Here is a 144,179-nt window from a genome sequence, read left to right as displayed (position 1 = left end):
TGTCGATGACGTTCTGAAGATCCAAGCTGAAGCTAAGGCTGCAGGTGAAGACCAAGCTGACTTGTTGACTGATGTTAATGTACGACAAGTAGTTGCAGATATATTTGGAGGTAATTTTCTTTTACCATTAATACTGGGGAAACAAAAGGTTTTTTATCTTCCGATTTTCGGAAAATAAAAAAAACGCATTCACTGTTTCTCCTCGAAACGTGTGTATAAGCAAGTACATTTTCTTCCGGTCAAAGATTTATCAAGGAAACTATTGTAAGATGAAGCCACATGCAGATATATTTTAATGCATTTTTCACTTGATGACATGACAGCCCTGGAACACTGTCTTGCAAAGGGGGAATAAGATCAATGGACAGCCCACTGGATACAATTACCTACCTACCTACCTACCTACCTACCTACCTACCTACCTACCTGTCTACCTGCCTACTTACCTACCTACCTCATTACCTACCTACCTACCTACCTACCTACCTGCATGCATGCATACATACATACATACATACATACATACATACATACATACATACATACATACATACATACATACATTTGTCCGTCAACACCAAAACTCGCAAACCATTGCACTTTTTAGCTCGGTATTGTGTGTGGATACATCCTGGGCTATAGATGGGATTTAGTTAAAATGAAGTTTGACAAGAGATTCTCACCAATTGCGAGAAAGCGTCGCTTTCTTGCTCCAGTCTCGCATTTTTTTTTCCTTTAGTGCGATTGGTCACATTTTACAGACGCAAGCTATATCCTCAAAGTCAACAAAAAAGACGACCAACTATGCAACCTTTAAAAAACATATTCCAAAATCGAGGTCACCGATGAACTCGGCGTTTAACACAACTCCTTAAAATAGCTATTGCAGAATCTACTGAGCTTGAAGTACGGTGGTGTAAGTACGTACTATAAATTAAAAAGGAAAAACACTGAATGTTCCACCATCACATTTTGTCAAGAGCATTGTCATATACATTTAAGCTATTGGTATCACTGGCCCAAATGACCATGGTGCGGGATAGCTTTGGGTTTCTATGACCGATGAAGCATATAATTATTGTATCCATGTTCCTTCTGTCTTCACAAAGCCGGGATTGACACTACCGTTAATACCATGAATTGGTGCATAGCCTATATGGTAAACTACCCGGATGTGCAGACAAAGGTACAAAAGGAAATAGATGACGTCATCGGACAAAGACTATTAACCGACAAGAATAAATTACCGTACTGTGAAGCAGTTATTCACGAAGTCATGAGAATAAGAACAGTTTTACCTCTCAACGTCCCCCACTTAACTCTCGAGGATACTTCTGTTGGTAGGTAATTCTTATCAAGGCTCTTCGAGCAGGATAAATGCGTTTAAGTGCCCCAACTTAGCTTTGTGTAGATTCCTTGTGTAAGTGAAATTTTTAACATTTTAGCGGAAAAGGGGATTTGGAATTTCCATAATACAATTCCATGTTCTTGTTACTATTGCTTTGAATGGTAGACTGAACGTTTAAATCGTGTGTAGGTCTCCCCCAACTCCATCCCTAACAACAACTGAAGGCACAGTGTAAAATTCATGTACGTCGGTGAACTAAACAGAAATGGAATGTAACCGAGAATATACGATTTTGTTTGAGAAAGGGTATTGAACACTGCGCCTACAGTCGCAGTAAGTGTTGGAGTTTATAGCAGAGACCATTGCACGACCAATTTTTTCAGTCTGATTACAGAGTCTCCGACATTAATTGCAATAAGCATCTTCTATTTGTAGGGGGAAGTTATATGAAAATCAGTGCACAACAAAACATATTGTCTGCCGATGTACATTCAATATCAGCAAAGATCGGGTCACTGAGCAGGCAATATATATTCAAACTTAAAATTGACACTTTAAAAATCCCTATCTTACAACTGACATGTCAACAATTTCATTAAAATACAGAACGAGTTTAATATATTATATATATATATATATTATATATAGATATATATATAGATATATATATATACGAAGTATGTGGTTCGACTTGTCCGATACAAAGTGCTCAATACAAAAGTAGAGCGAGAAATATAAGGGATGTTGGAGAATTGATTTTACAATTTCATCTCTACAACGTTGTTTCGCGACTCATGAAACAACGTTGTAGAGATGAAATTGTAAAATCAATTCTCCAGCATCCCTTATATATATATATATATATAACTCGTGCTGTATTTTAATAATTTCAATGAAATTGTTGACATGTCAGTTGTACGATGGGAATTTTTTTCAATTGTCAATTTTTAAGTTTTAATACAGTGTGAACTGTGACTGTATTTTACACTTTCTAAGCTTTGCCAGATGTCCTGAACTGTTGTACAGAAGTGGATGTCAATCATTATTATCAAAGAGGAAAAAGCAGTAAATCAAAAACTTTGATGGGTGTTAAGACTTGCCAGCCATCCAATTACATCTCCTCAGAAGCCATAGAGCCACAGAGAGCTATTTTAGCAAAAATGTGTTCAGTGTCTGAGAGGATCTTTTCTCTTAACGTTTAAACCATAAAAGCACAGCTAATAATGACGAAAACTGCATTTTGTTAACTGTTATTTTAGTTATAAAAAAGCGTATTTTTACAGAAAACCTGTGACACAAAGGACAATAGTTGCATCAATGAGAACGAAAAATAACTTGTCATTTCTCTATTTCTAAAATATTAAACTGTATCAAATATATATTGTGAAATATTTGTGCATGTTGCTTTCTCTTATTACATTCTCATTGAGAAAACAGAAAAGTATCAGGAATTTGTCTTGCCTTTCATATGAATTGATGATTTCACAATGGTACACTTTCAATCAGCAAGCATCAAGATATCTCTGACATATATCTATAATTTATTAAAGTACGGCGCCCGAAGAGCGCGCCGATAAATACGAAATATCCTGTTTTCTCTCTCAGATACATACGTCTGATATATTAAAAGTCATGAGTCGGAAGGGCGTACTGAAAAATGTCTGATATATTAAAGTAATGAGCTCCAAGAGCGTGCTGAAAAATATTAAACATATAGGTATCTCTGACATATGTATGTCTGATATATTAGAGTCGGGCGTGCTGAAAAATATGTCTGATTATTAAGGTACGTGCCCGAAGGGCGCGCCGAAAAATGCAACTGAATGATGAAATTTGTGGCTGGTACGATGCATTTGAGCCCGTGTCAAAATTCAAAAACACATTGACCCCCGCCCCACCCTTAGGGTATTTCAAAAACGTTGTGATCCCCCATCGCGAAAGTCAAAAACATGGTGACCCCCTATGAATACACCGCCTTCCCTAAGGCAAAAGAAACTGACCAGTCCCTAAACCATGTTTTGTCACTTTTTGTTATTTACCACGTGACTAAGCCTGAGCCAATCCCGATAATCAAATAATACGATGGTACGTGAAGAGGAATAACCATGGACAATATTTACATTTGAGCGATGTGTTCTGTGTAATGAAAAATAGTCTTTCCATCAGAGATTTTGCAAAATATTCTATCAATAGAAGAACACATCTTATTACTAAAGTAGTCATTACCTGTCAACTATAAATAACGGTTTGCGATGAAACACTTTTTTCAAATGCGTTTGCTTGATTATCCGAACTGCTACAATACTTGTAAAAACATCGATTCTTACGTAAATAACGATTGTTGGTGGAAATGATATGGCACGAGAGTGATTTACAGTTGCAGTCATGATGGTATATCTCGACAATTTTACATTTGTTAATATTCAATATTCCTTCTTACTGAGGTGGCTATAACATTCCCAAAGGAACCCAAATATGGACGAACCTCTGGAAGCTGCACATGGATGAGAAATACTGGATGGAGCCTGAGCAATTCCGTCCGGGTAGGTTGAGTTCAAAATAACACAATTCCTGAAACTTGGTTACTGTGTAGCTAAAAGGGAGAGTGATATAATAGCTCCTTTAATCCTAGCACACGCCTTTTCATTTTAAAAAGAATTTTCTTCTTGTTCATAGAGTGCCCAATAAACCTCAATGAAAAAGTATGTTGTTAGTGCACCCTGGTTGTGCTGAAATGACCTAAATAATTGTACTTACTAACCTGCTGGAAAGGTTCACGGTAAACTGTCACAAGTATACACAAATTGACTGGTCATGAAGGTCACAGCATACGTATGTACCCCGAGGGACTATGAGTCACCCCCAAAAAAACAGAAAGTTCGCCGAGGCCGAAGGCAGAGAGAAACTGTCTGTTTTAGGGATGATTTACAGGCCCGAGGGGTTACAAACATGCTGTTACCCTCATGGCCAGTCAATGTGTGTTTATAATACATCTAATTCACAGTTATGCATTTAAGAACGTAGAATACACACAAATTGAGTTGGAGTGGTTCGGTAAGGACGAAGTTTTTCCAACTGCGTCGCGATACTTCTGAAAAACGTTCAATGTACCTTTGATTATCGTACAGATGTTGATCTCATAGTGTTGTAATACTGTGTGAAGACATTAAGAAGTATCATAACAATTCATTCCTAATTTGCATATTTGATGAACTTTTGTACTCAGTGTGTGATGTCTAAAAACGCTAAAGCAGTTTAGATGAAATGTGGTACCGATCTTGATATCACAGTATTTTAAAAGCATTCAGAGGCATTAGGCAGTTTCATGTAAATTAACTGCAGATTCGCATATTTAATGAATTTTTGTAATTAGTCTGATATGTCAAGAAATTGTTCATTAAAATCTTCTTCTCTAAAATCGCTTGTGGTAAAATGTGCATATTTGTATTCAGGGGCATTTTTTCTTTTTGCCATCAAAAGCAATCTTTTGCTCTCAAACTGCTTGTCCGTCAACTTTAATATTTGGTATACAGATCCCTAGGGATGGCCTAACTTAGTTGTGTTAAAATTGTGATGAAATATGTAAATTTGTATTTTAAGGCAGTTTTTCTCATTTTTGGTCAAAATACAGATTCATAGGGATGATCAAATGTTATATATTCAAATAATGACTAAATCTACAATTTTAGCTCACATTTGGTATCCCACTGTGAGGTTATCGCATAAGCTGATATCGGTGGCGTCGGTATGTATGTATGTATGTATGTATGTATCTATGTATCTATTTATCTATGTATGTATCTATATATGTATGTATGTATGTATGTATGTATGTATGTATGTATGTATGTATGTATGTATGTATGTATGTATGTATGTATGTATGTATGTATGTATGTATGTATGTATGTATGTATGTATGTATGTATGTATGTATGTATGTATGTATGTATGTATGTATGTATGTATGTATGTATGTATGTATGTATGTATGTATGTATGTATGTATGTATGTATGTATGTATGTCCGATTGCTTTGAAATTAGCAATTACATACGAAATTAGCAATTACGAACGTACGTACGTACATGCGTATGTATGTATGTATGTATGTACGTACGTACGTATGCATGTATGTAGTACTTAAGTACGTACATACTTATATACATACGTATGTCGTCAACATCAAAAACTCGCAAACCACTGCGACTTTTTAGCTCGGTATTTTGTGTGGATGCATCCTGGGCTATAGATGGGATTGAGTTCAAATGAAGTTTGCATTGCCCAATTTATGTAAATTAGCTAAAAATATGTGTTTAAGTACCTGAGTTGGAGCCTATACAGCGTTATGTAAATTGTGAACATATATTGAATTTTGTATTTTTGCTGTTATTTTTGGTAATTTTTTTCATTTTCAGTGAAATTTCTTCTTTTTCGAAACCGCCTGCCCAATTGCTCTAAAATTTGGGTTTGATATTTGCAAGGGTTTTACCCTTCTAATTTGTTGAAATTACAACAAAATTGGCAAAATTACAGTTTTGTAATTTTTGTCATTTTTGGTCAAAATCTGTTTTTGTTGAAACTGCCGGACAGACAGCTTTTATATTTGGTGTACAGATGCCCACGGATGACAATAGTAGGATATGTGGACATTGTCTTGAAATATGCAGATTTGTATTTTAAAGACAATTTTGTCGTTTTTGATCAAGAAAATTTGTTCTCAAAAACCACTTCCCTGGTTGGGATTATAACACATCCACTAATACTCCTGTTCTCGATGTTTATCTACAAATGTGTTACATCAGTCCAATTTTGACACCTTTCATAAAGTGCGTACGTGAGTGGATAAAATGGCTGTTCTGGACATTTGTAATTGCCCCTAGGCTGGTCGGGTGTGAACGACAGACATCCTGTTATCCATAGTAGTTGTGAACTTCAAAAAGCTGTTACACTACTATAAAATTTCGTTGGAGACGCCATGGCAAGTACTTTCTCAGCGGGTTCTAACCTAGGGGTTGATTTAGATCAGATGCTACAACACAGCGAACATACAGAAATTGTGTGACATAGAGTAGCATTGAACATTTTTGGCACGACATCACGTTGAAAACATACGGGGGAAGTTCTGATTTTTTCGACTGCTATACTGTAATATGTTTCTTTCAATGTAGATGAATGTTATATGCTCAGTCGCGACGCAAAAACCCAGATGTCCCGCGGCGAGAATAGAGGGAAGTCATGGGGGAGTGGGGGAGGGAGCTGCTAGAATTGCAACAAATCGACATCAAACTGCTCAAGTTGGTGATGGTCGTATCAGTTCAATTCACTACATATTTCGTGAACTCTTCAAAATCTTGAGATTTACCTTCACTTGTGATGGTTGGTTGGTTGGTTAAATAGCCTCAAAATGCTGCACTATGTTGGAAACGACTAACTGATACAAAAAGTATGGTAGTTGAAGAAGAACGGTATTTTGGTATGATGCTACTGTGGCTGTATTTTTACTGTTGTCGCAAGTATTGTCCTCAGATTTTGAACTATAAGCACACTAGAAACCCCGTTTAACCTTTGGAAAAACTCAGTCTTGTTTTACTATTGACTTATACTAGTGACCCTGCTGAAAGTAGAGAAAACATTACGAACCGAATACACTATTGCATATAACTTCGTATTAAAACTTTAGTGTTACATATAAAAATGGCTGACATCGAAAACAGCTTCCATTTAATTAATTTTCTTTTCTGCTTATAGAACGATTCTTAGACGAGGATGGCCAAGCTTTGCCAAAACAAGACAGTTTCCTTCCATTCTCTGTCGGACGTCGTGCATGCGTCGCAGAAGTGTTGGCAAAGAATGAAATACTACTGATATTCACCTGCTTATTTCAGCAGTTTACTTTCTTACCGGCACCAGGAAAGGAGAAACCAAGCTTGGAACCAAATTTTCAAGCCCTTGTCACTAGATGTATTCCATACGAAGTAGTTGCTAGGGAACGCATTTCTGGAGATTCTGGCACTTAACTAGCCTGGTTTCATCATGCTCGAGAATTCGTTTTGATGTACTGGTGAAAGTCGATAAAATATGCTACCCAAATAGGGCTGATCACAATGACGTCATTTTTCTTGTTAATATGCAATAGTAAATGTACGCATTTCCCGCCAGAATATGAATTTATGGCTCAGACTACAAGCTGCAATAAAAAAGACGCGCTTTAAGTAGTATACATACACAGTCTGGCCATGAGGGAAACAGCATATGTCGTTCCCAGAGGGACTGAGTCACCCACAAAAATATACTGTTTCTCGAGGCCAAAGGCAGAGGGAAAGTTTTTGGGGTGACTCACAGGCGCGAGGGGTTACAGAAATGATGTTTCGCTCCTTTCCAGTAAATCTGTGTTTTGTAACACACCTCATTAGAAACCATGCATAAGATCGTACCATAGACGAAACTGTGGTTGGAGTGGGTCGGCAAGATTGAAGTGTTTCCTGACTGTACGTGTGTTGTAATACTTCTGCAAAATGTTCAATGCTCCTTTGATTATCGTTGTCGCCCTTTCGAGCCCTTGTTGGAAACCAGTACTCAGGTCTTCTTCAGTAAAGTAGGATGGACAGAGAAATTTCTCGACTATCGTTTTGCTTGGCCAGAGAAGACATCTTTGTTTACATTTCCTTTTGTGCGTGCGCTAATGTCGTTTTTTGGAATTGCCAGCCAGGCATCAGTTCCAACAACTGATGCCTGATAACATCGTTTACGTGCATCAGCACAAAAAACGCATCCCACGTGTCTATCATTTGAGAAATCGGGACACAGACTGCGGATGAGGTGTGTTATAACAAATTTGTTCGAATTTCAGGCAGTGTTCGATGTCGCGCGCGTGCAGCTATATTTAGTAACAAACCTTCGATCACGATCACTGTTATTTGGGTGGTAAAGTTTGAATACTATGTTTATAAATCAGATATCAGACATAAAACTTGTCCATATTATCCAAAAACGAAACAAGTATCTTTCAGGGATTGATACATACCTATACACTACTTTTACTCATTTATGATAAGCAAAAAGGTCAAATTCGTTAGCCTATTATATTTGATACCTTCGAGTTCCGTATCTGAACCCATCGCTGGTGCCAATCTTCATGATTTTGCTAGAAAACGTGTTTGAAAGTATAAAATGCAAATTTGGAAATAGCATTGCAGATATTTTAAGGGAATAACTCAAACTGTATCTTCAGATGAAAAATACATTTAGACATTTCCTAAAATTTGTAAATCTCATGTATGCAAAGGTACAAGTAATGACAGCTATTTTCAGCTTTACAAACAAAATATATGTAGTGTTAAATATTGTTGAAGCAGGATAGAAAACGAAATTAAATCGACGGGACAAAATCACAGAGACGCCTTTCTAATATCTTTGTAGAGTTTGAGTAATAAAACGTACCACAGACATTTTGAAGTTTTATTGTCTTAAATATACAGAAACCTCTGAAGTCCTTTTGTGGATACTGAAGCGGCATTGGCGGTTTCTCTTGAAGAGGTGAACTGTTAGAATACTTGAATTAGGAACGATGACTCAAAGTCTAGCACATCATATAGGAGTAGTATGCAGAGTACCGGTTCTGGATCACCACACCGGGTTTGGACTTGTAAATCGACAAATAGAGGCTCCCACACCCTTAAACGCCTAAAAGCCAGGGTCACTTGAGAAGGGTCTATGGGCCTTCATTTACCAATTTTTAAAACAATTGGCTAATTTTTTAAAACAGGATCCTCAAATTGATAAATGGAAACTCCAAACCCCCTAAAACCAACCCCCAGTTCCGTACAATGTTAGATTATGAGTGCGTTGTTTCCATGGTGTGAAGGCCCCAGCCCAGGGAAATCATCCCCATACACAAAAGGAGTGCCCCAGGGAAGGCCCATGCGCAACTGTACATTGGCGATTGAGTTTTCTTTTAAATTAACCATTTACGAAATTCACCTTTGTCATTTCGCTCGTTGTAACGTCATGCCTCAAATGACGTCAAAGAAATAACGGAACACAAGTTATTTATAACAACAACTTGTCCGTGAGGACGTGGATTTATTCCAGGCTCAAAAAACATGTGCCTCAACAACAACAAAATTGCATGCGCAAGCTGATACTATTTATCTGCAGGGGTGAACAGGTCTATCTGATGAAGTTCAGTTTTTGTCCATAACGTTACACCTTTCCTTCTTTGCAAAGCATGTGCGCATCTCAGAACACAATGAATACAGAATAATGAAACCATGGAATTTCTCAAATCAAAAATTGTTCCAAATGATTATATGCAAATATTCAAAAGATGAGTCAGTTCTTTAAGCAACATAGTCTCTGAGATATGTTGGTGGTGTTGACACATGACCACTGCGTGTTCTAGTCATGCTGCTCTCCACTCTCGGTGGCGACTCTGGTACATCTCTGGATTCACATTTCATCTGGCTTAGAACTGGTTGTTTCCATGGAGATGAAAGAACCTGTAGCTGCTCAGGGGTAGTACTCTCTGAAGTACTTGCTTTCTGTGGTTGTACTCGTGGACGTGGCAGTAATTGAGGAGAGTCTGGTATGAATGACTCAGCGGACTTCCTGAGGAATTTACGATTTCTCCTGAACACTCGTCCGTCTTCGGTTCTCACACTGTATGATCTCACATCAACCTGTCCTAGTACTTGTGCTTTAATCCATTTTCCGGACTTTTCATGGGTAAGTGGCTTGATGCGTACTATGTCACCTTTCATCAAACTTGACATTTCCTTTGCACCCTGACTGTTGTAGTGTTGGGTTTGCACAAGTTTCCTTTTGTACAGTTGGTCTTGTATACCATCCACTACTTTTGGTTTGGGTAACTTCCTGGCCGTAGGTAGTAAGGTCTTGGTGCGTCTACCAAACAATCGTTGTGCTGGAGAGGCTGTGATACCCTCGCTTGGAGTATTTCTCCAGTCAAGCAATGCAAGGTAAAAGTCTGTTCCTCTTTTCTTGATGTTACACAGCACATGGATGATGACGGAGTCTTGTCAGTTTCTGCTCCATCTCGTATTCTCTGATGATGCTCTTACTGTCTGTCTTGCTCTGTGTATAGAAAAACACGAGTATCCCAATGTTCTCTCTAAAGCCCTAGCTGATGCTCGTGTATTGCTGTGTCAGAACAGTTACACTGAGGCTGTCATATCGGGATCTGAACCCAAAGTTGACTAGCTCGTTGCTTTGCTTCTTCATGTCTTTTGACATGGTGCATTCATCTAACAAATAGCATCTAGGTTCCTGTGTATGCTTTATGGGCCATCTTAAGCCACACATTTACGCCTGTGCAAGAGACTTGGAGGATGATCACATCATCGTCTGTGAAAAAACTCTTGTCATAAGCTTTTTGTTCAGGTAAGTGGGACAAAAGAAAACAATGTACTCAAACTTCTGACAAAATGGCCTTGCCCACAGGCTCATCAGGTACTTTGTCTTTCAGCTACAGGTGGGCCCTGTTATAATCATACTTTGGCGAACGATGTTGACATTCTCATTGATGATGGTGTGAGAAGAGGATTGTGCGAAAATGGTGGACATGCTCATACAAGAAGCTCTAACTGCTGTTATTGTAGTCAGATACGTCTCGAGCCAAACCCACGTTTTTGAGCATTTTGTACTCCATCTGGATATTCATCAGTGACTATATCCAATCAGCAGTGTCCTCAGAGACTTTGAGTTGAGCGGCGAGTGCCAGGGTTAGTCCGGCAGCCAAATCCACTTTTTGTACTGAACCTTGTGTTAGGGTCTTAAGTTTTTTTTAAACCGGATTTTGCTAGTCAAGATAACCAAAGTGAAAAAAATAGTTACTGGATGTCTGTCAGTATTGAGCAATTTTAGATAATTAGCATAAACAAAATGGACGCCAAATTATCACAAATTACCATTGGAAGCATTAGAAGTAGGCTTTATTTTGTTAAAGTCTGCTAGTAAAAGCACATTTCTATAGTACTTCGACTAAAAAAAAAGGTTAGTAATCATAGATGAATAAATTTAAATACTAATTTACATAAATTAACACAAAGTTATCACAAATTACCATTGGAAGCAGAAGATGTAGGCTTTATATTGTTAAAGTCTGCTAGTAAAAGCACATTGTGCTGTTTTGTGTGTATGTTTACAACTATTGTCTTACGAATTCTGACCTACTGTCATTGGATTATTGATTGGTATGATTGCGATTATTCTATTAGTACTTCAATTAAAAAAAGGTTAGTAATCATAAATGAATAAATTTAAATACTAATTTGCATAAATTAACACAAAATTATCACAAATTACCATTGGAAGCAGTAGAAGTAGGCTTTATATTGTTAAAATCTGCTAGTAAAAGCACATTTCTATTAGTGCTTCGACTTAAAAAAGGTTAGTAATCATAGATGAATAAATTTAAATTCTCATTTGCATAAATTAACACATAAACCATATTTTATAGGAAAGCTTGAACTGTACCAAAGCAGATTATAAACAATGCTACAGTGAATGCTAAATTAATTGGTGCGGCAAAGGGGAAGGCAGCTCCACACACCATACTATTTTTGCGGATATTCTTTGTTTTCCTATGTAACTCGTAATATGTTTAATATTTTCGTCTTCTATAATTTTGGACACAGTGTTGGGATACTATGGCGAAACAAAAAGTCTACAACGAAGTAAAAGTAGGCTCCGTGTTTCATACAGCTCTCTCAACATTATACACGTGCCCGAACACAAATACAACCGGTCCAATAACTGGCAAACGAAAATACCACAACAGTCTTACAAGGAATACAATCTCTAACAGAAAGAGACCAAATACAACAAGCAAAGAAGCTCCTCGGACGTTTCGAAGAAGAAGTCAAATAACAACTTACATATAAACTCAAAATATAACTTGTTACGTACAAAAAACTACTTCCCCAAACCAAACCAAAGGGCTCTTTTTCAGGGCCACCAAATTTTTTAGCCAAAGAACTACCATTGAAATACGATGGCCAGGCCATCATATTCAAAATACACACAGAGAAAATTTAACAGATTGAGGAAATCTTCTCTGATAATGGAAGCAAAAGAAAAAAATTAATTAAAGAAACAAACAAAAAATAAGACGCAAACAGGCGTACCAAATACAAATCCCTAAGAACTCTAAATGTATTAAAACATCTCTCGGAATATGAACATCACTATTGGAACAAATTTGGGATAATTGGATTTTCATGTTTTGCGAATTTCTGAAAAGTGTTCGGTGCCATATAGCTGAATGTTGCAGTATCGCAAATTTCTCATAAAAACAAGTGTGTAATATAAAAGAAAAGCAGATTAGATTACATTTGAAGATTAAATCGGCATTACGTCACCATCCAATTATCCCAAATTAGTTCCAATTGTGTTAAACTATTAACTCCTGAAATAACATTGTATATAGGCTTAAAATTTATCCCTGGAAAATTCCGAAATTCATTTCAATACAACCAAATCTAACATAACATAGGCAGAAAAAATGCCATTAAAACACTATCAAATTGAACCATAACATTACCATTAAACCATTAGATAAAGACAGGGGAAATGGAATAGCAATATCAAATTAAACAGATTACATTGAAGAAAGTCACAGACTTTTAAGCCAAAAGAGATTACGATACAAAAGTGCATGTAAATGACAGCGACAACACAACCAGAAAACTACACGGATATGTACTAAAATAAACAAATAGACAAATGATACGTTCAAATATCATGATCCCTTGAATACACATAATATGCACACCAACGCAGTATCCAAATTCAAAAAGTCAACAGCATCAGCAAATTCATTTGTCATCACGGTCCAAATTATTTATGGCTGCTCTAGCCCAACACACAAAATATCGGAATACATAATATAGACTATTTCTTAAAACTGATTGTACAAAACCAGCCAATGTACATTAAAGACACAACGGACTTTACCAACAAACTAAGCAAGATAACAATACAACATAATGCATTACTAGTCACTCTGGATGTAATCTCGATGTACACAAATACTCAACAAACTGAAGCAAGCTGTCACAAACGCGCTTGATTCAGTATCAACTATCAATTACAGCTGTAAAATATAAAGAAAAGATCGAAGCGTTCTACTAAAGAATTACCAACAATAATTCTGCAACATAACACGGTTGAATTTAACAGAACGTCTACCAACAGATTTGTGGCTGTAGCCTGGGTTCACCAGTTTCGCCGGAAATCGCTGATGCGACATTCTACGACCTTGAAACTGAGGTCATTAAACTACACAGAAGCAGACTTTCCTTTTGGAAACGATTCAGAGATGATGTTTTCATGATCTATACGGGAACAGAAACTGAGCTGAATGTGAATTTATGGCTAACATCAATAAGTTACACTGAACTTTCAAATTTACAATAGAGTATTCTCCTCAAAGTGTCATTAATGATTTACAAAGTCAATGATACAATAAAGGGAGAATTCTCGACACATAAACTCACACCAAAAAACGGACCATTTCAATATCTAGCCAGAAACTTGTGCGACCCCAAAAAGTATTTTTACTGGTTTAATTAAGGTAAATTGCTGAGATATGCCCGTGTAACAACATATAATAATAACCAAGACTTTGACAAGAAAGTTGAATTTTCAACAAAAAACAAAAACAAAACAAAAACAAGGTTATAAGACCACAGAAATCGCACAATCAGAAAAAGGGAGTTGGACACACAAAGTGCGAATCGTACCTCAAACTAGGGAAAATCAAGACTAACAAAACTAATATACATATGCACCCAAATACAGTCCACAAATTAGAACAAACGATATAAAAGCACTAACAATGAAATGGAAAATATTTGAAAGTGATGAACGTCATCAGTTTTTGTTCCCTGAAAAACCAATAATAGCATACAAGAGAAACAAAACTTAAAAGATCAATTACTTGTAGTAAGAGCCAAAAGCAATGCAAAGGATCAACGAAAAAGAGAAAAAACAAACAAATAAACACATAAGTAAAGAACAAGAGAGATCAACAACGTCCAAAGGAAAACAGGCCATACACAGACAATACAAATATACAATCTCACACTGGGTTGGATTCAGATCCAAATATATCAATAATAGTTTCGTTACTAAATGAACAAATGTAATTCTAGAGGTCATACACGAAGAAAATAAGGATAACAATATTGAAAGACTGAAGAAGAACTCACATTTAAGAATTTCGAAATGCACGTTAAAATGGTTCACAAATGATTTTGACACTACAGACCGAACGACGAATCGTCATACTACATCCAAAAATAAATTAACCCCCACCCCCCCAAAAAATACACATATTAAGAGTAACATACGAAAACACTGAACATCCTCAAAAATAGTATGGTGAGTTGAGCCGCCTTCCCCTTTTTACCTTCAGAGAACCAAAGTAACTTTGGAAATATCTTCTATAAGTCATTGCACTCCAAACTCATACTCTTTTTCTGTTACACAAAGTGTGATGGATTCAAAGTGACGTCAGCAAAATCCATATCAACCTCGAAAGTAGTGTAAATCACAACGTTTTTTTCTTAAATGTACATAAAATTCATTGATAGTCGAGCTAGGAAAAAGTTTCCACCTTACTTAATCATTGTTTCGGTTACAAAATCACAACTCAGGTTGGTTTTAGCCAAGGCATAAAGATCACTAACTTACTTAGAAACATAACAGAGGCTCTTGGCAGAGTGAAACACAATTACGAGAACACTGTCGGCATCAGTTTATATCTTTTTACAAGTAAACAGACAAGTACTCGACAATGGGCGAAGGCTAAACTAGTCGGCTGCTTACATGTCTGATTATCAACATTAAATTTGCAACAGAAAAAGAAGTTTATGTACGTGCAACTATTAAAACAGTGAAGTAAAAGCTACTGTGTTAAAATAACTGCACAAAGTACAGTAAATGATAATAATGTAGAGTTACGCTTAACAAAGAATTGTTTACAGCTAGCTGCCATCTTGAAATTATGCAAATTAGCATGTCATTCAAATAATATATGCCAGCATTTATGTTCCAGTTTGCCGTTAGCAACTGCTTGGTGATTAAACGAGAAAAACAAAGTTACAGTATGTATAACGCCATTTGAGTCTTCTTTCTCAGACAAAGTGCAATAAGCTGGCAGCCATTTTGATTATGTTAATTTTCTCAAATTGCTCAATGCTGACAGAGGGCCAGTAATTATATTTCTTTTTGTGGTGGTCTTGACAAACGAAATCCACCAAGAAAAAAACTTAAGACCACAAAGCAAGGTTTACCCCACTGGCTGCCGGACTAGGTGATTTCCCACCCAATATGGCTGCTGAATGTGCTGCGGTATGCGGCATCATGGCCGCTTGTCAGCAGGTGCCTTAGCTTAATGGCATAATTCTTTCGATGAACACCATACAAGCGGTTGTCATCTTGGGCGTTACCTTTGCCAGCACCACGTCTCAGTTGTCTCAGGTTGTGGGTCGGAATGCCATAAAGGCTCATATTCTTTCTGGCTTTCAAATGTCTGTAAAGATCTCTGTACGTCTCGATCGTGTGGTATTGCGACAAATTGAGCACGATTTCACCTTCGATTTTGGGGCCCAGCCAGCTGACAATGTTTTTGGACACATTCTGCACCACGCAGTCATTTGCATGGCCTGTACCTCGAATAAAACCAGCAGGTTGAAAGAATCTGGCATGGGCATGACACCAGATTCAAATTTTGGGAACTAGATGTAGTGTTTTGCCCGGCCACACTTGACCAGGATTATGGGTGACCACATGAGTCTTCACTGCTTTTGTTCTTTTGGAATCTTGTGGCTACAGCGGGGGTCAGGGCTTTGTTGTACTGCTTTTGTTCTTTTGGAATCTTGTGGCTATAGCGGGGGTCAGGGCTTTGTTGTATGGTATTTTCTCATTAAATATATATGATAAAATGACAAGCGAAAATGCTGAATTATCAGAAATTGCTGCAGCTATCCCAAGATTGGTCAGCACCACTGCCAGTTTCATCCTGAAAACCTCCGACACAGTGATGGGCTTTGTGGGCGAAGAGTCGTGGATTTCCATGTAGGCACTTTTATTTTCTTCATAGTGAATTGGTTGATAGCGTGGGATAGGATGTTAGGCAACAAGAATATCCTAAAGTTTCTGAAGAAAGACAAAGAAGTCTTAGGCTTCTGCATCGATCTAGGATGGTGGGGCCTGTGGGAAGCAAACAGACATGTCCTAAAGGCAAACCCTGGCAAATGGTTAACGGGCTGTATGCTAACCCAAATTTTGTGTTAGAGTGCTAGAAGGCAAACTTTAACAAGATGGTGGACTTCATAATTGTTTTCTAAGACCCAGAAGACTGTGAAGAGAAATGTTATCTGAACGAATATTGGGTACTGAAGCTGATCCATGACACAACGAACAGAAACATATTTCAAGCGCAAGGAGGCTTTCATGTAAAAATATAGAAATATGGTGCACGTCTCAGTCTATACAGACGCCACCAGGCTGCTGTTTATTTTGCAAGAACAGCCACTGCTTATTAGCGCAGTTACAAGTTGTTGGGTCGATTCAATATAAGCCTGGACATCACTAAAAGATGTACTTATCAGCAGCACACTGGCTGCTGTCATTCCCGCCCTACCAGTGGCCGTTGGGTAGTCGCCCTTTCTGGCATTGTCATTGAGGTCATCCCGACGAGCACTGGGGTGGCAAGGAAAAGAGAAAGATAAAAACTGCACTGCATCCTGTACAAGTTGTTGCTCACAGAAATGAGACAGAGAGTGTCGGGCCCACCCAGCTAGTGGCAGGACGACCCAGACTCGCGCCATGTGAAATGTTCCATATAATATACATTAGAATACATGAGGAATCCATCAATAATCCTTTGTGGATTCAGTTCTTTTGATATTGTGCCGGCCATTAATATCTTCTCCAAGGCGCTATAGATTAAGAAGGAAGAGAGCTTCACCCCACCTCTGGAAAGGTATATATGGAAGGAGGGGCTCAACGGCTATACTCAGGAAGAGTAGCTGGTGGAAAATACTTTAAAAGATATATAGGCAGAATGGCCAGCTACCCGGACAATTTCATGCTCAACAATGATCTGCTGCAACCAGTGGTTCCAGAGGTAGATGAGGCATGGGCAGTACCTGTTGGTGATATCAAGGCACTACTGACGGGGCTCAATATCTATATAAGGGACTGGTCAGTTTCTTCTGCCGGGGGGGGGGATTATTTTTTGCCGACGTCAAAAAGTGGCTGACCCCCCCCTATTCCAAATTTTGAAAACAGGGTGACCCCCCCCCATTCCAAATTTTGAAACAGGGTGACCCCCCTATTCCAAATTTCGAAAAAAGGGTGAACCCCCCCCCCCCCCGGGGCGCGACATAGGTAAAACAAAAGGTGGACATAAATTATATATATATATATATATATATATATATATATATATATATATATATATATATATATATATATATGTATTATATATATATATATATATATATATATATATACTAAATAAGGAGACTTCGTTTTGCGTACCAATTTTTCTCCGAATTGAGGCAATGGAGCACCAATCTGATGGCATAGTTATGCTCACCTACCAGCTTTGTCTGACATCTCCCCAAATCATCATCGTTTATTGCGTGGATCGACCGCTACACATAGATAAGTTTTCACATTCGCCGTCGCCGAACACTGCTCGCTTTTGAAAATGGCGGCTGTGAGTGTAAACAATACGCAAACAATACATACAAACGTACACTCACGGCCGAAACAAAGGCGATGATCGGCCATCGTTCGGCCAACATCCGAAAGTTACCGACATAGTACGCATGCGCAGACTGTATTTCTGAACTATAAAGCCTGCCGCACTGCATTTGACCGGACAGTATTTCCAGACTCCTCGGAGGAATATACAACGTGTCAAGATAGTGGTCCCGGTACGGCCGTTCATACAGCGAGCAGTTTTCGCGGAACTCATTGACGGGGAATGGGGGGGATTTGCTACGGCGATAAGTTATGTTTAGTTTAATGGAGAAGATTTCGTTTATTGTGAGCAAAACTATCAGGTAAGCCAACCATTGCAACGTGTAATTTCTGCGTGCACCATGGCATGTGACTTCACTGTGTCTGTGGTTTTATATTTCGTTTTTGACTAAGACTTCACAGTGACTCGGGTGTTGAATTTTGTTTTTGACTAAGTAACGCCTATCCTTATTCTTCTTTTCACAACAACACTCTATGCGGTGACTACAATTTTGAGTTTGTTTGATTTGCCGACTTTTGAAATCATTTTAAAGTTTACTTTTGCAGCCATGCAGCATGACATGAGGTCATTCATTTCAACCGTCAACTTGCACACCTGTACAAAAGCGGCCTTGCCAAATTCCATCGACCGCACCTGCTTTGCATTCTCTATTGAATGACATTTTTGAACGGAGACTCAACTTCAAGAAAAGGAAAGTTTCGTTTTTAAATTTAACAGTTTTTGACGCCTCACACATAATTTTGTAATATTTATCGTGAAATTTATCGACAAATTCCCAGTCATGTAAGTCATGGTATGCGCAGCAGCGACTGCGAGAACTATGAGAGAACGAGTGACAGAGGGGTTTGATATCGTGTCAGTTCTATGGATTAAAAAGCCGACGACATTAAACACTACACAGCGTGGTTCCTCTAAAACCATGAGTACAGTAATGTTTACTTTGACTTGAGGCAGTGTTTTGTGAATGATATTTTTTTTATTACTTTCCATGTATCTATGTCAGCCCTATTAGAAATATTTATGATAGGGGCGTATAGCGAACATGTTATATCCATGATGTACCCATGACTTTAACGTCATTTTTATGTCGCGCTGAAGTGAAACAAACTTTCAACGTACTCGAGCTTGAGATATCAGTGGTAAACTATGTAAGCCGAGTGCATATACATGTACCCTCTCCTGAAGTGCTTAACATATGAATTATCAACTTCTTATCTCTACTTTAATTGCCCAACTTTCCTTATAATAAAGAAAGACAAATGTAACTCAAAACAATAATTGTGTTATTATTATAGTTGACAGAGTACTGAGTTGTCTTTAATGCAAAATACCTATCATCTTTGTTCACATTCTCCTTTCTGTAGACATGCCAAAACGCAAGAATATTACCACAACCATAGCAGAACTTCAGACCTCGCAATCATCATTTGGTAAGTACATGTACATTACCAATGTAACTGCTTAGTATCCACTTTGGCACAGCAAAGTGTACGGACATATAAATGTGGATGATGGTAATTGAAGTATGCTGAAACAGGACTAATGTAGACATTCATAAGGGATCCTTTTGTTTTCCACTGAACATGCAACGTGCTGTCAAAATTTTTCCTCCTTTGTGAGATAAACAGACGCAGCTTTATTTCACACCACTGTATCAATGAAACGAAGGCATGATAACATGATGGGACAGGAAAGGAAAACAGAACAATTAAGTTATAACTCTGTATTAACTGAACAAATCTTTTTGTGTGGCAGTTACAACACAGACACTGGATCAGAAACTGACCAGAAAAGAGTCGCCATTGAAGAGCTTGAAGACTCCAACCGTAACATCAAAAGTCTTTGCAGGTGAGTCTTGCATATCTACAACTTCTACATTTTTGCTTCTGTTTGCCACATGGATATATTGCAGAGGAATCAGTATTGGCAGTATTTATCTGGTGTACATAATCCTTATGTTTCTAAGTCAATCTGTCTATTGCTATAGTAGTCTTGAGGGCAGAACTAATCAGCTGAGGGTCAGGTTTGTGAATGTATGAGGAATGGGTTGATAATTGAATGTCCTCATAGTCACATCACAGTTCCAAAAATAAGTATGCTGTTAGCCTTACAATGTAGAAGCAGTCAAAGATCACTATTTTGAACCTGCACTTAATAAATGTAGGAATGACTGTTGCATTCGGTCGCAAGTAGATGGGTTAAAATTATCATGCATGTAAGTAAATTAAGCAAAAAACATGGTCAAAAAGTTAAGAATCTAAAATTTGAAAACTTCTGGCTCTGGGATTATTACATTATGTAGAAAATTCTATGATCAGATGATAGCACAAGTTTGTAACAAAAAAGTTGACCTATTTGCAAGTATGCATATGAATGAGCAAGGAATTGCAATAACATCAATTTCCCAATTTACTATTTTCTATAGATACGTGCACAACACCAATATCAAGCCAAACATCGATTCCAAAGGAGTCACCATTGAAGTCAATCAGATTGACACCTAAGGCTTTTGCTTCAACAGGTAGTTATGAAAATTTGAATAATGTTTAATGTTTTAAAATTTCTATAGCGCTTTTTCTACAGTAAAATATATTCAAAAGAGCTTTACAAAGCTTGATAAAAATATTCAATACATCACAATACGCAAAATGCAAAAAATAGCTTTTTGTTTGACTAAACAGGTGCTTCAAGTGTTCCCATTTTACTTCAAACTTTTCTGTTTGGCTGATAATGCAATTGTTTGAAAATGATATAAAATTGGTATCTTCTCTCTCAGTAATGCATAATTTTAAAATTAAATTTGAAATGGTTATTGAGAATAAGTCTCCTTCAAAGTAAGTTTTCATAATTTTTATTAGTAGTCTACAATTTTCTCCACACATGCGGGTTACACCTTGCTTGACTGGGTCATCTCTGATGGTACAAATCAGAATGAATCATGGGATATTTGAAGTACTGTGTAATGTTTTCTTTTTTAGCTACAATAATAGTTATGCATATGTATGGTAGCTATTCATATCAGGTTGAAATTTACACTCCACTAAAGCTAATGGATCTCTCAGTGCTGGTTTTAAGAACATCCATAATTATGTAAATACATCTGGCTCAGATGATGTTTAAGTACCTCACCAGTGTGTTGAAAGTAAAAACCTGTCACTTGAATGGTAGTATGTTTCAAAATGTTTGGACCTGTTTTTCTACTGCAATAAAAGTTATCAAACCTACCATAGCAATCATGATTATGTCCATATCAACAAGTCGGCTACAACAATATGGATTGCTACCAACTGTTCATTAAATTTATGTAAGTGATACACTATAGGAAAAACCAAATGACAATTATAGTTTTAGCAATTAACAGATGGATATCTACTTGCACAACTTCACTTGCCGCTGTATTCACTCACTCCGTTGCAGCTTATATCATCATATTTTTGTACATAAATTTTTGAACTTGATGCTTTAAATCTGACTTGCTCTTTTTATTCATCTAAGAACTGATCTCTTTTGCAATTACAGCAGCATCCTCACCAAAGTCACAGCCTTTGTCAGCCAGTGAATTATATGGTAGATCCACGTCAAAGGTGGGAACAAATTTTGCTTTCATCCAATCAAGTTCGTCAGTGAGTATTACTGCGACACCTTCAAGCACTACACAGACTTCAGCTGCAAAGAGTTTGAAGATGTTTATCCATGAAACGGTAACAACAATAGACAAAGATATCAAAGCTGTTGGCTATGACGTGTATCGTGAACAAAAGCAATCAGCCTTAGAGACTTTGGAAAAGTGAGAAGAAAGATTAAAGCACTTGACAAAAATCGGAAGTTCTTCTATCAAAAATAGAAAATGAACTAGGTAATTTAAATGAAACAGTAAAATCGTTAAAAGTCAGAGAACAAAGTATGATGATTGAAAAAGAAAATCTCCTCACTGAAAGGACTCTCTGGCTTCACAGTTAAAAAATGTATTCGATGAAAGTGACTTCCTAGAAGAATTTACGACTGATGTATGTGCTGCACAGATTGTTGATGAACACACAAGTCAACTTTAAATTCAGATATGCCTCCGAAGAAAAAGTCTCGGGAAACCCAACTACGCTACAAGAGAACTTATGCACGTGAAAAAAGAAATAACACTGAAGAAAATTCTGTTTCCACAACTGTAAATAAAATAAAAGAATCAAATTAACTTCTCACAATACAGCTATTCATAGTTTAAGTGATTATGTGGAACACCCATTACCAGACTACACAAGCATTGGTAATATGGTATTTCAAGATAAATCATGTCTATCATATATGTGGAAAGGAGAAACCCACTGTGGTAAACTTGGTGTTAATGCATGTTTTTCAACCTGCTGTATGCAAGGTAGTGTGCAACTCCCACCCATTAGTGATCCACCACCACTCCTACAAAATCTCCTGACAGAAGACAACACCAGGGGGAAACATTTCAGAGAACACATAAGAGCCTACAACTCTAGCCTTGCCTTTGCTTTGTTAGGAGTACATCGTGATGTTTTACCGAGACAGGGACCATATACCTTTCGGATAAGCGGTTCTGTTCATCACCTAATAGGAAACTTATATCCAAATGGAGATGAAACTCCAAAATTTTCTCAAATCTACATTCATGATTCAGCTAATGAGACAGACAATCGACTTCAGTGGAATAGTGACTTGCAGGCTTCAATGTACAAGATCTGCAGACTATGCTTCATCTAAATAATCCCTATGTACAAGTTTACAAGCATGCATCGGAAATCATATCACAGGACCACAATTCTGAATGGAAATTGATCTTACATGCGGACGTTAGGAAAGATCAACGCCGTTACAACTTGCCAACAACAGCTGAGATTTCAGTCATCATACCAGGAACAACAAATGACCAGCCTATGAATAGAGACATTGTGTTATATGCAAGTTCAAATAGCCATCCACAAGGATACAAGGTGATGCATATTAATGAAATGCATCCAAAATATGATCCACTTCATTATGTACTAATTTTACCTTTTGGTGAACATGGCTGGACAATTAACATTAGAAAAGCTGGTAATAAGGTTGGACATGTGTCACCTATGCAATTCTATGCATATCATCTCATGAAAAGAGACAACTTTAATGTTTTGTTGCGATGTGGCCGTCTTTTTCATCAATATGTTGTTGACCAATATGCTAAAATTGAACAAGAACGGTTGAACTACTTCAAGTGTCATCAGACTGAATTGAGGGCAGAACTTTACCAAGGGCTAAGTGACGCAATAGCTGCAGGAGATGTAACAGGATCAACTGTGGGTACTAAAATTATCTTACCTTCCTCTTTTATTGGCGGACCAAGAAACATGCATCAACTTTACCAAGACTCCATGGCTATAGTACGCAGATATGGCAAGCCAGATTTGTTCATAACCTTTACCTGTAATCCAAAATGGCCAGAGATAACAGACAATATTTTACCTGGACAGCAAGCCACTGATCGCCCAGATGTCATAGTGAGAGTGTTCCATCTTAAGTCTAAAAAATTTATAAAGGAAATTATTCATCAGGAAATATTTGGAAAAGTTTTAGCATATGTAGACGTTATTGAGTTCCAAAAGAGAGGTCTACCTCATTTACACATGCTAATAATACTTCATCCATCATCAAAACCAAAATCACCATCAGATTATGATAAGTTTGGGTCAGCTGAAATACCAGATCCTGACTCGCTTCCAGTATTACACCAAGTTGTGACAAGTCATATGATTCATGGACCCTGAGGACAAATAAATAAAAGCAGTCCATGCATGAATAATGGCCAGTGTACCAAGAAATTTCCTAAAGAATTTTCCCAATGTACTGTAGCAAATCCGGATGGATATCCAGTATACAGAAGACGTGATCAAAATATACAGATAGAGAAGCATGGTGCAATATTAGACAACCGTTGGGTAGTTCCGTACAATCCATATCTGAGTGCTAAATACCAAGCCCATATCAATGTTGAAATATGTTCTTCTGTGACTGCAGTGAAGTACCTCTACAAGTACGTGTACAAAGGCCATGACAGAATAATAGCTGGACTTCAACAACAGACACAGCAGAGTATCAATGAAATCCAACGCTTCATTGACGCAAGGTAAGTTTTAAACATGCAGTTGATATATGTTGATATGACGTATGAAGATAAAGGGTAATAGTAGATAGTCAGTCACCTGTCTGTATGTATGCATGTCTGTACGTTTGTCAGTTTCCTCAGAAATGGCAGCATCTGTCAGCTTACTATTTGGTGTGTGTGTGTGTGTGTGTGTGTGTGTGTGTGTGTGTGTTATAGGTGAAGGATTGGATTCTGTCAAAGAAAACGTAATAGTTCTGAAAATATGCAAAGGAGCTGATCATTTTTTGTTGATAAATAGTGTATTTGAAAGATTTTTTTCAATTTCTGATCAAAAAAGCTATTCAAAGGTTCCTAATGTTTACCTGTATTCGACATTGTTCGGTTTGTGTTCATATCTACATATTTTATTTTAAGGAATTTTTTGTCAGTTTAATTTTCATTTCTGCTTGCAGATTGCCTTGATATTGATAATAAATTTCCCTTACGTGAACCTCATTCGGATGTATTCAGTTTGTGTCAATATATGTAGTTTTCTGTCGTTAGTGAATATATTAAGCTTTTTTTGGTTCTATGACCTTAAATATTCTGTACTAACTCAAAATATGCATAACAAGGCATTCTTGAAGACTGAACAGGGCAGTCATATTTAGTGTCAAATTGTAAAATATGCTGCAGATAACAATTTGTGGGGTTATTTTTGATAAATGGCACAAACAATTTCAATTTCAAATGCTTACAGTAATACCTGTCCAATTTCTTAAGGACTTGGGTACCTTTACTGCCAAAACCACTATTGATGTTCCTAAGCAAAATGAATGTGATAACAATACAAAATTCAAACATAAGTACCAAGCCGTAATCTACATCATTGTCAAAATTCGAATTGACAAACTAAAAAAAAAACAGAACAAGATATGAACAGCACAGTAAACAAACAAGTTATACACTAAAAGCACACTACTATTTAATTTTGGCATTTTTTGTAATTTAAGGTTATTCCAAATTTTGTATTTGATCTGAGAGATGCGCACGTCTGATTGTAATAACATGTGTATGCATGATATGAAACAAAAACTTTGAAGTCCATAGCCAACAATTTTCTTAATAGTATAACTTTGCCTTATGTTTGCAAATGAAATATCAAATAATATTTATAACTGTAATCAGAAGCTAATATAGTGTCTCTTTACTACTTTCACTAGGTATGTATCTGCAACAGAAGCATGTTGGCGGATATTTCACTATGATTTACATGACAGATCTCCAGCAATACAAAGACTAGCTGTTCATCTTCCTGGTAAAGAGAAAGTGTTTTATCGTGAAGGCCGTGCTGCAGAAGCTATCCAGCATTCTAAAGTTACAACATTGACAGCTTGGTTCAAAGCCAACAGTGAAATATCCGATGCAAGACTCATTCCTTATCATAATTTCCCAGAGCACTTTACCTGGAATGCAACTACATGTGAGTGGAAACCAAGAAAGAAAGGACTTGCTATTGGGAGACTATATCAAGCTAACCCTGTAGAAGGAGAAAGGTTCTATCTTAGACTTTTACTGCATCATGTACCAGGAAGCATATCATTTGAAGACATTCGAACATTACCAGATGGTACAATTTGTTCAACCTTTAAAGAAGCAGCACTGAAGAGAGGGCTATTACAGGATGATGAAGAATGGATTGAATGCCTCAGAGAAGCTTCTGTTTATGCAAGTCCAAATCAAATTCGTCAGTTATTTGTAACAATTTTACTTTTTTGTGAACCTGCAGAACCTCTTAATATTTGGAATAAATTCACAAGGGAGATGTCTGAGGATATACAGTTCACAATGAGAAATAGTAGGAGTAACTTGACTACAGATGACATCATAAATTGTACACTTCGTCATATTGAAGATTTACTCAACAAGCATGGGAAATCATTGAAAGACTTTCCAGGGATGCCTGAAGCACAACAGCAACTGAAAGCTACTAGCTGTCTTATCGAAGATGAAACTTGCTATTCTGTTGAAGAACAATCATAAAAAGCAGACAAAAATGAAAAGATGCTTAATCAAGATCAACTTAATGTTTACAATGCTGTCTTACAAGCCATCGAATCCCCTGATGCATCATCTCTGTTCTTTCTTGATGGACCTGGTGGAACAGGGAAAACATTTTTGTATAACACTATATTAGCCCGTGTTCGCTCAAAACAGCGCATTGCATTAGCTGTAGCATCATCAGGTATAGCAGCTGAACTGCTTGACGGTGGAAGAACAGCTCACTCTAGATTTAAAATTCCAATACCAATACTTCAAAACACCACATGCAACATTTCAAGACAAAGTACTCTTGCTAAGTTAATTTCTAATACATCTATTGTCATCTGGGATGAAGCACCGATGATCCACAAATATGTGATGGAGTGTGTCCATAAAACATTTTGTGACATCATGCATTCAGATATGCCATTTGGTGGAAAAGTAGTTCTGATGGGGGGGACTTTAGGCAGGTTCTGCCTGTCGTTCGCAATGGATCCCAAGCAGACATTGTTGATAGTTGTATCCAAAAGTCATTTCTGTGGACCCATTTCCGCATCTTTAATTTGCAAATCAATATGCGTATTCGTAGTCAATCACATGATTCTGAACGAGATTTTGAAGAGTTTCTTCTTCGTGTTGGAGATGGTACTGAGACTGAATATCTTCATGATGACAAACCAAAAATTAAGTTACCCAAAAATATTTGCATAGAGAAAAAACAAGATGTAAATGATACTGTTTGCACTTTGATACATAACGTCTTTCCAAACTTGAGAGATTCAACAGATTTGGGTCATAGTGCCATTAACCGAGCTATTTTAGCACCAACTAATGCAACTGTGGACAGTATAAATTCCAAAGTCATGGATATATTTCCTTCAACTATCTATAAAACTTATTATAGTGCAGACTCAGTATCTGATACCAATCATGCCAGACTTTACCCAGTAGAATTTCTTAATTCACTTACACCATCTGGACTCCCCCCTCATAAGTTATGTTTGAAAAAAACTGTCCCATTATGCTTATAAGAAATTTGAGTCCTTCACAAGGCCTTCTAAATGGAACAAGGCTAAAAATTGCTAATCTTGGTAAGCGCATTATTGAAGCCATTATTACCACAGGAAAACATGCAGGACAGTCAGTATTTTTACCTAGAATTACAATTACGCCTTCAGATTCTGGCTTGCCATTTGATTTAAGGAGGCAACAATTTCCGATTCGTCCAGCCTTTGCTATTACAATTAATAAGTCTCGGGGACAAACATTGGACTTTATCACTTTCGAGAGTTTGTCATTTTCTAATATACGAGTCATGTCTGATAGTTTTGAGGGTGAGGATTGCTTTACTGAGAATGTTGTTTATAAGCAAGTATTATTTTCTATCAAATAATGATTAACTGTCCCATTATGCTTATAAGAAATTTTAGTCCTTCACAAGGCCTTCTAAATGGAACAAGGCTAAAAATTGCTAATCTTGGTAAGCGCATTATTGAAGCCATTATTACCACGGGAAAACATGCGGGACAGTCAGTATTTTTACCTGGAATTACAATTACGCCTTCAGATTCTGGCTTGCCATTTGATTTAAGGAGGCAACAATTTCCGATTCGTCCAGCCTTTGCTATTACAATTAATAAGTCTCGGGACAAACATTGGACTTTATCACTTTCGAGAGTTTGTCATTTTCTAATATACGAGTCATGTCTGATAGTTTTGAGGGTGAGGATTGCTTTACTGAGAATGTTGTTTATAAGTAAGTATTGTTTTCTATGAAATAAAGTAATGATTAAAAAAATTACATAGTCATTCCTGCCATATGGCATTGTTTCTATAGATAAGATATCCCCATGTTGTCTAATGATGATTCGATTCAATATTTGACCCGTGCAAAGCACGGGTATCTGTCTAGTATATATATATATATATATATATATATATATATATATATATATATATATATATATATATATATATATATTATATTTTACATTTTACATATATTTATATTTTAAATAGTCATTCTATGTTTTAATGAAATTGTTGACATGTCAGTTGTAAGATAGGAATTTCAAAGTGTCAATCTTAAAGTTTGAATACAGTACATTTTGAATGAGGTGTATTTGAATGAGCTGTGAATGTATTTCACACTTTCTCTGCTCAACCTGAACTGTTGTACAGAAATGGATGTCAATCATTAATATCAAAGAGGAAAAAGCAGTGAATCAAAATCTTTGATGGGTGCTAAGACTTGCCAACCATCCAATTAAATCTCCTGAGGAGCCATAGAGAGCTTTTTTAGCCAAATCTGATGTGTACAGTGTCTGAGAGGACCTTTTCTTGTAACATTGAAACCATAAAAGCACAGCTAATAATGACAAAAACTGCCTTTTTTAACTGTTATTTTGTTCATAAAAAAGCATCTTTCTACAGAAAACCTGTGAAACAAAGGAAGATAATTGCATCAGTGAGAAGGAAAGATATCTTGTCATTTTTCTATCTCTAAAATAAGTCACTGTATCAAATATATATTGTGAAATATTTGAGAGAACAGGAAAGTATCAGGAATTTGTCATCCTTTTCATATGAAATGCAGATTTCATCATGTTACACTTTCACTTAGCAAACATCAAGATATCTCTGATTTATTAAAGTATGGCGCCCGAAGGGCGCGCCGAAAAATATGAAACATCCTGATATCTCTGATATATATGCCTTGTATATTAAAGTCATGCACTTGAAGGGCATGCTGAAAAATGTCAGATATATTAAAGTAATGAGCTTGAAGAGCACGCTGAAAAATATTGAACATACAGATATCTTTGATGTATGTATGCTTGATATGTTAAAGTTGGGCGTGCAGAAAAATAAGACTGATTATTAAAGTTAAGCGCCTGAAGGGCGCGCCGAAAAATACAACTGAATGATGAAATTTGTGGCTGACACTAGCATTTTAGGCAATGATGAGCCTGTGTCAAAATTCAAAAACACACTGACCCCCCCCCCCCTATTGGGCATTTCAAAAACATGGTGACCCCCCTATCACCAAAGTCAAAAACAGGGTGACCCCCCCCCCCATGAATCCACCGCCCCCCCCCAGGCTGAAGAAACTGATCAGTCCCTAACAAAGACAGAAAAGTTCCTTGTCCGCCCCAGATAAGAACAATATCATTGCCCATAGGAGTGCAAAGGAGGCAAAGGCTTTGTTAGCAGGCCCTAAAATCCTAAACTGGCCCCAGTAGTTAAACTTTGCTGTTTGGTGCGCCAGTGCTAGTTGTGGCAAAACTTTTCATCCACCCTACCCCTCATATCAGATCACTTCTCCATTTCCATTTGTATTTCACCACCAGGCGCATTTTCCATGAGATGGGGGTTGCACTGCCTGACGATGGTGCTTTCAAGATATGGAACAACCCCTACGACAAGGTTAGTCCTGTAGCCCTCTGTCTGGAGTTCAGCACTAGTGGCAATGAGGACTTCAGGTACAAGAGGGGGAAAAATGGTCCTTGGCAATGGCTAGACGTATGTCACCCACAGTGGCCCCATGCTGAGCAAAGGCGCAGAGTTCAATGGCCAAGATTTTTTCAACAGTCCCGACAGCAAATATTTCTACATCAATGATTTTTTTCAGCCAGAAACACAAACATACGAGAATGGACAGCAAGAGGGCTCACTACGATTTCTTCAGAAAAGATGGGGCATAAGGAATAGTAAAACTGGTTTGTCCCTGCGGGCGGTGGCGAGGCTGCACTGAGGCAGCAGATTGATGTAGGCAAGCACGGCAAGGCATCGAGGCCCATATTTAGTGCATTCTGGGCGGAGGTACGCCGGTGTCAGGAACGCTATCGTTGGCAGAACGGGAGATACAGAACAGGCACAGGAAGAGCTGGGTGTTCTCCTCGAAGATAAGATGAGATCACCAACCCTGACAAAATCGCCAGCTACAGAAGTTGGGAAGACAAGATTGACACAAGCAAAGTGAAGCTGGATATGGCAGTTTCACTGACTCTGCTGCTTAGGGGAGAACCCTTTGTTTTCTGGGGGGTATGGAGGATTTTGAGAAAAAAAAATTTGTCACCCAGTGAGATAGAAGGAAAAAAATTGATCCTGTCGTGGCCTGATGAAAAATAATGACATAACAGACAGAAGTGAAAAAAAAATTGTCACAATGCACCAGAAATTAGCAAAATTTGGAAACCTTATTCTCATGTATTCTTTGCAAATGTTTTTACCACAAGCAATTCTAATGTTTTTTTCCTAGCACTTATGATATACGCATGCACTACATAGGTCTACTTTACACCTCAGTACACTCAATGTTTTCCTTCCCTTTTCTGACCCAAGAAATCAGATTTCAGGATTTCTGTTGCAATATCTCAATGGCATAGGCACTATCTAAAGGGGACTATTTGACTTCTGTAAATTGTGAAAATTTAAAACACAAGACAGGAGTCAATAAACTAGTGGTAAAACCAATATATTATTTCCTCCATGTAAATATGTTAGAAAGATGTACAAGTTGACAATTAAAAATTGAGGAACAACAAATATAATGAAACACGATGTGTGAGCCTTGTGTCTCTGACCACAAAAGATAACATCTTCCCTGAGAACTTACATCGATGCTTGGTCATGCTAATTGTAATATCACACCACACACGGGATCGCTCACTATAGAGTCTGTAAATAGTGGTGAACTCTCTCAATAACTTGATAAGATGACTTAATAATCACACAACCAAGCGGAGGGGATACAAAACCAGAGAGCGACTGATGAAGGAACCCTATTTTTTGGTTCTTAACCGTTAAGACGAATCACTGAATCAACAAACGAGTTTACCGGGGACTGAGATCACATGTCCAGGGTCAAAGCACTATCGATTCACCGGTGTCTCACCATGTATTGGGAGGAATGTGTGGGGTAAGGGGGTCACTAAAAAAATTGAAAACTTCAAGGGGTTGTTACTCAAAATGTGGAGATGAAGAAGGGGGGCTGGATTACTCTTGATATATAAATATCCGTAGATTTCCATATCCTTGTATAAGGTTATAAAGCTTCAAGAATCTTTGTGGATTCTATTTGTCGATGGATTTAAAAAATATCTGCATTTTACTCCTATGATTAAAAAATGTAAGAGTATCGAAAGTTCTTCTGTCTTTTTGAAGACAATGTAATTTTAGATAGGATTGTAGAGGACTATAGAAAATACAATTATAGCAATGACTGTAAATATATGACACTGCTATTCTTGAAAAACTTATGATATATGTAAAAAGCAATATATATATATATATATATATATATATATATATATATATTGTGGAATCTGTGTTTTATCACAAATGTGTTTTGTAATTACACCTAGCTATCTGCCTTTCTTACATATTCACTGACGTCCCCTTCGCCAATCGGCTCTTCTACCCATGACTGTTATCAATCCTCTTTCCCAGCCAATCAGCCACGTTTGCACACGACACTACAAAATCAAGCCTTTGTCTCATCGCTCCCATTCATTCATTCATTCATTCATTCAGCCGCTGGGTTCATTCCACACCTGCTCAGCCAATCCCACCACCATCCCCTGTCTCCTCCTCTCTTTTTCCCTTTCTCTCAAGTGTCCGGGCTTTGGATTCCATCCTGACCCCCATTTCTCGGGATTTCCACTCCATCCCCACATTGCTGCCTCAGGATGGAATCATCATCAAGGTCATTCAGACCTTGACCCCAAGGTCACCAATGACCGTTGCTCGGTTGCTTGACTGAAGGGGCCCTCTCCCATATATTTTGCTCATATTTTCGTAGGTTAGTTTGCTACTTCTATTTCGACTGTTTTGTATTGTAAGTTTTGATAGTACTTAGTTTGAGATCTGCGAGGGCACTAGTTCTATGCCCTTTACTGCTTTATATTTGCCGTTTCATTTTTGTGCTTTATTCTATACTTTGTTGGCGTTTCCGTTCTCCTTTTTGCAATAAACCTTCCTCTCTTTCCCTCGACTTAGCAGTGGTGTATTCACAAATATATATATATATATATATATATATATATATATATATATATATATATATATATATATATATATGTATGTGTGTGTGTGTGTGTGTGTGTGTGTGTGTGTGTGTATAGTTTCAATAGAACGTTAGCAGTTGATCCCAAGTGAAGAGTGTATATATATATATATATATATATATATATATATATATATATATATATATATATATATATATATATATATATATATATATATATATATAGTTTCAATAGAACGTTAGCAGTTGATCCCAAGTGAAGAGTGCAGTAAGAGTGCAGTGGGGTGATATTAAAAAACGTGATTTGGGCACACTACCACACCCGTGGTCGTTTGGTCTGAACGTATTTCAATGTACTTGTAACACAACATTTCGCTGCAGAGCTATAGCTTCTTCAGGTGTACTGTATAATGGAAAGTACAAAGATTGTACTGATAAATAAATGTTGTGAATGATAAAAAGATCATTACTTTACAGAATTTTAAAATGCGGAATTGTTTAGCAATGTCAATCGACAATGAAGTTATGATCTGTGATTTTGAGATAAATGTACTCACCATGCATACCGATGCATAAGGTTGGAATCTGGCTTGTAGTTGTACAGATCTTGACTATTTAGCCGAAACAATCTCTTCGACGACTTCAAAATTAGTATGCACCTTGAAAATGAAAGACTTAACCTTTTGCTAAATGAAATTTTCAGCCGTTCTTTTACCAAATCAAGAAAAAAATCAAGGGTCGTAGTGCCAAATTTTTTATCAAAGAAACAAATTATCTATTCCGACATTTACATTCAAAATTGCTACCATTCCTGTGTTAACTCTGTGAGGTTAAATACGATTTTCGAAAAACTAGGATCATAGTGAATTTTTTTCTTACTCCAGGGGTTTTAAAATGAGCCCCACAAGCTCTTGATTAGAAAAAAATATAAAATCTGATAGTCCAAATATTAATCCCCAAGATGTATTCTATTCTGAATAATTGCAAACCTTATACATTTTGATGTCAAAGACGCATTTGTCAGTGCACATTGTTTGTAGAATCTGTCCAGGCCGTGAAACGCTGTCGCACTGAAATTGGGTCAACTTGATGTTAGAAATGTCGCCTCATTCTTCATATGCCTCGAGGAAAATGATGATTCCTTATTTCAAGCAGAAGTTTTAGGACGTATCTTCTGTCAACATGTATGGAGAGTTATATGCGATGTTAAGACGGTCTTGCTCTCACTGCGATCGGTCTAATTGGTAGCACGTATGAAGGTTTAATTTGTCACAGCAGGGACTGACCTCCTCATAGTTATAGAATGATTGTGAAATGATGTCAAATTCGTAGACTTTATGCTTAAATATTCTAAGACTATTCTTTTACTATGTGACTTAAATATTTCATTGGCCCGTATTGGTAGCAAATTCATTGGCGATTAAATTATAAAAATTTTATAAAAATTTAGTCTAATATTGAGATATATCATAACCTACTTAGAACAAACAGTGCAAGATAACTCATAACCATTGCCGTAGGGGGCGCACGGCAGGCCATGTTTTCATATTCTAAGCACAAATGAAAGACATGTCCAATTCTCTATCGACGCCAAACGGATATGATGATCGAAAGTAAAGCGCACATTTTGAATTTAGAAATAGCTTTATATAGAATAACTGGAAGCGAAAGTCCCGGCTTCCACTCAGATTATAACATTTATCAGCTATTTTACAAAAAAAATCAAAAGGAGCGTATTAGTAACAAATCTAGGTCAGCGAGATAAGACGATGTAAACTCTACAAACAATTGAGTTGCCTAGTCTAATATTATACTCACAAGTTTAGTTTTCATAGCAGTGATTGATAAGGCAGTAATAAATTGAGTGAATGAGGTACCGCGGTCTGGTTGGAGGGACGATGAAAACACAAACTTTGTTAAGAGCAAATTTTAATGTTTTTATTCTTTGGGTCGGATCTTGGAAACAAATATGCGTTGTCGTGTCGAGGGACAAGCGGGATCGATCTTATTAAACGTTCGCATTTTTGCGTGGTGGGTAAGACCATTTCATTGGACTTTTAGTATAAAATGTACCAGTAAATATATCTACAGGTGGTTGTGTAGCGCCCCCTCTGCCGCGGCGGTGTTCATCACAGCCAGAGCGAATCCTTAAAGTGGACGACGGTGTTTCTCGGGACGACGGTGTTTCTCGTTCGTGGCGGACTTTGAAAGAGACGCTACTTGACGCATACAGACGATTTCCGATACACTTGTATACAATGAGTCTTGGTATACAGTTGTTCCAGGTACGCAAAACGCCTTCGTCGCTGGTTATAATGAGTCTTCTTTTTGCCCAAACCGAGCTGCTTCCAAAACATAGCAGCGCAAACGGAAATCGGCCATGCAGATCGCACTTGTCAAATATATTGATGAAACTGTGCAAGATGATATTATTTCTTTTCATCCACAATGATAACGGGACTACGGAAGTGACCATAAATGTGGGAACTTTTTTTAAGCTAACGAATGTCTAGTGTTCAATAAGTTCAGAACTCCCCTAAAATATATATTTGGAAAGCCTAGCTATAGGAGAACTTTTTTGTTACCATAGTGTCAGCAATAATTACATAACTATTACGTGACATGTAATTTCTTGCCTTGAACGATACGGTGGTGTTGAAATTTGACTCGTAAATAATCTCAGATGTTTGTTTTGGTGGCGGCATTTTGAAATCAACTCAGCGTAGCTTTAACAGTATTGATAATGTGTAGAAAAGCTACAATTTATTATTGTACGTCCCGAACATGTAAATTGGAGTATAGCTAATGATATTCTTAGTTCTGACTGTCTATCTGAAGATTGAAGTATGCGTGAAACAGATATTGAGTAACAGATATTTTTACTTTTTACACAAATTAGTTATACGGTTACGGGATTTTCGTATATCCCTGCTTCTGGGAGTGTGCATGGTCGGCACTTTTTTCTATGGAAGCTGTTTGTTAGCATTCTCGCGCAAATGAAACTTGACTGGGTACTGAGGAATTTACAGAAAATGAGGTAAAGGTAATATATGATGAAAATGTCAAAGATATTGATATTTATGATTGTGTCAGTTTGTCTGTATTTTTAACTGGGAAGAACGAGAGTGATTACTGTCGTCTGTTCCTGGTGTTTGCTACTACCATTGTGCCAGCTCGTCCCGAGCCGTAAACAGCTCAGTTATCTGTCAAAATCTTACCGAACAAGAATGCCGTACATGTTAAGAATATACTGTTTCAACAGTAAATCGACGAATCATACTGCCAGGCGCCTGATTAAATTACTAGCATTGGAATAGTAATGTATTCCTGTTGAACTTCTGCGGTAGGCCGTACTAACGCGAGAATGTTCACTGGCGCTACGTATGTACAGTAACGCAGTTTCCTATAGCTGGTGCCACTTCGTCGACGGCTCGATTGGAGCCGCGGCCACAATGATGTGTTTTCACACACATGTATGACACAAGAAAAAGCCAGATCGAGTGAACGTTAAATGGTAAAATTAATGTTGAAATTTTCTTGTTTCGCTTTGTTTACTGTAATTTTTTATGGTTTTTGTTTCATTCATAATTTTGGCGAAGGATTATACTTTTCCTCTCAATTTCTAAAAATCATTTCAAATCTTGACTTCCGTTACAATATATGGATAAAACCACCACTGAACTGTATCACATCGTTCTTGTTGGTCATTTATGCAACCACACTGCGCCTAGGAAAATCAAATTGCTCGAATTTGGCGAGGACTGGAGGAATACGATACCGTATGAAGATCATGTGTTTGCATATTACATTCTCAGTGCCTGGAACGCTGTTTGAAATTTCAGAATCACTTGCATTCTACACATGTACATTTTGAGTTGACAAGCCTAAGTAACTGTGTACATCAATGTGCTTTCAGAGTTAGACCTTAAACCCCAAATAATGAAATGTCTCGACAAGCGCTACACCTTCTTGTCCCTTAAAGATCGGGAATTTGAGGATTGATAACAGTATGACGCGATATAGCGATATCAATAGCGAATCGTTCAAGTTAGAGCTAGAAATAAATTAAATGACCCAAGAGGGTAAAATTAATGGCGCATGTTACTCTTCGAAGAATGTTACTCTTCAACGTTTCACTGTAACCATAGAACAGGCGAACATCGTGGGTGACATCAGCTACAGCGATCCAGCATCGTCCGATGCTTCCCTGCTTTTCCCGCTGTCCACATTTGAACGGCAAATTGTAATGAGCGATACGTTGCCATATTATATATCTTTGCATACAAATATTTACAATTCAAAGAAGCAGAATGCAAAGCAAGCTATATGTATTTGAAATCCATTTAATCAAATATTTGACATCATTTTTCACATTCGATTGCAGTTACATTATTTGTGTTCTACAAAACAACCAATGACATTTCCTTCTTATTACCTTAGGCATAATTTTTTGTAAACACAACACATATCGTACATTACTCAATATTATTGTTTAAAATATTGTACTTGTCCGGATTAAGAGTCAACTGTCACTAATAACTTCAAACGATTCAAACAAAATGACTGTGTTGAACACTCTGCATGTCTTCATAGTTTTCGAAGTAAAGCAAGAAAAAAGTATACACGTGTTTTGAAAAATGACCCTGAATACTGAAAAGTACATCGAAATTTACAGAAAGTGCAACTTGAATTTTTAATCCGTATGCATGTATCGTCCATACTTTGACTGGCGTGGTCCCCTGCCCCATTGCTACCCTTGGCTGCGCTGCTCATGAAAACAGGGGCCCTATTTTCCTGAGCAACGCAGCCTGCGGTAGAAATGGGGCATCGGACCAGACTATATTGTGACTGCGAATTTGTGAAGTATCATCTCTGGCAGAGGTCAGACATGTAAATTTACATACAATTGATCACCCGTTCTCGGCATACAATCGTAGCCTTTGCTGTGGTGTCTCTTATTTTGAGGGACATGAATCTGTGTGTCGCCTGTGCAATCTTCTTTGCCTGTCAGGCAATCGAAGATACGTCCTTTAATGTATTGTTTATCACATTGCTTTCTGGTGTGCTCCGTTGCAAAATTTTGAAACTGACACGATCAATTGTTGTTGATAAAAATGGAAAATAATCTAACTATCCTTACACATACACACGAACACCAAGTTTTAGTCATCCTAAAATGCTAATTTTTTTCTGGATGATCCGTTTTTATCGATTGAGATCTCTATTTTTGTCTACGGTCACTCGATCACACCATCAAACTATAAAGGTGAATTTTCCTTGCTTTGGAAAATTGTTTAGATTTGGAGTATTGTAAATTTTGAGGTCTTGTGCACATCAGTCTTCGGTTTTTGCCATAGGCGTAAGAGTTACAGATACTGGAAGAACGTCTAATTATCAATTGTATTGAGTTTCAAGAGATTAAAAGATACTTTGTAAATATGCATGTAATCAAATCGATAAAAGTTTTGAAAGCAAACTAAATTTGTTTACTATTAATGGCTTTTGCGAAGTTTGACCTTAGCAATTCAATGAAAGCAGCATGACATTTCTAATGAGATTGATTGACGGACTTATTTTTAGCTGCCATTTTTCACGTGAATATAAGGGGATCACGCGGTGTCCGTCGCGCGCCCATATGTGTGTGTTTGTGAAGGTGTGTTTGTTTTTTTGTTTATGTATGTATGGTACGTCTGTCTGTTTGTCCGTCTGTCCGTCCAACTGTCGTTCTCTGAGGTTACTCAAAAACCACTCAACCTACTTCTTTAGTTTTTTGAATGAAAGTGTATCAGAAGATTAGGGACGGACGTATTTTTATGTTTGTGTAAGTATAAAAAGCAAAGTAGCATAAACAAAAGAAAATGGAAAAATCTTGTTGTCCAAACCTGCTCGACAGATAGTTTGATATTTGGTGTTTAAGACCACGTGCACAGGGATATGTAGTCAGATTTGTTTAAATTTATGGTGATTTGCCTCTATTCCAACTTTGTGGCATCTATTGTCAGTTTTTGTCGATCTTCTCAATTATAACACATCCGATGGGTTCGTACCATTTTTAGATATAAATATTTTCAGAAGCCGCTTGTCTGATATGTTTTCAACTTTTTATATATATTTATTTAAGGATGCCTAAGTTTAAATTGTCAAATTTGTGGTAACATTAGCAAGACTGTATTGTTTAGGCAATATATTTCATTTTTTGCTGCTTGCCTGATAATTTTTCGCTCTTAAAATTCGAATAATATATAGTATGGTTAATTAAGAAATAATAAAATAGTATTTTTGCGGTAACAGATTTAACTATTTTCGCTCGTTTCGAGGCGAATGGATGTGGTGCATTATCTCCTTTGCATTGCTTAAATAATGTACTAGTATAAATTCCTGATTACAGTTCAAAAAGATTAAAGGTGTCAATGCCTGTAACATTTGATTGCTTTCCTGTTTCATGTATGAAACACGGTGGTGCACGGACATCTGGCGAAAAAAGACGCTTTCCTGAGGCCGTGATGTTGAATGTGAAGTTGAAGACTCCTCCGGTGATTTGAGTATTGGATAATAGCCCGGGTAACTGATTTTGAACTTGCTGGCTACACCATTGCAAGGATTGCGAAGTCCTGATCGCCGCGTTGTCGGAGGAGCCGATCTATCACATTTGTCTTTGCCATGGCCGACATGGGTTGTGCTCGGTCACAACACGGTCCCTCTATCACGGACGTGGTCACGGGTTGAATTTGTCATCAACCACACTCAATATTACTCATTTGTCGTTGTTGATCTTCGTAGGCGACTGGTTTGTGGTAACTGGATACCGACTTTTGCTCATACTCTTCGTCGCTTTCCGTACGCTCATGTATTCGAACATCAAAAGTTACTGAAATCTCACATACTTGCTACAAAAGGGACGAAAATAGCCGCTGTTTGACTATTCGTTTTCAACCTGACAACATTTCATCACATTACAATGATGAATGTTACTCGAGTTGCTGTGTAACGGTAGTACATATCTTTACTATTTCCGTTAATGCGTCTTAATCGTTGGCGACGTTACCTGAATCTTGCCATCCATGTCATACATTGAAAATATTTGTATTCAGCGTATCAGTAATGATGAACACCTCGGATTACCTAAATGCAAGAAAGTGTTTTCAAATGATAACACACAAAGATTATGACATGACTTACCAAATTATATCATTGAATTCAGCTGCGTTTCTCTATTAATATTTTGGCCGCAAAACAAAAGGACATTCAACATCAGCACAATGTCTTTGAAAAAGATTGAAAATTCAACCAGTGTCACCTAAACGACAAAAATGCAAATACATATCTCCGATTAAATTTTTTCATTGACTATCAGTTTGATGCAGTATTTATGCAGTTGGAACTAGGTACAGAAGGGGCTGATTTATAAAATGCCAGCATGTATGGCGGTACACCACCTGGAGTCGAACCAATCGGGGATGTCATCCGTTGTTCTGATGGTGTACAATTGGCGGTGCGCAAGAATAGCCATGTGTTGAATTGGTTCAATGCTCCTCTGAGAAGAATGAAAGAAAGTGGCAAATACGCTGAAGTGTGCAGGAAGTCACGTATAGAACACAGTATTTAATATTATGTATTGAACTTCCGACTGTATTTACTCAAGACACTTTTCGGAGAACCAATTTCGCGTGTATGGAGTATATGCATGTGAACAAAGTAATAAGGCTTATTCACCATGATTCCACAAATTTATTTTCATAGTTTTTCACCTGAGGCAACTGTAACAGTTCCTTTGCAACTTGACAGAAATTTAAACTTGCGATAACATACGGTGTCAATGTGCTTATGCCATTCTCTCATGACACTTAAACATGATCTTGCAATAATCAAGCGTGAACAAAAGGTTTATGAAAAACGCTTCACTATGTTTTCAAATATTGTATCGAGTGTTCAACTTCGATAGATCTTGGAGCGTCGTGTCACTTATTTCGTTTTGTATATTTTAACATTTCAGGTGCGAAAGGACATATCGATTGCGTCCTTTGATCAACATCGCATGGATATAAAGAAATACAAGAACCTTAGATGACATTGTGGAGTGCTTTTCCATATAAAGCTTATCGAACATCAAATGTTTCAAAGTTAATTCTGAAATTTCAAATCGAATGTACTTTTATTTTACATCATGTGAAATTCTGAGTTCTTTTGAACGTTAATAAGCCTATGTTAGACTTCAGTTTGATTTTGCATTGAAATGTCGATAATTGAGGTTTCATACTTAAAGTATAAATTGGATAACTTTGCTGAAAATCATTGGTTTAATGCTTTATTTTGGCTGATATGTATGTATGTATGTATGTATGTATGTATGTATGTATGTATGTATGTATGTATGTACATATGTCATGCATGTATGTATGCATGTACGTAATGTACGTATGTATGTATGCGTGTGTCTGTGTGTATCTGTGAGTGTCTGTGTCATGAGCTGGCTCCGGTCAGCTCTACATTTTCATATTTGCGGCGGGATTTGGATGGTGGCCTCAAAACATTTTCTTTCCAATGGGGGCTCTTAATAGTGGTGCGGCATGGCAAATCCATTGTGCATTTTTGATAAAAGCACCAAATTTGGCTCAGATGTGTCTTATTATGTGTTGAACAAATTCAGATACCGAGCCACTGAAAATCTGTTGAAGCGTTGCCATGGCAGCCATTTTTCAAAATGGCCGCCAGACAAGGTATTTCTCACCTAGTAAATGTCAACTGCACAACGCATTGAGTAATTTTGAGTTGAATATTTTCAATAAGAAAATATGGGAAGAGTAATTTACAATTTTTTTTCCATTTTTCTTAATCGTCTAACTTGTTAAACGGGTAAATACAGACAAAAACACAATTCTTATGCATAAAATGCACGGTATTAGATCCTATCAAAGGACGACACTATGTCAGCAGTCAAGAAATATTAGGCCATGGGCTAGAGGGGTACATGCACCTCTAGGATATCAAACGGTATTTATAGAAGCCTTGGAATCTGTAGAATACGAAATAAAATTTTTACAGAAAAAAGGGATGCAATAACTGTTATGGTTGTGTTTTGAAGAGTACCGCTAAATCACTATTTTGCGCAAACCCACGTGCATTTGTCTTGTTGTACTACTACATGTCAGTCATCTGCTAAGCTTTTTTAACATAACCTGACTTTTTGGGTATCATTAGAATGGAAATTTATTCGTCTTTAAAACGACATATGTAATATGCAATATGTTCCATAGATTTCTTTTATGAAATAGAACCAAACTTACCCGATACCCCGAAGTTTGCCATGCAAATTATAGCTAATGTCAAATTATACCAATGTTTTACCTTGGCATAATACAAAAAGGCAATGCTTTGTATGATATCTGTTTTATTTGCTACAGGGACATGTTTATCATGTGAAATAGACTTTTGACAGAAAAAAAGATTGGGATGTTATAGCTCTACCAGTCATATTTTGAAGAGTACCGCAAAATCATAGTATTGCAAACTCTAATGCGTTTTCGTTAAACCTGTCTTCTTGTAGGTCATCTGCTGAGCTCAATATTTAACATAACATGGATTATAGGGTAACATTTGAAAGTAATTGTATTCTTCTTTCAGATGACATATTGTAATTTGCAATATCTTCCACAGTTTTTATAAAATATGCCAAAACTTACCCATACCCAAACTTTACATTGCAAATTACCGGCACTGCTTATCTCAAATTCTACCAATTTGTACCTAGACATATTACAAAGGGCAATGCTTTGCATGAAATATGTTTTATTTGCTACAAGAATACGTCAACATATGAAATAGACTTTTAACAGCAATACTATTGGGATGCAATGGCTGTTACAGTCATGTTTAAGGGTACCTTAAAGTCAAAGTATCGCGAATATTTGTTAAGCGTGTCTCCTTGTAAGTCATCTGCTTAGCTTATATTTTAACATAACATGGTTTATGTGGTAACATTGGAAAGTAATTTATTCTTCGTCAGATGACAAACTGTAATCTGCAATATCTCCCACTGTTTTTATAAAATATGACCAAAACTTAGCCATACTCCAAACTTTATTGAAAATTAATGTCACTGCTTATCTCAAATTATACAACCCTTTTACCTAGACATATAATAATAGGCACTGCCTTGTATGAAATATATTTTATTTACTGCCGGGACATGTCATAAATATGAAATAGACTTTTAAAAATAGACTTTTAACAGAAAACATATTGGAATGCAATAGCTGTTACATTCATGTTTTGAAGGGTATTGTAAAATCATGATTTTGAGACTCTTGTTAAACTGGTCTTCAGCTGAGCCAAATCTCTGAGGTTTATGTTTCAATCTTGACTAGAGTGTCACTATTTGTATAATAAGGAATACATCAAATTTGATCAGATAATTGGCCACCCAACACTACCTTCCTTAGTTCTTGGGTGTACGTGTCAAGTGGATAACCAAAATATGATTGGCAATTGTCTAGGATTGTCGTTTAAACTTGTTGTCTCAGCCTTTGTAAACACCATGGAAAGGAATAAAATATTCGCCGGTTGACTAGCCATGCAAAAGCAAGCACAGGTCCGGGGACTGCCAAGCACGGACATCACTGACAAAAGTGCAGGATTGTGTTTCAGCTTTGCTTTCCCTATCTTTCATGTTTGTTAAAATGAAAGAAAATTGAGTAATGCAATTTAATGACTATGGTACCATGTTTTTGCATTTGAATAAAAAATTGTGAACTATCAAGATTAGGACCAGAATACATGTTCGAAATATGATCATTCCAGCCCCGCGCCCACACAAAAATTGACCAGTTTGGGATTATGGCCCATGGATTAGTTTTATTGTTCCCAATGTTTTTCCTCAAATATTGGGTTAGTCCGATGTACTTGGCACTTTTCGGGAAACTTGTACCCGGTTGGTCTACATGGCTCTTCCAATAATTTTGTATGGCCCTTGTACTTGTGAGGTGTTAAACTTCCTTTTGCCAGTAACAAAGTCTCAGCTACAAACAACATGAAATTCATCAAGAACCTATCATCGCTCAAACTAACAAACATCGAAATAATAGCAGTAGGCAAAGGCCTAAAATTCATTCCGACACCAATAAAACCAAAGATAATAATAATACTTCAGGATTTCAGCAAATATAGTCGTAGAATGAGACTACGCTACATCATGAGACACAAACAATCGCAACAACACCCATTCAAAGAAAAATCAAACTAGACTCCCTGAACAACAGAGAACACAAAACTTGAAGGTTAACTGGAAGCTACTTAACTTGCACTTCTAGAGATATCCTTTCAAACAAGGAAACAAAACATGTCGCGTCGCGATAAACAAGCTTGCAAGCAATAGACACATTACCATAAAACCCAGACAAGGGACGGGGCATCGTCATTGTCGACACAAAAGATTACGTACGCGAATGCGAAAGGCAATTACGCAACACTCAGTTTTATACACAACTATGTAGACAGTGACGACACAGAACAAATAGCAAACTAAGAAAAGAATCTACACTGCGACTGTTGAGAAACCACACGGGTTTCGAAACGCAAGCATCAAAGGGCCACTCAATCAACTTTGAAACACCATAGGTCCGGCTGCGGCTCGCCATAATCTTTCCGTACACAAACAAAACATTACCCTACACACTAATCCAAACTTCCCTACATATATCCGAAGCGAAAGAAGAATTTTATTAACACAAAAAATCGGATAAGAATTTCCCCTAAAATATTACTGCTTTCAGCATTCAAACTTTAAAAATTGTTATACAGTAAATATTATTATGTTTTTTGTATGTAGACCTAGGTTTGAATGTAGATGAACAAGAGTGAAGGATTGGGTTAAATTCCCCGCACAATTTTCCATGTTAGGCCTTTTGGGCAAGAACGCCCTGCAAAACTGGTCAATGGCTAATTATGAAGTTTAGAAACGATAAGGCCAAAGTAATCAAATTCTTTGTTTTGCGTCCACTCTAAATGGGAAAAGGTACGCGTCTAAGCGGCTGAAAAACACACACAAGAAAATTAACACAATGTAATTTGATTGCAGCAAGTAACAAATTGTAACAAAATTTTAGTTCAGAAAAGCTAAGCGGTCATGCCCAAAAATTTCCTATTCAAATACACTGTGTGTGTTTTTCGTGAAAACCTTAAAAACCCTAAGCGGGTGGGGACGCAAAACAAAGAATTTAATTACTTTGGCCTAATTAGAATGTCAAAATATTGCTCATATTCAACGTTTCTACTCAAGAACCCCCATCCATTGGCAGAACATGGGACACGCTGTTCTTACACTCAAACTCTTCATACCTGTGGGCCGATCTAGGCCAATAGTTTGCAAAATCTGGTGAGTGTGCCGTACGTGTGATGCACACATACCAGCTACAACCCTAAAAATGGTTGAAACATGTGCATCAACGATTACAAATAGAAATAAAATAAGAAACTCCAAACTGTACCTTCTGATAGTCTACTTACACAGGACAGCTAACAGCTGTTCATCGTAAAAAACATTAAATTTGGCAATTTTGAATCTTCCACTTTGGCCTTGTGGCAGCCATATTGTCAATAATTTTATTAAGAGAACTCGCTTTTCATAGAAAATGAAATAATCAAACATTAAACAATGCAAATAGTAATATTAAGATGCATTTATTACGACAATACGTCCACTATTCACCACAGAATCATCCGTAGAACAGCACCTATGGATTTTACAGTAATTGAAGATTGCTATGTTTCAAATGGCCGCCACACCAGAACGAGGCTCTATGCTTATAAAAATATGCAAATAGTAATCTTAATGGGCATTTATGATGGAATACATCCACTATTCCCCACAGAATCATCCGTAGAGCAGCAAGTAGGGGATTTTATAGTGACTGATGGTCGCCATATTTAAAAAATGGCCGCCACACCAGAACGAGGCTTAATCTGTGGTGGCTCGGTATCCAAATTGATTTATATTATGATAATCTACATTCATACCAAATTTCATGCTTTTATCATAAAATGCACAATTGTTATGAAAATTTTGCTTATGCCACGCCTCTATAACCCTTTCACCCACAGTTCCCTGTATACAGCTCCAACTTTACCATTGAAAACAATGGATTTGGGACAAACCATGGTGGTGAAAGAGTTAAACTAACATTTGGGAGGCTGCGAAAAATAATTTGCGAACAAATTCTCTTCCACCTTCCATTATTTATGCTCGTTCCGTTGTCATAAGGACAATACACCTGTACGTGTACGTGATATGATTCTAGGGATTCTAGGTGAAAGGGACAAAATCGGCCACTTTTCATGAATTTTGTTTGATGCAAGATACTATTTATATTGTTTGACATGTTGAAAGCTACTGAATGAATGGGTAATGACGCATATATATCCGACCCCGGTTTTAGACAAATGAAACCATCGCGAAAATGAATTAATGGTCGAATATATGCCTGGTCAACCATTCATTCAGTATCTTTAAGCATGTCAAACAATATAAGTAGTACCTCGTATCAAACAAATTCATGAAAAATGGCCGACTTTGTGTAAGTTTCCGATGGATACACTACGGGAAACACTCCTCAGCCCACTTCTTCGACGGCAGGCGACACTTTTGAATTAATCTACCAATTGTTTTGGTTTTCTGTAAAACGATCAAAACATTCAGTTTGAAGTTCCATGACCATGATATGTGTTATCTGTTACTGCAAAACAGTTTTCATAAAGAAATTCGCCAAAATTATTTGGATAAAAATCAGTTCTGATCACATTGTATGCTGTAGTTGTTTTATTTAAGGTAGTTCTACACGATACAATAACGGGTTAAAGAAATCTCTTTTCCAATGAAGGGACGAAACATTATTATTCTCTAGCTTTACTATTCAGCATTCGTCAACGATGGCTTACCCCTTCCTGGTCTACTGCTACGTCACGGCCCTGTCATTTATGGACCGAGCAAGTAATATATGCGGATAAACATGTCGCTGTTTACATTCACCTGACATGTGATCAGCAGTACCAGCATTCTGAACACGACCCTAACAAACGGCCATCGATCTACGTGCCAAAGGTCAGTCTGATCTAGTTTATTTCGACATCGCACAAAGTTGAAATCCCTACAAGGAGAGAAGGCGGCAAGTAGAACGTAAGTATGCATTTTTGACAGTTGGATTGTTCGCTACATCTCGTTAATGTTGTCGTCCGACTAATGTCGGGCATTTCTGTCGTGAAATGTGAAAAAAGCGAGTGTAGTTATTGTGAATATTTCACCTCCTACGTCTACGCTGTGAACAGTCCATCAGCATTTAATATGTAAATAGGATATGCACATTTAACCGAGGTCATTGGCTCTACCACGGTCACTTCACAAGCGGTGCAATACACCCACCACTGTCAAATTAGCTTATACTTAAATCTTTACAGATCATAATCTTACCGATGTTACGCTTCATTGTCTGTCGCGGGAGCCCTTGCGTAGAAGGAAAGTCTTAAAATAGACATGGCAGCGTCACGGTACATTTCTCTTTTCTCACAGCCATGCGTGTCCCTTGCACTACATAAAGTACGGAGGTGACGTCAATGCACAATTGCAGACGGCGGCCTACTTTTTAAACACGTTTTACGTCATTATCTAGGTTATTGTACAAAGTATGCTAACGCTGTGTTCAGCGTGTCCTTCATCAGACGCCAGGCCAGGTGGGTGGGTGTGTTGTACGGCAAACCCGGCAACAATACCCTCACCATCACTTTGATGTTTGTAATACTGTAAATTTTAGCCCTTTCGCTACTACTTCTTTGAATCATGCTACTACCTCCATGTTTTAATAGAGTCACTCCCTGGCACGACACAGGTTCAAGAGGTAGAGAGACAAACCCCTGAACTTTGTCAAAGTTACGGTGCGCATATTGCCTGTACATGAGAATTTATACGGGGCACTGTTTGTTAAAATTGTCTTTTCATCCTCGGCCGCCATGTTTCATACCGCATCGTCACGACGGAGTAATTTCGCTGTCGATAATTCCTATTGAACAGATCTAAAAATGTGTGACTGAGATCAGAAAGTGCCACTTTGTCACTTATGGCGAGACTCCTGTTATTCCCACCGCTACCAGGTGAGAAACACTAGTACTCACCAATAAATGCTGAGAATTGTGTGGCAGCCGGATTCTCACCAATGATAGCTGGAAATCCCATCGTCCACTGGCGAAATTTGTGAATTTCATTACCTCTTACCGAAAGACCTTGTTTACCAGCGAGAACATACAGTTCTCATCATATGTAAGTGAGTACTATTATTTCTCACCTGATAGTCTCTAAAGTTTCAAGGGTCTCTCCACTCCGTGGCGAAACTCTTGAAAATACTACCCAGCTGTCATTCTTATCAGGTACATGTTAGACTAAAAATGCTCATCATGGCGCGGCGAGACTGTATATTCTCAATGTTCATCGATCACACCAAGGATAATTATCACAAAGCAATCAAAATAGCTTTCAAAACTCAATCATGCGACGGTGCGCCATGAGTTTTTGCACAACCTTGTTTTGTTCGTCTTTTTTTCAACTTCGACTCTCGAGTATTTTTATATCAGTTTGTTTTTATTGGATGTTCAGAGATCATTTTTGTGGCTGCATGAAAAACAGCCACTGCACTACTCTGTAGAAAGCTGTTTGGATTCTAATAGAGAATGAGAAAAAACAGGTCTTGAAGGCGAGCATTTTAGGCTAACCGAAGAAGATGTAAATATTGTTAATGTTGTTTTACTCGACTCTGTGTGAGAAGAGCCTCAGGCTCAACAGTTTATCGAGTTTAAATAAAGTCTAATAATAATAATAATAATAAGACGAAGCTGCCCTGCGGGCCAATGAGTAGCGAACTTGAGCCTTTATAGAGTCTAACACGCTGCGCATTTCGTCACTGGCCTTGGGACGTATGGGCACTCGTTATATTTATGAGATAGTGATAACTTTAATGAAAACCAAACAAGTTTTTTGCAATACGTTCACGGTCACACAATGAAGCTTTGCACAGTTTTTAAACATCGGATATTTACTGTCAAGTATCGAAGTTTGACGTCCGGCATATCTCTGCCATGCATATTATAGAGTACAGAAATGGCTTGCCTTCTATCTTAACACGTCCGGTCTGAAAAATCGCCGATATTTACCTGATAAATACCGGCGATTGAGAGACTCTAATATCGATACGAGAAATTTACGACAATTATGTATCTTGTACCTAGGCGTGCCGGGTCTGTGAAATCGCAGAATCTAATCAGACCCTAATATCAGACCCTAATATTGATACTAGACGTTACCACACTTGTCGGAGATTTCACCATCTTACAGATCTGGCTCAGTCCGACATCAATTTCTTATACTTGCTGAAAATTTTCGGATCGGTCCAATCATCCTCAGAATTATCTTCGAAATTGGAGAAAACTTCACGGGATTTGAGCGTGCATATTGATTCGTAGTCCTTGTCTGCCACACGCATGCGCAGAATGCAACACGGCCGTCCCGTCCAAACTGACCAAGGTATTATTCCTTTTTCGGATGCACACAACCCCCTTGATATGAAAAGATGATTGCAGTTGCCAGTCCCTCTTTTCTAATCTAGGGTATATGACTAAATCAACAGAAGTTTTCATCGTGTGCAAATCAACAGTGGTCGAGGGGCTGGAGTAGTAACATAACACTGAATCACCGGCTGTGAAGGCTGATAGTATTAGTTCGTAATTTATACTTATAATATTACTTTGACGTTATACAACAACGACACCAGTCACAATAGATTATAGGTCACATTTATGATAAGTTTTGTCAAACTCTATTTACAGAGATGGATGACAAAATTAGTTATATAACTCTGCTGTCAAAACAACTTGTGTTATAGGAAACAGGGCTAAATTTTGGAATATTGAATTAGAAAGATTGCGGAGACGGATGAGGGAAGAAGTAAAAATGTATCTTAAAACTACAGGGAATAGGTCAAGTAAGAAGCGTCTCAGAACAGATTTTCTTAATGCCAGGCATCTGTTTGACAAAACTCTAAGAACGTCAACTAAGTGTGCACACGAGAAACAGTTGCAAAATCAGTTGGAGGCTAATATTTCGAATGACCAATAGTTTCTGAAGTTAGTTAAATAAATTTGGGCCCCCGTTATCGTAAAGTAATTACCATTGAGATTATTAGCAACAACGGCGATGTTATTTCTGAGGAGATCACGGGGTCTTGAATAGTGGAAAGATGATTTAAGAGACTGTATAGGGCTTTGATGCAGATACGAATGTTCATAATATTTAGTGAGATGGAAGTAATAATCTAAATAATAAAATCACATTAGAGAAGGTTGAAATTGTCAAATCCAGTTTACAAGTTGGCAATTTGAAACCAATCTAAACTGACAGAATTCCATACAATGCTCTTAAGAATCGTGTCAGTTTTATATTTTTTCGTACATCATTTCAGCTCTGTTTTGATAGTGGGTTCATGCCATTTATCAGATGTAAGGCTATTATATTACCTATTCCGTAACAATTTCCTCAACAATCTTAGAGTTTCACTGAATTACTTAGGAAAAAGCTTAGTTTAGACGGTTTACAAGTAATATAGTGGTGTTTTGAACAATAGGGTTATGAAATATTTAGATCATGATAATAAATTGTAACATGATAATAAATTGTAACAAAAGGCTTCCGGAAAAGTAGAAGTTTTCAAGACCATATATTCACATTATTATCTATTCTTCGAAACAGAAAAAAACAAGGTCTTCTGACACGCTATACAAAACATGTCCAATCTTTCCGAAGCAAGGCATACGCCAAGAGCACAGAATTATCAAAGTATGTCTGTCACTTGAAATCTAAGGACAAACCATTTAACATATCATGGTCAATACTATCGAAAGCAAGTAGTTACTCAAATTGTCAAGTGAAAGAAATGCAACATTTGTCTTACAGAGAAGCTATTCATAATCATTGCAGATAAGTCCAACATCTTAAACAAGCAGTCCGAGTTGGTCTCAAAGTGCCGACATGAAAACAGATTTTACTTGCACATTCAAGCTGAGTTATGGGCCCTGAACAGTATTTGAAAGTTCAGCTATATCTGTTCTTGCTCAAGTCAGGTCAGACACTCTCGCGTCGTATTGAAACAGGCCGTTTCCAAGGACTTGACATTGAAGACCGAATTTGTGAATTATGTGATTGGTGTTTACCAGAAACTGAAACCCACTTTATGTTCTCTTGTAGAGCTTATGTTCACCAAAGGAACCTAGGCAATTTGATGGAGCTACCGAGAAATTGGTAGTATTTGGTAGTTTGACAGAATCAGAAAAACTGACATTCTTATTTTAAAACTGCTGCAGACAATTAGCTCGTTTTATTGAAACGGCTAAAGATGTACCGACACCCATTTCTTATCACCAATGTTAATTCATTCTGTGCATTGACTTTTAAAGTGACTTGGTACCACCACTTACTATTAGTCGTTCAGGATGGTTCTTCTTCACTTTATAAATTACAAACGTCCCGTTGACCTGGTAATGTATTACATTGAATGAAAATGATTATTGGACCAGTTTAATGTGAGATTGTAAGCCAAGAGGGCTGGTTGCACGACAGTTCTTTTGGTGTCATGCACAGAAGGTCAATCTTTGCTTTCTATCTCTGTAAGTGCAAATGTTACTATAATGAATGAACCATACCGTACTTCGTACCTAACCGTTTCTCGCTCTTAAGTCAGTCGCCTATGCAACCACTAGTATCAAGTTACGCGCCAACTGAATGATGAAATTCTTGGTTGGTATGATGTATTTTAGGCACGTATTAGCCCGTCTTGTAATTCAAAATCACAAAGCAAGCATATGTACATGCATTTGGAATGGAATGGAATCATTATATACCTACGAGTTTGAAATTTGTGAAATGATGAAATTCGTGGCTGGTATGATGTATTTTAGGCGCGTATGAGCCCATATTGACATTCAAAATTACACTGACACCCCCATTGAGTATTTCAAAAACATACTACCCCCCCCCCCAATCATCAAAGTCAAAAGCAGGGTGGCCCTCGATGAATCCACTAGTCCCCCCGGGCCGTGGGAATTGACCAGTCCCTAATATAGTTTGTTTGATTTTGGAGTAGCATCATAGGCTAGTAGTCCAGCTATGGTGAGTCAATGTGGTTTTAAAGTGTCGGGTTTCTACTATAGTCTGACCATACGGCTGGTAGAATTTCGTTTCTTCTGAGTGGATAATACGAATTTGCAGTCTCAACGAGGACTGATGAGGTTTTAAAGAGTCAAGCCATGGAGTGGTAAGAATCTAAAGTCTCTGGATGAGCGGTGAGAATCACGAAATTCACTGGCGGATCATGATAAATTCCTCTATTATCGGTGAGAATCCGCACTCTTCGCCAACTTTTTTACTGATTAATCAAAATCGATGCATGCTCGGGTCTAACAAAGCGTATGTGAACTGTTTTCATTGGGGGAACAGGGTGATCGAATTTATTGTTTACGCAATGCGTAGGGGTCTCAGTATATAGCCAGTAACAATTAATTTTATTTCATTTCTTGTTTCTTATCATGAGAAAATACCATTCTTGACGATGTAAGCGTCGACTGTGTATCTTCAGACGGAAGTTAATAAAGTTCTTGTCGTAACCTCTGGTGCGACACCAAGGACTGAGCCCTATATGATAACATTATAACTTACGCATCTCTTCACGTTTATAAGCATTTCTGGCAGGAAATTCCTGTATAACCTAAATTTTTACTTTTGCTTCTGTAGTTTTAGATGTTTTACCAATAAAAATCCGTCATACCGGAAACATGGTTGACAGCCTTAAACTTCTATGACTAACCTAGGTGGCAAAATCGTATTTAAAGTGCCGAGAATTTGGAATGTTTTTGTGCCAATCACCATATCCATAGAGCTTATATCACAATCAATGGGAATGTAGGTCGTCGGGTATGAGATAAGGATAAGCATGTTCTCTTCACCAAACAAATTTCAGGTAAAGTGTTAAACACCAAAAACCTCGATGTGGTTCATAATTGCAAAATTATCAACAATAAACATCTCGGTTGCTAAATTATTAATCATTAATTATTTATTAAATTTGTTTTCTCGTAAATGGAAGCATCATCTAAACGTGACTTGCGCTCTGACTTCACCATTGTGTGATGAAAAATAGAATTGACCGCTGAAGTGAAAACCAGCGCAGCTGACCCAGGCAAATAAGCGTTTCAACACAATGCACTCCTATTTTCCCAATCAAATAGACTGAACCACATCTAATGCACATAACCTCATCCCTGTGAATTTCTCTGGCTTGTCCTTTAAATTAATACTTTGTAATACAGCTGTCACATTATTGTTTACAGAGAAGGGGGTCATCTGTTAGAATGGTTTCTTTAACATTTGGAGTGGTTCACAGCTTCCTCAGCAGTCCAACCAATGTGTTGTTGATGCTATTACTGGTGTTAGTTATAGCTGCACTATGGAGCATGCACATACCTGCCGGTTTTCCTCAAGGACCGAGAGGGTTACCGTTCATTGGAAGCTTAGTAGGTGAGTTGGTCGTTAATTCTAAAGCCCGATGTCACCATACCACATTTTATAACTTGTCACATTTTATAACTTGTCACATTTTATAAATTGTCACATTTTATAATTGTCACATTTTATAATTGTCACATTTTATAAATTGTCACATTGACTATGAAGTCGTCTTAATGCCAAAGCAAATTAAAAAGGAGAACGCAATTGATGTCAATGATTTGGTTGTTACACCTAGGAAGGTAAACAAGTCGTTCACTTTTTATGACAAAAAGAAAGACGGTTTTGATGATCATTGTGTGATAAATAGATACTCGTTTCAACAGTACTTTTGTACAAATTTCACCAGTATTGTACCATAAGTGTTCTCATGCGTGCATTCTAAATTTCCTAATTATCTAACTTCCTAAAATTTTCGACTGTATTCTTTTCAACTAATGTTACATGAGGTGATAAAAAAGCCTATTTTGAAATACGTGTAAGTAAAAGATAACACACAAAACTATCGTTCTGTCACCTTTTAATCAGTCTTACCATTAAAAAGGAGCCTGACATTACTCTGTGCCGATAACATCTTTGTGTAAATTCCGTTTATCAAAATGCGTGAAGTATTTCCCATTAATATTAGGTTTGTTTGTGAAATGCATATGTCTTATTCTACTCCGAAATCGTATCAAAATGAATACTTATCAACGCACCAATACAGTATGCATGTGGCTGATGCCAAATCTGATGTCTCAAAAGCGAATGTTAGTCCGGATCGAACTCATATATTAAACAATTAAGTACGCAACGCATGTTGTTTTCAATGCTTCAGTTGGTGTTTCAACATACTTCGGGGAACAAATAAAACATGCACTTCTTTTTGAATAAAAATTTTGAAATCATAATCTAATTTATCGTCTTTGAAGCTTCCAGTGAATACTGAATGGTTCCAATTCACTTATCTCACTTTCAGGATAATGTGGAAATAGCGTGATGCTGGAAGCAGCTTCACTGTAATAGACACATCCGTTACTGGAATTCTCTTGTGTCAGCGAGAATAATTTCGAGTGAAATGCTTAATCATCCATCTCGTTTCAGCTTTCGCTACGGATCCTATGTATACCTTAACAGACCTTGCCAAGAAATATGGCGATATCTTTTCCCTTAAACTCGGAATGCAGAGAATTGTTGTACTCAGCAACATTGAGCTTGTTAGAGAAGCATTGGTAAAGAAACAGAATGCATTTGCCGGAAGACCCATGGTTCATAGCCGTAAGTCAGAAAATAGAAACAGCTGCTCTCAAATACAAGAAAAGTACTTCGTATTATCTCGACAAATATTGCTAAATTAATTTCACGCAACCAATCATACGCTTTGAATTTTCTACGGTACAGATATTGTTCAATACCTTAACTCGATCAATAACATACTTCGTATTATCTTTAAAAAGAGTTTTCAATCAATTTTATACAACCGAAGACAGGCATGTTATTACCTATGGTTATACTAAACAATTTCAATTACAGTGAATTTCAAAATAGCTTGGAATTACAATGTGCTTTTGTGATTAGACAAATGTTCTTGCGATAGAAAATAACGCCAAATGCATCCATTTGAAACGTTCTCCTTCGGTAAACTTTTTAACAATTGAACGCAATACGTCGTCCACTGTTCTCACTTACAGAACACGTTTAGTGTAGGAAATGCCAATCGTTGTACCGACCTGTACAAACTGTGCAGAGAAAAACCCTATCGTGTGCATTTTTTGTGCAGTTTCATAGACGAGAAAAGTAATAAAGGCAACATAAGAATGTTAAATCAGTCAGTGAACGGGTTAGTTTTTCAACGGGAGCGCGACAACACTGACCGTGTTGACTGTGGCACAGTGAACGTCATATTGGGTTAAATTGTTGCAAAATTTAAATCGACGGAAGGAGAACGTTTGCAATTAATGCTGGTGGCGTCATTTTCTAACGCTAGAAACGTTTGTCTTATCACCCACGCACGTTGTAATTCCAAGCTATTTTGAAATTCACTATACCCACCTCGTGCGAAAGTGATAAAACAGTTAGGCTGCATTCACAAACACCTCAGATGGGGGACTCAAAAAAAGTTCTCAGATTTTTCCAAATGTCCCTAACAAACTCACAATTCATCCAAGTCTCCCCCTTATAATCTGGTATGACTTTTGAAGTCCCCCTCAAAGGAAGGCAAACGTGGCTGATTTAGTGCTTCGTCAAAATATATCAAGTAATAATGCGTGGGAGTCTATTGAGCAAGCTTTTAACATTTCCCCATAAAAAGGAGGGGTTTCGGAGAATAAGATCTTCTGACGAAAACTTGGAAAATACAAACATACAAATTTCACCTAAATTTGAGGAAACCTGACTGAAGTCTCCCATTTGCACAGTTATACAAAATTCCAAAGCATCCATGCCAGGAAATCCCAAGAGAGTTTGACCGGTTGACCTCGCTGTTAATTTTATGCAGGAAATTACAATAACAATGCTTGGTCGAATGACGCAGTGCCTTGAGGGTGGGATCGCCAGTCGTATAGGGGGAGGAGTACCTTCCCGATGGTGATAAGTGGTGCAGATTACCGTCGCCTAGGTGACTGGCGTATACGCATGCCAAAAGACACCTATGGTTGATTTCCTGTTGACAAGAAGGATGGCAGAGTTGCAAATACCTGGACTGAACCATTTGGTTTTTTGTGGGTGTCGGTGGTACTTTGACAATAAAAGTAAAGATGCACAGATATTGAGTTTATTGTCTTGTTTATGAGCGGCCAGTATTTCCAACAGCATGAATTACGTGCATTTGCCATAGAAGAAATAAATAATTTCGAATAAAACATCGCGAATGTAACCACATTCCCTAAGTTTGACGTACACTTAAGTGCCCAAAGAACCATGGAATCACCCAACTTTCGATCGAAGAGATGAGTTTTGCCAAACCGCGTATACAGAAAAAGTGGCAGATGACTTTATTTTTAGAATCATAGACAATATAGCGAGATGTAAAAAATGTGAAAGAGGCTCTCCACGTAACTATCCTAAATGTTTTTGTGTCGAGTTTGTGTTTGATTCGTTTCGAAAATGTCTTCCTACATTCTTATCCGATTGTGTGTGTTAATAAAAATGTTTGTTTCGCTTTGGATATTTGTAGAGAAGTTTGGATTAGTGTGTACGGTAATGTTTTGTTTGCGAGGGGAAGGCTTATGGCGAGACGCAGCCGGACCTATGTTGTTACAAAAGTTGATAAAGTCGCCCTTTGACGCTCGCGTTTCGAAACCCGAGTGTGGTTTCTCATCAGTCGCAGTGTTGATTCATTCCTTAGTTTGTGTATGTGAAAATTTATTTTAATGCATTTTAGTGGTCTTGGTTTTCGATAAGCGAGGCAAGTATATTAATTTTTGGTCACGTTGTGAGTCCGTTTGGTGGTTCGGTTTGTTTGTTCTATGTTTCTTTACTTCGGTAAATTTTGTTTTGACTGGTGTGTCTTTTAGATTTTTGCGGAGGTTTGTGAATTTTTAGGCAATAAGTACCACTGCGGGGTACGGATTTTATGTTTATTGGATCAAGATATTTACAAGTATCCTGGTTGATGTGCTTGTTCTCGTACATTTTGATTAATAGTTCGTTTACTTTGTTTACTGTTTGTTCTGGCTTGTTGTGTATAATACTGAGTGTTGCGTAATTGCCTTTCGCATTCGAGTACGTAATCGTTTGTGTTGACAATGACGAAAACCCGACTCTTGTCGAAGGGTTTTTTTCCGAAATTTGTCTATTGTTTGCAAGCTGGTTTATCGCGATTCTTTTAGCGCGCGACATGTTTTGTTTCCTTGTTTGAAAGGGTATCTCTAGAAGTGCGAGTTTAGCAGCTTCAGATAGCTTTCAAGGTTTTGTAATTTGTTGTTCGTGGAGCCCAATTTGACTTTTGGTGTTGTTGCGATTGTTTGTGTCTCACGACGTAGCGTAGTCATATTTTACGACTTTATTTGTTGAAATCCTGAGGTGGTTTTATTCTGTTTGGGTTTGTTGGTGTCCGAATTAATTTTAAGGCTTTTGCCTAGTACTATTTTACGGAGTTTCATAGTTTGAGCGATGATAGGTTGTTGTTGAATTTCATGTTGCTGTCGGCTTTTCTTTGGAAATAGCTGATTTATTTCCACTGCCATTTTTTACTGTTACGTTACGGTGATTGTTTATTTTGTATTTAATGTTGTGTTACAGTTGTTTGTTATGTGTACGATTTTTGTTTGTGTGTTCTATGTAATTTTATGGGTTTTTTTGGTAGTTCTCTTTTTGGAGTATTTGGTGGCCCTGAAAAGGGCCGCTTGGTATGGGTTTTTGTTAGCGCTTGGCGCGTTTGTTTTGGCGATAAGCCTAGCTTTTTTATGCTTCTTTTCGCCTATTCGATGTGCTTGGTGAGTAGGTGTTTGCCGCCTTCTTGTCACTGTGTGTGCGTACATGGACGGTCTGCATAGCCCTTGAATGTGGTCTCGATTTTACAATCAAACTTACAATTTAAGAGTATATTTCAAAACTGATAAATGATTTATGTTTTCACATGGGTTCACAAAATTTTCGGCTCGGACTATGATTTTACAAGTTTCAATAAAAAGTATAAGGCGCGGGGTATTATATATTGACTGATTACTGTAGCTATGATAGGCTACATTCAGGACGGGCAGTAATTAGTAGGCAAAACAGGTGGTTTTCACCGTGGGCAGAACTCGGTGCAATGATACTGAACATTAATAGTAAGCCTTGAAGGTAATACTGTAGGTGAAACAAGGACTTCAAACGCACGATGGTACAAACAACACCACAAGTGAAACGTACACATAGAAATACACGCGTTCCTACGTTGTGCCCACCCGGGGGCCACGCGATTAAAATATCACTGATAATGCTGGATAGTGTTAATTGGGTCGGTAAACAGTCAATTAATAGTTTAATTGACTACCTGGGTGATTGGCAGGTCGTGTCTAACGACGCATATGCAAAGCAGGCCAAAAGACAAAAGCCCCCAAAGATATTGACAGCTGGCCAGGGGTCACCATGAATACGAATGACGCTTCACTACGCAGAAACTGCGTAGTCAAGCCCTTCTTAACCGGTCAAACCCTCTTGGCATTTTCCCTCATGTCCTGGTTATGGTTAAAATTCAAATATATGTCAGGTCTTTTTACTTGATTTGTATATTGTTGATGTTAACATGTTCATTTGAACAAATTCACATTGCCACAGTTGGGCGCACCAGTAAACCGTGCCAAATACTGAGTTTATGCCTAGGGTTGTTTTCAAGAATTTGTTGGCTTTGCTGGAATTTTCATCATGCTTCAGGGAGTAGAACAAGAAACTGCAGTCGATGCACAAAACAAAACCACCTAAAATTAGCCAATTTTGAAACGTTAAAGACTAAATTGGAATCCAAACACATATTTCATATTAATCAGAGAGAGTTTTGTTTCAAGTCCCCCTTTAAGTCCTGAAATCCTTTCAGGTCCCCCAACATGCCCTTGATTTTTTTAAAGTCCCCAGACAATTCTTACCCCCTCCAGAGGTGTTTGTGGGTGCAACCTTACGGTATTTTCTGATCTAATGATACACAATTCCGTAATTGGTCGAGCGCATACATCAAATTCATCGGAGCATTGCATTTGCGAAAGTCATGCTGATGTGTGTCAGCATCGCAATGTGCCTACTTGATGTTTCTGCTTCGCGTAATCGGCCCACATTAGATCGTGGATTGTAAGATGTAAAGGACGTTCAAGTGGACCTGCAGAAACGTAGTAGCCTTCATACTCTAAGCGCATCAACGTTGCGCATATCTGTCTGTCGATGTTGCAACTACAGTCATTGAGCGGGCACAATATATGCAACTATGAAATGTCTCAGATCACCCGATAACATTAATTAGTGATTATCAAATTGTTACGTAATTTTCCCAAGTTTGCATGATTTTACCTTTTTCAGTTGACTTGTTTAGTGAGGGAGGAGAAGATATTGCCGCCGGTAACTTCACTCAGAAATGGAAGACTTTGCGTAAAATTGCTCATCAAGCGATTAGGTAATGGAAAAAGGTATTTCTCTCTCTCTCTCTCTCTCTCTCTCTCTCTCTCTCTCTCTCTCTCTCCTCACACACACACACACAAACACCAAACATACACGCAGATACATATTATATATATATATATATATATATATATATATATATATATATATACATAAAGCTACAGAGATACGGTCTCTACGTAGACCAATGCTTCTGCTACAGTTTGTGTTCTTTGCATTATCCCAGCGTTGTTGGCGATTGACAAAGTCAATGACGGGTATGTTGCGACGACTCGGTGGTATTAAATTTGACATTAACAAAGTGTTTTAATATTGACTTTTTCAAATAGCAGGAGTCTACCTGGTTAACATCAGCTGTAATAGACGCGCAAATTCTCATCTTAGTCTCAACAAGCTGATTGGCAAATAGTATATGATTTAGGAAGGTTTGGTGATTATTGACGAAGTGTGTGTGGGTAGGTGCCATGCATGCGTACAACGAACACACCAAAGTCCAAAAATTGTGGAAATGTCAGCTTTGGTACTTCAATCACATCGTTAAACTGGATAGTAATCCTACAAAACACAATATGGTGGGCTGAGTAATGAAATGAACAAACGTTTGGCGTCATACTTTAATTCATAGTCTAGAGAGCTAACATGCATGACTAAATTGGCAAGAGCAACATTCTCAAGTGTATTAAAATACATTCACTCACTGGTCATCATCCTCCAAAATGAACTTTTACAGAAAGTAATATGCTTAGTTCACATCATTAATAACTTGTACTGTAGATTTCAAAAGGCAGAAACCACTCACCTACAACACACAAGACGGCAGGTTGGGTTAAAGTTCTTAACCATATCATTTGCATATAATCAGATGGCGCCCCTATCATAGATGAGGTTGTACTAAACCTTTATTTACGTGTATCACTTTATAAGGAAGAAGCATAACTACTATCATACTATGACACACAGTTTGATCTTCATAAACTTAAGGTTATTCGTCCATCTTTAGGAGTAAAAAGTTCAAACAATACAGTAGTGTTGAAACGGTGGCAGTTTCAGTTTACAAAAGTTTTTCCTGTCTTGTAGGAATTATGCCAGTGGACACAAATTGGAAAATCTAGTGACGAAAGATGCATTTCCGCGTGTTAAGAAAGTTATCAATGATAAAAATGGAGAGCCTTTTGATCCACAACCCTTACTGATGTTGTTGGTCTGCAATGTGATGGCGACTATGTGTTTCGGTCAAAAGTGAGTACTCTGAATGTTTTTCAATATCTGTTAGGGCTTTATGAAATTTATAAGTTACCAGTAGTTCAAAACGTTATATTGTTGCCTTTTGAAACTTATAATAACCAAATATCAAATGTGTAATTAGCCGAAATAAAAATGCTAAATTTCTTTGACTGCTGTCATTGTATTGCCACTTTTTATGCAAGTGTAATTGCCTTTGGTCAAGTTCCTTAAGCTTTATATGCCAAACTGTGAATGGTCACTAGATATATAAATTATGAATTAAATGACACGAAAATACAAAACATCTTTCACTTATACAACATAATTGTCTCATCAATATACATGGCAAGTTTCATTAACTTTTCAGTCCTTTTAGTCTTATATCTCTAATTGGAAAAGTAAGCTACATATGCAAACTTGCAATTGCAAGTTTTGTCAACTTAGGTTATGTCATTCCAGATTTATCCCTTGTAAGGAAGTTCATAAATAGGCAAATTAGTAACAAGTTAATCTAAACCTGCTAATTTAAAAACAACTTTCATGATCCTTATATCAGTGTATATCAAATATACATTCCTTATAAAAAAGTTCGTTCAATATACAAATTAGTGATCAGTTGGAGGAAAATGCTAAATGACTTTCGATATTGTTTTAAGCTAGTATCATCAATGTACATAGAATGTTTCTCCAATTTTGATCAAGTTAATCCAGGTGTATATCCCTAATAAGAAAAGTTCATTAAAATATGCAAATTTTGAATTGGCTCAAGTACAAATGCTTAATAACTTTCAAGAATGCTGTATCTTAGTAGTCCCCGTGTACATAGCAAGTTTCGTCAACTTTGGTCAAGTCAATCAAGATATATAACCCTAATTAGGAAAGTTCATACAATATGCAAATTTGTGATCAGCTGAAGTAAACTGCTAAATGACCTTCAATATCATTTTAACCTTGTATTTTCAATTAACAAAGCATATTTCTAAAATATGCTTTCTAAAAAAATATATCTAAAATATGTCTAAAATATATCTAAATATGTTCTTGATCAAGTTAATACTGGTATGGATCCCGTGTAAGAAATATTCATTTAATATGGAATTTAGGCATTGGCTGAAGTAAAAATGCTTAATGACGTTCAATAGTGTTGTATGATCAACGTTTAAATTAGCTGTTATCTTTCATCTCACCCCTTAATACCTTTCACGGCTGATATATCGTGGTGTGATCAACATTTGTAGCAAATTTTATCACATTGTGTGCAGTGGTTCTCAATCTATATTCGTTTGTTCTAAAATTATTAATTACGGAAATGAGCAAAAAGTAAGCAAGCCACACCCACCAACAACTATTAAGTTCTTGCCACTTGTAAACTGAATCTATGTAATACATTTGATTCTGATCAGATGAGCCGTTTTTGTGAGATATCGAGCCAACAGACAGGCAGAAAGACAGACACACACACAACACAGACATCGCTGCGACATTAGCCCACTTGTGTGAAAATGTGAGCTAAAAGGCACCTGCGATGCGTTCAGCCAGCTGCGCAGCCTATATTGTACTGCTGGCTATGGCAGAACATTTCGCTCATGAAACTAAAATAATATAGTCTCACCCAAATTAAAAAACGCTGTTTGAGATACTATTGCATTCCACTTCATTTTACGTTCACGGAAATGCCTCTATTGTAATCACATATTAACTGCCACGAGCATTCTTCTCCTTATATAAGTGACAACACATTGTAACTCCAGTGACAGTTGCAAATAGGCCTTCGATTTCTACATAGTGTTTTTCACTTTCCTGCTTAGATTTAGCTAAATGATGAAGTTCAATAGATAACAGTTAAGCAAATATGCGCACCTATGATGCATGAAGTGTGCATGGGGACGAATGAATACTACGTCACAAAGATGACCAAAGTTAGTCGTTCGAAATGGACAACATCACAGAGTAACATTGTAAGATATTGTGAAAGAAATTCTAGCCAAACATCGTAAAAAGAAACAAACTGCTAGTACTTTTTGTCCTCCGTTTTTCTTACCTCTAAAGACCTGTCCTCTTAATATGAAATTATAATCACACTGGCAAATTGGGATATCGTATTACTTTTATTTTAAAGCTATATATCATCCAAATGGTAACAGTATTATGACATCCTCTGACATTGTTATATCATGTCTACAGGGTACTCTAGTGACGTGGCCGCTTCATTTGAGGGAAATACGACCACACTCTTGAAATTCTTGAAATCGTTTGACAGTTTTGAAATAGTTGTACGCCAAGCATCATATCGTCTTCTCGGTAAAATCGTAAGGAAAAACTTGTCTTTCAGCTATGAACTTGATGACACGGAGTTCAAGGATATCTTGAAGTTCATCCAAAATTTCAACGAAAGCTTTGGAAACGGTTTACTGGCTGACGTTGTGCCAATATTCAAGTACATACCAACCAATGGTCTTCGTGCATTCAAGAAAAACTTAAATAAGTGGTTTTCTCTTATCCAGTCCAAAATTGATGGCCATAAGATAAAAACGCAAGAAGGTATGCGGTTATGACTCTCTATAACTGTCTGACGTTTGTAAAATGTATTGTGTTCAAAGTTTTTTCATAAAACGGCAGTTTGATTAACACTTATTCCATCTCTGACATGTATTACAAGAAGGGTAGATCACCGAGATTTTTACACATCATAATCATCATCATTACCATCATCATCATCCAACCAGCACCGTCACCACCACTGAAACCTCCGTAAACGTAATAATATTCATAAATTTAACAACCATGTGTAAGATGCATCCATATAAAAGTAAAATCGTCCATAACCGTAAATTCGATAAAAACACCAAACTTTAATGTAATAACATATCACCCATAAAATAATAACAACCATATGTGTAATAATGAGCAACAATAATTGCAATGAATCTATATCATTAACGCTAATGAAAAATTGGCATTTAAAGTCTATTAAATCTATAATAATGTAAATAGTTTCTGTTTTCGCCAGTTGATTTGTTGTACACAAATTTAACGCTTTGCATTACTTCAACCATACACAGAGGAACCCACTGCCTATACTTCGATAATATAAAGCTTTCCAATTCTTTGAGACCTTGATTGACAAACATATGTCATAGGAGATGTATATTTATCCTCTGCGTCGTTTTCTTTCATTATTTAATAAAAGGGTTTGTTTTAGCCTGTGACAGTTTTGCTAGTTAACACTTGCATAATGTAATGTTAGTTTGAAAAAATCAAAGAGCAAGAGATTTTGTAAAAGATGGGCAATGGCAAACAAAAAACCGAAAATATGAAACACGGCACACAAGACAGATCGAGTGGTTAATGAAAAGTTTACCCTAGGGTCTTGAAAGCACGTAGAAGCGAATCCCCTCAAAATTACAAGTGACTATAGTCATATGCCAAGGAAAATACATAATGTGCGTATCGCTATGTGGCCTGCTATGGGATCCGTTATACCGAAATATGAACAAAATAGACCTATCCGTCAATCTGCCTTCATTTTTTTATAGATACATAATAGGAACAAAACTAATCTTATTTTCCTCATGCTGTTCACTAAAACAGCTTTCAATGGCCAAAACTTTTCTGTATTGAAAAATGGAAGGAAGCTATGCGGGTGAGAAATGTATATCTCTGGTGCAAACGTACGTATTTTGCTAATCGATGTCATAAGGAACTGACAAGCTTTACATTGGTACAGTTATGCATATAATGTTGGTGTAATACTGATCAACTGACAAAAACAGAAACTACCAACACAATTATACTTTTAAATACATTATTGGTGGCAAATCATCAATGGCATATCGTTATACCTATATTGAAATTGTAGTTTATCAGTATAATATTTATTGTTGTTATTCTTTCTTATTACTACATTAATATTTATTATTTTCAACAATTATGGTTGATGTTTTTATATGCAGCATGGTTGATTTCTTCATATTTATGGATGATAGTACTTTTGTGGATGCATTTTAATACAATAATGCGCCTTGTATTACATTTATGGAGATTATTAGATTTTAAAGGTTACGCATGACCATCATTATTCTGTTAGGTCAAGTACCTGGTAAACCTTGTTTATTGCTGCTTTTATCATCAATGTTTGAGGGTCACTTTCAATGTTTTCTTTTCAGGAAATGTCTCTGACCTTGTCGATGACGTTCTGAAGATCCAAGCTGAAGCTAAGGCTGCAGGTGAAGACCAAGCTGACTTGTTGACTGATGTTAATGTGCGACAAGTAGTTGCAGATATATTTGGAGGTAATTTTCTTTTACCATTAATACCGGGCAAACAAAGTTTTTCATCTTCCGATTTTCGGAAAATAAAAACATTCTGCATGCGTTTTTTTCTTCTCGAAACCTCAGTATTAACAATTACATTTTGTACGAAAAGTCTTCGCTTCCAGACTTTAATCTCCATTTTTTCTGCCGGTCAAAGATACCACAAATGACGATTTATTGTCATGTTTCTGGTACTTCTTGATTTATCAAGAAAACAGCTGTAAAGTGCAGCCACATGCAGATATATTTTAATGCATTTTTCGATTGATGACATGACAGTCCTGGAGTTAAATCAATAGGCACTTCACTGGATATAACTTATTTCATACATACATACATACATCCACACACACACACACACATACATACATACTACATACATACATACATACATACATACATACATACATACATACATATATGTGAGCTCTGATGCGCTTTTTACTTCGTCACTAATATTCCTTTTTCAACCGACACTTTGGCAAAAATTTGCGAGACTGGAGCGAGAAAGGCAATTGGTGAGAATCTCTTGTTATTCTCACCTCTCACAGGTGAGAATTAAACAATTTTCAAAAGTGAGCAGTGAGAAATGCACTCCTTGTGAGAAAACAGACTATCACCGGTTAGAATTGAAATTCTCTCCCAGTACAGTGAGAATGGTAGTTTTCACGGTTAGAATGTATCAAACTCATTATACGCTGTTGAGAATCAACCGGACTCACCATTCATTGGTGAGAATCAGTCGGACTTGTTGTTCACTGATGTGAATCAGTCTGGTTAATTCTCATCAAAGAACGAGTTTGGTTGATTATCACCAGTAAATGACGAGTAAAATACATTCTCACCATGAAAATTACCATTCTCACACATCTGTTATCTCACCAAGGAGTGCATTCCCCACTACTCACCAAGTGAGAATTCAAAAATTCTCACTGAAAGCAGTGAGAATGACAAGAGATTCTCGCCAATTGCGAGAAAGCGTCACTTTCTTGTCAGTCTTCAGTCTCGCAATTTCTTCCTTTAGGGCGATAAGGTCACATTTCACAGACGCAAGCTATATCCTCAAAGTCAACAAAGATAACACCACCTTTCCTTGAAAATAGCCATTGCAGAATCTACTGAGCTTGATGTACGGTGGTGTACGTACGTACCATAAATTAAAAAGAAAAACACTGAATGTTCCACCATCATATTTCGTAAACAGTATTGTCATATGGATTTGAGCCCGAATGGCCATGGGTGCGGGATAGCATTGGGTTTCTATGACTCATGAAGCATATATTTATTATATCCATGTCGGTTCTCTTCACACAGCCGGGATTGACACTACCATTAATACCATGAATTGGTGCATAGCCTATATGGTAAACTACCCGGATGTGCAGACAAAGGTACAAGAGGAAATAGATGACGTCATCGGACAAAGACTGCCGTTATTAACCGACAAGACTAAATTACCGTACTGTGAAGCAGTTATTCACGAAGTCATGAGAATAAGAACAGTCGCACCTGTAAGCGTCCCCCATGAAACTACCGAGGATACTTCTGTTGGTAGGTAATTCTTATCAAGGCTCTCCGAACAGGATAAATGCGTTTAAGTGCTCTACTTACGTTTGTGTAGATTCCTTGTGTAAGGGAAATCAATTTTTACCAGAAAAAGGAGGGATTTGGGTTTTCCATAATACAATTCCATAGTTCTTATTACTATTGCTTTAAAGGGTAGATTAAAAGTTTGAGTCGTGTATCGGTCTCCGCCAACTCTATCGCTAACAACGACAGAAGGCGCAGTGTAGAATTCATGTACATCGGTGAACTCAAAAGAAATGAAATGTAACCGAAAACATATGATTTTATTGGAGGAAGGGTAGTGAACAATGCGTCTATAGTCGCCGTAAGTAATGGAGTTAGCAGAGATCACTGCACGACCGAATCTTTCAGTCTGATAATAGTCTGCCACATTAATTGCAATTAACATCTTCTATTTGTGTGAGGGGGGAGTTATATGAAGATCAGTGCACAGCAAAGCATTTTATTCGCCGATATACTTTCCACAGCAGCAAAAATCGGGTCACTGAGCAGGCAAATGTCTCCTAAGGGACTGGTCAGTTTCATCGGCCTGGGGGTAACGGGGGTTGATTGTTTTTTGCCGACGTCAAAAAGTGGCTTACCCCCTATTCTAAATTTTGAAAAAAGGGTGATCCCCACCCCACAAAGCGACAACGGTAAAACAAAGAGTGGAATATAATATCATATCATATAATATAATATATATATATAATAATATATATATATATATATATATATATATATATATATATATATATATATATATATATATATATATATATATATATTCGTTTGTAGGATATTACACACGTACCAATCTTCTGGTTCAAATAGTTTATTATAACAGCACAACGTTTCGTCCTAAAAGTAGGACTTCCTCAGGTGCTACAGATCAAAAAGTTTCAACACGGAGTAAGTCACAGTGATATTTAACGTACAAAAGTTACATGTCGGAGAAAATACTAAGTGACAGTATGGTGAAAATACAGGAGTTGTTTCTTACCTATTTGAATGGCTCAGATGTTGAATGGCAATTGGGAGAATGTTTGAATGTGTATTTATAGTGTGGCTGGGAGGGCGCTAGTGTTGGAATTTGAATAAAGACAATGGGAGTAGCTAGCTGTGAATATTTAGGCCGTCAGATGTTAATGTCTTTAATTTGGAAATCCACAAGGATTCCAGTTTTTTTCGAAGCGGGTCGTCCATTTTATTGATTTTCACAATACCAACTATTGAAACGTCTTGGATTGTGTGTTGATCTGAATTGAAATGGAGCGCTACTGGCATGTTTGAGTTACGACGGATGGTGGACAGATGGTTATTGAATCTTAATCGAAATTCTGTTTTGGTCTCTCCTACGTACTGTTTTTTGCATTTATTACAGGTTATAAGATATATTATGTTTTTAGACTTGCATGTGATGTTTTGTGTAATAGTGTGAACTGTATTATTTGAGTGGCTATGGAAACTGGTGGCATTTGTCGAATGTTTACAGATGTTGCAGCCCCTGGTTGAGCCACATTTGTAGAAACCTGCTGGTGCATCGGACTGTTGTAGTTCACTGTGAACTAATAGATCTCGCAGGTTTCTACTACGGCGGTGTGCTATGATTGGAGTTTCAGCGATGGCAAGTTCTATATGCTGCCAAAAATACACAAACCAGACATCCCATTCAGGCCTATAGTCTCTACGATTAATCATCCCACTCAAAAAATTTCTGAATATGTTGACCATTATCTACAACCATTAGTTTCCACTCTACCCTCATACATTAAAGACACAACCCACTTCCTTCAACGTATTCAAAACCTTGGGCAAGTACCTAAAGGAAGTATTCTCGCCACCTTTGACGTCACTTCGCTCTACACCAACATTCCCATAGATGAGGGTATTGCAGCATGCCAAAAAGTACTGGACAAACGCACAGAACAGGTTCCACCCACAAAAACAATAATCAGGTTCCTCAAACTCATTCTCCACAACAACAATTTCACTTTTAATAACTCACACTTTCTACAGGTGTTCGGCACAGCGATGGGCCAAAAGATGGCCCCTAGCTATGCTAATATTTTCATGGGCGAATTGGAACTTCAGATCTTACAAAAAGCGCCACAAACACCACTTGATTGGGCCAGATTCATAGATGATATCAACTCCATCTGGGCACATGATAAATCCATAGTCAATGCATTCCATCAATTCATCAACACTATACACCCTACCATAAAATTCACCATGACACTCTCACAAACTTCCGTCCCTTTTCTTGATATCTCGCAACACTTGGATAAAGAGGGCAACATCGAAACAGATTTATACAAAAAACCAACAGACACGAATCAACATTTGGCATTTACGTCATCACACCCTAGGCACACAAAACTAGGCATACCTTATGGATTAGCCATCCGCATATGTAGAATATGCTCCAGGCATGACTGGAGGGACACCCGCTTAAAGGAATTGACAACATCATTAATCAAGCGGGGATACCCAGAAAGCTTGGTTATAGACCAAATAAATCGGGCCAAATCAATTCCTAGAAACACCCTCCTACAATACAAAATAAAACCACACCAAACACGTATTCCTTTTGTAGTTACATTTAACCCTCGGCACCCAAACATCAAACAGATCGTTCAAACTCACTTCAATATATTACAAAAATCACCCCGTTGTAAAAGTGCCATCGCTGAAACTCCAATCATAGCACACCGCCGTAGTAGAAACCTGCGAGATCTATTAGTTCACAGTGAACTACAACAGTCCGATGCACCAGCAGGTTTCTACAAATGTGGCTCAACCAGGGGCTGCAACATCTGTAAACATTCGACAAATGCCACCAGTTTCCATAGCCACTCAAATAATACAGTTCACACTATTACACAAAACATCACATGCAAGTCTAAAAACATAATATATCTTATAACCTGTAATAAATGCAAAAAACAGTACGTAGGAGAGACCAAAACAGAATTTCGATTAAGATTCAATAACCATCTGTCCACCATCCGTCGTAACTCAAACATGCCAGTAGCGCTCCATTTCAATTCAGATCAACACACAATCCAAGACGTTTCAATAGTTGGCATTGTGAAAATCAATAAAATGGACGACCCGCTTCGAAAAAACTGGAATCCTTGTGGATTTCCAAATTAAAGACATTAACACCTGACGGCCTAAATATTCACAGCTAGCTACTCCCATTGTCTTTATTCAAATTCCAACACTAGCGCCCTCCCAGCCACACTATAAATACACATTCAAACATTCTCCCAATTGCCATTCAACATCTGAGCCATTCAAATAGGTAAGAAACAACTCCTGTATTTTCACCATACTGTCACTTAGTATTTTCTCCGACATGTAACTTTTGTACGTTAAATATCACTGTGACTTACTCCGTGTTGAAACTTTTTGATCTGTAGCACCTGAGGAAGTCCTACTTTTAGGACGAAACGTTGTGCTGTTATAATAAACTATTTGAACCAGAAGATTGGTACGTGTGTAATATCCTACAAACGAATTTATCATAACCACGCCACCGACAACACTGGGGACAACCTGAAAAACCACAGTCGAACATATATATATATATATTATTTTTTAATTTTTTTATTTTTTCAAACTCATTCTGTATTTTAATGAAATTGTTGACATGTCAGTTGTAGGATAGGAATTTTAAAGTGTCAATTTTATAGTTTGAATACAGTATTTTGAATTAGCTATGAATGTATTTCACATTTCCTGAACTGTTGTACAGAAATGGATGTCAATCATTAATATCAAAGAGGAAAAAGCAGTACATCAAAAAATTTGATGGATATTAAGTATTGCCAACCACCAAATTAAATCGCCTGAGAAGCCATTGGGAGCTATTTTAGCCAAATTTGATGTGTGCAATGTCTGAGATGACCTTAAAAACCATAAACGCACAGCTAATAATCACGAAAACTGTCTTTGTTAACTTTTATTTTAGTCATAACAAGCATCTTTTTACAGAATACCTGTGACAAAGGAAAATAGTTGCCTCAATGAGAACGAAAAATATCTTGTCATTTCTCTATTTCTAAAATATGTCATTGTATCAAATGTATATATTGTAAAATATTTGTGCATGTTGCTTTTTCATACTGAATTCTCCAAGAAAAAAAGAAGAAAAGTATCAGGAATTTGTCATGCTTTTTTATGAATTGCACATTTCATAATGGTACACTTTCACTTAGCAAACATCGATCCCGAAGGGCGCGCCGAAAAATATGAAACATCTTGATATCTGTATGATATATATGTCTGATATATAAAAGTCATGAACCGAAAGGACGTGCTGAAAAATGTCTGATATGTTAAAGTAATGCGCTCGAAGAGCTTGCTGAAAAATATTAAACATACAGATATCTCTGACATATGTGTCTCATATATTACAGTCAGGCGTGCTTAAAATATGTCTGATTATTAAAGTTACGTGCCCGAAGGAAGCGCAACTGAATGATGAAATTTGTGGCTGACACGATGCATTTTAAGCAAGTATGAGCCCGTGTCAAAATTCAAAAAAAAAATAACCCCCCCCCCCCGATTGGTCATTTCAAAAATATGGTGATCATCCCTCACCAAAGTCAAAAACAGGATGAATCCCCCCCATAAATTCACCGCCTTCCCCCAAGCCGAAGAAACTGTCCAGTCCCTCAACCATGTTTTGTCACTTTTTGTTATTAACCACGTGACTAAGCCTAAGCCAATCCCGATAATCAAATGATACGATGGTACGTGAGCAGGAATAACTATTGACAATATTCACATTTGAGCGATGTGTCCTGTGTAATGAAAAATAGTATTTCCATCAGAGTTTTTAAAAAATATTCTATCAATAGAAGAACGCATCTTATTACTATAGTAGTCATTACCTATCAACTATGAATAACGGTTTGCGATGAAACACTTTCTTTCAAATGCGTTTGCTTGATTATCCGAACTGCTACAATACTTGTAAAAACGTCGAGTCTTACATAAATAACGATTGTTTATGGAAATGATATGCCACGAGAGTGATTTACAGTTGAAGTCATGATGGTATATCTCGACAATTTTACATTTGTTAATATTCAATATTCCTTCTTACTTAGGTGGCTATAACATTCCCAAAGGAACCCAAATATGGACGAACCTCTGGAAGCTGCACATGGATGAGAAATACTGGACGGAGCCTGAGCAATTCCGTCCGGGTAGGTTGAGTTCAAAATAACGCAATTTCTGAAATTAAGTTACTGTGTAGCTAAAAGGGAGGTTGAGATGATAGCTCCTTTAATCCCAGCACACGCATTTTCTTCTTGTTCATATAGTTCCCAATAAACCTCAATGAAAAAGTATGTTGTTAGTGCACCCTGGATGTGCTAAACGTATGTAGTTAGTGCATCCTGGATGTGCTTAAAGTATGTTGTTAGTGCACCCTGGATGTGCTGAAATTACCTCAACGATTGGACTTACTAACCTGATAGGAACGTTTCACGGTAAGCTGTCACAAGAATACACATACTGACAGGTCATGAAGGTCACAGTATACGTATGTACTCCGATAGGCTATGAGCCAGCACCAAAAACAGAAAGTTTCCCTCTGCCTTCGGACTCGGGAAACTGTCTGTCTTACGGCTGATTACAAGCCCGAGGGGTTGCAAACGTGCTGTTACCCTCGTGGCCAGTCAATGTGTGTTTTTATAACACGCCACATGCTCATTCCTTGTCGCGATTCGCCAGAATACGTCACGTGACGTGAAAATAGATACGTCTAGTCCCCATCAGACCGACAAAAATGACGTCAGAGGGCATTTTTTGAAAAGCTATTTCCCTAGAGAAATAGTTCTGACCAAATTTGGAAAAGTGCCCGGTCACGTGACCGTAGTGTCATCTGCAGCTTTGTAACAATGGCGGGTGACTAGAACGTGACGTGACCTGACGACCCATTCTCTAAAACAGATTTTCCAACATTTTCCAACATTCCAACAGCGTAGGAACTTGAACAGCTCATCGACGGAAAATATGAAAGTGCAACTAAGGATGTCGCTTGGTATGTTTAGAATATTTTTTTTGAAAGAAAGTAGTACCACGTACAACTGAAACCGCTGTAGAAACATCGCCCAGTGAACTTGTCACAGTGGATTGTTGTGGTGCAAAATATCAAAACACATTAAAAACTATACAACAATACAACATGAGCATGTGGTGTGTTATAAAACACCTATAGCCTGGTCTTTATTCGGGCTATACAACTCATCTGTTACCCCTCGTGGCCGTGTGTTACCAGAAACACATCGCTATACCCCTCGGCCTACGGCCTCGGGGAATAGCGATGTGTTTCTGGTAACACACGGCCTCTCGGGGTAATAGACGGGCGCTATAGCCCTCATGACCAGGCAATAGGTGTTTAATAATACACCTCATTCACATCCATGCATTTAAGAACGTAGAACACACGAAAATGGAGTTGGAGTGGTGCGGTAAGAACGAAGTTTATCCAACAGCGTCGGGATACTTCTGAAAAACGTTCAATGTACCTTTGATTATCGTACAGATGTTGATCTCATAGTGTTGTAATACTGTGTGAAGACATTAAGAAGGATCATAACAATTCATTGCTAATTTGCATATTTGATGAACTTTCGCACTAAGTGCGTGATGTCTGAAAATGCTGCAGCAAATAAGATGAAACATGGTACCAGTCTTGATATCACAGTATTTTTAAAGCATTCAGAGGCATTAAGCGGTATGATGTAAATTAACTGCAGATTCGCATATTTAATGAATTTTTGTAACAAGGCTGATATGTCAAGAAATAGTTCATCAAAATCTTCTTCTCTGAAATCGCTTGTCCGATTGATTTGAAATTAGATATGCAGTTCTCTTGGGGTGACATTAGTTATAAAAATTGTCACAATGGTAAAATTTGCATATTTGTATTTAGGGGCATTTTTTTCTGTTAGCCGTCAAAAACAATCTTTTTCTCTGAAACTGCTGATCCGACAACTTTAGTATTTGGTATACAGATCCCAAGGGATGATCTTACATAGATATGTTAAAATTGTGATGAAATATGTAAATTTGTATTTTAAGGCAGTTTTTCTTATTTTTGGTCAAAAAATATTAAGAAATCTTCGTCTTTAAATCTTGTACTTCAAACTGCAGGTCACACAGCTTTGATATTTTGGATATAGATCCCTGTATTTTAACGCAATTTTTGTCATTTTTGGTCAAAAATTTATTTCAGCAAAACGCTTATAGCTTTGATATTTGGCATACAGGTTCATAGGGATGCCTAAATGTGATATATTTAAATAATGATCACTGCATAAAAACCCTATAATACTTACTGTATTAACATTGATTATTGCCTGTATTTTAGCGGAAGAGTGTATATACAGATGAATAGTCAAGAATCCATTTTTTGTATTAGGCAAGCCTGTATTCATGTGGATTCATGTGAATTCACGTGTATTTTACTATAATACAGGCAACTCATTCATGTGAATTTATCGATGGCGTATGTATGTATGTATGTATGTATGTATGTATGTATGTATGTATGTATGTATGTATGTTGTATGTCTGTCTGTCTGTCTGTCTGTATGTTTGTATCTATAGTATCTATAGTATCTATAGTATCTATGTATGTTTAGTATGTCCGTAAACATGAAAAACTCGCAAACCACTGCACTTTTTAGCTCGGTATTTGGTGTGGATGCATCCTGTGCTATTGGTGGGATTTTGTTCAAATGACGTTAGCATTGCCCAAATTATGCAAATAAGCTAAAATTAGTGTTTAAGTACCTTAGATGGAGCCTATACAGTGTTATGTAAATCGTGAAGATATCTTTAATTTTATATTTTTGCTGAATTGTTTTGGTAATTTTTCTCATTTTAAGTAAAATTTCTTCTTCTGGGAAACTGCCGGCCCAATTGCTCTCAAAGTTGGGTTTGATATTTGCAAGGGTGTTACCCTTCTAATTTATTGAAATTACGACAAAATTGGCAAAATTACAGTTTTCTACATTTTTGTCATTTTGGTCAACATCTGTTTTCTTTAAAACTGCTGGACAGACAGCTTTTATATTTGGTGTACAGATGCCAGGGATGACAATTGTAGGATATGTATACATTATCCTGAAATATGCAGATTTGTATTTGTAAGACAATTTTGTCGTTTTTGGTCAAGAAATTTGTTCTCAAAAACCACTTGTCTGATGGCTTTTTAAATTTGGTATTAAAGTCCCGAAGGATGTCATTAGTTACTAGATAAATATTCTGCTCAAAGCGTTGGGAAACCCCTAAATTCGTATAATATAGGAAATTTTCTCAGTCTGTGACCTTAAATGACCTATACCAGCCCAGGTTATGTTGTGAGACCATTGTTAAGGCTGTGAACATAATTTTGTCATATTTGGTATAAATTTGGAGTAAAATGTGATCCAGAAAACAAAACTGACGTTAATGTTTTCATTGCGGGCCAATTTTTGCAACCTTTCCATGTAAGACACACAAGAACGTACAAGAAATTTGGATCAAGGATAATTCCCGATGTCATAATCCCCCCACCCCTGTGGACGGCTTTCACTATCTGTAACTAACTTAAGATTTGAATGACAGTACTGATAGCATTTAAATATCGCCAAGTTTGTTAATAGCTCCCCTACTTTACATTTCCTGCCATCCGGCCATTGTAGCTCTTTATGCAAACACGGTCAATGCCAAAAGGTGAAAAATATGATATCCAAGGGGGTGGGGGTTAGGGTGTAGAAGATTGATGAGCTAGCATTAATTTTTTTACCTGATCCTTTGCACATTATTTTTCCCCAGTCTCCAACCTTTACTTCTTGTCAAGCCTTCTCTGGCTGATTTTTTATGGACATTTGCTACTGTATGTAGGATCTGCTTGCCCCATTGCTACAGAAGTTGATATGAATATTTCTAAAGTTTGCCTCCGGTACCCAAGTTGCAGACCTTAATTTGATTTTGTCATTCTTGTTTTTTCTGGTTGTACTGTGTAGAAATCATTATCATAACATCAACATAGAATCTTGCTGCACTGAAGAGATAGAAAAAACATTCATCGTTGACCTTTGGTACCAATACTAGTATGTATCAATTCTGATCAAATGTGAGCAACACCGTATCAGTGGCTGTATTTTTTATAGGGGAGGGGCCATTGCAACTTATCCCACACACAGAAACTGGCCTATTTGGGATTATACACATCCACTAATACTCCTGTTCTCGATGTTTATACAAATGTGTTACATCAGCCCAATTTTGACACCTTTCATGAAGTGCGTATGTGATTGAATAAAATGTCTGTTCTGAGCATTTGTAATTGCCCCTAGGCCAGTGTACTGATCTGGTGTGAATGACAGGCATCCTGTTCTCTATAGTAGTTGTGAACTTCAATAAGCTGTTACACTACTATAAAATTTCGTTGGAGACGCCAGGGCAAGTACCTTCTCAGCGGGTTCTCACCTAGGGGTTGATTTAGATCAGATGCTACAAGACAGCGAACATACAGAAATTGTATGACATATAGTAGCAGTGAACATTTTTGAACGACATCACGTTGAAAACATATGAGGGAAGTTCTGATTTTTCGACTGCTATACTGTAATATATTGCGTTTCGATGTAGATGAATGTTTACTCTTCAATCTCGACGCAAAAACCCATATGTTTTTGCGGCGAGAATAGAGGGAAGTCAAGGGGAGTGGGGGAGGGGGGGGGCGCTAGAACTGCAACAAATCGACATCAAACTGCTCAAGTTGGTGATGGTCGGGTCACTTCAATTCACGACATATTTCGTGAACTGTTCGAAATCTTGAGATTTATTTTCACTTGTGATGGCTGGTTGGTGGTTGTTAAGCCTCAAAATGCTGCACTATTTTGGAAACGACTAACTGATACAAAAGTATATGATAGTTGAAGAAGAAAGTATTTTGGTATGCTACGTTTGCTACTGTGGCTGTATTTTTACTGTTGCCGCAAAATGTTTTTCTCAATCAGATTTGAACTATAAACACACTAGAAACCCCGCTTAACCTTTGGAAAAACTCAGTCTGGTTTGACTATTGACTTATACCAGTAATCTGCTGAACGTAGAGAAAACATTCAATAGGAATGCATTACGAATCGAATACACTATTGCATATAACTGCGTGTTAAATGTTTAGTGTTACATGAAAAAATGGCTTACATCGAAAACAGCTTTCATTTCATTAATTTTCTTTTCTGCTTGTAGAACGATTCTTAGACGAGGATGGCCAGGCTTTGCCAAAACAAGACAGTTTCCTTCCATTCTCTGCCGGACGACGTGTATGCGTCGGAGAAGTGTTGGCAAAGAATGAAATGCTACTGATATTCACCTGCTTATTTCAGCAGTTTACTTTCTTACCGGCACCAGGAAAGGAGAAACCAAGCTTGGAACCAACTTTCCAAAGCCTTGTCACCAGATGTATTCCGTACGACGTAGTTGCTAGGGAACGCATTTCTAGAGATTCTTGCACTTAACTAGTATGGTTTCATCATGCTTGAGAATTCGTTTTGATGTACTGGTGAAAGTTGATACAATATGCCACCCAAATAGGGTTGATCGCAATGATGTTATTTTTTTCTTGTTAATGTGCAAAAATAAATGTACGCATTTTCTGCTAGAATATGAATTTAAGGCTCAGACTACACGCTGTAATAACAGTCGCGCATGCAATGGTTTACACATACTGACTAGCCATGAGGAAAACTGCATACGTTGTACCCCGAGAGACTGTGAGTCACCCCCAAAAACAGACTGTTTCTCGAGGCCGAAGGCAGAGGGGAACACTTTTTTTGGGTGACTCACAGGCCCAAGGGGTTACAGAAATGCCGTTACCCTCATTGTCAGTAAATCTGTTTTAAAACACACCTCATTCATATCTATGCATAAGATGGTACCATGGACAGAACTGCGGTTGGAGTGGTTAGGCAAGAACTAAGTTTTTCCTGACTCAGCTGTGTTGCAATACTTCTGCAAAACGTTCAATGCACCTTTGATTATCGTTGTCGCCCTTTCGAGCTCTTGTTGGAAACCAGTATTCAGTTCTTCTTTAGTAAAGTAGGATAGACAGAGAATTTCTCGACTATCGTTTTGCTTGGCCGGAGATGACATCTTTGTTCAGATTTCCGTTTGCGCGTGCGCAAATTTCGTTTTTTGGAGTTGGCAGGCATCAGCTGTGTGGACTGATGCCTGGCAGGCAACAGTTCCGACAACTGATGCCTGATAACATCGTTTACGTTGGATCAGCACAAAGAGAACGCATCTCACGTGACTATCACTTGACAAATCAGAACACAGACTGCGGATGAGGTGTGTTATAACAAATTTGTCCGAATTTCAGGCAGTGTTCGATGTACTCCGCGTGCATCTATATTTAGTAACAAAACTTAGATGGCGATCATTGCTATTTTGGTGGTAAAACTTTGAATACTATGTTTCATAAGAAGATATAACACACAGAACTTGTCCATATTATTCAAATAAGAAACAACTATCTTTCAAGGATGGGTACATACCGATAGACTACTTTTTACTCATTTGTGATCGGCAAATAGGTCAAATTCGTTAGCCTTTTATATTTGTAACCTTCTTGTTCCGTATCTAAACCCCAGCGTTGGTGTCAATCTTCATGATTTTGCTGAAAACGTATTTGAAAGTATAAAATGCAAATTTGGAAATAGCCTCGCAAATATTTTGATGGAATAACTCAAGCTGTATCTTCAGATGAAAAATACATGAAGACATTTCCTAAAATGTGTAAATCTCATGTATGCAAAGGTACAAGTTATTGAGAGATATTTTCAGCTGGACAAACAAAATATGTAGTGTTAAATATTGTTGAGGAAGGATAGAAAACGAAATTGTATATAGGATTAATGCAACGACTATATCGACGGACAAATTCACAGAGACGCCTTTCAAATACCTATGTAGATTTGAGTAATAAAAAGTATTACAGACATTTTGTAGTTTTATTGTCTTAAATATAAAGAAACCTCTGAAATCTTTTATTGGATACTGAAGCGACATTGGCTGTTTCTCTTGAAGAGGTGAACTGTTAGAATACTTGAATTAGGAACGATGAATCAAAGTCTAGCACATCATTAGGGGTAGTATGCAGAATACCGGTTCTGGACCACCACCCCTGGTTGGGACTCTTAAATCAACAAATAGAGGTTCCCACACCCTAAACGCCTAAAATAAATGGTCACTTGAGAAGGGTCTATGGGCCTTCATTTACCAATTTTATAAACTATTTGCTCTTTTTTTTAAAAAGGATCCTTAAATCGGTAAATGGAAGATCAAACCATATTAAAAACAACCCCCTGTTCCGTACAACTTTAGGGGATTAGTGCTTTGTTTCCGTGGTTTTAAGGCCCCAGCCCAGGGAAATTGCCCCCATACGCATAAGGAGTGCCCAAGGGAAGGCCCATGCGCAACTGAACATTGGCGAGTGAGTTTTTAAAATTTACCTCTGCCATTTAGCTCGTCAAAGAAAGCGCCTAGTAAAAGATTCAAAGAATTATTATGCAACTAGCCCAAAACAGTGACATTGCAACAATGCCCGCACAACTGAATCGATGATTGAAGTACAACAATCAGTTTGCGAGTAGCATTTAGCGATGAAAAACAGTATCTTTGCAATCATCTGTGACAACCATAGTGCTTATCATCGGGGATATGACATTGAACACAATGGCGAATGGGTGTTATAAATAATGCACTGTCATAACGACAATTATTCAGTATGCTATGGTATGCACTGCTCTTACAGCAGACTGTAAACCCTTCCATGTTTGAGTTAATGGTGTGAAATGAAAACATCCTGAAGGCTATTATCTCCAGCTAGAAAAGCGTGTTTTTGTTTCAATTGTTTGGCGGTCACCCTATGCTCATGACCAGCATCAATGACTCACCTTACCTTCTCACCTTACAGTAAAAAATTAGGTCAGCGTTTATGTAAGCAGTGAAACTCCAACTATGACAAAAGCCACAGATTAGCTCAACTGTAGAGTGTTAGACTCATAAAGAGATCCCAGGATCAAGACAAGGATGTACTGCTAATATTTTCTGGGCAAAAAATTCAACTTGTGGATATGCCAAGCCTTTTCATTTACATTTCAATTACATTTCACATTTGTCAGTATGTTTTGCCCTGACCAACAACGTGACGAACTGACAAGCAGCCTGCTGACAGAATTTCTGAGCTGCGAACAAACTTAACAGACTTGTTTAGGATGGGCAGCTGCAGTCATTGCTCAACCTACATGAACACTGTTGCCTAACTTTGAGAACTGAATGCAGATATGAACACTGTTGCCTACCCTGTGAAGTAATGCAGACATGAACACTGTTGCCTAACTCTAAAAAGTGATGCAGACAGATGGCCGGCAGGACTAGTTCGGAAGTGCTTTTATTTTCTATCTGCAGGAAAATGATTTCATCATCCCAAAGCCAGAGGGGGTGTTGAAAGAGCTCTGAAAATTAAATGTCAACCAAAGGTCACTGTAACTGTTGCACCAGAGGAAGGCAATGACTCGTGTAAGTTTTGTACATTTTGTATGAAATGAACTCTTAACAAAATGGCCAGTAGGTCCAGTCGGGAATCGCTGTCATTTTCAAATACATTTATCAGGTATAAAGTAATGTAGAGGTAAAATAGTATGATGGAGTGCTGAAGGAGCTCTAAAATGGATCTATAGGCACTCACCGATGTTGGAAGACTAAATGCATCTACATGAATACTGCGAATGGTTATAATCATTTGGAGGGTAGCAAGAAATTAATAGGCAACTAAATAGACGCCAAATGCTCTTGCTCATGGTGTGACCCCTTAAGGCAATGAATGACCTACTCGCTTCTATTGTTGTGCCTTTAGGGACAACAATATCCAGGTAAGTTATACCTGAGACACGCTTGTTAGGCTGTACCAGCCTCAAGGCCATACAACAATATCGTCTTGATAAACAAGGATGAAGGCCTTTCCAAGGTTCTTTTTTCTCTTCGCTCTCTCCACACCCTTGACATCTTTGATGTCTAAGGGGCGGAATTCTGTGAATCCACAGACGGTATCTCCATGCTGGCGCCTATTTATATGGAGACAAGAACATCTTTTATTTCTTCGTCCTTTAGAAGTTGTGGGAAGTATTTGACGTCCAGTAGGATAATTTTCTTCTTTTCTTCTTTTTATGCCCCTTTTGCGGTCTTTAAACTGAATGTGCCCAGTCTTATTACCAAATAAGTCAACATGAAAAGCAGTACCAACAAATCTGATGGCAACACTAACCCGGTGTTTATTTGTTGCTTTGAGCAAAACATCTGCCAGTAACTGATCAAACTCGTTTTCTGTTCTCAACTTGATGCAATCGATAATAAGTGTCCCGCCAGTGATGAACAACAATTTGACAGTCATTTCTTGCATAGCTGTCTGCTGGTGTAGGGTTGTTTAACCTGCTGATTTCAACCCCAACACAGATCCCCACTGCATCATACAACAGATTGGCCATGCCACTATTGCTGTTACTACGATACAAGTCCCCGTAGTCTGGTTCCCTGAACCATTTCCCCGGTAGAGGGCGTGGGGAAATATAGGGTCAGGTACCGGCTAATGTAAACATGGACGCTATTGGGTTAAAATAAAACAAGCTGTGATTGGATGAAAGTAACACTTGCAACTTTTTCTCATGTTTCTTGGGTTTCGCACTTTCAGGCTCACTTGACACCAACTTCTTGTTTGTACCACAAAGCCGTGGAGGTAGAAAGAAAGACTTTTTACCTCCATGATTTAGCCACTGTGATTTAGTACACCTTTTGATACTTTTAGAACGTCGACATGATGCCTGGCATTTTTCACGAAATTCGGACACCATTCTATCCATCGAAATCAATCGTCGTTCACAGTTCCAACAAACGTTGCTTTCAATTAGCTGTGATATCGCAGCAGTAAACTTGTGGCGTGTATCGAACGTGCTCTGGTCATTGGGGTCACGCCACTGTCGGCGATGACCTCAATGACCCCAGCGCGTTCGATACACGCCACAAGTACTGCTGCGATATCACAGCCAGAAGTACTGCTGCGATATCACAGCCAGCCTTCAATCACCTCTATTTCCCCGTACTTCTGGATTAATCCTTCACTTTATGTTTCGCGTCTCGTGTGCCAATGTTTTTGGTTCGGATACCAGTGTTCGAACATAATTCTGATCCAGTCGAATTTGGACCGGCGTTTTCATGGAAGCAGCCATATTTGTTGTAGCATGTTCTGTCAGGTGACTAACCTCCGCCATCTTGAACAAAATTCTGTTCAAGATGGCTACCCGGTACCTGACCCTATATTTCCCCATGCCCTCTACCGGGGAAATGGGTCAGGGAACCAGACTACAAGTCCCCGCTGTTGATAATGCACCTCGTCTCATGGTTCGACTTTATCATTGTTTTGTCTGGAGCAAGTTTCAGCTGTAGAGGTATTTGGGTGAGAAGGCGGCGAACAACTGGGCTAGATCTTAGCCTTGGTTCGAAGATCCTGCAACTTAAACAACTTCTCTATGTTGTCATGTATCAAGATATGAGGCACATTTGTTCGGAATTCTGGTTGCAAATCCTCTACCAGGGTAGCCAGAAGGTCCACCAGAGTGTGGGCGATATCGTACGGCCTAAACGTTTGCTCTGTGCTACTGAAGCTGAACGTGAAAGGGTTGAGTCTCCAGCAGTCTGCCTTCTTCCAACTGAGTCAGCGACATTGGACAAGTCCGTCAAAGAAGTCTGATGGCTATGCTGCTGGACAGCAGCTGGGGTAAGGATAATTGACTGCCCAGCATGCTTGTATGGCAAGACAAAGTCTCTCTGCATCTTCAGAGGGTGTCCCACGCTTATATATTTTATGCCATCAAGCTCGGTTAGGATCTTAGAGAGAACCACCCAGCAGGAATTGAACATGAATTGAACATGAACATTTAGAGAGTAGCAGCAAAGGGGGTATCCACTCATTACTTAGCGGAACCACCAAGCAGGTATTCAACAAACATTTAGAGAGTAGCAGCAACAAGGTTACCCACTTTTCAAGATGCCCCTCCCAAAGCCCGTGCCTCAGAGACCTCTCGTGAATGAAAATAATATTAACTGGGATGATCTCACCTTAGTGTGCACACATAACACCATTGAGACCTACCTGCGGAGCTGGTATCATCTCGAGGCTGACCCCCGAGCTTCTTTGGAAGGTGCACGACCCCGGATCAGACTGAGACTCAACAAAGATATTAGGACAATAGTAGCAAAAAGTTCCTTCCTCAGTTGTTGACAACCCTCGTGGAAACGAGTACCTCAATGCTTAACACAATCAATATGGAATAGTGCCTGCAGAAAAGGGATCCTGAAACATGATTTTTCTGCGAGAATTATTATATTCAGTATTTAGCAGATGAATTTAAACTTCATTCAGATTAGAGTAATGTAACAATATCTTTGCCTACCCTGTCAGATTAAGAACTTTTTCTGACCATTCAACTGTACTGAATGAATGAATTTAGCGTTCCATTGAAAGCAAATGACAAAGAATTGCTTATGTTGGATTCAATTCGATTGTTGTAAAACTTTGTTGTAAACTATAAATGTCTCACGGACATTGTTTTTTGTAATTTTATAATTGTATTCCAAGACTCCTTAAAATTTAAGGATATTACTAATCAAATCACAGGCATAGAGAAAGACAGACTAGCAACGCGGCATGCCTTTGTGCCATTGTCGTCTCGGTAGACTATGGCCTTTTCATATTAAAATGAGCTTCACAGGTGTTACATTTTTTGGAGACTTTGTTCGCGGTTGACAATTGCACGTCATTATGCGAAAAGTACGACGAGATGGCATCGTGCTGCCAGTTGCGTAGCAACCATACTTACTTTGTGAGCTCTTGGGGTAGAAACACTGCTTCACGCCAATCAAAACATAACACGCCAGCAGTTTCATAACCACGTCCTTCCATGACCAACTTTTAAAGGACGATATCGGACTGACCGTAAACCATTGAGTAAAACCAGACAGTATCGATAAAAGACTTTCAAATTTGGTTCAAACACAATCATTATATATTCATAAATATATAAGAGGAGTTTTTAAAATGGTAAAACTCACTTTCCCGAAGCTCAAAACTTTCTCGTTTTCGCCAGCACGCCAATTCCGCGCAGTACCACACGACAACAACAACACAAACTTTGCCGAACATACTTTCGCTTAAAAATTTGCGAAAATCCGGAAATTACCGAAGGATGCATGGTCGGTACTCTTCGGAAAAGATAGGCGAGAGCTATCTTTGGCAAGGCGAACATGGAGGGCTAACGTAAGCGCTGTACACCTTGAACAATATCCGTTGCTAGTCTGTCTTTCTATTTGTCTGTGATCTAACCGAAAGGCTGATTATCTTCAGCAAGGTTTCAATTCTTTCCCCTCTTCTGCCATGCAAACTTTCTAAAACCAAGAACATTTGTCGCTAAATTCATTGCTTTGATGTGTACTGAATTGAAGCGCTGAATGAAATCTCTTTGAGTGTATTTAAATAGGTGAAATATGCACTGAAGAAAATCGATTAAAAGATTACATGGAATAAACTATTGTCCGTCGACTTTACGTTGGTCCATATGTTAATCTATTTGATCCTGTCAATCATATGGAGGTCGGCGTTTTTTACATATTAGCATACAATGGTTTGTAAACTATGAAGGTCAGCACTTAGTCTCTTGTCTAAATACTGTAGATGCAATATGCAGTGGTGTGTCACATTCTCAGTTCTCTTATTTAGTGTGTCAGCCAAAGGTACGTCGACAAAGACATATTGTTCCCTTTTTGCAAGCATGAATTTCATATTTTTGTAGTCAATAATAGTAAACCCCTGTTAACTTGTGGAGGTAAGAATTAAACCACCCCCACCCCTCACCCCGGCAACAGTATACCACGAGATTGACCAGTTCACGACATACGTGCATCAACGATAGCCAGTGCATATTTGGAGTGTACTGGTCGGAATCGAATGGTTTACTAATAGCTGAGGTGGTATATTGTTATTATATCATAATATAAAATTAAAATTATTATATACCTGCGTCTGTAACGCATGGAGTTTTATCGTAGAGTAAATTGCCCTATTAGATTACCTGGAGTCCATAAGTTTGACGCTGAGTACAATAACTTTAGATTTTATCGGACAATGGTTGACCTTTGACCTCACAATACCTGTACGTCAACACAGGAAAAACAAGGGATGATTTAACATTTTAACAAAATATATACATTTAAACATTCAGTATCTAACGGAGTGAATGACTGTCAGTCCAAAACCTGTCAATTTGAGTAAAATTGTGCTGCTGAACTATAATGTTGACAACGTTCAATGAGATGCGTTGGTTTAAATTTTGTTCTCTGCGCTTAGCAGACGCGCTGAACGATTTCCCATTCTGCTCGCAATCGCATGACGCAGTGCTTGAAGGGAATCCCAAGCTTAAATTAAGACTTTTGCTGTTGAAATTGGACATAAAGGTGTACAACATATAATAATAACAATGTTATTCACAAAATACTGGGATTGATGTTCTCTTACATAGTATGCTTCTGCTGCACAATGTAGACTCGGACATAAATGTTAACTCGCAATAACCTTGTAATATCGCACTGTTGAGTGATGTTCATCAAGACATGGAGAAAGCCTTGGAGAATGGTAAACCAATATGTTCAACTAGTAGATTAATTATCACTTCATTTGCACTGCTATTTCTATAAAGTGTTGTTCAAGTTGGAATTGTTGTGGGACAGTCGAGTAATTAATAACCAGATAAATCTAGCATGGATCCGATTCGATTGAGACAAACCTATTCACCATACATTATGATAGGTAAGCGATGTCATAGAAGGCCCGTGTATGTTTACCTGATATTGTGAAATGTCCGTAAGTGTTATCGTCTCTCATGAACCTATATTTGACAGGATCTCTGTTTAACAAAGGAGGACATCATGATGACCTTTTTCACTTTGGTATTGACAGTCGACCTAAATATCGTGACTTGCGAAATGACCTGAAAACCTTTATTGGAATATCTCCGGACTCACCTCCCTTTCTACATGCCGTGATGTCTGGTCGGGTCAGTGTGCCCGTGGCTCGTGTAATGCTGTCCCGTTATGTAAGTCAAGTGATTACATTTCATTGCCTGGGTAAGCTGATAAAGGCCGAAGTAGCCTGTCACCTCTTGACGTTCCCATGAAATATTTACTTGTTTTACTATTGTTTCGGACTAACTGATCAGTATTCAGAGAGTTTAATCTGTTATTAGAGATATCATCTAGGGACAATCTGCAATTAGAAAGCGGGGGAAAGATCATTTTTGTCGTAGAGCACAGAGGGAATCATTCGATGTTCATAAATTAACATACAGTTAAGAATTGTTTTCATTCTATTAGATAATATAAGTGATTCTCTGTTTCTACACAACAGTTTTTATACAATTGCATCATGTGTTAAATACGTCTTGCCTTGGCAAATTTGTATATTTTTATTGTAACTCTCTTGAATAATTGTTAAGTACTCAAATACATTGCAGAATATATGTCACTTGGTATCAGAGTTCAGTAACCAGGGTGGCTCCTTATAAACAATATTGTGAGCTTGAGAAAAGCTCTTTCAGGTCTCCTTGTCCTCCCCCACCTCCGTCCGGTTACCCCGAGGTGGCCATTTAGGCATATTTAATTTGTCATTTGCATGGCCCGTACAAGGTCCTTCGTCACTTTTATGTGGTTTTATAGTACTCACGTAACAGTTTTGTATTAGACAACCCACTTTAGTGAACATGGGATGTTTGATCGAAATTAAGCCCTTTCTATTTTTAAGGGCAGAACTCATTGATTATTTTGGATTTGCCAACCAATGTTTAATGAGAGTAAAAAGGAACAAGTAAGTATCGTTGTTTACTCAGGAGTGTTCAGAGAAGCAATGAACTCGAAAGGATTTTAAATGATTTGGAAACTGTACAAAACAATGACAATTAAAGATCGGAGCAAAATACATAACCTGAAGATTATACAACTGCGATCGATGGAGTTTTCTGCAGCATATGTGGTTAAAGGCGTTCCAGGCAGTATAATTTGGATATGAAATAGATCATCAGTTGGTTCAGATTCATCTGCAAACAGCTGGTTTTCACCTATGTTATTGTAAAACCAATGGTTACTGTATAAAACGTATACCAGTAGTGCTTATTGTTGAAGTCTAATTCGAAATTGAATTGAATTCCTCATATTGAAATAGCTTTTCCAACTATTACAGTCTGACTAAGAATGTTGCACTTTTCAACATAACTTCAAAGAAGGAAAATAAGACAAATATCAGGCTTCACACTGTAAATGGCGCGATTTGTTATAACTATTTATCATCTAGTATGGGTATCATCCGTGTTAATGTTTTCTCTTTAGGTTTTTTTCTCGGAGTGACTAGGAACTGCTTTCCTATTTAGATACAGCACGAGAAAAATTGAGCTACATACGGACACAATAACTAAATGCTGCCACAATTACACCTCCGATCTGCTATTGATAATGTGTCTGTCAATCACCAGGGGTATTTGTACCAGTCTGTCATTGCTACTATCCAAACGTGTGCGACTTTAGAGGGATATGGGAATATAACTGTAAACGTTTAATGTTCAAAGACGGAGGGGCCGACTCTTTTATGCCAGTCGTGAATAATGGCGTGCCGCGTGCCATATAAATTAGTATATGAAATATTAACCGCATTCTCAATAAATATTATCTCACCCCATCCAGCAGTTAGACACCAGTGGTTACATGATTCCAGTAATCCGAGGTTTACAAAATCGAGAAGATTTGTTACTGACTCTGATAATGTTTCATCAAATGAGAAGTGCGGTAGACAATACTCTGCTGGATGGACTGACGAAAGAAAAAGATGACAGGACGTACATCTTTTTGGTGGACGCTGTGTGCAATTGCTCATTGCACTATGCGTACGTGTATTGCTCTACAACATTGTATTCCTCTTTGGAAGTTACAAAGTCGTTTTTATGAGACTGTTCTACGCTTGAGTGTAAATTGTTTGCTATATTTGTTGTTTTAACGTCCATAGGAACATTTGTAAGTAGGAAATGAGTCCTGTGTAAAATGCCATTTTCAAAACATGATGCTGCAAGATTTACGAATTGTTGGGTAGCCTTTTATTTGGAACACAATTCAGTTGGAATTAACTTTGTCAAAATGTTGCATTCAACAGAAGTGGGCAAGAGATTAAAGGTTTCTTTCCTGATCTTCTCGATGCAGGTAATACATGTACACCAACAGGGCAAACCTCTTCATTGTTGACCCAAATAATGAAAGTTTACTTTGCTTAGAAAAAGTAAAAGTTTGAGTTTGTATCATATGTGCGCCCATTAGAGTAATGCATGTGCGGAAGTCGCGAGGATAATTGTAGCAACCAAATCGAACGATCTATGTATTCGACATTGATTCTGAGTTCTGTTACCAATAATTTTGTACCATTTGGTGCATTGCTAATATCCATCCATTACAGTCATGTTATTTTTTCGATTGGCATTCTTCGAATTAAGAGTTTTGCCTCAGAGTAAAAAAAAAATAGTTTTCGGAGTCATCGAATTGTCAACATCTTGTAAAGAAATGCATTTAACCAATTTACTTCGTCTCTATATTTTTACCTCTTGAAAAAGTTTGCAAGGAGGCCGGAAAGAAATATATTCTGCAGCCTGGAGACTATAGATGGTGCCATGGCACGGTCCCTGGGACTGATTTTGAAGTCGCAGGAAAGGGTAAATAACAAAACGAAATCGCTGAAATTAAAGTTGTCACACCGAATTCTTGCAATGAACTTACGAAGTAGGTCACAGGGGAAGGAAGTGAATACGTGTCAATCTCGTGATCTTGCAATCAAATGAAAGATAGATCAGCTTGATCATGTGATGGCTCGATTAGACTTCAAGTGACTGCGATTTATATATACAAATCATATTGGTGTTCATTAAATGGCCCGTAATGCTTATTATTGATAGTTATATTTCGCTATTTTTATTTTATTATTTTATGTCAATGTAAGTTCTTCTTCTACTCCCGAAAAAACATTGAAACACCAACTGTTTAGCTTGTCAACATAGGTCTATATGCATACATGCCCTATTATTGTTACGATTTGAATTTTAGTCCGGACCAGAATTCACATATTAACAGTAACAGTGCAGTTTACACAAGCACAGGCTGAGTTGACAAGTTTAATACTTCGTATATCAACATTCTTTTCGGAGTAGAAAAAAATTTAATGGTTGACATTTCAAAAGTGAAAAAAATCAAATACCTTATCATTACTGGTCCTTTAAGGAACGTTCTTGTTTTACTTAGGTATACTATCGGGGCAGTATGATGGGTGTATCGTAACAAAAACGAGTGGGATAGTGCAGGCAATGGCATTATCGGATTCATGGATGAAGTATGGCGGAGAATCGAGATTTTTTGTTCCAGTTGGAAACCCTGGAAACTTTGATCCGAATGATCTGCGTGGCAAGAATATAGGTAAAAGTTAAATAAAATCGTTTTATTTCGCAGCGAATTTTACCATTGTTCATTTAGGGCTTCCAAGGGGGTCACAACGTGGACTATTGTGTTTCATTCTTGATTTTAACGGCAATTTGGGCAATTTTAAGTTTGCCTCATTAGGCTTTGCAGATGATCTGATGTTGTTAAAAATATTGGGAAGTGTGGATTGCTGTTCAATGTTACAAGAGGATATCAACTACTTGTCGAAATGGTCTGAGATGTTGAAAATGCACAGTAATTATACCTAGTATGTAGTACTTCGTCTTTCTTTTTAAACAATTGCCAATAATAAGGGTATTTTAGTGGTGCACACAATTTGGAGACAGTTTATAGTTACAGGGATCTAAGCGTGACACTAGACACCAAGAACACTTTAACGACCAATGTTGTTTCCATTGTTACTGATGCTCAAAGATTATTCGGCATGCTTAAAGGTTTGAGAAAAGTTGTCGCTGGATACACTGCTTGTAGCATTTAAAAAAAACTTTCGTCAGAACTGAAATGGAATATCCCCCGTCAAAGTGTGACATTTAAGTTTTGCCGTACAAACTGTACGAATCAAAGGAGAAAGATGCTAAATATCGCTGATTTTTGCCCTTTCCATCGAATTACAGGATAGGTGTGGTAAGTACAGAACATGTTGCCGCCACAAACCCAATATTTCAATTATCTAGCATTTATTTGGTGTGCTTTTCTTGACTTGAAAATACAGATGTTGGAATCCCAGTTGCTTCTCTTGTCTGGTAATAAGAGAGAGTGACTAACCGTAACCCTAACTTAAGCCTAACCCTTACCCTAACCGTAACCCCTGCTTAAACCTAACCCTAACCCTAACCATCGGAAATACATATAAACAAACAAACAAATAAATAAATAAATAAATAAATAAATAAATAAATAAACTGCTCTTTATTGATGAACAAAACAGCTTTTCGCTGTTATTTTATTAAAACAAATAAACAAACACAAACACTTACACACAAACAAACACAGACGTGACAGACACACATAAACAAGGAAGAAGAGCTCCCTGTGATTAACCTCCAGAGAATTGTTAGATTAAAGAGGTTGATTTCTTGTCTTGGAACCTTAACTGGCAGCCGAGTTTTAATTAACATTCCAGAGCGATTAACCAGGCAGGAAAGACATTTAATGAATCTGTTGGTTGAGTTGAAATTACTAGCTATTGAATTTTGAATAGCATTCCAAGGCAATATAATACATTATATCAATGTCTGCTAATTTTAAATGTTTTATGTCTCTAGCTTTACGAGAAACCTTTAAGCGTTTGTTTTGACTTGATCTTTTGTCCTCAGTTGTTTTAGCAGTCTTTCTTGTCCTGTATTGCTACATTTTATCTATTGTTACCAAATTCTTCCGGTTACAGCGGATGAATAGGGTTTTAGACTGTATCATACCTGAGTTGGATATAGAAATAAATAAATAAATAATGAAATGACTGTTAGTCAATTAGTTTCCTTATATATCAATAATTTCACCACAACACGATTGGAACTAATTTGGGATATTGGATAGTGAGCTAATGTCGGTTTCATCTGCAAATATAAGCTCATCTGCTTTTGTCTTCAAACAATAAACTTGTTTTTTATGAGTAATTTGTAATATTACAACATTCAGCTATAGGGCACCCAATACTTTTGAGAAATTTGAAAAATATTGAGATTCAATTCTCCAAGATAAGTTCCGATCGTGTACCACATTTTCTATTTCGCTTCTTTCATAGACACAAACGTTTGCACACAATATCCAGGTTACTGTATTGCACTATTACTGGATAGTTGCGGTACAAGTTCTGTTTCCTGGACAGGGTAATTTATTGCATTGATTTGACTATGGTTTGAACTTTGACCTCATAAATAGGTTACGTCAATGGTTGGTACAGCAACGGCCGTTGTCTCATCCAGAATATGGTTAAAGGAGCTGAATCACTAAAGTTGAACCAAACGCACTACTTTGAATTTCCTGCAGGATTTCTCGAGGGTTTCGAAGCAAAAAAGGTACCCCGTATATTAATAGCAATCATGTCTATCGGTAACGCACAAATCATAGGTCAAAATTCGCATTACGTAGTTGTTACATGTGACGAACACAACACAGTGTACAGAATAAGTCAGCACAGCGCCGTATGAATAAAGAGAGATATGTGAACCTCCAATTTAACAACGAAGGAGGGATGTCAGGTGTTTCACGAGGTGATCCTGCCCCAAATATGGCATACACAATATACAAATCTGTCAGTGGTCACAATCCATACTCACCGAAAATTGATTCGTTGTGAAAGGGTTGATTCAATACTTCGAATGAACGCTTCTTGTGGTTATAATATCATCATTCAAACGTTAGCATTACCGAGGTGAATAAGTGTTTGAACGACAATACTATCAGAATCGTAAGGACAGGATATGTGTATGCAACCACATACAATGTGTCTCTTTGCAAATGAAAAATTACTTAGTTCACATTTCTCATTACAAATAGATAGATGCAGCATTTGGACTGTTATGGGTTGGAGAAAACGGTGATTATAGAAAGGCAGGAATTCTCGGAGGCACGCCAACTGGACTTGAGCCAATTGGTGAGGTGATCAATTGCAGCGAAGGGTTGCACCTGGGCACGCATAAGGGCAGCCGTGTAATGGAATGGTTCGATGCTGCCCTTAGGAAGCTGAAGAAAAGTGGTAAATACGCCAAAGTATGCGAGAAGGCAAAGCGTGATCATGGTGAGTTGCGATATCCCGGGCTTTACTGATGCAAGTAGTTCTTCAGTAAGGCGAGGAAATATAAATTTTTGACCAGGAGTAACCCGCGAAGCGGCAGATTTCTTACTCTTATTCAAGTAAATACCAAATGAAATGTTACACTGGTATTATGGCAAGCTTCAAGTGTCAGTAGAACTCAGGGTACATTTGTGATTATGTGGCTGAGGTACTACGTTGATCGAAATTGTAATTTCTCAAATTTAAGAGTGCTGATATTTATGATGATGCGCTGTAATCGCTTAGCGCTCTCAAGTTATTTTGCTTCTACATTTTGATCACAATTTTAAGTCTTTTTCTAGTTTTCATCAAACAATCATGTAATTTTTTATCTTAAAATTTCAGGAGCGTGGGGAACCGTAGATTGCCTTCTTTGAAGAAGCATGACTTACCTGTACAAATTATTAATACTAAATTGTGCTTAACGTTTGGTGAGAATTCAGTATTAGAAAATGAAGAGTTACAATTATATAGCTCAGCTGTCGAGCCGCTTTAAAATTTCATTTTTCTGTCAAACGAAATGTGGAATGCCATTAAATCGTCGAACCAATGAAGTATTGCACAGTGTCACAGTTTTTAATTTATCGTGTTTAAACTTGGCCAAGATAAGCGACAACTTACAAAGTCAAAAGATGCCATATGAAGCTGACGATAAATTATGTGCATACCAAATAGAGTTCCATGTGTATTTTTAGTAGTAAAATAGATTAATGCTTATTCATTTTTTTTATTCATCTTTATACTGGTTAGCTCCCTCAGTCAAAAATGTACTGATTTTCAGGGAGAACCAGTGTAAAATAAAATAAAACATTGAAATAAATAAAACTTAAATAACACTAAAGGGAATAAAAAGTAATATACATAACAAGGTAGACAAAGTAAAATCACGTGGCAACAAAAAGACAACATATACCAAATGTATACAATACTGCAAAACCTACACATAACCACACTGGAGGATATTTCTTAAGCATTTGTTTAATTTGGCGTACAGAGGTGATATGATGAAAAACAGCAGGTAAATTGTTAAAAGAATTTATTGCACGATAAATAAAGGAATTACGTGCTGTAGTTGTTCTATAAGAGGGAAGAATAAATCTGTGAGAATTTCTTGTCTGATAACGATGTGTTGATTTATAGCAATCGAAAAGGGTTTCTAATGTCCCCTTGATTAGAATTTAAACATTTAAACATCATGTGACACACATGGCCTCGACGCCTCAACTCAATGGTATTCCAGCCCCAAGTAGCCAGTAGCTGTGGCCAAGCTTTAACAAAATTATGTCCGTTTCTTGCAAAATCATTCAGAATAATACGGGCTGCTCTATGCTGAAGTGATTGTAACCTATCAATATCAGTTTTGTTTGCCCCGTCCCAAATAATATCACAGTAATCAAACAATGGTTGAATTAAAGTGTTGTACGTCAAAGTGCAAGTTTTAGTATCGACATTCGGTCCGATACGGCGTAACACACCGAGACGTGCAGAAATCTTTTTGTTCAACAATGACAAATGAACGTTCCAGTTAAGAAATTCGTCGAAAAAGACCCCTAAATATTTAAAGCATTCCACCCTTTTAATTACCTGATTATACATTGTTATTATAGATGAACCAGCTTTTTGATATTGTGATGTGAACCAAACAGCATCAATTGTGTTTTCTGAACATTAAGTGTCAATTTATTCATATCTAGCCATTTTTCAACTTTTCCTAATCCAAACGTGAGAATGTTATTGATCTCACTGACTGAATAACCAGAAGCTATAATGCCAGGCAGTGTCGTCGGCATACAAAGCAATTTTACTTTTTGTTATTGTAGATGGCAGATCGTTAATATAAATTATGAATGACAAAGGACCCAGTATTGAGCCCTGGGGTACCCCACAAGAGATGAATTTCTTGTCAGAAAGCTGACCATTTAGCAAGACCTGTTGAGAACGGTCTGAGAGATAATTCTGAAACCAATTCTGAAACCAATCACAGCACAGATATCGGTCTATAATTGTTGGGGTCAGTATTGTCACCAGACTTGAAAAGCGGGTAACTTTTGCAGTTTTCCAATCAGCTGGTATTGCATTTTCCAATCAGCTGGTATTCTATTTGTTGACAAAGATAAATTGAACAACTTAGCCAATGGTTCAGCTAACACACTGGTACCCAATTTGAAAAGTTTAGTATGAATGTTATCCAATCCTGATGATTTGTTTGTTTGAAGGTTACATAACTGATTTCGAACAAAATCAACAAAGATGTTCGTAAATGAGAAATTAGTTTGTATGTTGTCATAACATGACATGTGGGGAATGTTTGATTTTTCTGCAACATTAAATTTCTTTGCAAGTAAATTTCCAATGGAGGTAAAGAAGCGATTTAGACTATTTGCAATATCGATGGGTTTTACAAGTGTAGTGGAATCGACTTTAAAATGTTAATTGATGGCGAGGAGTTACTGTTAGTGGCATTTTGATGATCAACCAAAATTTTGATGGATTGTTCGAATTCTCAGAAATCAAGTCATTGTAATAATCACTCTTGGCCCGAGAAATTGACAGTGTCACCTTGTTACGTAATCATTTATAATTGTTCCAGGTACATGAGTTATTTGTTTGTTTGGCCTTTTGTTTCAGGTGATCTCTCTCCAGCATTGTTGCTCTAATTTCATCATTGATCCATGGAACATTGTAACCCCTGACACGTTGATTAACTATCGGTGCGTGTCTATTACAGACATTCATCAATAACTGTTTAAAAATAACCCATGCGCGTTCATTTCACCAGAACTACAAACTAAATTCAATGGTACACCTTGTAAGTCTCGCAAAAATGAACGGGGGTCGAAATTCTTAAATTTGCGAGTCTTTATGAACTTTGGTGCACTTGTTCGTAATTTGCATTTTCTGGTGACGAAGACAGCATCATGGTCTGAAAAGCCAGCTGTGATAACGCCCGATTCACCAATCCGGTGAGTGTCGGAGACATAGATATGGTCAATGCAGGTTGTTGATGTGTTCGTTGACCTCGTGGCCGATGAATAATTTGCGTTAATTGGTGTGTTTTCATGATGGCGGATAGCTTGCGTTGTTTATGTGAGGAGGAACTGGACAAATCTACGTTTAGATCACCCAGAATGAAAACTTCGTAATTGTTTTGAACTGTAATACTCATTGCTTTTTCAAAGTTCTGGTAAAATTCAATGCCACCACTAGGTGGTCGATAAATTACTGAAACAAGAATTGGCTTAGTATGTGGCAGGGAAATTTCAATCCAAAGTGATTCCAAATTAGATACGTCCAAGTCCTGTCTCGGAAGAGCTGACAAAGATTTGTGGACATAAATAGCAACATCTCCACCATGACGATTGCGGTCCTTACGAAACAATATAAAATCGTCGATCAATAAATCATTATTAGAAATTGTGTCATCGAGGTGAGTTTCAGTGACACACAAAATTTTGAAATTCCACTTTACAATGAAGTCCTTCAATTGATCGAGTTTGGCAAGCAGACTATTAACATTAATGTGAGCAAGACGTAAACCATTTACACAAGGTCCCTTTGAAAATTGAAAATCATTAATGTCAGAGTCAGTTCCTGTGTTGGAATAAGAGCCAGCAGTCTCGCTGAAGAAGGAGTCGGTAAAATAAGGCAGAGAACATTGCAGGCAAAACCATGGGTCGTTCGGGTTGTTCCATAGACGTTCATATTCATTCAAAGAAATACCTTGACAAGAAGTGTGATACCATTTCTCACATGTTGTACATAGAACACCATGCTGATTGGCCTTAACTGGTTTGTAACAATCACCACAAGGATATTTGCAGGGACCAGGATTAGGATGAACGTCGCTGGATAGAAAAAGTAACGTTGATATAATACCAGTTATGTGCGATCGATGAAAGACCAAAACAGTTGGTTTATCATGTAGCACGTAGTCTTGAGATGAAAGCCACGATTGTGTCTTCAATGTTGAATGATAGGACCATGGAAGATAGATTGAGTTTAAATTTTCCAAATTTGAGGGAAAGTAGATGCCTTTCTCAATCGGGGCGGAAACAGCAACTCGCCGGTGCAAATACAGAATGGCAATTAGAGTCCGAAGTAACGAATAAATAATAGTCGCCATATTGCTAGAACTCTACAGCGGAGAGAGACACTTGCCAGATTTACTGTTCGGTGTAAAGATTTTCACACTAATAATTTTAAATTAAGACCTTAACAAACGTGTCCGTCTTTAGTTGTCGTTGTAAACTTTCCTCCAAAACCAATATCTTCAGAACTAGCGCTGTTTGTGGGAACAGTATCGGTCCGGTAGAAGCAAGCTTCACACAGGTAAAACTCGAAACATTCAGTACACTGAAAAATTGTTGTGTCAAACAAAATGTTTCGTTGGCGAGAGTCACAATAGATATTGTCTTTGGACTCACAGCAAATGTTATCTTCTGGCATGATAAGGTAAATGAAACGCATCAGCTAATGGATTCTCACCATCTATACACTGCTGTGGGCTTGCTATTGATGTGGACTGTACCATGACGGCGTTGACTCCACGAGGTCGGTGAACATTAAGGGCTTGAATATAGTCTCTATTTTCTTCGAATGACTTGAAAATTGCACTAATAACAACCACAGATTCCTCCAGGACAACAACAACAGGACATCAAATAGGAAACTACAGCGAAGACGAGAAAATCCAAACAAACTCGGAAACAAAAGCAGAAAATGACGAAACAACGACGGAGCAAACGAAGGACGATGTGCACAGCACGACTGCCACGTGGCGAATGTATTCATCGCTAATATTGTCCCATTCTTCAAATTTTTATGTCGACTACGGTATAAGCTAAATGTATTAGTCATATAACGTCAACCAGTAATAGAAAAATTGAGAATGTTTGATATGCAACAAACATTCAAACAAGCCAGTATGTTAAATGACTTCTTTGATTGGAGGAAAATATATCTCAAAACGCGAATGTATCTGATACAATGCTACTTTCAATATGTAAATAACATCATTTTTCCGGAAGTCGTTGCTTGTTCTTCCTCGTTCAAATCCTGTACTCTACAGTGTAGTATTTTATTTTCGGCATTGCCAAGTTTATAAGTTTATAAGGTTATACGCACCTGGAAAGACTCACAAGAATAAGGCGATATTTGCCGACCTTTGACATTTAAAATGGCCGTCATGCCTGCGGTTACTCTCTCAAAAAAACGTAATTTTCGATTTTCACAAAAATAATCTGGTGGAAACTTTAGTTATTCAATGAAATGAAATGTCCAGCTGGACAGAGGTAAACTACAACTAATTGCTGCCACTCACACACAAGGTTTCCAAAAACGTCTTTGCAATCCGTTATGAAAGTTGCATTGTTCTGCATTTTCTGCATTCCTAAGGTTTTGGCACTACACTTAGACAATTTGAATTTTAGGACATCGGGAAGATTCACTTATCTATGTCACATCGAATAAAAAGTACCTTGAAAAAAACACTACACAGAGTGCGCCTCGGAAATGATTTTCTGATTTTCAAATTCTATTTCACAATTGTTTCCTAGTCTACTGGTTTTGACGACTTATTTTGAAACTTCTTGATTTAACAAAGTTTCTCCGCCTTAGGCTTGTAAACATCAAAAAGTTCATTTTCAACGTAGGAGTGCGGCATTCGAATTTAACGTTATTTATTTCTCTAGTACAAACATTTGCAAGTGAACTCTGGTTTTGTTTCTCACTTTGTTAAGAAACTTATTGAAAATTTTCCTGAAAATGTTAAGTAGTTTAATTCCGAAGCGCATACTATCTTTGGGAAAGACAGTCAGTAAATTATATGCAAAAGCAAGCAATGGTTGATGCACTGTGCAACTGTCTCTGTGTATACAATGCAGGCGTATTCTCAAATCAAGAGTTGGCAGCTTCGAAAATAAATGTCTGTGACACAATTGATAAATGTCCACAGATGTACCATAGAGCTCAGATTTTATATCTTGGCTTGGAGAATCTTTGTGCAAGATTGGAATTCTGGACAGAAAAGAACTTGGTCTTTGCTTCGATAACATACTCTTACCAACTTCCTTTCACACAATTGGCAATCTTCAAACAGCATGCAATAATAGCTATAGACATTATCTAATATAATTTCTTCATCGCTATCTTAACAGTCACTAGGACTTATCAGAAAGACATAAACATTCTGTTCATCTTTATTTGGATCATGGATGTTCGAGACTCTGGCCACATAATCAATGCAGACGGTACACATGCACGACATCCAAAATTATGTGATAATGTGAGGTTCAAAACACCATACTCAAAACATGGCAGCTTGGTCGTTAATTAGATTAAACATCCGTTACACGAGATTTTCTCGTTGATTTGTTTTTTATTTATTTAAATGTATATTTATTTCGTCTTTCATAAGTCTTGACATTTCATAATGACAAAATTACGTTCTTTGAAAAATACTAAGTAGAATATCAATTTTTTGAGCTTGCGCTCTCAGATACAGCTCATTTCTTAACATCATTATTGAAGAAAACGTTCTGTGAATATTACTGACATGATACTTATAAATAGACCATTTTGCAACCAAAATAATAAGATTTACAATTTTTTCAATTTTCTTTGTTTTCAAAGTTATTCCTCCTATAACAGTTTCAAACTTTAGAGTAACCCTACTTTCTACAACATCACTAACAATATTTTCTGTCATCTCCCAAATATTTCTGGCCACAATACAATCCCAAAATCTGTGTCTTAGTGTATCTACTTCACGACAATGCGTACACAGTGGAGCTTCAATTTCTTTCCATTGAAATAATCTGAGATTTGTTGGTACTCGTCGTATAGTAAACTTCCGGTGAAAGCTATGTAACTTTGTCTCTGGTGTGACTTTTTTCGCTAATAGCCATACATTTCTTTCATTGAATATACATTACACTCTCTGTTCCACATTTGAATTGCATTTGTATTCGTTAAGAAGTCTTCTAAAAACAATTTATAGACAATTTTTGTTGAAAGTTTTGAAATGTCGATTTCTTCACTTCCCTTACTAAAAATAAAAGTATGCAATCTGTGGTCTACTACTGGTACAAAAAGTCTGTATAAGGAATTCCACAACAATGTCTTTTTGTTATCTCTTTTGCATTTCGATCTCATGTTAAACCATACTTTCAGACAATCGGTATAAAACCCAGACAACAGGTTAGTGATCTCATGAGGCAAATTATTAGGACCAATATATGATCTCAATGTACTCTCATTGTAATTTGTTGTAAAAAGAAGGAAAACAGTATTTTCCATGCTGCTTTGTTGTCATCAAAAATTTTCTAAACCACGTAAATTTTAAAAGCAAGTGTAAGCTCGTAGAAGCTTGGAATATTTAAACCTCCGTTTTCTATAGGTAACAATAAAACGCCCTTTTTATTTATATTGGAACAATCGATGAAATCAAAAACTAATTGGTCAACTTTTTGACAACTTTTGGAGGAACATCTAATACTGCTGCTAAGTATAAAAGATTAGATAAACCAAGACTCTTCGTAATTAAAACTTTACCATGAGGAGTTAAGTTTCTCATTTTCCAGGAATTCAAAGTGCTCTCTAATTTTTCGAGCTTTGGCTGCCAACATGCACGACATCCAAAAATATGTGATAATGTGAGGTTCAAAACACTATACTCAAAACATGGCAGCTTGGTCGTTAATTAGATTAAACATCCGTTACACGAGATTTTCTCGTTGATGACCTCTTGGCAACCAAACTAAAATCATTCTAACCTAGCTAGAACACAGGAAGAACCGTTGTTTCCCGTCACGTTTTCCAACGGTTCTATGGCTGCATCATTGATACCTCTACGGGCAATTATGTCTTATCAACTCTCTACCTTCTAGCTTATGTTTGGTATCATTCTAACTTATGCTCCTGATCTGGAACGCCAGGTGCACTAGAGAAGGCAACCTTCATTTTCAAGTCCGCTCTGCCTATCACCTTGTTCAGCATTATCTGACGTTTCAAACTTTCAGAAGCACGGTTTTTAGGACAATTCTTGTGGACGTGCCCTTTACCGTTACAAAGAAAGAATCTAAGGGCATCAGTCGACATATAAACAGCATAGTATTTCCCTTCATAGTGATACGCAGGACACCTGTCTGCGAAAGGATTTAACATATTTGAGATCTGGCCTACGACAGCCGACAGTATGAAATGAAACGGAAAGTATTGCCGAGTACTTGGCCGTAATCCATTAATTCTCTGCCAATGAATGAACGGGGGGAAATTTGAAATCATTACTTTCGCAGCAAGTTGAATCATTTGAAATGGTTAAACAAACATCTCTTCGACATGCTCACTTTCAGTACAAACCTGTGTAACCTGTTGAGTCTTTTTGAGAAAAACAACAACAGCTTTGTCCATCCTTGAGGAAGCTAGAATGTCATGAGCATCGATGATATTGGCAAGACGCTCAACATAGTCATCAAGTGTTATCCCTTCTACACTATTGAATTTAACGCTGTGTTTCAATGATAGTTTTGAAAAACCTGATCAAAATCGTCATCGTCCATCGAATCAGACGTGGCGGCAGCCATATTGGTATGGCCCAGCAGCTCAATTCACCACTCAGAGAAATCGACCACAATCGACTTACCGAGGCACCAAAAAGACCCCAAAAAGGAAAGCACGAAATGTAAATACAAACCAACCTTACAAAGACAATATTTGAGGTGGAGAAAAGTCCTAATACCGCAAAATCGGTTCGAAAAGGCGGAGATCTCTTTCGCATATGTTCACCGTATGAGAGAGAGAGAGAGAGAGAGAGAGAGAGAGAGAGAGAGAGAGAGAGAGAGAGAGAGAGTCGTTATTGAGAGAGAGAGAGAGAGAGAGAGAGAGAGAGAGAGAGAGAGAGAGAGAGAGTCGTTACTGCATGTTTAAACTCCCTCATCCTATTTTGGTTCAACAATACAAATAGCGAATTGCAAAATACAGGTATTCATTTTTTTCATGTTAATAATTTATGTCCTCTAATTTGGACGTTAAGAGAGGGTTCAATCGATGGGCTTAAATATCTGCCATGGCCAAATACTTTGAACTTAGTACTTCAAATGCGTTTTATCACCTGTAGTTTATTACCTTGTGCTATTTATTATCACGAGTCATTTGTCTAACTCTAAAGTTAACAATTAATTAATGCTCTATCTTTCAGAGGTCGATGGGATTGATTTGAAATATTCCCGTACTTGGAAGATTCTTTGAACTGGGAGACATTATGAGAAAAATTATTATGTCTTGAATTGAAAAGTATTTGTTCATGCGATTAATTCGATAGACACCGCTGATCATGTTTGCTCGACAACGTTATACCGCTTACTGTCAGAGAAACTGAAAAAGTTTGTGGAAATTTGCCTGAAATATCGCCATCAAATCGATAATTTCTTCGTAGACATGATCAGCATATTTACTGCTTCACAGGTATCAGTGGATTTCGGACGATACGTTTCATAGCATCTGAGAAGTCCGGCAATTTATGATATCAATTATTGTCTGCGTTAAAGGTATACAGTCACCTGTGATCTAAACATGCCCATATATGCTCAAAGGGACATTCCTTGGTATTCAAAATGCCCATGTGAGCGCGCTGTTTTTAAAAAGCGGCCATCCGCCTAAAATCTGTGATTGGTTAGATTTTCGCTTTCCATGGTAACTGGCAAAATTGGAACAGGTGACTGTATACCTTTAAAGGTATACAGTCACCTGTAATCTAAATATGCCCATATATGGTCAAAGGGGCGTTCCTGGGTATTCAAAATGCCAATGTGAGGGCGCTGTTTTTAAAAAGAGGCCACCCGCTTTAAATCTGTGATTGGTTAGATTTCCTCCTTCCATGGTAACTGTGACAAAATTGGAACAGGTGACAGTATACCTTTAATGCAGTGACCTCCAATGACACACAGTGTTACTGATATGTTTGCAATCGTTACCCAAAAGATGTATTTATTTTTAACCATTTTACAAACAGTGAGCATTGTAAATCATTAATAAACGGAAATTTCGCTTAATCCAATGTTGTAGTAATATTCTATCTTTATTACGTTTCCCTTGGTAATAAAGTGGATGAAGGACACAGTATAATAATAATAATAATAATAATAATAATAATAATAATAAAGTTGTATTCGCTTTTGTGTGACTGACTTTTTAATAGAAAAACACGGAAAGCCATAGTGCATTTCATTGTATCAGTCAATGTTTAATCTAAATGTTGTTGCAAAAGAAACTAGTAAAATGCGTTCAGAAAGTCCGTTAAACATAATGAGAATTAAATTTCACGTAATAACATTTGTTATGGAGTGTTCATAAAGTTGCAAACCATCAGCTCGGCTACATTTTCGTAAGCAGTGATTCGAATAGCTACTGTTTGCTTACAATCGGTAATCTTAGGTTGATAAAATCACAACCTTTGAACCCCCCCCCCCCCCCAATTTGTTCAAACAGATCAACAAGATGGTGAAGCTGATTTTGGCTTTGGTAACCCTCTCCCTTTGTCGACTAACTCAAGGTAGGTCAGAGAGGTGCGATTTGATTAGCCTGAATAGGTCATTTTGAAGTTTTCCAAAAATCAAGATCAGCGAGTTCATGAGTGTACGTCAAAGGACGATGTCATTGCTTTGCCTGTTTGATTGATTCCTATTCCTAGTGCGGCACAAACAAGCAACGTCCACACGAATATACAAGCTAGTTGCTGTAGTATGTTTAATGTCTCTGCGTCTCCTTCACTCGCAGAGCCAAACTATCAGAAAAGAGGTATCGAAGTGGCAGGTGTGCAAAGGTTGGACTACCTGATAAAACATTCCGTTTATCTTCTGAATTTGGTGAATTTGTGAAAATCTGCAATTTTCATCGTGCTTGGCAAGCACTGTATTAATATATTTGTAGAGATCAAGGGAAGAAACGAAAGGCGTTTTCTGAATCCGGTTAAAGCTTTATCTTGCTTAAAACGTCATCTTTTCGCAAACATCTTGAATTCGGACTTGTGATATCACATTTATTCCTGCTGATAGCGGTTACCATAGCACTTCACATTGATCGAATATGCACTATTGAATGCTTGTATCATAGTCATAATATAGGACATGTTTACGCAATGAATAGTCAAAAGAACGTTGTTCCTCCATAAGTAAACTGAACGTACTGGTAATTATCAAAACAGGACACTGGCGAGACGAATTTCTGATTATCATTGAGTGAATTTTTCTATTCATAAATCAAGCAAGGCAATACTGTTCTCTTTGAAATCGAACTTTATCTTTGACATCAACATCGATAACGTAGTAATCACGAACAGTTTCTCACGTGGCCTATTTCAACTTCAATTGCATTTTCATTCACATTGACTGAGAATTCAGATATTTCAAATATTGTCTGTAGGCCTAATACCTCTAGACTAACACAGTAGTAACTTTGGTACAACTTTTTACTTCCTTTACAGGATTCGTGCCTGCAACAGGTACGGATTACATCCTCCGACAACTGTACGATGGATATCTCTCAACATTTGGCTTCAAAGACAATGAAAGTGTAGAGACCTTAGTAAGTTCCCATGGGTCACAGTGACGTTTTCTTCGTGCCCTGTTGTCAGAACGATTACCGGTTGCAATGGTTCGCCCAATGCTAGGTAGATACGTTGACCAACGCTGTGAGATCACATTTTTTTTCTCACTATAGGCCTACGACTGTTTTGTTGTCCCCAGGCTGTGTGTGTGTGGTCCTCAATCGACCTTTAGGCCTATCTAATAAAAAGAGACTGAACTCACGAAGTGCCATTTTACAACTTTTTATCTTCCACCTGACCTAAATCAAACACCATTGTTTCTGAATCGTGATAAGCATCACATTGATAAAACAAGGTGCAGCTTTTAAGATTCAACAGTTACACTGGCAACTGTAGGCCTAAAGTATTATTTCCTACGTTGTGCATGGACAGTCGTGAACTTTGGCAGTATTGATTTTTTGTAAAACAAGTTTTACGGTTTTATTTCCCCTAAATTCCCCTGAATTCTAAATGCAACGACCTATCCTTTCTAACACAACGGGCTGTTTGCAAAATGCAACAGTTTTGTTATCAAAAAAATTCCTCTTTTGACAAAAGTTCAGTTATCAACGAGAAAGTCGGGTCCTATAGCCACATACAGGCTGTGATAGCAAGCTGAACACCAGCCATGATGACATGATCTTTCGAGAAGAATTAGAACATGGTTTAACAAGAAATGGAAATATATCAAAGTTACGGCTAATGGAGCTTTAAGTTTGGGAATAAATGAAAAGTAATTTATCCGGAACACAAAAGTAGTACATGAGACGGTATAGACCACTTTGGAAGTTAGGGGGTCTTTTTGGGGGGGAAAGATATAGAACACTTGGGTAACTTAGGGGGTCTTTTTTTGAAAGATATAGACCACTGTCGTAGCCGGACTGGTACAAACGTACGTCTCCTTGGTGATGGAAAGATCCCCTACCCTAGTGAACATAGATATAGACCCCTTTGGAAAGATATAGACCACTTTTGCCTGGGCCTATAGATCACTTTTAAAAAGATATAGATCACTTTTAAAAAGATATAGACCACTTTTAAAAAGATATACATCACTTTTTGTCGGGGCTTAAATATTACTTTCAAAAAGATATAGATCACTTTTAAAAAAGATAGAGATTACTGTCATGGCCGCCTGGTAGAAACGTACGTCTCCTAGGTGATGAAAATACCCCCTAACCTAGTGAAAATATATGGGCTCGATCACTCTGTGCAGGAGCCTGCTGTATATACGAGTGGGTTTTTTTTCGCGGAGCAGCACAACTTCGAGTCGAACAAGAAATGTAGGAATGTGGCACATAGGTTATTTGCTTCAGAAGTTGAAAAACTTGGGAAAGTAGCGCACTACCCGGCCCTCATTTGATGAAGATAAATCCTATGGCTGCTTTTACAGCAGGGTAATAGTGATGTACACCATACGTACGGCAGTCACATTGGATACGAGCGAGTCTTCCCGACTTTGCTGCAAATAACAGGGAACAATTGATATTCTTTGTAGTCAGCATGGACGATAAGATGTCAAGAAGTAATGTGGTAAGTTCATTTGCTATATATTTAATTAATTTTCATTTTCTTCGATCTAATACATGTATTTTTTGTTCTATGTTGATATGCAGTATCGACCCGACCTGGCTTCGTCTATCAAACAAGCGGGGGAGGGGTGCCGGGGCATGTACATTCACGATTTCAACAGTTGTATTGATATATTATCATTCTGTAACATTCGATAAAGGAGTAGGTAGTATGAGAAATGTGAAAATTTGCCTTTAAAATGTAAACTAAAGGAGCGATGCCGTACTGTACCGCACTGTCCAGTGTACGCGGCGCTAGCGCGAGGCATGCAGTACAGTGCATGTTGTCCGTGAACACGTTACACTTAGCGACGAATACGAGTTTGAAGGAAGAGGTTGGAAAACAGTGTTTAATTTTTTAATAATGTTTATAATGTTTCAAGTTCATTGGATCAAATCTATCAATTTTTAAAGAGAACTGACATATCCATTACGGTAGTTGATAGAATAACATGCAAGCGCTAGCATAACGCGAGTGATACCGTCCGTGTGTACTAATGACCCGCGAGATAATAATACTGTTTGCGGTCGATCGTCCGGTTCTCGCATAAATCATGGAGTGAAAAATGTGATGATTTCATAAGTATGGTACTAATTTTTATCCTCTCCTTGCCTTCTCAAAAGAATAGCAGTGAATCCCTTTCATCGGCGATGATTTAGAGTGAAAACTATTGTAAGGAAGAGCGTTTTAACCGCCGATTTTCATGGAAAGAAATTGGTGGAATTTGTCGATCTGCAGTGCATGCAATGCGGTCGACCGCCGCGCTGCCATGCCGAAGGCCTAGAAGGCCTCCATTGGGCATCTTTCCACTTCTGTGTCCATAGAAATTGTGTAACCATTTCAGCCGGATTGAAAGTTAGAAGTCACTCACAATCTGCAGTATGTTCAACCCGTAAAACAGTGATAGTTTGTATTCAACACCACACGCACACCGTCTTGGTCACACGTACACCACGGTCCCGCTTTAGAGGGACCGATCGTGTGGTTACTTGTCCATCAATGCCTCTTAGGGATGGACCATTAGACCTTGGGAGGGGGGGGGAGGTGGTCACAATGAAATTGTGAAATTTTTTTATTTACTATTGTAAATTTCTGAAATTTTTTTTTTCCAATTCAGATTAGCTGTGCAAATTTTTTTTTTCAGAGTAAATTTTCAGATTTATAATTCTTTTTTTTGTTCGTCGCTGTCTGAAGATAAAGAGGGCAAACATGTGGTGCCAAGCACCACAAGCGGCCACGCAAGCGGTCACTTGGAAGAGGTCAGGAGAGGGGTGTCCCCCTGCTGCTGTTGAAGCTTTTGAAAAATAGAGATTAAAATGGTGTTATTTGGTGGCACTTGGGGAGTATTTTTGACGGGGGAGGTCAGGAGGGGGGTGTCCCCCTCCTGCTGTTGGAGCTTTTGAAAAATAGAGATAAAAATGGTGTTATTTGGTGGCACTTTTGGAGCATTTTTTTCGGATTACACATCTTCCTCTGAAACATGGTCTTCTTGCTCCTCAGTAGCTTCGTATAGTTTTGAAAATTGACTATTTTGGTTTCCTGGCTTCCCTTTCTACTGCGTGGTGAAATGCCTACATTCACCCCACCAAACATCATGCATATCTCATGATTTACAATTGATTTTGACAAGCTGAGAAGCTAAAATAAGCTAAATAATATAGTGAAATTTGCATATTTGTGTTTTTAGAGCAATTGTTGCCCTTTTTTGATCAAAACATCTATTTCTCTGTAGCAGCATGTCCAAATTGATTGGATGTGTATAGATGTGTTGAAATTTCAATATTTGTCTTTTTGGGCAATTTATGCCATTCATGGTCAAAAAATCTGTATTCTCTGAAAGGGCTTGTCCAATTTCTTTGAAATTTGCTACACAAAAACGATTAACCATGCAGATTTATTCAGTATTTGCTATCGAGAAACTTTCAAAGTTCAACCCTTTTATGTGTTTTTGTGTTGGGATTTGTTGGATAGATGGCATTCTACGTAGTGTATTGTTGAATGTTAAAACATGTGTTGCTGTTGTTATTTGAGGCTGTTTTTTGAGAAAAAAGAATCGAAAATGCCTTTTTAAAAGCAAAATAATACATATGACTTGATATGTTGTTTTATCATTATTGACGTGTTTCTACTTGTTCGCCCATTCTTGCATTCATCATTGTAATAAAATGCTGTGAAAAAAATGAAACTGATGTGGCCTGCATCTGTTTACCTTGATCTTAAAAGGCAAATACAACTTTCTGTCTTGACAACCATACCACAGTTTCAATGTTTTACCTAGTGTACCTGCTTGGTCTGTACGCAGGAAACAAGTCGAAAACAGGCTCTATAATTTCATAATTTTCAAGTGATCAGAATACAAAAGTCCTGAAAAGATAAGATAATCACAACTTCCAGTATAAGGGATACAGTCACTCTAAATGTATAAATTAAATTAAAAATGTGCCGGGAGGATGTATAAAAAATACAGAAAGTTGCTTACTCTCGGTAAAATCTAAAAAAAATTCAAAATTTTAAAGACTTTTGCAGATTTTTTTTTTACGCTTTTGTCTTCCTATTTATTTATTTTTTATTTTGCAAATTAGTTTGAAGATTTTTTTTTCCTAACTTTCTGCTCTGAAAATTTTTTTTTCTGTTTTTGACCACCCCCCTCCCAAGATCTAATGGTCCGTCCCTTAACTAGCCTTAGGCTTATAAAACTGCATCGACTATAATGACAGGAAAACAAAATTAATGAAATATCACAGAAGCAGCACTGGTGACGCTTAAAATGTTTATTTCGATGGTTAAACTGTTGGCGTATAACCACTCCTCTAATGTGATTCTTCAGGTCATGCCATGTACTACATAGTACATAGCACGCTGCGCCGATGGATCTACGCTACGGTCCGGAGCCAATCGATGTGCAGGCTAGGTCTATTTTCTGTACCTTTGATGATGTATATATGAGAAAGTCTGACCTATTTTGAAAATTGGGTCCTGTGTCGATTCGTGATGTAAGTTATCGCAGGGATGTTGAAACTTTACAACAATTTCTTTTGATAAACATACAGCACGGTACCGCAGCGAACGTATCTTGGGCTAAAAGAAAGTGGGAAACCGCCTTAAACAAGCAAAAGAAAAAATAAATCTGCCCTCTTCTAATCCCATTGTTGAGTAGAGGACACGTCCAGCAATTTTCTAAACTGCTTTAAGAAAGAAACTGGAAGCTGTGCATGGGCTAGAACTGGAAGCACATACTTTGTAAACAGACGCAACGAGTCACCTACACGCGACTAGAGTCAATGTCTAGCAAGGGAGAGAGACTTTGTAACAAATTTTTGATCGACAGTCACTCAGTGTGCATGATACCGGAAACTTTCTATGCACAAAGTCCGTGCTATATGCTGTGTACTAAGTCTATTGTTTATTATGGCGGTCGGCCGGGGCAATCAAAGTTGGCCGCTGTTTTAATGTCATTTCAAACGTCTCCTTTCTGATCTACCGTCTGGTTATAAATGTTCACAAACTTCGTTTGTTTCCTAAAATTGAATATGTTATCCTAATAAAGTGGTAAACTGTACAATCACAATTTCTTTAACAAGTAACAATGTCAGACGTGATTTTTTTTTTCACGCAAAGTAGTAAGCATTAAGAAAACGCCTAGCTAGCTACCCAATTTTTACTGTTGTTCTGCGTTTAGTTCAAAGTTCATTGACTTTAGCCCCAAATGTAAGGTGACACTGAAACTCAAAGGAAATTATGCCGTGTTTTGAATGAGAGCTTGCATAGTTAAAAGCAATTACTACTATATCACCTTGTTTAAACGTGTTTTATACTCTGTTTCAGACCTGTGTTCCTAAGGTAGAAAAAAAAATAAACCTGTGAAAATGACGATAACTGTGAAAGTTTAAATAAAGTGACTAATCAAAAAAAGAAATCTAAGATTTGATCGTTTCACAATATTTCTTTCCTGTCAATGAACAAGAGCTTCAAACAAATCACGCCCACTGATGTAAATTGCAAGCAAATTTATATAAAACACACACAGCCACATTATGTATACAATACTTTACTTTTATTTTGTACTAAATATTATTTGTATTCAGTATTATTTGCTTGGTTTAATTGTTATAGTCACCTATACTAAATTTGAAATTATTTTTTGTTATGCAGTGCCATATATTTATTTATAATGTCGATGGATTTTTAAAGAGAAAATCACCTCATTGTATTATTTTTTTTCCAAATTTTTTATCTATTACCTTCTCCACTATACTTATACAAAACCATGGGGGAGGGGGGTTAATCACATAATCTGGTGCAGATTGAGATTTATTTTCCATGCATTCAGCTGTTTAACTCTCCATGAATTTCATTACACTCTTCTGATAATTTATCTTCTTTTCAGGTGGCTGTTGATTCTAATCTGCTGATCGCCAAGAAATAACTAGGTTGTACACGTGAGACTTTCATCATTAAAAACTCATCCCTAGGTTGATGCCAGTGAAATAATCCTGTCTCAAGGAACGTACAGGTGACCATCTACTCCATCCCACTCCAGCCCATCCTCCTTCCAGAATACTGTATCTGTGAAACATTCAACATCAAAGGTTTTCGTCATGGACTATTATTTCTGCAAAAATACTTGACTCATATTTGGACATATTTGAAGGACATTTTCAAAGCTTGGGAGAATAACCATTTTGTTCGTGAGAAGATACAATCGGTCATTGTGACACAACATTTCCTTGCTTCACAACTAAAATATGATACATCAGGAAAGTAATGTGGATCCATAGTAATATTTGTATGTTCCAACGCAGTCATTGAAGTATTCATCATGGAAATTTAGGTTAAATACCTGAAAGATACAGTAGTTAATTGTCACTGAGAAACAATGTTTGGGTCACAGAGTAGGAAAAGAGCATGGAATATTATTTGAAGATCAGTTGAAAGCAGAACTATGGTTCAATACTTAGAAGGTACCTTTCAGGTTATGTTTTATTTCTGTCATCATGAAGAAATAAAGTCAACTGTATGGGGAAATCGTGTCAACTTGTGAAGTATGTGGTATCTCACCATGCACTTGGACAACCGTATTATTGTATTACTGTTTTTTTCCTTTACATTGAAGCCCCCACCCCAACCCCACACAAGATCTTTTAAATATAGAAAAATAAATACACTGCTAATCCTGAGAAATTGTTTTACCAATAGCTTTCTTCTTTCATTGATATGATTTGGTTTGATGTCTACATGTTTAGAAAAGGTCTGCAAGTACAGCTTCTGCTACTTAATAGCTTAATCATGAAAAAAGAGCACAATATCATAATACAGGCTACACTGAGTGAAAAATAAGAGGACCAGACTATCACCTGTTCCGTTCTCACTGAATAATACCTTTTACTGACAAGAAATTTGTGGTAATGTACAAACCTGGTACTGTAACAATTCAACCTTTCTATTCACTCTCTGAATTCAATTCAACGATATCCCTCTACTTGCAGTATCCCCTTTTTCATCCTATACAAGGAGTCTTTCTCAGAATTCAAAAACAAACTAACATAGAATTCATCCCTAAGAATTAAGAGCAGATGATTCTCTCTTCAGATTCATACCTTAAGGAGAATATATCACATTATTGCATTCATACTACAGATTGAGTCCCCCCTCCCTTAACCAAAATTTATCCATAAGTTAAATGGATGAGTTGCAACACTTATAGCTTATAGCACAGATACAACCATCGTGAGGGTTTGTAGATTGCACTCAAAATAATTATTGTAAATGTTATTTTATAGCCATGACATCTGTGTAAAGTGCTATTCTTTCAAGTTATTCGAGGTTTATGTAATGAAGTGTAGTGAAGTGTTTTCACAATTTTCATGTATGTTCCAGCAATTCACTGTATAATTTTTTAAAAGAATACTTTTTCAAAACATTAAATTCAGTAGATTTAAAATTGATCTTGCTTATAGGTAGTTTGACAATTTGAAAAAATCTCCTAATCACTATTTTTGCAAATGTATCCTAATCATTCTGTTTGTAAGACTTGTAGTTGTATATTTCAGACACTTTCTATAGTCTTTAAATGTATGTGATTCATATTTGCAAATGAAAACAAAGAAAGAAGAGGCTACATTCCCCCCCCCTTAAAACTTCAAATATTGAATTTGAAATTGAACATGGCAGATCAACAGTTTGTTTTGTTTTTAAATTGCACCTTTCATGTCTTTTTACATGGTAACGCAGCAACAAAAAAGGCAGTTTCTGGTTTATCTTTTGAAATGCAATAAACCAAAGTCAATTTAGTTCATTTGAACTGATTCAGTGGTTGGTTTGAATTTATTTGTTGATGTTTGTGTGTAAACATTTGTTGAATGAGTAAGAATGTTCGTTTGTTTGTGTGCTTGTGTGTGTGTGTGTGCATGTGTGTCCTCTTGTCTGAAGGCCAAAAAGTGGGCCCTGCTGCCCCGAGGGCCATCTAGGAAGATTGGTCGATGAATGAGATCACACTTTCCCTGTTTATGGATTCCCTCCACCCCTCTTTACCCTTTGGAGGCCCCTCAGCCCCTAGGGCCTTATTTTGCCCTCCCTCTGTCTGGAAATGAGAACATCCTTGTTTTTTTTGGTATTGTTGTTGTATGCCTCATTGATCATTTCCTGCAAATGAATTGCTGGAATATGACAGTCCCTCAAGACTCACTCATCTCAAATGACTGGTTGTAGTTTAACCATTGTAATTTAGAAAGCCTGCATACCCAGTACAGCACGCTCCGAAGTAAAACAGATAGTGACCGGCGTCTGCATAGTTTTGGGTGATGAAAACCGCACGAATTTCGTTCGAAAGGTAATTGGCAAGACGATTAAGAACGAGGAACATTTTGTGTTCATGAATTCTTTCAAGAGTTGACCGTTGCCCTCTCAATTTTCAAGTCTTTGAAAGGAATTGGTCTCCTCTCTGTTACACCGCGTGAGACATGATAAATAATGAATGATCCACTTCTTTCTTGCAGACAAGATAAGTCAAACCAAGATAAGTGAACTTCGTATAAACCAGCATGTAAAAAGTTTGTTTCTCATCCTAGACATATTGCGATAATGATGCGGTGATGCGGGTTTTTTCTTCTCATTTTTTTATTCTTCAACAAAGAAGAACGTGCAAAAACCATGAAAACAACATAGGAATGCACGCAGAGATAAATACACAGCAGTGTTGCTTTAGTATTTTTGTATAGCAACAGTTCTGCGGTGCAGCAACGCACAGTTTTGACAGCTTAATATAACAGTGACATATTTGTACAGTCCTGAATGGAATGCTAGTGTCAGTTATTTTGTTTACAGTTCTGTTTTATACTGCACTGTGTTATGCACTATCGTCGAATATTTTTGCGTTTCCTCATGAGCAGAAAAAAAAGGACACACCGGGGATCAGAAACAAACTTTATTTTTCTTGGCCTTATATACGGCCACACAGTGCGCTTGCGCATTAAGTGATCGACATCATGTGATCAGTTTAAAGATAAAAGCTCAATGAAACAACCTCCCAATACATATCCAGCATGAATTATTCTATGTATTAGTGTTTGTCCCACCAATACTTTTGTACAGATGCGAAATTTAGGGTCATCAAAATATACTTGAACTGGAAATTGTACGTTGCATGGAGAATTAGGTAAACCAGTATTGATAGATTTATTGATACTCTTGATAAGTTCAAAGGAGAGTGAAGTATCTTGTACTAAGTTTAGACTTTTAAGTGCATGCTCTCAAACATTACCTATGACTACAAAAATGTAAACATTAGGCTAATTGGTTGAAACTATTTAGAGCTGAGGAGAAAAGCATGCAAACTTGGCTCAGTGAAGTTCAAAATTATAATTTGGGTAACAACTATCACGTTTTTGAGAAAAAATATATTTTTGAAAACTATCTGACAGAATTAGTTTCATCAAATTCAGTTGTGAAAACCATATGCGCCCTATTTCCAGCTGTGGGGGCGGGGTTAAAAACGTAAGTCAAAACCAGCTCGTAGAAGGCAAAAATCCCGTCCGAAAACACCACAGCTATGGACCCACAGCTACATTTCATGCAGCTATAGCCTACATGGGTTTTTACATCAAAGTCGTCTGGCTACGAATTTTCAATCAAATCTGTGTGTAAATGTACTAAAGAAAGTCCGCTACTTGCTTTGTTGAGTTAAAGCAAACTCCGTGACATTATAACCGGTGCACCTTTTGGTGATAAGGTGTAATTTCTTACATGGCCTTGTCTTCCGAGTCAATCTTGTCTCAGATGGAACTTAATGACGAGAAAGTGCGCCACCGGGGGTGGGGATTGACATGCGTAGGAGCTAACCAGCGGATCCGCACTCTCAGTACTGAGTAAGGTTTATGATCAAAATATTAATTGTTAGGATAGGTTATAGTGAAAAAATTATATTACTAATCTTCTCTTCAAGAAAGAGAAGTTTTCAACGCTTCGTCTGAGTAGAAGCTGCAGGCACCTACGTTGAGTGGGTGAGCTTTCCATGTTCAAAGACCAATGCCAGACTACAGAACTACTTGTCTGCAAAAGGACACCAATGCATAAGTCTGATAGCTGTCTACATCCAATTGATGATTTCAAACCACATGTACACTTGCATCATCTTTTCCAAATATCTACTCGTCCTGATGAAATCTCAATTATGTGAAAAATGTATTGTCAAAAAAGATGCAGTGGTATCCTACATTAAACACCTTGAACAATTAAAACTGATTAAAAACATGTAACAAAATACATGGGTAAAAGTATCTCTGGCAGCACAGTAAGCAAAGTGTATGATGACATTGAGTGGATTACCCTATTCAAATCCCTGAATAATCTGATGTTGCATTGTTATCATTAATGCAATTTCTGTCTTTGCTAATCTTTTGATATCAGTGTTTGGTGTTGGCATTATCTTTTCTTGTAAGATAACAACACATTTTCCCTGTGCATATTATGAGGTTATTACGAAAATACCGCAAAGGATGCACGAGGACATTGGCGCAGCGTATCGCCCGACGCGAAGCGGAGGGCGATGCGAGGCGCCAATGTCCGAGTGCATCCTTTGCGGTATTTTCGTAATAACCTTATTATTATACATCTTACATTCATGATCGGGGCATCAAAATGTCGGAGTAATGACCGTTTTCGTGCAATGTCAACATTTTTCTTCCGATTTTATCACGCCAGTGTGGAACGCTACCTCGGACGCGCTTCTGCAAGTTTTGGAGTGTGTGCACTACACACACACTACGTACAGAGCGCGCGCGCGAGACTTGTTCTGGCACTCGTCCAAGGGGTCCCTTGAAACCGTTCTACAGTGAACGCGCAGATACATCCGCAGGGAATGGGGCGCCTTGAAACCGTGCCGTACGGAACGGGCGCGAGTTCCGTACGGCTATTTTAGCGCACGCTAAATTCTATTGTTCTCGATGGTAGATGTATAATAATTGTGTTTATTAGAAATGTGGCAAGAGTAGACTTGGATTTCATCTTGACCTGCAGGGATCTATGCACAGTACAGAGCCTGGACATTAAGTTACTGACAATTAAATCTAAGCAAATATTCAGTTTTGTAATTGTTGTTAGGGTGGGGTTCTTAATCCATTTTCGTCCAATGTGACATTCAGCTTCACGCCATACATCAACCTTGTTGAATTTCCAGTATCTACAGCCTATCATAGTGCTCAACAGGCAGCCGCATTCGAAACTGCTAATACCCACCCCCTGACCCAGCATTTCTTCTATTAACTGTTCTGGACATTTGAACTCTCAAAAATTTTGAAGAATGCAGAGGCCATAAAAGTTGCACAAGACGTTTTTATCAGTAATCAAAAATTCTAGAATATTTTGATCAAATTACAGCATACGTTTGGATAACATACAAAGAACCAACACAAGTACTTTTCTCTAATGTTGTTTAAACATACTTTTATTTAAAACATACTCTGAAAGTGATGATTATTCTTATCAGAGGGATTTCTATACATCTTGAACAATACATTTACAGTCAACAAGAACATGCTTTGAAGAGGGTCTTACTATTATTGTTTCTGTCACAATAAAATTCATTGCATGAAGATTCAGGTAAATGTTTGCATTTCATTGAGGATAGAGTCAACAAATAGTATTTTTAATATTGAAGTGGTGAGACTGTGTGAACTCACAATAACATTACAAAGTGATCAGTATGAAAAGGTATACCCTACACACCAAGTTATAATATATTGATTTTCAAAGTTCTCAAATTCGAACTTAAATGATAACTTTACAAGAAGAAAAATTGTACGATACATAAACATCATTAAAATACAAAGGACTTGTATGTTTCCTTTGGCTGTACAAACACAGATGAGTGTTGAGACATTGAGAATATTCACAATATGCTGGGAGGATACTGAACAAATGAGATTGAAAGAAGACTTGGTAATCAAATTGATGTACACATTGATGAAACTTCTGAAACAACTGAAGCCAAACAAAAATTAATCACACAAATAAACTTTTGAGAAATAAAAATCTAACAGTTGTGGTTTCCAAAGCATCAATACTGAAAAAATTGATTGATTCTTTCATGATGAAAAGTACCAAACTCTGTCATTGTGAAAATTGACAAATACACACACTGTGAGGTGTCCTCTGCAAATATTCTTACAGGTGTCATGTGGGCTTATGTGACAGTGGATGAGAATAAAACTGATAGAAATTAACTACTACAAATGTATGGATAGTGGTTATTTGCTGATGGTGCAAAAGGCAAGACTGTGGTAGGATAAATTTCTCATTGTTTTAAAATTAACACACTGTACTTGAATGATGTAGACTATGCAATGATATCGGTGGAAAATACTTAAACTTTATACTCCTTAGGCATTTGAAAAAGTAAAAACCGTCTGACTGCTTTCTTTATTACTGCTAGTAATTTTATTAATTTTGACTGTGGTATTTCAAATAAAGATTTTGACTCCACACCATCTGACTGCTTTATATATTACCGACAAGTCCTTATCTCCTCTCCAACTTGTGTATACACCACTATAATTGCTCCGAAAACATTGCCAACTTGCTAATCCGCTGTCCGTATCAGCGGATTAAATGATTAAGTCAACACCATAGCTGTCACACACATAGTAAAATAAGGAATGGGTTGAAGATCACAGACACAGTGTCACAAAAAAAACCGCAAATCTGAGCAGATATAGAAGTCAATCAAAATTTAACGACTATCAAAAGCATCGCTATACCGATGAACTGTTACGCCGTCTAAAATGGTCATCTTGAGCCAGAAAATCAACCTAAATTTTTGAGTCAGTCATGGTCCGATGTCGTCCGTAAGAGCGAAAGTCAGAAGTAGAACCTTTTGACCTCAAACTTGTTTATTTCCAGTGGATTTCCAGGCAAGCAGTAAACATTGCCCATGACACTTTTGAAGTACCATCAGGTCAAAGTTCGAAATCTAGGGATACCGGAAATACTAGCATTCGTTTGAGTTGTGTTACGTTGCTTTTCACCCAAAACTGTTGTTTGAGATCGTTTCTGCGAAACCTGCTCATTACAAGCATGTTTTATTGACTAAGGTAAGTTTTTCGTTTAGATTCTTACGTATATCGAAACTAAGTGGCATGCAGGTCACCATCAGATTGCTTCGATAAAACAAAGCCCAGAGCCCATATCGTTACCCAGGGATCGTGAACATCACAATTCCATTAATTTACAAGTGATTATTGCCAGCCACATTGGAAATTGCCCATGCTAGTTCACATGTTTTCATCTCGTTTATTTCAAGCTCATACTTGACAACAGGTTGTTACGTGAACAAAGTATATGACTGTGTCACACACATCGCATTGTACCTTCCAACAACAACAAGCCATCGTTGATGACACAGTCCCCGCTTGTCTGCTTGGTTATAATCTTTGGTGTCTTGGTTGCTGTGGAATGACCTCGATGCAAATTGCATGAGGCCTATGATTTGTAAACTAATGTTATTTGTGGAATAAACAATGAATGACCCATTTCTGTGGGTATTGACTGCTGATGTCAGTTTTTTAATAAGTTGATTATTTTTACACTGCCTTGAAATCACACAAACATGCAGTTTTAATGATTTAAACAAATGTTTCCATGGTGAACTTTAAAAACATACATAGCAAAAGTCAATGGAATTGCACAGGCAATTTTGGGCGAAATATGGTAACAGTGTAATGTCATTAGGAAGAAACTGCCCCATAATAGAAATGTGCAAATTTAACCATTCTTTTACTTGATTTGACTTACTTCACTGTTTACAGCAGTCAAACCGGCTGCTATCATGGGAAGACAAATTTTTGACCAAAACTGGCAAAGAATGCCCCGAAAAATATGAATATGCAAATGTCAACAAAATGTGAACAAATCTCACTGAGAGAAGACTTTTCTTTTTATTGCACCATAAATACAAATATGCAAATTTCAACACAATTTGAACAAATTTGATGAAAGTCACCGCTAGGGATCTGCATATTATATTTGAAAGCCATCAGATCAGAGAAGATGGCTTTTTGATCAAAAACAGCCAAAATTGCCCCAAAAATATTGATATGAAAAATGCAACACAATTTTAACAAATCTGACTGTGGGTATCCCAATGAACTGGCATATCAATTTCCAAAGCAATTGGACAAGCCAGTCCAGAGTAGAAAACCTTTTGACCAAACATAGCGAAAATTGCTCCAAAATTACAAATATGCAAATTTCGTGACAATTTCAACAAATGTGACTGTGGTCGCTCCTACAGTCTTTCATATTAAATGTGAAAGCAATGGGATCAGCAGTTTCAGAGAAGAAGTATGGACGTACGGTGATGGACAATCAGCTATCTGTAAAGCTCCATGTCGATGTCAGCGGAGCTAAAAATTGCAAAGGATGGCTGCCTCTCAGCTTGGCTATTTTGGATCGTATTTTGAAATATATTGATGTGGATATGTTGGTCATAGTGCTATGCGTTTGTGCCAAGTTGCAACAAAATCAGTTCATGGATGTTTGAGGTCTGGTTCAAAGACATGAATAATTGCAAACACAGTGTGTAGTGTCAATGACGTCACTGCATCTGAGGCGCGTGGTCAGCATCCCATTCAAATGTGTTTCCAAATCCAGCGGTACAATAATTAAGCTAAAACAATAGCAAAGTGGTGGCGCTATCACGCGACGAAAATCAACAATGTCCATTGACATTAAAAACTCACGACAGAAAATCTGTGTGAGCACGAACTGAATTCATTCTTATTCTGTTTTGATCTCTATGTATAAAAAATGGTACATGTATTTTCTGTTCTGGTCTGTTTCTGTGACAAGTTTTTTTCCCAATTTGAACAAAATCAGTTCACAGATGTTTGATTTACGGTTCAAAGACATAAAAAAATTGCAAAAAAAAATGACCGCCTTGCGGCCATATTCAAACTTTTCGAAAAAAAAATAACTTTACATGCATATGTAGGTCATAGTGCTTTGCCTTTGTGCCCAGTTTGAACATAATCAGTTCATGGATGTTTGAGTTATGGTTCAATTACATGAAAAAATTGCAAAAAATGTGGCTGCCTCACGGCCATATTCGATCATTTTGCGAAATAACTTGACGTGCATATCAAGGTCATAGTGCTTTGCCTTTGTGGCAGGTTTGAACAAAATCAGTACATGGATGTTTGAGTTATGGTTCAAAGACATGAAAAATCGCAAAAAAAATGGCCGCCTCGCAACCATATTCGATCGTATCACTAAATAAATTGACATGCACATGTAGATCATAGTGCTTTCCTTTAGTCTCAAGTTTGAACAAAATCAATTCACACATGTTTGAGTTAATATTCAAAGAAATGAAAAATCGCAAAAATATGGCCACCTTGCGGCCATATTGAATCATATCGCAAAATAAATCAATGTGCATTGTAGGTCATAGTGCTATGCCTTTGTGCCAAGTTTGAACAAAATTGGTTCAGCAGTGTCTGAGAAACTGTTGATGGACGGACAGACGGGACCCAATCTATAAGTCCCCGCCGGACTTCGTCCGCGGGGACTAAAAACGAACAGCTCTCTTCGTTCACACGTGGTATGCAATGCCGTTGTCGTCAATCCATATCATTTTCAGAAATCAAGCAAAATTAAATAGACATTAACATTAGGTTTATATGGTCAGTATAGCGGGAAGCCGGGATTAAATTAGAAACAATGAGCTTCAACAAACAGAGTGAATTCATTCTGGCAGCAGAATCTACCGTGGAATTTATGTGTCATTAGCTCTATTGGTTTTTAAAGAGAGACCTCTGCTTTCTATGGTTACTTATAGTAAAGAAACAATATTCACAGGGAGTGCAGGAACTAGTAAGACAACTTTAGTAAAGAAAATTGCCCAAGCTGTTCCAAGAAGAGTTGCAGTGACAGCAGCAACAGGAATTGCTGCAAGTCAATACAGCAGTGCCTCCACCATTCATAGTTTTACCGGTATTGCTACAGTCAACAATTCACTGCCATCAATCTTAGCATACCTTCAGTGAAGAAGACTGGGGTGATGACAGTGAAGATGAAATTGCAAATGTACAACACACTACACAACAGAACATCAACAAACTGAGTTGCTTCATGTAAACACACAGAGCCAATCAATGAGTCTGATGATGACTACTTTTCCTCTCTACCATAACATTTTCAAGTGAAGCCTTTCCTGACATCATTAAAAGACGACTAGTATGGTTTGCTTCCCAACCACTTTCAACAGCATACCAGATGAACATTATTTTGGATGATTTGAAGAAGCCGGAAGAGGTTGACTAGAACAGTGCTTTCATAGAAAATCAGCGGCCATAATTTATGGAATTATGAAGGCTCACTCCAATGGCTGTCCTGGAGAGGTTGGGAGCAATACTACAAGAAAGTCATTCACTGGTCATTTTGAGCGGCTCCATAGCCACATTACTAGCGACAGTGTCAAGAAGTCTTTTGAAGATGTCTGCGGGGTGCTCCTGACATTCAATCACAGTGAGTGCATGTAAACAATATTACTTGACATAAACAGATCATTAGAGAAATTTCTGATATAATTAGAGCCCAACAGCAAAATGTCTCAGATGCAGAAATTGCTGTTACACTTTCAGGGTCTGGACTGGCCAAAATTAAATATGTGGGTGGATGGACAACTGCAAAATGCCTAAAAAATTGCCAACAATATCTCTTGCAAAATTGTTCCTCCCTCGAGCATTCAGTACATCTCACATTGTGTAAATGTTTTCAGAAAAAGAAACTGATTGAGAGCATTATCTGGTCAGCACAGAATGTGCATGAACATTCAGAGTATAAAGACACCCTGTCAGTTATTGATTTTAGGCACTATAAACAGGGTGGTCTAGTCTATATTTTTGACCGTGCTCAGGATTTCTTTGTAGAATTGGAGCAACAGAGATCTAGAGTTTCATTAATGACCATTGCCAATTTCAATTCTCACAAATCAAACTTGATGAGTTGGGTATGTACCTCTTTGCTACAGGAACAGTTTTCATTAATAGTTGATCAAACAGAAGAACTGTGCAATAATAGCTGCAGCAATGCAGAAGTCGAATCCCTTGTTCACGAAGTGTATGCGGATATTGTTCATCGCTACCCTTACCAATTACGTAGACCCTTGAGAAAAACAGGGGGTGCTAGGCAATACGTAGACCCTTGAGAAAAACAGGGGGTGCTAGGCAATTTCTGAGAGATCAGAGATGTCAATGAAACTAAAAAAGACTGAGGCACACAGGAGAAAGATCATGCAATTCAGTGTTTCATCCAGGATGGCATCAGCAGGGGGGATTTTCCCCCATTACCAGAAAATTTAGGGGGGATTTCACCAGTTAGGGTGTTCTACTTGTATCTCTAAGGTGTGACTGGCAACATTTCATGGGGGCTGGTCCCCCCTTGACAAATTACTAGGGGGTGCCAACATGTCAACAGAGGGGGAATCCCCCATCCCCCTCTCTAGATGAAACACTGGCAATGTGACCAGAAATCAAATGAAAGGAATGCCAATTTAGATGGACACTGAGACCCTTAAGAAAGACCACAGTGACGGGAAATGTGTCACCCATGCAATGATTGCAGCAAAAATAGCTGAAAACCCCAAGTATTTCGCATAATCTCTGTACACCAAAGATGAAATCAAAATCATATTTGGGCTGTATGATGTACGCTATATACAACGATTCAACAAGGACAAACTAAATGACATTTTGGTGCACAAAATCAAAAGTTGCCAAAAAATGCCACGGCCAGACAGACTGTTGTAACATTATAATGTACCAGTTAACACACTGGTGTTTTCTAAAGATGTCCAAAGACATTGCAAACAGCATTTATTTTACCATAGACCAACGAGAGTCTATGATTTTACACAATTCCAGTGTACACAATTCCAATGATCATTCACATGATCAGGTACAGTACATGTAGCTGTTAAATTTTGAAAAATCTGAAAAAAATCACCCAAAGCTACAGCTTCTATCTCTGTAAAGTTAAAGGTACATTGTCTGTAACTGTTAGTATTGAAACATTTACAAGAAAACAATGACACATTTACAAGGAAATGCTATTTTGTGACACTCTAGCTTACATTTCTGCTTGATTTTGATATTCAGTCCCTTGGCAGGACCCACATCAAGAAGGGGACAACGCGAGAACAAATACAAATATTCAAGTTAATTCTATTATGAATCCATACGCTTAAAGGCCGTGTAAAACACAAAGACAAATATAACCAGACATGCAACATGTAATTTTTCTCAAAGGAACAGCACCTGTATGAAGAAGTGAGATCATTCCTGTTGTCCATCAAAATACTTCTGGTTGTACATTGTATATACATTGTACACTGTATATACATTAAAGACAAGTTCACTTCATTCAAATTCTCTCTCTTTTCTTTTACCATGAAAAGCCGATGGTTTGAAAAATGGTAGAGGTTCAACTTTCCCTATTTTACTTCTTTTTGTTGTTGTTGTTTGTCCCCATATGTTTGCACCATATTGTGAATAACATGGATTATTGTTTTGCCCATTTTTGCCTCGCTGTCGGCAAAACACATTCTCAACCAAATTGCTGTTTGCCCGTGTGGCTACAATTCCACTACCTGGATGCTTTGATGCACTAATGAGACATATCTCCCTGAAACCTAACACCATTGAAGTGATGTCAAATCTGGCTTTATCTGACAGCAACATTTTGTTTTTAGCGACTAAGTTACGTAACTGAGGAAGCTTATAGAGTTGGGAGAAGCAAAGTTGACGTCACTTCCGTCAACAACTTCCGTAAAACTATTTTGTCACACCACGTGATCAGTGTTATCTAACGACTACAGCATACCATTCACGCTGCACACTCACTATCAGCGAAAATAGTATCGTGTTGGATTGACATCATAATTGAACTTAGAGCGTACGTGTGAGTGTATTGGCTTACATGAAAATGCGATAGACAATAATGCATTTACGTTAGAACGTCCATGCTCGATCAAATTGTTTTTGTTCTGTCGGTGTAAATTACGAGATTGGTGGATGTGGATGGACATCTTGCGTGCGTTTGGTCTTTGTCTGACATGCATGTCGTTTCGATCTCCTTTTTACTGTGCAGGGGAGAATGAATTACGTTCCTCATGGGTTTCAAATATGTAAAAAAAATACGAAGTTTTGAGTGGATTTACGATTTCGTTTGCAAAATTACGAGCGAAAATTTCAGCTTCCCATTTCATCGGCGCGACCGTGCAAGAAACCTCAGTCTCCTACTACCTCCATGATCACATGTTGTACTAGCCCTGCGTACAATGCTGTGTGTTCCGCTACAGCTAATCGCCCCAATTCAAAGACCCGTACGTAGGGTCGGTGACTTCAAATCCATTTTGGGACTTGACGTAAAAAGCCAAATTACTGCCGAAATTCAGTATTCTTGGGCCCAAGTTGTATCCCTGCCTACCTCAGCTACTCGATCGCTTCCAAAAATGCCAGTCTTTTATTCACTTCTCGTAAATATCCGTCGATGTCGGCAACTCTCTCGCTAGCCCTGTGTACGACGCTGTGTGCTAGACTGGCATTTTTGGAAGCGATCGAGTAGCTGAGGTAGGCTTGGATATGACTTGGGCCCAAGAACGCTGAATTTCGGCAGTAATTTGGCTTTTTACGTCAAGTCCCAAAATGGATTTGAAGTCACCGACCCTACGTACGGGTCTTTGCAGGGCTGTGGTAAGCGGGGCGACTAGCTGTAGCGGAACACACAGCATCGTACGCAGGGTTAATCATGGGCTAATGTTGTACCACACGAACATGAAAGGCCTCTGAAACACTCAGAGTGTAAGCGTGTGGAAATTTTCGTAGTGTTTTTTCTCATTTAATTTGGCAAATTATCAGCAAAAAAACTCAATAATTCAAGGTAACCCTTTCTTCTCAATCGCTTCCTGGAGTTTCAAAGTCATACCAACGAAAATGAGTGAAAAATTTCGGTGCAAAAATCGTGCATCAGCAAGAGTAGAGACTGAGAGTCTTCATACAGAAATAGCCCATGATTCGAGCTTTGTTTTCGTGTTTTTCATTTGAACTTTGGCCAAATAGTCGCTTTTTAGCAGGGTTTTGAAATTTTTACAGCATCTAAAAACATTAAAATGACTTTTCATTAACAAACGAAATAAAAAACTGAGAAATTCAATTATTTATCTACAAAATAATATTTTTGGCAAGTGAATCATGCAGCTAAAAAGTGATCAATCAATGTTTTGGACGAGTACGTACGTGTGAGCGATTTTCGTGGGGGATTCCCCGACCATTCGTTCATTGCTGTGGCGCTCGAATACGCACTACGCAGTCAGTTTCTGTGAAACGGGATGAAATTTTCTTTCAGGCGAGGCGTTTCAAGTTACTCTTGAGAAAAGTTACTTATTTATCAGTTGTTGTTTTACCGTTTCATGATACATGTTTTTGATTCAATCACTTGTTGACCTGAAAAACAACGATATTTTATAGTACTCTTTTTCAACGGACTTTTTATAGTAAGTAGCCGCGGTAACAGCTGACAAAATACTATCGTTTTCAAAGTACATTTTGAGTGAACTTTGTCAATGAACATTCTGAACCATCGTGTAATGTTATGCTTGTCATAGTATCTGCAATTGGAGAATTACTTCACATAGAATAATTTGTAAATGTAAATCAGTGCTGTTGAAGATTATTTCATTGTCAGGGTGTTGCCTAGACTCTCCACAGTCGCTGTGCCTTGTTTTGTGCGCGCCGCGATGGGCCTGCATTCGAAGGCTGTGCAGCTGTGAGCACGCGCTGCCAGACACAGCGACTGTCAGTTCTTGCAAGGATATGAATATTCATAAGGATAGTGACGTCAAAAGAAAAACCTATCTAACTGGGCGGAGAGAATATATACTAGTAGCTGGTAGACCTATATACGTGGTATGTTTTTATTTTTCATTTTTAATTTATTTGGCCATGGTACTTGTCATTTTTGTTTTGATTAACGGATGTGTGGAGTTCTATAAAGTACCCGGATCAGGCAGAAATCCGACCGGTCGCTTGCAAGAACGTCCAGACCCTGGGATTCGCGTCGCGTCTCTGAAGGGCGCGCGCGTGTTCCAACAGGGAAGAACGCGAATCGCAGGGTCTCTGCCAGACTAGGTGTTGCCAAATTTTGTGTGTATATAAGTATGTCCGGTTCTGAGATGAGCTGTACTGGCATCGAAAGGAATTTGTTAATAACTGACAATTTAATTAATACAATCAATTTTGAAATTTACTCTAAACTTTTGAGACTGAATTTGTAAATTTACCAAGAATTTTCGGAGGCAGCAATAAGTGTTTCATCTAGGCTGCGCGATTGCGCGATTCCCCCTCTTTTGTGTGCTGCGCGCCGCCAATCAAAGGTAGAAGGGGCGACCCATCGTGCACTGCCCTGAGCTGGCTGGAATGGCTGCTATCATGGATGTCACACTTGGATGCATTTGACCCATTATCGGCACCTGTGGTAACGGGCATTGTATAGTGTTGCAAGAACATTTACATGGAAGGGACTAATTTTAGTTCGATTTTAATAACTTTTTGAACTGCTTCAATAAATTGCTGTTGAAACAATACCACACGTAAATTTCTGTACGCTGATTTTGCATATGAAAGCCTGTCAGCCAGTTGAGAGTTACGTTCACAAAAGTTCATTGCCCTAGCCGGATAAAGGTTTCTGTGTCACATTATCTCTGTACGATTGAGAAAAGGACACAAACTGATGTTTTTATGCATCGTATGGATGTCCATAACACTCTGAAAATAATTCTGATGGCAAAATTGACACGAAAATTTGGACTTTTACTGTCACAGAAACGTGTTCAGTGCAGACTGCATGCAATGAAAGTAACAAGCATGCTTGGTGTCAATGGGTCCGGTCTTTGAATTCATTGAACAGACACTGACTTATTTTACGGGGCAAATTAACCCTAAAGTTAACTGTCGGTGACAGCCAACCTTTCTGTTTGTTATTTTCCCGTTCTAAAATGACTGACAAAAAGCAAATGGAGAGTCTGACATCGAGAAACTCGGCATGGCTTACTAAGGTTCGACCCTCTAAGTTGTTCGTTTTAACTCTACTGAGTCTGCGCACAAAATTACAAGACCAGCAAGGTCACTAGAAAAATACAACTAACTGGTTTGTATAGGGCAATGTTGATCCAAACTTACAGTACTGAGGGATCATATAAGCACTGTAAAAACGTGACAAACAAGTACACTATTTTTTCAGAAGCTACAAAACATTCCTTTATAACTACAAAAGAGTTTTTTCTTGCTTTTTGTAGTGCAGGCAGTTCAGTGAAAAATGAAAAAAATCCCTTGAAAGTACAGTGGGAATGGCTAACTATTGTTAATTTTTATGTTTGAATGTACATTAAGCCCTAAGAAAGCAAACATACAGAATATGTGCAAACAAACATACAGTATAATTTAGCATACAGAATATGCTTCAATTTTTTTAGGAATAGTAATGCTTATGAATATTAATGAGCTGTCTGCCACTCTTGGAAGCCCAGTGATACGCAAATTTGTTGACTTTTGAAATAATTTTATAGAGGATGGTGTTTGCAGCTAGCAGCTTGGATTGTGTAAGCAAGTTATTTATGGCTTGTAGTATGTATAATACAAGTAACATCACTGCAACATTACAACTTACGTATAAAGATGTCATTATATGTTTCAGTTAAATCCCCCAAAAAATTTTAAAATCCCCCTCAAAAATTACAGTAGATGGGGACCAATCCCCCCTGGTGCAGCATCCTAGATGAAACACTGAAGCTAGAGGGGAAACAGACATAACAGTGTGATGGGCGGACCAGAAAGTCCATGGAAATCAAGCAGGTTGTTCTTACATGAACATTGCTGTTTGGTGTGTTGATTTGTAACACGTACACTATGCTAACATGTTTCAACACCCAAGGAAACATTTGCAACTTTATAGTCAATGCGACATATTAATAAAATTATTTTAATTTTGTATCGGAATATCACAAAACAATGTTGTGATCATCGCAGTCCAGCTGTTATGAGTAAGCATGTGTACTTGGCTGGACCAATCAAGTTTCTGCAAAAAATCATTTCACTGTCATTGACAAGCTAAAGTGACGTCTTTAATAAATGTGTCCATTCAATATCCAAAGAAAATCAAGGCCATCAATGACACGAAGAAAGTTTGTCAGTCCCCATGGACGAAGTCTGGGGGAACTTATAGATTGGGTCATGTCCATTTGTCCGTGCGTGCGTGCGTACGTCCGTTCAAGCAGACATGCCCTGGTCAATTTCTTTCAAAATTTGCACAAGGATAGTACCCTACCCCACACAGATGCACGTCGATTTGTTTCACAATGCGATCAAATTTGGCCGTGTTAGACTTGGAGGACTTTTTAGTTTACCTCTCCATAGACTCCCATGTATAAGGCAGTTCTTCATAGACTCCCATGCATAAGGCAGTCCTCCATAGACTCCCATGTAAAGGCAGTTCTCCATAGACTCCCATGTATAAGTCAGTTCTCCGTAGACGCCCATGTATAAGGCCAAGAAAAATAAAAAATTAGTTTCTCATTTGTTTTCTAGTGCAAAAAGGATGCAGTGACACAGTTTTTAGTCCCCATGGATGAAGTCCAGGGGGCTTATAGATTGGGTCATGGTGTCCGGGTCATTGTGTCCGTTCGTCCATCCGTTCGTCCATCCTGTCACACAGATATCTCAGACATTTTGACAAAATGTCACGTGACCTTGGTGACCTTTGACCTCAAATATACGTATTTGTCCCTAACTCGATCAGTAACCATAAGTGCTACACCCTTCATATATGGTATGATGCGATGACGCCACATATTATACCTCATTAATTATGCACATATCTAATTTTGAGCGAGCCAATAGAGCTAGAGGTCTGATTTTTGGTATATAGGGATAACTTAGCAATACAATTTTTTTTTTTTTTTTTGACAAAATTGCACTCGACCTCAATGACCTTTTACCTCAAATATACATATTTGTCCATAACTCAGTAACCACAAGTGCCACACCCTTCATATCTGGTATGATGGGAGACCTTATGACGCCACATACTGTACCTCATTAATTATGTGCATATCTTATTCTGAGCAAGCCAATAGAGCTGGATGTCTGATTTTTCGTATATAGGGATAACTATAGGATATAAATTTTTTGACAAAATGTCATGTGAACTTGATTTTTCACCTAAAATATACGTTTATGTCAATAAATAAGTCCCACAAGTGCTATGTCCTCTATATTTAGTAGGATGAGAGACCTTATGACAACACACCCTTTACCTCATTTATTATGCACATATCTAATTCTGGGCAAGCGAATAGAGGTAGAGGTCTAATTTTTGGCATATCGGGATTTATTAGCAATACATTTTTTTTCAAAATGTCACGTGACCACGATGACCTTTGACCTTGATTATACATATATATGCATATCTTAGTAACCACAAGGTCTATACCCTTCAATTTTGATAGGATATTAGACCTTAAGATGTCACATCTTGTACCTCATTTATTATGCGCATATGTATTTCTTGGCTGGCCAATACAGCTACAGGTCTGATCTTTTTTCCCAATTTAGAACCATAACTTAGACATGCCTCATGTGTTTCAAATTGGGAACAACGACATAGACCTATGTGCCCATAGATCTCAACATATCAATCCAGTGATACTTCTTAATGACCACATTTCCCTGCCCCATCAAGACTAATACTCCTATTACTATGTCATTGTCAATGACTTGTTTAGAATTATATTTTTGTTTTGAACTACAGTTCTCTAATGCAGTGTGGTCGTCTGGCAATCCATCATCACGGCAGATGTAGTGCATCCAATACACAGTCCACATTGTCCAATCATGCGTGCATGTTTTCCTGTTATAATTCAATAGGGTCAGAATTTTGTAGTAAGGAACATACAAAATCTTGCAGATAAATCAATTTTGATGATCTATGTTGATCTATTCAAATTCCAAGTTTGGTGGTCATGTGAAAATTATGTCTTTTGCCTTCATGTACAAGATGGCATGTTTACCAAGCTGGACGCTCACTGCTAAAAAACCAATAGGTTTTATTACAGTTTCACATTTCAACCCTTTCTTTGAATCTTTCTCAGCAACATTCCCCGAACCTCTCTCCTTGCGTCCCTACTGCTAAATGCACTGAGGAGCACAGTGTCATCATTGACGCTATTTTTTTGAGCTGCTGACGCCCCAACTAAGGAATACACTGCCTCCTCCCATTCTTTGAAATATTGAAGTGTCCTGTCATTGTCCATCAGTCTTTCATTTAGTGTTGAATGAATTGGTCGCCAATCAGTGAAATTCGTGATAAGCTTACTGGTATGGCTAAGGAGAAGAATTACAGCATCCTGACCTCGACATTCACTGCTTGATGCTCCCTGAGTCTCGCGGTGTTTCTTAAACTCCTGCAAGAGTAATCATATGAATCTCATATTGTGATATGTGATAGCAGTGGACAGATGGAATGGCATGCACACATAAACATATTACATACATTTGTAAATACATGCATACATACACGCATACATACATACATACATACATACATACATACATACATACATACATACATAGCACACGTACATTTACCATGCACATATGCATTTGTGTACACATGTACATACCAATGCTGGACAGATACATGTAGCTAATCTATAGGTCATTTAAAAATACACAAAAATTAAAAAAAATTAATTCACCCCAGATGTAAGCAGGCCCTGTCATAAACTGTGACTGACAACAGTTACTTTACCTTCGTTAAATACAGCCTATCCTTATTCAATACATGTTTCGGCCAAGTGATTTCGCATCCTAGTCGCTGGAGTTAGATCAAAATGATCTGGGGTTAATTTGTGGTGAAGAGGAAGACTGCAGGTTTCTTGGTCAAAGGTGTATGCACTTTTCCAGTATTTCTAAAGAATGTGGCCATCCCCATTCTACTGCGTACAAGCTGCTTTTCCAGCTTGTGAACTTTTTTCGATACCATTTCTGATTTTCTTGAAGTTGTGCTGTAATATACAATATAAGACACATCATGGCCATGTATTATTACCTCTGTAAGTACATCGCTAATTTCACAAAGTTAATAGATTTTGAACATGAAAAATACCTCATTCTACCAGTGTGTTTAATGTGACTAATACACTTTCAGTGTTCTGCCGAGGCCGCGGCCTTGCGCCATTGCCGCAAAAATAAAATTGAAGACCCCAAAAAAATCAATCATCGGGTCCGGCAGGCGCAGCACGCCGTCAGTCCCACTAAACTTTCGGTAAAAAAATACACTTATTTACGTACTATACGCGAAAGGCCAAACGCAGAAGTAGACATTCCACGCTGCTCATGCGTGCATGCTGCTCGTGAGAACATGAGACGTGTTGCTTCCATAGCAACCTTCAGTGATTTTTTATTTGCATAATCGTGAACTAGGTTTTCATCGGCTAGATTCAAGTCAGCCAGTCAGCGTCTCTGTTAAATTCAATGCCTCACAGTACTCTCTGGCAGTGGAAAGGAAAATTGCTTCCGTGAATAAATCAAAACATAGAGGCAGAACAATTCTTAGTTTTTTTGGACCAATTCCGCCCTAAAAAGACAAATCCAACAACCGGACGAGTGAAGACAATACGATCGAACATGACATCGTGTCTCAGCTGTTCACATCCTCGGAAACTGAAAACCAATGCACGCCGCTGCCATCCACATCGGAAATGCATCAGTCAGAAACAGAGCAGTCTCAAAACATTGAGCAGCCATATCGGAAACTCAGCCTTCATTGAGGCAGGCCAGTGTTTCCGTTAATGCAAAATCCTGCGTATTTTACGTAAAATTGTTCTGAAATACGCAAAATAAATCATGACTGCGTAAACTAATACGCATTGAGAAATGCCCCATGACACGACGTACTTGCCGCACTGCATGTATTGCATTGTATTGCCTGAATGTGGTTCAATGCAGGACAAAATTAGAACATATGCACCTGCTTGCAAGTGACATTTATCATGATATATATTGCAACATTTTAGATTTTAGCAGACCGCAGCACTTTATGCAACATTGTATTTCATCATCACAAAACGTCACGTCAATCAGTTCTGTACAGACAATGGCACTACAGAATGCAAAAAATTCGAGAATCGATCGAGTCTACATTGTTGGTAACACAATACAGTTAATGGTCATTACGTCGCATGTTATTTGGAAAGTGTTTACGGATGACCATTTAGAATCTGTCGGGTTGCATTCTTGAGAGGTCCCGCTGGACTTTGAACAGTATCTGCTTTTTGTTGGCCCTTTGAAAACACTAATTTCACAGTCAGAAGGTCTTTTCTTTGAACATGAACTCATTGGGCTGCTCAACGATCATATACGGGACTTGCATCACGGCATGGCAAGCATTCAGCTACACCTTGAAGCCCCCCAGGTTGTTGTTTTTTTATTAATAGAGCATGCGCATTACAGGAAACCCTCCAAGTTCTACAGAAAAGACTGCCCAACTCACATCAGATACGGATTCCTTAGCCGCACGCTTTTGAATACATTTTACGCAAATAAAAACTCAGTTGCGTAAAATCATACGCAAGTTTTGAAATTGTCACGCAGGCATGTTCGACGTCTTCATGAAAATTTGTTACGTGATTTCAGCTGGCTCCACTACGATGCCAAAAACAACCAAATGACTTGCAAAGTATGCATAAAGCATAATAATAATCGAAATACGATGACTCGAGACAACATGAATTTCCGAACGAGTACACTTACTCGCCTTGTAGACTGTAGGTAGGACCATAAAACGCAGCACTCATGGAATCTGCGAGTTCGAACTTCGAAACAACAACACGGGTATGGCATGTAATAAAGTGAGAATGACCCCCTTTTTTCAACAGCGACCCACTTTTTGAGCTTCCATGGGCCCTCAGACCCCACTGATGCAAAAGCTTGGCAGAACACTGCACTTTTGAATGACCTATCAGTTTAACATGATGCTTCAATCATTACCATGATGCAGACAAATTGTTATTGCAATCTGAAAATATTGTAATGGAAAACATTACTAACAGCACCTCATCTCTTAAAACATCTACCCGGTTATCTTTGCTGCTTGGTTGAAATGATTTCTGTCATATGATATTGATAAAACATGCAATATTATGACACGTTACTGCAAATAACAGTTTCAGATTAAAATACTAATTTTCATCATTCACATACACTTAAGAGTTACCATAAGGTTATAATAAATCAACATACCCAAGGATCCATGTAGAAAACTATGGGCTCATGTGTGAACGGATTCTTTGTTGTGAATTTCTCCTTGACTATATCTTTGCCCTAGAAGTGCATTTGCACAAATGAGCGGTTAGCTTGACCTCCATCTAAACAGCAATAGGTCACATTAAAGCCACCTTTCCGCAACCATTTCACAGCATTCCAGGAATTCACATACAAAGTAGCTGGATCAACTTCTTTGGTGGGCCAGTGGAGAACGGTATCAGGAAACCTGTATTTCCAAGGTATGCAGTACATGTGTTGCAGTGACAGCAATATCTTGACCTGTACAAAAGGGAAAAAAAAATTTCTAGTATAAAGCAGTAAACATCTTCCTTGGATGTAAAATTAATGAAAAAATAAAACAAGATATAAACGTTCTGAGAAAAATATTACCCCTCTCCAAACTCTCACCACCCTTAGCAAAAAAACTAGTTATATTTGATATACAGTAAAGAACAGATTATCAGAACTACCTGAATATTGGGGATTTGGGGGTTGAAAAACAAAATGTTTGGTTAATGATAAAAAACACAATTTTGCATTTCAAAAGTATTAAAAGGTGGCCAGTACATTTACCTTTGCCTTCCACATTGTAGAAATGTACAATTCAACACTGTACTGATATGTATTAGATAGTTTTAGAATGAAAGTGTCCATGGGTACCATATTGTTCATGACTTACCTGAATTGCCATTTCATCTAGTATAATGCCTCCATTCAATCCATCATCTGACAGCTTCATGTTTTCAGCTTCCTTTACCATCCACTGAAGTAAGGTATCATTTAAGCCGGGACAGTGACCAACACAACTTTTGTACATGCTCAATAGTCGGCCAGAGGGTAATAAAATCATATTCCACTCCTTTTTAATTCTTCATATGCGTTTGGACTTCTCATCCATACAGAAAGACACATTCGGATGATTCTGTAAAACAACGTTCAGTGAGCACAGTTATACTGAAAATTGTCACACCTGGTCAAAAATTACAGATGAAAAATGATTTCTGTAAAAACCCTCAGAGTTCAATCCCTCTTTTCTTCATTCATCCGTTTTTTTCTGCCAAAACCTAGTATTTTTATTTTCCTCTTTTTATTTCAACAGTTGAAACAATGCAGAGTTCTTCATATCGTTGACAACCTTCTGAACTCACCAGTCCAGGTCCTATATATAGGGGTGTAAATTTTGTATAATTCAACTATTTAAAATTGTAATTATTTCTTCAGATTCAGGGTTTTTACCTTGAATGTAATTTTCCCCAATGTAGTAAATATATCATTATTGTATTTTGTGCTACACTTAGTACATTGTGCTGTGTTACGTTATAACTTACTTTGGGTGCCATCCCGCCTACTTGCGGACCCTTACACTGCAGCATTTTCCTCTGTTCATCCCAAAGGAGCAATAAATCAGGGTTACTATCACAGGCAGTTTTTTTCACATGTTGATGTGAAAATATTCTTAAAATCTTCATGGCTCTTATTTGCAAATACAATCATTTCTTCTTTTAACTTCTGACGAAGCCTTTGTTCCCTTCTCAGCGCATTATGTTTCTGTTGTCTTTCTTCTATGACTTTTTCTTTCAGTTCTTCGTCACTCATCACAGCTTCTCTTTGTATTTTGATACTTTCTGGCACTTTATCTTTCGTGAAGAGATCTTTTCCACTGTTTTTCTTCAAAGTAGCACAACATTTACATGCTCTTTCTGCATTTTGTATGCCCAGCAACATATGACATCCCGTTGACCTGTGTATCAGTGACTCCACTGTTGTGTGCTTGTCTTTTCGAACAAAGTTCTCTGCTCTGCCGATAACTACCCCCTTTGTTAGCGTAGTCAATGGACGCGGTTGCCTATTCTGTTGCTATGTTACCAGCGCTTAAGTTACGGTTTGTGTAATATTGTGGCAACGTGAAATGACCATCCAATCTAATATTATATTATTCAATGACTTTATGGCAAGCGTTTTTGATGAATATTTCAAGCATTGATGAAAAATAAAGGTAAAGTTACACAGCATTTACTGGCTCACCTAAGCGGGCGCCATCTCAGGTTCGTGAAAGGAGCAGATAGCCATTCTTTCGAAACTGGAATTCTCACATGATCGTGTAGAAGAAATGATGCAATTGAGCATGTAATTGCTGTAGTTGCACTACATGACGAAAAACGTGGCAGTGAAATTTAGCGTTGGCATTATATTTCGACTCCTTGGATGAGTTAAGGTAAACATTTGCAAAAGTATGAATTTAAAGCTAAAGACAGCGGGTGCAGCAACAACACTCATGTTTTTACATCGGTATGACGTCCGAGAACATTTATATGCCATTTTTTGGAGAGTACCGGTATGCTAAAGTAAGCTCAAGGGTGTTTTATGAACCCGGAAGTAAAGGTAGTTAAAGGACATAGCCAGTGCTGCCTCTCCATTGTTCCGAGCGTGCCAACAAAGGCATTGTTACCTAGCAACTGTCTATAATTACTAGTTCAGGTTTGGGGCAACTTAATATACTGCATGTGAAAATGCCTTTGACTGTAAATATATGTATTGTGCAGCAGCCATCCATTGAAGTGCATGTCAGCAATATAGACAGTTGTGTAGCGTGTACAGTATATCATGAATGATAAGTAGTAAGTAAGTAGCGTTAGCTGTCTTTTTCCCAAAGTTACATGCTTTGTCTATTGGGGTCTGTGAGAAAGAAGATTAGTATGTTGAGTTACTTGACTAACTGAGTTTGGTGAACACATACAAGAAGTTGGCCCTTTTGATTGTTGTAATATTGTCATCACCCCCTCCCCCCCCCCCCCCCAAAAAAGAACAAATAAAAATAAAACCTGGCTGTGGCTTTAGTGGACGTGTGAACTGCTCACAAGCAGTTTGCCAATCGTTTCTCCTCCATTAAAAGGGTTGGCATGATATTTCTTTTAGTGGAATTCATTGTAATAATGGTTTGTATTGTTGGTTACAGATTACAATTGAACCAAAGTACAGGGTAAACTACAATAGCAGACAAGAAATTGTAAACAAGGTAAGTGAAATTGGAATGTCATGGTCATTTAATGTTTGTACACTGCATATTTAAGTGTCATTGCATGAATTGTACCAATTATTTTGTTTCTACAGCAATTTCTTCAATAATAATGTCAGAAAGTACTCAAAGTGACTGGGTAAGTGGTGAAACCAATAACATAACAAAAGGGCAAATTGTAGAATATTTTAATGCTCATGCATGGTCGAGATGGCACAGCCTGCTGGTTAGAACACTTGGATCAGAATCCTAATAAACCAGAGTACAAAACATATTATCGCTCAGTGACACGTGTGATTGAAAAGTATTCGAAATTGACAAAATACCGTCAATGACGCTGTACCTTCTCTAATGTGTGGCCAGGTCAGGTAATTGGTTGTTGGCATGGAGTTGTTGGTAAATAGTTGATGATGTAGGGGCATGAGGTGGGATATGGACCCAAAGAACCCAAAAGATGATTAAATACATCAATCAAAAAAATTCTAAGCTACAGTATAAACTGCCTAAAGATAGTTCAATGTGGAAAAAAAAGTTAAATAATTCAGAAATAAGAATTAACAGTCCAAATAGTAATGACGCACTTCCCTACTGACCTGAGTGCATGTGAAATACACAACCTGGCATCTGTAAATTAAATGTATACCAAGTGATCATTTTAAGTTACTTTTAACTGTTTTTAATGGATTTCCAAAGAGTCCTGTGGAAATGATGAAAACGCTTATCTGGTATTGTGTTTGTAAAACCTCATGGCTGATAATTGTCATAGTATTGAAAAAAATTGAAAGTGAAGAAATTACTGTTTTTAGTAGGCATATTTTCCTTGAAATACATGACCGTGTAAAGAATATATGCTAAAAGTGTTTAAGAGTAAATTTCTTTTCAAAAAATAATTTAATCTGTGACCAAAGGATTTTTATTCTTTGAATTTACAAATTCAAACATTGCAATTTGTTCAATCATCTTGTTCAGTGCAAAATTTATAAAATGACTGAAAAATAAAAAAAATTGGCAGAATTAGTCTTTGTGATGTAAAATTATGGGTTGACATCATAATAATTGTTAATCTGTTCAAAGTACTACTATACTATAATTTAAAAAAGAAAAGTTCATGCAGAAACGGTAACATATATTGTCCGCAATGTAGTGTTAATTTTGACTTTACATCAAAATATGCCTTTGCTGGATACCAAATATACAGGGCGAAATATTAAAATCAGCCATGTTAAGCAAAATCCACACAACAGCATTGATCCTTTTCTAATTTGATTTGCTTTGCTTATGTTATCCTTGTATGACAGTCGGTACAATATGGAACTTGAACACAACACAGTGATTAAGTATGCTGTAAATGAAATGGTGTGGCTGCATCCAGATGCAGCAATAGGAGTGCCTTTGTCTCTCACCCCTCATTTCCAACCTGTCCCATCCCTGAAAAAATAGTTTGGTCTTATATTTATAATATTAATAATTTCTGTATTTGTTAAAATGTGCGCATCTCAAAACTTTTGATCATAAACATTTTCATTGTTTTTTATAGCTGACCAGTCAGTTAACCTGTTTATTTTGAATATTTGCGCATTTTCCCTCAGTATTTGACATTTTCAGAATACCTTCTTATTCAATTTGTCATTTTCTAAAAGTTAAAATGCTCCTTTGTGTGGTCAAGCTTTCCACAAGCATCAAATGTGGTACTTCATATAGGAAGGTCTGCCTCTAGAGGGCGGGCATCATGAACAGTGTTTGTTAGTTATTTCCTCCACATAAACTTCTGATTGTACTGTAAACATTGAACATGGCCGACGTCCGTATTATTTTCCTGTCTAAAACTTTCACTCATTTTCGTTCATATGACTCTGAAACTCCAGGAAACGATTGGGAAGAAAGAGTTATCTTGAAATATTGAGGTACTCGCCGATATTTTGCAAAATTTAATGAGAAAAAATGCAAGGAAAACGCCGACAGGCTTACACAATAACCGTTTTCAGACTCAGAGGCATAGGCCTATGATCATCTGCAGATTATGCAACAGGCCCATATCACGTGAGGCCATGAGGAGATATCCACGCAACTCAGTACCAAACACTAGCGCACACAGAGTGAGCAAACACAAAGTGAGTACCCCTAACGTCAGCTCAGTAGTCTGTAATAGATCGTAGTCAACTAAGAACCTTGGAGAAAGGCTTAACACTGTGGCTATGCCGCTAAGTCCCTTTTGATTTTTGTCACAGCTCAAAATCGTTCTCCTGCACCTCAACCTGAACCATGAACACCCCCACCAGTTTATGATATGACCCATCACAATAGCATGACGTCACGGATCTTGACAGACGGAAGTATTGACAGACGGAAGTAGTTGACACCAGCATACTGGTTTTTCAACTCTAATACCTTCTCTGTCTATAAATAGACACAAGAAGGTAAAAAACAAGGGTTGCCCTGAGGGAGCATATAAGCTTCTCACATTTTTGGAGGAACAATATTCATTTCCAAAGTGTGCTGGAAATATTGGGATCAAAAGAACTATGCCCAAGAAGCTTCTTCAACCATCAAAAGATGTATACGAAGTTGTGACAGTTGCCTTGGCTGAAGAGCTTACAAGTACTAAAGCTGATCTGAGGAAGCAAACAGAGAGAGCTCAAGAAAAAGATGAAGAAATGCATGCATGGAATGCTGGATGCCCTATCCACTGAGCTGAAAGAAAGCCAAGAATCTGAGCAGCTTGTTTCTGAGGAGCTCACACTAAGAAGCGGCAAGATCTCAAAAGAGTGCATGCCCGTGAGGAATATTGGCGGGGTAAATACCAGAAATTAGAAGTAGAGACAAATATAGACCATAAAGAAGGAGAAATAAAGTCACTGAAATCTAAAATCAAAGAACTGCAAAAACAGATATCGGAGCTGGAAGTTCAAGTTGATGCCCTAAGTGACAAAACGATTATTATTATTATTATTATTATTATTATACTTTATTGTCCTAAAAAGGATAATCACCTTACAGCTCAGAGGATAAAAATAACGACCTGACAGACATAGAAAACAAAAACAAAACAAAACACAAACTAAGTCAGAAAACACACAGAAAAAAATACACTTCAGAGATTGAGTCTCTTAATGGCTGTTGGGACAAAGCTCTTTCTGTACCTTAATTTGTTACACTTCAAGCAGCGAAATCTCCTTCCTGAAGGCAATAATTCAAAAGAGGAATACAAAGGATGGTTTACGTCAGCAGTGATTGATCGTGCTTTGCGCAGTATTGCACTATCCGTGAGCACTGAAAGGGACGGAGTGGGTCTACCAATTATCTTAGCAGCAGTTTGCGAGATTTTTAACAACTTATTACGATTTACGGTAGAGAGCAACGAAAAGTAGCAGATATTGCAATAAGTCAGAAGTGGTTCAATAATACTCCGATATAGTAAGAGTAACAGATGTGAATCCACATCAAAGGAACGCAGCCACCTAAGCACGTGCAACCTCTGCTGACATTTCTTTAGAAGGGCTGTTGTACGATGACTAAATGAAAGTTTACTGTCGAGAATTACGCCAAGGTACTTGAAAAAGGTCACTTGTTCAACAGGTTCTCCATCAATACAAATCGGGTCATTTTGGTCAGGAACCTGACGAAAGTCGATTGTAAGCTCTTTCGTCTTTGATACATTTAGCTCTAGGAAATTCGAGCTACACCAATCAGAAAAATATTTAACAGAATTTATGTAATCAATTTTCGAGTATAAGTCACTAAGGAGAGCAAGTACAGCTGCATCATCTGAAAATTTGAAAAATGGGCTAGTTGGAGAACTACTTTGGCAATCATTTGTATACAAAATAAACAAGAACGGACTTAAAACACATCCTTGTGGGGCACCAGTGTTTGTAGAAATCATCGTGGATTTGGACTGTCCAACCCTTACACACTGTGGTCTGTCAGTTAGGAAATTATAAACCCAATGAATAATTGAAGATGGAACATTGAACTTCATTAATTTATCTATCATAATATGTCGCTGAATAGTGTTAAAAGCAGAACTGAAATCAATGAATAGAATCTTGGCATAGTTACCAGCTTTATCAAGATGTTCTAACAATCTATGGAGAAGGCAAGCGACTGCGTCATCTGTACCTCTTTTACGTTGATATGCAAACTGATTTGGGTCCAGTTTTGATTGATCGTTGGGGGAGGAGATTTGACAGGATCAACCTTTCAAAACATTTCATAATGAGAGATGTGAGGGCTACTGGTCTATAGTGATTTAATTCAGAAGGTGATGAAATTTTGGGAACGGGTACGATTGTCGACGTTTTCCAAATTTTAGGGATAGTGCCAGTGTCAATGGAACGCTGAAATAAATTTTGAAACACAGGACCAAGATCATCAGCGCACGCCCTCAGCATCCGACCAGTAACACCGTCTGGGCCTGGGGCTTTGCGCGGTTTCGTACCTTTCAGCTGGCGCCGTACATCACAAGCAGTAATGACTATGTCATTTTGAAGTGGAAGTGGACAGGAGGTCAGCCTTCTGTTACATTCCGCAGAAAAGTCTTTTTGTCAAACCTGGTGTAAAACATATTAAGATCTGAAGCCAATGATTGTGGATCAGATAAAGATGATGTTGATTGTACGACGCTTTGACCGGACATCTTTTTCAAATACTGAAAAGCTTTCCTTGAATTCATGTTACTAAACTCACTTTTAACTTTCTTCCTGAATTTATATTTTGCTTCCTTGATTTCTGCACGTAGTAATCTATTTGCCCTTAGAATTTGTTGACTATCTCTTGATCGGAATGCTGATTGTTTCTGTTTAAGTAAGAATTTGATATTTGAAGTAACCCATGGTTTTGAATTGGGATAGACTAAAACAGACTTTGTAGACACTATGGAATCGGTACAAAAATTGATATAATCAGTGACAACAGATGCATGATCATTCAGATCTCCTGACTCTGGTGTGAAAACATCCCAGTTAGTACTGGCAAAGCAGCCCTGCAGCTGTGCGATGGAATCTTCCGACCAATGACGAACCTGGATTTTATTTGGTTTCATTCTTTTGAGCACCTGTCGATAAGTTGGAATGAGCTGGATCACGTTGTGGTCGGCACGACCCAGAGGTGCGCGCAAACGGGCAGTGTACGCGTTGGTAATATTCCCATAGCAAAGATCGATAGTCTTTTCTTTCCTTGTCGCAACATCAACATATTGATGGAAGGATGGCAAAATGTCTTCTAATCTGCAGCTATTAAAATCACCTAACATAAACATCGGAGCGTCAGGATAGTGAGACAGCATATTCTGGGTGTGATTGGCTATGGCATCAGCTGCTATACGTACATCCGCACGAGGTGGAATATAGACACAGGATAGCACAATGTTTGAAAACTCGCGTGGCAGATAAAAAGGACGTAGTGACAAAGTTAGTATCTCAAAATCTGGGTTACAAAGCCTCTGTGCATTTGATGTTAGTACACCAACGAGAATTAATATAGAAACAAACGCCCCCACCTCTGCTTTTGCCAGAGTGAGAGTTCCTGTCGCCACGAAATACGGTGAATCCATCCAGACTGATATCATCATCTGTCACGTTATCATTTAGCCAAGTCTCACAAAAAGCCATAACACATGCCTCTCTGTATACATTATCGAAACGACTATTCGCATGAAGTTCGTCCATTTTGTTTCTCAAAGACTGCACATTTGCAAATACCATTGCTGGTAGAGGTGGTTTGGTAGGCCTCTTACGCAGTCTTGTACGTACACCTCCACGCCTACCTCTTTTACGTTGTTTCGGGCCATCAAATTAAGTTGTATGATGAAACGTGTGGCCAGTACAAGCATGATTTGCAAGTCTGCATACTATATACTTTGTTGGACCACCATGTCTCCAGTAAAAATGTTGGCCCAGTCATAGAGGCATGCCTGAAGCTTGCTGGCAAGACAGCAAATCGCATTCCAACAACAACAACAGTAAACAACATGAACATCCAGCGCCTTTGGTTAGCCCAAAATCAACCTGCAGAAACATATGCACCACAACAACACACTACAATGCACACCGATGAAACGACAAAATATGGAGATCACTATGGTGCTTTTGCAGGTCGGGATCAACAAGGCACATACTATTGTCTTGGCCTGCGTGAAATGCCAACAAAATCTGCAAGCGATACACTGGACACACTAAAGGCAATACTGAGTGACATTGACAGAAGATCTACCGACACACAATCTGATATAGGAAAAAAAATATTATGCCAATTTCCAACACAATGAGCGATCGTGCTGCAATGGAAAAAAAATTTATTATAATAATGAGCTCCTAGATCAGTACCGTCAAGAGGTTTTGACAATGATAAAACCACACTATGGCCAACTAGAAGAAGAGGACAGGAATTACGTCGACCATCTGTCCAATTTCTTTTGTGGTTTACACAGTCAAGTGCACATGGCCGAAACTTCAAGAAGTGTTTTCAGCCACCTTGAGAAAGAGCAGTTTGATGGCCACCCTTCATACAGCAATGAACACACCAGTGAGCCGGGCACTTTGGCATTGGTGAGGATGGCATGCAAGGCATTCTCTCGAGGTGGCGATGAAAAATCGGGGTGCCACCGTCCCTTTACTACATATCTCAAATCAAGTGGTTTTCTTCAGTCACACAATTTGCTTTCTGTTCCTCTGGTACCATACCGTGGAAATCATTTTAATATAATTCTGTTTGCAAATGCTGGCCATGTATTTTTTTTAGTTAATGAAATCGTCCAATTTCTCACCATTCAACCCACTAATAGATTCACAGAGTCTGTTTTGAGCCATTGCAATGAGTAATGTTATGTTAGTGGCTGCAGAGCACTTGGATTACTGTCCAAATTTGTGACAACACCATTATGGAATCTGATGGAGAATGCTGAAATCCATATACTGAAGATGAACACGTACTACCTTCGGTAGTGCTATTTCTCGAAGATGCAGCCCACAACATTGAGCAATTCATGAGTGGTGAGATGGTGCCATTTGAAGAGGTTCCCATAAACAAAGACCCGATCTACACACCACTAACAACATCCAGTGAAACATATGATGTGGAAACCTCGGCCATTTTGGGAACACTCCTGCCAGCCCTTCCCAAGATGCTGTGCACAGAATTTAAAGACCATTTACCAGGAGGAGTGTTTGCAGAATGCATAGAAGACATGCACCACCACATGGCTAGCGTCGACAAGCACAACAAGTATGTTGAGAGAGTCTTTGGCTGTATGGATCAGCTACTCTGATTTAAGCCGAACATCAGCGTCTAGCTGCTGAAGCTTATACCATGTTTGTGATGAATCGAACTCATCAGTGGCTCTTGGCACATGAGGATGTTAATGCTGAAAAGCTGGTGGCAGCAGCTCGTCGAGGTGTGAAGTCACTGCGTGCTGACTTTGCAAAGCGCAAGGAAGAAATTGCTGAACGAAGATCACAGCAATTAATCAACCAACTGACCAAAAAAAAAGAGCAGCAGCAGCGAGAGTTGGCAAGTTTGGAAAAACAAACAAGTGACATCATATCATATGGTCTGTGGCAAAGAGCTTCACAAGGAGAAATCAAAGTTTAAAAATGTTGTCAAATATTGAAACACTGGGTACATGCCAGACCATATATGTGTATTTTAGCTATCCTATAGAGTTTTATGATAAGTTATTGTTGAATAGACAAGGAGTTGCACAGTGAGCTTTCGTAGAATATGGCCAAAGTCAGAGATAGAATGATGTGTCCTTCAGAATTTTACTGTTTAGAGAGAAATAATAAAAATCTTAGCTCGACTACCCTTTGCCTTTTATGATTTGGGCAACGATAAGGTTTCTGCTTCCATTTTTGTATTTTTACTTGATAATCCATAAATTATTATTTCAATAGTTGGGGAAATAATTTTTTAATTTGATAAAATACATTTTAATTAAATCATTCATGTGTTACATTGATTAGACATTGGAAGGATGTTCTTCCACTTGTTGTTGAACCTAAGCTTGTTTGTTAGATACTGAAAGTTACATTAAATAAAACACTGTTAAACTTATAATTGTTTTCCTATTCCTTCATTTCAACAGATTAGCTAGACAGTAACATAAAACGTGTAGTAATTATGGCTAGTAAGGGAGATGATCATGCAGGAACATATGACGACCTCTTACAGAAGTCAGTTGGTGAACTGAGACATTTCTTGTCAATGAGAGGCATCAGTACAACAGGTTCAAAGCCAGAATTAGTGGCCAGAGCCTTTGTTGCTACTGAAGAGCATGTTCCTCTGAAACTCTCTGAACTGGAACAGAAGGAAAAACTACAGAAAGAGTATTCATGCCGAATCAAAGAGCTTGACATAGTTGATCCGAATACTATATTAGATGAAATGTGGATGGATGATGTTACAAAATGGCCAAAGATTGACTTGTCATGCATATTTTCATTTATTTTAGAAAAAAAAGAGTTTGACCAAACATACATAGGGAAGTACAAGACTTACAAAGCCTATTCTTATTTTTCAAGTGGATTTGTTGGTCCAATTTATCATCACTTCATATCAAATGATAGAGTAACAGTCATATCATCTGTAGTACCATCACAGCGTGTAAGAGATCAGCTGTGGTAGGTTTGGCTTGTCTTGCGCACAAGTGGAGAAATTCTTGGTGGATGGTGTGGTTGTACTGCTGGCTACTCACAGGCATGCAACCATATCATGGCAATTCTTTATAAACTATAACACACATCCATTATGAATTTTAATGACCCTTCCTGTACAGATTTGCCTTGCACGTGGAATCACAAAACTTTTAAAGAACTAAAGCCCAAAAAAATCAGTTCGATGATAATCAGACAAAGTAACCAAATCAAAGCCGGTGATGCAATAAATATCAACTCAGAATATAAAAGTAAGTTTGATCCCAGGCGAGAAGGTGAAAGAAATGTGACAGATGAACAGGTCTCATCACTTCTAGCAAAATGGAAACTTGTTGAACCAAATGCAGTCGCTTATAAAGCTTTCCCAAAGTCTGTAAACTTAAGCAGTAACTTACCACCATCAATTCAAATTCAAGCTGAAAAATATGCGGGTGATCATGACGGGGATGAGATAACCTTGGCCAATGGTTTCATTGAAAAACTGTCATTGAGTGTAACTGGTGATACAGTAATCACCATTGAAAAGGGTACTGTTAATCAATCAAAAAGTGTAGATTGGCATGAACAGAGAGTTGGCAGGTTGACCTCATCATTTTTCCACGATATACACACCAAAGTTGAAGCTCTTTCAAAAAACCCAGGCAAGCCCTATACAATAACAAAGTTACTCTCCCGGGTTTTAGACTCACAATCACTTGACCATATTCCTTCCATTCAATGGGGCCAAGAACATGAAACTGATGCAAAATTAGCTCTGGAGCGTGAAATGACAGGACGGCATCATAAGTTCAAGATAAAAAATGTTGGCCTGGTCGTTTATGAAAGCATACCATATCTTGCTGCCTCGCCGGATGGTATTGCTGTTTGTAAATGTTGCTCTAAAGCCTGTGTTGAATTAAAGTGTCCCTATTCACTCATCAGAAATAAAAGCATTGATGAAGGGTGGGACGAAACACAGTTCCTGGAAAGAGGGGTGAATCAACTCCAGCTGAAAAAATCTCATAAATA

At 37.7% G+C, this 144,179-nt stretch overlaps 4 protein-coding genes and 1 long non-coding RNA gene across 17 annotated transcripts in view; all 5 read left to right on the top strand.

The window, feature by feature from the left end:
• Window positions 1-8,797, top strand: part of LOC139122496 (steroid 17-alpha-hydroxylase/17,20 lyase-like) — a 21,708-nt gene extending 12,911 nt beyond the window's left edge. For all 6 annotated transcript variants that reach the window (XM_070687905.1, XM_070687902.1, XM_070687903.1 and 3 more), the window contains 4 exons: window positions 1-110; window positions 1,110-1,340; window positions 3,793-3,891; window positions 7,100-8,797. The exon at window positions 1-110 is cut by the window's left edge and continues 16 nt beyond it. In XM_070687905.1, the coding sequence (XP_070544006.1) occupies window positions 1-110; window positions 1,110-1,340; window positions 3,793-3,891; window positions 7,100-7,368 (709 nt within the window). In that variant the 3' untranslated portion in view covers window positions 7,369-8,797. The remainder of the gene's footprint in view (window positions 111-1,109; window positions 1,341-3,792; window positions 3,892-7,099) is intronic.
• A 9,099-nt stretch (window positions 8,798-17,896) lies between these two features.
• On the top strand, window positions 17,897-28,072 carry LOC139122495 (uncharacterized). 7 transcript variants are annotated; one of them, XR_011549485.1, is made up of 7 exons: window positions 17,897-18,447; window positions 18,692-18,837; window positions 19,511-19,576; window positions 19,902-19,994; window positions 20,572-20,667; window positions 21,666-24,270; window positions 25,452-28,072. XR_011549485.1 is itself a non-coding variant. In XM_070687898.1 (6 exons), exons 5-6 carry the CDS (start codon window positions 23,939-23,941, stop codon window positions 26,269-26,271), a joined length of 1,152 nt encoding a protein of 383 aa, XP_070543999.1. In that variant the 5' UTR covers window positions 17,897-18,447; window positions 19,511-19,576; window positions 19,902-19,994; window positions 20,572-20,667; window positions 21,666-23,938; the 3' UTR covers window positions 26,272-28,072. The 7 variants fall into 6 exon arrangements, 3 of the variants coding, with proteins under 3 accessions (XP_070543999.1, XP_070544000.1, XP_070544001.1); XR_011549484.1 differs by having other exon boundaries at window positions 18,679-18,837; XR_011549487.1 differs by lacking the exon at window positions 18,692-18,837.
• Window positions 28,073-46,337: 18,265 nt separating this feature from the next.
• On the top strand, window positions 46,338-78,078 carry LOC139122494 (steroid 17-alpha-hydroxylase/17,20 lyase-like). The gene is made up of 10 exons (XM_070687895.1): window positions 46,338-46,466; window positions 52,712-52,898; window positions 53,970-54,143; window positions 58,857-58,950; window positions 60,033-60,194; window positions 62,512-62,720; window positions 64,346-64,471; window positions 65,807-66,043; window positions 71,182-71,280; window positions 76,328-78,078. The coding sequence occupies exons 2-10, from the start codon at window positions 52,733-52,735 to the stop codon at window positions 76,594-76,596; spliced, it is 1,536 nt and encodes a 511-aa protein (XP_070543996.1). The 5' UTR covers window positions 46,338-46,466; window positions 52,712-52,732; the 3' UTR covers window positions 76,597-78,078.
• Window positions 78,079-81,268: 3,190 nt separating this feature from the next.
• On the top strand, window positions 81,269-92,606 carry LOC139122493 (uncharacterized). 2 transcript variants are annotated; one of them, XM_070687894.1, is made up of 9 exons: window positions 81,269-83,923; window positions 85,088-85,281; window positions 86,921-87,117; window positions 87,381-87,427; window positions 87,832-87,930; window positions 88,514-88,684; window positions 90,590-90,726; window positions 91,208-91,448; window positions 91,830-92,606. In XM_070687894.1, exons 1-9 carry the CDS (start codon window positions 83,872-83,874, stop codon window positions 91,859-91,861), a joined length of 1,170 nt encoding a protein of 389 aa, XP_070543995.1. In that variant the 5' UTR covers window positions 81,269-83,871; the 3' UTR covers window positions 91,862-92,606. The 2 variants fall into 2 exon arrangements, with proteins under 2 accessions (XP_070543995.1, XP_070543994.1); XM_070687893.1 differs by having other exon boundaries at window positions 86,918-87,117.
• Window positions 92,607-103,980: 11,374 nt separating this feature from the next.
• On the top strand, window positions 103,981-110,942 carry LOC139122492 (uncharacterized). The gene is made up of 2 exons (XR_011549483.1): window positions 103,981-104,598; window positions 109,025-110,942. It is a non-coding gene; the product is annotated as an uncharacterized lncRNA (long non-coding RNA).
• The last annotated feature ends 33,237 nt before the right edge of the window (window positions 110,943-144,179 follow it).

Source organism: Ptychodera flava, chromosome 22, assembly GCF_041260155.1.
Source record: "Ptychodera flava strain L36383 chromosome 22, AS_Pfla_20210202, whole genome shotgun sequence".
Lineage (NCBI taxonomy): Eukaryota > Metazoa > Hemichordata > Enteropneusta > Ptychoderidae > Ptychodera > Ptychodera flava.
Note: the sequence above shows the minus strand (reverse complement) of the source record. Positions and strands in the feature narration are given on the sequence as shown.

Coding starts and splice junctions, on each gene's coding strand:
- LOC139122494 (XM_070687895.1), top strand. CDS start 52,733: ATGGTTTCTTTAACATTTGGAGTGGTTCACAGCTTCCTCAGCAGTCCA. Junction 52,899..53,969: donor GTTCATTGGAAGCTTAGTAG/GTGAGTTGGTCG, acceptor ATCTCGTTTCAG/CTTTCGCTACGGATCCTATG. Junction 62,721..64,345: donor TAAGATAAAAACGCAAGAAG/GTATGCGGTTAT, acceptor TTTTCTTTTCAG/GAAATGTCTCTGACCTTGTC.
- LOC139122495 (XM_070687898.1), top strand. CDS start 23,939: ATGAATAATGGCCAGTGTACCAAGAAATTTCCTAAAGAATTTTCCCAA. Junction 24,271..25,451: donor CAACGCTTCATTGACGCAAG/GTAAGTTTTAAA, acceptor TACTTTCACTAG/GTATGTATCTGCAACAGAAG.
- LOC139122493 (XM_070687893.1), top strand. CDS start 83,872: ATGCAGTGGTGTGTCACATTCTCAGTTCTCTTATTTAGTGTGTCAGCC. Junction 85,282..86,917: donor GTGTAATGCTGTCCCGTTAT/GTAAGTCAAGTG, acceptor CACCCCATCCAG/CAGTTAGACACCAGTGGTTA. Junction 90,727..91,207: donor AGGGTTTCGAAGCAAAAAAG/GTACCCCGTATA, acceptor CATTACAAATAG/ATAGATGCAGCATTTGGACT.